At 32.0% G+C, this 121,896-nt stretch overlaps 1 protein-coding gene across 50 annotated transcripts; it reads right to left on the minus strand.

Moving 5' to 3' along the window:
- Window positions 1–26,518: 26,518 nt before the first annotated feature.
- On the minus strand, window positions 26,519–121,269 carry LOC127863025 (CD109 antigen-like). 50 transcript variants are annotated; one of them, XM_052402376.1, is made up of 68 exons: window positions 121,186–121,269; window positions 120,940–121,005; window positions 120,349–120,506; window positions 119,296–119,321; window positions 118,874–119,024; window positions 118,404–118,474; window positions 117,264–117,389; window positions 115,506–115,545; window positions 115,051–115,135; window positions 111,794–111,884; window positions 111,349–111,576; window positions 110,625–110,858; window positions 109,698–109,799; window positions 109,541–109,606; window positions 108,969–109,163; window positions 108,591–108,740; window positions 105,952–106,023; window positions 97,688–97,787; window positions 96,340–96,360; window positions 95,701–95,715; window positions 93,264–93,278; window positions 90,888–91,025; window positions 89,904–89,918; window positions 87,531–87,668; window positions 86,579–86,593; window positions 85,143–85,163; window positions 84,126–84,140; window positions 82,688–82,708; window positions 81,671–81,685; window positions 80,591–80,611; window positions 79,571–79,585; window positions 77,642–77,779; window positions 76,724–76,738; window positions 75,326–75,346; window positions 74,306–74,320; window positions 72,915–72,935; window positions 70,642–70,668; window positions 70,191–70,211; window positions 67,938–67,958; window positions 62,323–62,343; window positions 59,602–59,622; window positions 56,879–56,899; window positions 54,146–54,166; window positions 51,420–51,440; window positions 49,466–49,486; window positions 48,346–48,369; window positions 48,081–48,119; window positions 46,258–46,275; window positions 44,043–44,112; window positions 43,235–43,352; window positions 41,944–42,057; window positions 41,726–41,785; window positions 40,229–40,372; window positions 39,961–40,105; window positions 39,543–39,719; window positions 38,977–39,058; window positions 38,542–38,698; window positions 37,018–37,098; window positions 31,785–31,956; window positions 30,453–30,652; window positions 30,016–30,180; window positions 29,245–29,307; window positions 28,502–28,611; window positions 28,285–28,340; window positions 27,937–28,028; window positions 27,703–27,808; window positions 27,215–27,318; window positions 26,519–26,604 (listed from the first exon to the last, which is right to left on the minus strand). In XM_052402376.1, the coding sequence occupies exons 1-68, from the start codon at window positions 121,221–121,223 to the stop codon at window positions 26,593–26,595; spliced, it is 5,178 nt and encodes a 1,725-aa protein (XP_052258336.1). In that variant the 5' UTR covers window positions 121,224–121,269; the 3' UTR covers window positions 26,519–26,592. The 50 variants fall into 50 exon arrangements, with proteins under 50 accessions (XP_052258336.1, XP_052258339.1, XP_052258340.1 ...); XM_052402379.1 differs by lacking the exon at window positions 62,323–62,343; XM_052402380.1 differs by lacking the exon at window positions 59,602–59,622.
- Window positions 121,270–121,896: the final 627 nt, after the last annotated feature.

Here is a 121,896-nt window from a genome sequence, read left to right on the forward strand (position 1 = left end):
TGTGAAGAAAGATAAGGCTATTGTAGCACTTAAATAGAAACTGTAATTGTTATCTCCCATCTCCAAAACAATTGAAACGAATGTTTAAAGGGGCCTTTTCACAGATTTTGGCATTTTTTTTAACTTATTCATTAAATGCTTTATATTGATAAATGTAAACATTGGATCGTAAAAGCTCCAGTAAAAAAATCAAGAAAAAAATTAAAAAAAGGAAAAGAACATTGCCCGGACCAGGTTTCAAACCAGTGACCCCTGGAGTCCTGCCAGAGTCCTGAAGTAAAAACGCTTTAGCCTACTGAGCTATTCCGCCGAGTACACACTCTTGACGTATTTCATACCTTATATAAGCAATCTTCGTAGTTTCACAAAATTTAACGACAAAAACAGAACTCTCCAAATTATTCAATCGTTTCGCGTTGCAACGCTTTATAATTTTTAGGTTTTAAAATCGTCAAAAGATGCATATAATGGCTATATTAGAGCATGGTTAATGTTCAGTATTACTGTTTCCTCACAAATATCATAACTAAAACGAAAACTTACGAATCTGAAACAACTTTTTTCAATTTTGTCAATTTACCAAAGCGTGAAAAGATCCCTTTAAGTGTACGATCCATTTAACTTTTATCGTTCACCTGTGTAAGACATATAAAAAATCCTTAATACAAAAGTAGGATACGATAACGATCGGTTGCATGCCACTTAGTTATTAATAAACAACATGAATAACATTTAAAAGTCTCACGAGCCTCATTACGAACCAATAGATAGTTAATATTAGACAACATTTCAAACGACTGAATTTTTCTACTGGAAAGTAGATCGCCATGATAAATTAAAATATTTTTTTCATAAAATCCAATCATACAAACATAAACAAAATGAACAATCCACTTATGGATATTTATTCCCTTTTTATTACAATTATGATAAATATATGAACGCTCGCTATTGGCTTTGTATAATCCCAACGTAACTAAGTAATTTGCATGCACCTAGCCGGTTGCATTATTCATATTCATTTATTGCTATAATAAGGACAGGAAAACTAAGATTCATACCATTAAATATTTCTATTTGGCTTCTTTATTTAAAATAATAGAATACTTTGATCACAGTTTATTATTGAAAATAAGTGACCATACTGCTCAGCCAAATTTGTCCAAAAAAACCAACTTTTGAAGGACTTTGACACCTTGGGATGGGAGCACTGTAATATCTATTTATCAGGGTTCCGGATTATATTGATATGCATTTAAATATTAGCAATACGTTTGCTATCATAAATTTAGAGGACTACCGAAGTTCATTTGCATTCCATTCTCCTTCCGCATAAATTATGGCAGTACACAAATAGTGATCGAATATTAAGGTCAAATTGATATAAGCTACGCCGAAAATGTGTGAAATTGCTGTTTTGCGAGACATAATCACTTTGAGCGCACGAAGCACTAGATCAAGTATGTAATTAAAAGTATGTTTTATGTTATTGTGTATTTAAGTATTGCTTGTTATGACTGAACATCAAGATGAATTGATGGTAAAATACCAGGTCTACACCTATCCATTATTATATACGTTTGAAAGAGTTTTCACAACCAATGCCCTTTTTCTCATTAGTTTCCGTACCTCAATTTACTATCCCTGTTTGTCTTTAACGAGAGGATTTTCTGACAATATCCGCCACTGATAATTGTAATAACAGCTCTCGTACATAATCATCATCGTAACGAGTATCCATCTGTCGGACTTTTGTTCTTACATATTGGCTGTCTTGCATTATTGAACAATGCAATCGATTGCGTTTAGTATTATTTTCGTCGCTTTCGTTTTCGCAGTGCTCATACTTCAAATTTCAAATATTCAGTCACTGAACAATGGCACCGATAATGTTTAAGTAGTTTTCGGTTGTACCTGATGGTCAATTCTGCCTTTGTTAATGTGAGTTCTTTTCGTTCCATTATGCAATAATATTCACTTATATTATTTACTTAAATGTCTCAAAAGCTTGAATAATCAAATCGGACGGATGTATGGAGTCAAAGTGTATAATACGTCGCATGCGTTCAAAATAATATAATTTTCATTGTTTGAAGATATTCACCTTCAAAACTACGGTGAGTATAGGTAAACTGGCATTGCATACAATATACAAATAGTGTCTTTGCATATATGACCTCTTCGGTTCCATTTGTATACAATGATATTGTAAGTCAGTGGATTTTAGTATGGTACACATGACTATAAGAATACCATATACTTCTTTAAATGGGCAATGTAGTAAGTGACAATACACCAGGAGATATCAACTATTTAAACTGTATGCATTTAAACTGTATGCACGTAACACATAATTTTTAAATTGTTGTATTGTATATCATTTATTTGAATTCATTATTAGAATACAAAATAAACATGAAGAGAAAGTTATTATTTCTATATTAAACGGTGGTTTTACATAAAAACACACGCCATATTAATGAAGCTTCGAAGATACAATCTTAATGTGTATACCATTATAAAATGGTATCCATAATGTTCGCAATGGGATTACTGATATACTTTTTCCGATAATTTTCACGGAAAAGGATTTTTACAACACTAATAAAATCGTTTGTTTGCTTTTAGGAGGATAGGAAGATGGGAGGTAAATTGGAAATGCGCGTGTAGAGGATCATTAAACAGAATTGGTTACACATTACTCACAACGTCCTTGCAGTTTATATCGATTATCGATGCGTTTACATTTCCCAAACGAATACATTCAAATAATTATTCTTTCGTGTAAAAGTATTTCAATTTTACTTTAAAAGCTTATGTTGTTGTTCTTTTCAATCAGAATTATGTTGTTACGATTTAATCGAGGAAGCAGCTTATAGCACCGCTTTGTGATTTTTTAAACAATGTATAATAATAGAAACACATGTACATACATGAATAAGTATATGACTTAACGAAATGCACAATTGATAAACATCCCACCAACAGAGACTCGTAATGCGACATAAATAATATTTGCATACTGTGCCTCTATGTCCGTGATTCTGGAAGTGCCGTAGGGTCGGTGTACGTCGTAAGAAAAATGCAAGCATAAGCTGTGTTATTTACACATATCGATTGTCATTTACCCCAAATGCGAGTCGCGCTCTATGTTTGTATGCACTTTCAATTGTTAAATGACAGATATCTTAAATATTTGGTGCAACTAATTATAAACTAAAATATAAACTTAATATATAAACAATAAATAAAAACAAATAAAAATATCAAGTTAACACTTACAAATATAAACTAAAAACTAAATATATACGGCTAATTATAAATAACAATACTCTCATTATATAAACTATGCACAGTAAATCAAATATGAATCTTAGAATATTCAATCAATATCTGACAACACTTTCAAGTCATTACTGGTTTTGATAACTTGCCGCCCCTTGTCAATGGTTCCATGGTTTCTTCAGGTACTGTTGTTATTGCTGCAAGCATCTTTTTCTTCTTTATCAGTCTATCATTGCGCTCCAAATACTCATCGTAATACTCGACTTCTTGACTGGACCTTTGCTTTCGAATTTGCGTTGCTAGGAGGATCATTAGTGCCAGAGCATAGAACATAATTACTATGACAACATACAAGAGCTCATTCAATTGGCTGTCCCTGAAAACCTTGGTTCCTGATACGTCAAGATAGGTTCCATTAAAAGACAATAGTCTTTGGATTTCTGCATTTGTAATTGTGCTAGCGTTCACCAAGAGGTGAATAAAAGGTTTGCTGTTATTCATGACTTTAATTACAAGGAAAGTGTTTCACATATACGTGTATTTACATAGAGTAGCTTTTCAGACAGAGAGTAATAACACACTTTAGTAAAATGTATTTCGTTAAACAAGATTAATATAACTCATTATAATTGTTAAATTTGCTTGGAGGGTGTTTCAAAGTTATAAATCGTGTACAAATGATATATGTGATATCAGGATGTACTAGATTCACACACGTGGGACTGTATTCCAGTTAACATGTGCTTCCGTAAGGCCAATAATCAGCCTGATGCGTTTGAAATTCTGTTTTAAAATTCCAATTGAACTTTTCGCTAACGTGTTTGACGTGATCTCGTACTGTGCAGTGTCTGAAAGGCAACATAAATGTACATAAGTTCAAAATAACACTTTACGTACATAATTGACAAAACAAATTCATCTAATCAAATACACATTGCTTGATATAGGCTATAAAGAGTTATCGAGAGTTATGGCAGTTGGGCGACTTGTTTTTATACATGTAGAACATTCAATCTGAATACAGTTGTTGCCTTATTAAAGACGCTCTTGCAGAGTTTTATGGTACACATTAAGTATTGATAACTGTCATTATTCTCTTTTTAATGAGGCTCTTCTATTGTTTTAAAGAATGTATAAACAAAACTACATTTGTTCTTTGAAGTTATGGTTTCATATCTGTATCATTAACAACAAGCTCTAACAGATTCTTAATGTTCATCAATCAGTATACGAAAACAATGACACTCAGGGCTGATCAGGAGCAGATGGATCTTATTAAGTCTGAAATACACCTAATAACAAATTCAATTATTTTTAAACATAGACAAGACTTAAATACACTTTATAACCCAAGTTCGATGAAATTCTCTTGGTAAGGATTACTAGTTTATGCGGCTAGATCCGTATTGATTGAACAAAATAAATCACTTAGTTGAAACAAGGATTGTCTGTTACTTCAGTAAAAAGAAATGACGTTTATTCTCATAGGAAAAGGAAAATTGATGTTCTATGGTGTTTGCACTTGAAACGCTTCCGACAGAAGAACCTTGAATTTTCTTTGATGCAATAAATTAGCATACATAAAATTGAATGAATTAAATATTAGTTTTAACTACAAAGTGCAGTTTATACACACTTTTTTTATAGAGGCATACATACAAATTGTCCTTAAATTCGGTTAGATTGTACTAGAAAATCATCATACATTCCTTTATGATCAATTTTAAAGCAGGTAAGATTAATTATCTTAGTACCAACATTAACTTATTTCATTTTATTCGCACGTGTTTTGTAATGGGTCACATCCATCATAACATTATAATAAGCTTACATAAAATGAAACAAGGCAATAGCCCCAAACATGCGTCAAAACGTCGCTGTTTCATAAGAGATACCTCTGAGAGTTAGATGTTCCAGTAGATAACGTCGAATGTAAAATCAGTTACCGCAGGGAAATTACATTAATGAAATGTCGTATGGATCATCGCTCATTATGAAGAATTCTGTCAAGAATCTTCACGTACTTAATGCGTGATTTCAAATAGCTTTATATTTCATCTGCCATTCTTCGACATTCTTAAATAGATATTATGGGCATTTAACAGTATATAGGTGTCTATCGCAACCGTTATTTATTTTTTGTTGTTTTCACTTCGTATTCACTTATATTTGTTCATGCTGCATCAACATACTAAAACAATATCCCGGAAAGAGAAAAAATAAACCATTTGAATATCAACCGTTCTTTCGTTTTGACTACTGACGACAGAAATGATTCGATGTACGAGGTTACTCTAAATGTAGTTTTCATGCAGATTCTTTAATGCGACGCAAAGACACAATTTTGTTTTACGGATCATTTCGGCTTAGAGGACTGGTAGAGTCATGTAAAATATCGACAATAATATATATTTTTTATAAACAACTGGTAGCAAGATGAGTTGTAGGCAATTGGTCAGCTACCACATTTTAACTAATTATTTTGACCTGTTAATTCTTTTCAGCTCAATTCAACAGTGAAAATTACCCATAATATTACTTTAAAGGCTCTATAAAGGTGAAGATCCGTAATTATTTACCGATTTTTAAATATGTTTTCCATATTTTAATTATAAAGGTTATCAAAAAACAATATATATATGCTATTGGACATCACCATAAAAATATGAGCAATACAACATGTTTTGAGCTCAAAATACAGTGTCCTCCAAGTCAATCGTGTTTACAAACAATCAGTTTATTTACATAGCTGTTTACTCGGGAAAGTGAAAGTGACTCAGGTAACCAAAAATATATCGTTGATTTTCAACTTTTTCCGGTATCACTCACAAAGTAGGACTCTTCTAATGATTAAAACGTTTGTAGTGATTTAATAATTTACTTTCTGCTGGTAAAAAATGTTTAAAATAGAATTAAAATTGAATGTTCTTTCGGCTATTTTAAGTATACGTCACCGCTTTGGGGCTACACATTACGTTAGTTGCAAAGTTGTAAACATTTCTTCCAATTATGAAACGGGTATATCTTCCATAGTTCTTGAAACGTTGCATCTAAGCTGTGTTATTAGCATTTCTTATGCAAGAGTAACTGAAATCCGGTAAAAATTAGATCAGTTTATATGCATAATAATTGGATTTGTCGCCTTTATAGGGCCTTTAAATATACTTTATTGATTGCAATTTGTATGATGTTTATGAAAAGGGCCATATCAGATTGTTTGGAAATATCCAATGATTCATATTTAAAACCGGTCCAACTATTTTATTGTTTATTAGAATATGTTTTGCTTGTTTTTTTAAATTCCTCGAAATAGATCACTACACTATCATATGGTTGCAAAAAAAAATCGATTTACTTTACATTTACAACCTTTTAAGAAGGCTAAAATCTTGTTTCGTATACAGGTAATTAATCCAATCGAGAACTATCATCGGAATATCGATACTCGCGTTTATAAAAGCACTTTCTACTTTTATAATTGTATCGATTATATCTGGACGCAAATATAAGTATGTCTAATGCTAACATGGTTTGAAGTGTTGCCAAAATATGAACTCTGTGGTGAAAGCTATGGTGGCATGGATATGTTATGTGTTTTTATTTATTTATATATGCTGTTACCAAGTCATGTTGTTTATCATATTCATATGATTTACGTGTCTGTGCCAACGAAGCAACTGATATCGTTCCATTAAGTCATGGAAAAGAGTTACGAACTCTTTGGAAAACGTTACAGAGTAGTGGTTCTTACATAATTTAAAAAGAAGCACATGCAACATCTGTGTACTAACAACTGAATGTCATAGTTTTAAAAGTAAACAACTATTATATCACTCACACAGTATTTACTTAATTCGATAATAAATACTATAGAACATATGCAATGTGTTCATACAGAAGAATAATCAATTGACTTTCTTTAAAGCGTTAAACTCCGTTTATAAATAGTTGTTCTCATAGTTGTATTGAAACGTGAAGTGGCATCCATGCTTAGCTGTATACATAGCACACATGATCAAAGATACTACACTCATTTCTAGTTCATTATTTCGAAAAATGTAAAAGTTATTTTTGGTCTCAACAGGAATTTGTATGAAGTGGCAAAATACAAAATGTTTCCTCATGAAAATCCATTTTGAACTATTCTCTATAAATTTATGTTGAGGTTTCATGATGATTGTAATTGGCCTCCTAGAGATTTTTTCGAAGCCAATCGATACATCGTCGTGTAGGATATGCTACAAATTACCGCATGCTATTTTGCTGTCACTCAAGAGAAATTTCGCTTTCATTATGTTATTGAAGAGATACGTTGTAATGTGTGAAGAGCGTAAAGTTCAAATGAAACACATATAATAATATGGAGTGAAAGAAATGTGAATGCTTTCGTTGTAAAATAAGAAGACCAACTCAACATTTCACAATTCCTATGGTAACTTTAATTGTAACTTTAATTGTAATACTGTATTGATAAGAAGACCACATCAATTAAATATAGATTTAAAGCATTTGCATTCAGTCTTACCTTATTTAAGAGAACGTCAAATGTATCACTGTCCACCAATCAAACAAGCACTACTAACTTGCATATCACAGAAACATAACCACTGTGCTTCAATACTGGGACAACAATAGCGCTATTGCCAATCTGCTGAATCTGGAAAGGGTATCGATTTTGTCCAGCAGAATTTCTACAAATAGATTAGCTGATGTCTCTTTTCAACATCGTTTGCTTGAAGGAAAGTTGTCCAACAGGAAAATAGTTAATAATTTCCACAAGCGTAGCAGATAGTATATGTATGCTTTATTGTACAATGTAGGATTGACTAGGTTTGTTTTGAGGAGAATGTTAAAGTGCAGAGTATTTTTTCTTGTCCTTTAATATTTAATAAGTTAAATCTTTCTAGCAGAGGCAGTTCTTGTATTTCTTTTCCAGACATGCATTTTAATATCAAACAAAAATGCAATAATATTACGATATAGTTGCTTAATACGATGTATTATCAAGCAGCTACAATGGTAGGCGAAAACATTTTATTTTGCGCGGTAGTTTGTTTTATACTTTGGTAGTTATTTCACTTTATACTTACCAAAACTACTATGAGAGCCTGATGCCCAACCAAAATAAAACAAAAACAGACACAATACATTACTACTAATACGCAATTTACCATTATCAATTTACATATGGTAATTAACACAACAATGTAAGGCAACGTATGAATGTGGTTTGTGGAAAAACAAGTTGTAGATGATATGTAGGTTTTTAAACTAAATATAAATTGCTATTATGTTCTATTGATTTTAAAGACTGTCTTCTTTGTTCACATTGATTTTTTCATTTATTGCTTTGCATTAGAATTTAAACATGTGGTTTGCAAATAATTTACTGTTTTAAAACAATTCAATAACACATTAACCAATCTCTGATAAATAAAGACAACAACACGTTTCAAACTTCGTGGGAAGTAGCCATCGAGAAACTTCAGAGCCTACTGGTTTCGTCTTCTCATCAGCGTTTCGTTGGATAGACACACGTCTTAAAGTAACATAAACACTCAATATCAATGAATATTTCGCAAAATATTTCGTCAAATTAAGTTAACCAATAAAAACACCGGTGTTCCTTATAGCAATAGCAAAATTTCAACGCTAGATGTGGTATGGTAACATAGATTTCTAAAGATACAAAATGCTCGTTTATTTTTTTTTGTGCGACAATATATTCCATTTCCCGCCACGATATCCGGGAATTTACGATCGAACGCGAGATTTCCTTCGGAAAGCATCCGAAAAACGACGTTTTAATGGTAACTACGTCACGCTTTCGAAGCTGCCCAAAGCCAATCTCGCGTTCGCTCGTTAATATACGGATATCGTAGCCGGAAATTCACATGGAATATATTGTCACACAAAAATAATAAAAACGAGCATTTTGTATCGCGTTAAATCAAGACCACATCTAGCGTTGACATTTTGGCTATTGCTATAAGTAACATTGTTTTATGTGTAATATTTATTTTTCGAAATATTGAACGAAATATTCGTTGATTTTGAGTCTTTATGGAATATAAATGTGTTTAACCTGTGTTTATTTTCCTAGATTTGTCAATTCCAATCATTATTGGTTCAAACATTCAGATTAGGCTAGTGAAAAAGAAATTAAATAATATTAAAAAAGACATTAGATAAAAGACCATTTCCATATGTCTATTAAAACGACAGAAATAAAACAGTAGAATAGCTTGGGGGCTGTTTTCCACTGTGAGTAATATTTTTTTATCAATGTTATAGTTGGATGTATAATCAAACAACGACCCGTATGTTCAAGCTGCCGTAATACGTGGGTACATTATTATTCTTGGATCTACTACATTACAAATAGACAGTTAGTTTATTATCAATCGATTTTTTATACGAAAGACATACTATATCACATGTGGTAACTGTAATACTATTCAATTAATTCAATGTTTAACTCATTTATATATCGACTCTTATTAAAACAATTAGTGTTATTTTATATTAATCATTTAGGCCTTAAAATTGAAGTATATTAAAAGCCACAGGTATTTTAGAACATGACAAATGTATTTTTTTGGCCCGTAATTGTAAACAATTATGATATAATATATCCATTTTTCACCAAATATCAATTCCTCCATTTACAAACACACTATAAGCAAACAATAATATACTTGATTAAATTGCATCACGGTAACTTACATTCACACAAATAAATAAAAAGTTTTTTTCTTGGAAGAATTGTTTATAAAAATATATACAGATCAGTCCAATGTATTCAAATGTTTAACAAAGTGTATTGTTTGGTTGAATGTATTGAGTGGTCTATAGTAATAATAATAGTCACCATTCCAATAATCTATTCTTCATAATCAGTATTGGCCTTTTGCTTGACACCAATGCTCGATTTTGTGTTATGTTCATAGCTAACATATATACAATTACATTGAAAATTATGTAAAAACATGTATCATATTTTGTCTTTATTCATGGAATTTTTGGTAATGACTGCATTTATAAATTGATTCATTTTCAATTCGATTAAATACAAGAACATGGAGCGCTTACTAATCGCTATATCGATTTGGACTGACTATTCGACTTGCTTCTTCAATCGAGCGAAAACAAATATATTTGCAATATATATGAAATAAAGACATTTGAAATATAAATTAGCTGAATATTGCTGTAGGCAACAATCGGTTGAACGTGTAGTGCCTCCTTTCAACTGATCACTTTGTGACAACATTGAATGAATTATCGCAATCACAAGCCATTAAAGTGAATAAACCCTATACCAATCTCACATAAACATTGTCATCAAATTTGAATCGCATTTAAACGTAAAACTTTACAAGACAATCTTATGTTATTTAAAAAGAAGGTAAAAATAAATCAATAATTATTGAAGGTGTTTGACTTGACAAAAGGCGCATGTTTATCTTGAATAGATGCTGCATCTACATTTTCATCAAATTCGGATCATAATACTTTTTGTTGGTTGTTCTTTTTTTATCCTCACTTCCGCCGCATGTAAACTTGGTTTGTCGTTACCATAACATATATGCTGAGTTCCTACGGGTACTCTGGCTCTTCCCCCTCATACCATATAAGACCAAATTTTACTATCTTTCAATGTAAATTAATATATTAATATTGCAGCCATAACTTCAAATCAGAGTTTTGGGGAAAATGCCGGATCCACAAAATTAAGCAGGCTCAAGCGCGGAAGGACCTCACAAACATTTAATACACTCAAACATGTTCGAGATCTTGTGTTGTAAAAAAAAATTATCCAAGGAGATATACCGACTTGACAATATGCGGATTTCCACCTTGATATTTACTTTGATCACATTTGGATCATAATTAACTTGGATAATTTGGAAACAAATACATTTAAATCAATAGAAAACGTCATATTATTGATATAAGGGCAGACCTTGATTGCCATTTACTGCAGCCAAATAGTTAGAGATATTTGACGTTGAACATTATTATTATTATTAATTATACCAAATTATGCGACTATCGACCGCTAACTAATAGATATTGAGCGTATTTATTGAACATTATTATTATTTATACCAAAATTATGCCTCTATCAACCGCTAACTCATAGATATTGTGCGTATTTATTGACCTGGCGTTGCGGAATTAACCTCTGACTTATGCAAATAATGGTTAAAACAAAATACAACCAAACCAGGGAGGTTATTATATATTTTTAATACCGTTATCGTTTGGTAACTGTTTGGTTACCGTTGGGAATTTACTACACAGTAATGCGCTGGACCGTGATATTCCGCCCCGCATGGTCAATAAATACTCACAATATGCTTGATAATTTTATTTTTAAAAAAGGTAACATTGAATCTTCTTCAAATGGGTATATACTGTTTTTCAATGCATTAAAGGGATTGTCAACCGCGATTGACGAAAAAAGAAAAGTTCTAAGTTACCGTATATTTTACAATTATTTGTTTATATTGATTAAAATATCACGACTGGTATATTACATTACTCGACAAAAGTTGTTAAGTTTTTATATTTTCAGTATATTCGGTAATAAATGTTACCGGGTATGTCTACCAAGTAACTACCAGTTAACTATAAATAACGCAAGTAGATTGATCATCATCGTCACGTGGTAAACCTAGGAATGCAAATTGTGCATGCGTAGTGAATTGTATATATTTTTTATATATATAATGATCAATCTACTTGCGTTATTAATAGTGTGTATATCGTTATGTCACCTATTTTCGCGATGTACTTTCGATTACACATCGCGAAATTGTATTACCGAATATACTGAAAATATTAACTTTTTTTTCAAGTAATATAATATACCAGTTGTGATTTTGTAATAAATATAAACTAATAATTGTAAAAAAAATACGGTTTTTTAAAACTTTTCTTTTTTCGTCAATCGCGGTTGACAGTCCCTTTAAATACTCGAAACTTCTTTGTCAAATGTTTTTTTTTTCAATTTTAATATTTTTATTATTTTGTCCTCAATTCAAAAAAAGAGATTTTAAACATGTATTATGAATAAATCTGAAGGAAAAGCGGCTCATGAGACAAGTGTTTTGATCGGCTGTTAAGAAAATTTGTACGTCGAAGTACAAACATGTACGTCGAAGTACAAATTGTACTTCGACGTACAAATTTATACTTCGAAGTGTATTTCATTTTGTACGTCGAAGAACAATTTTTGTACTTCGACGTACATATTGTACGTCAAAGTACATTTCTCTTGTCACCAAGTAGGTCTTGTTGACTTTCGACCCAAATGGTACGCCATACACATTTCGTAAGCGGTAATGCGGTCCTACCTATGCACGTCAAAATGTAAGCGAAATATATAAACAAAGTGGTAGCCTGTCAGGAATATTTGAATTAATGAAGAAAATCGTGTATTGATGTAAGTTTATTGAAGAAATATACAGAAAATATGTTAAATAAGCAAAAGCGATATTTTTCTCAGCCACATAATTGTTGATAGTTTGATATCACAAAATGAAAGTGAACGTAGAACTGTCAAAAATGACAACCTGTCAATGTGTTGTTTTTGCTGGCACGAGAGCGCGACTACACTCAAAGTGTTCACATTTTTTAACATAGGCTTTGCCATTGACCTTTATAGTATGGGTGGCTTTGTTATTATTTATTGCTATCATGTAACTGCATGATTGTGTATATGTTTACAATACACAAAGCATAAATAATCATATAAATATACTGATTGAGCTTATAATAATCTGATAACTATAGCCAGATCAATTAAGTACATAAAAGTCCTGATTTCATGAAGACTTGAGGTATTTATGCACATACAAATGGGTTGATCCACAAATGAAAAGTATTTTTAATCTGTGTTCAGTGCAGGCTCTTTTTCCATGCATGACTGTGAAAGTTAAATTTTCATGTGAAAAGGGTGTCAATTGTTTTCTGAAGTATTTCATTCGACCATTAAATAAAATGTACTGTTCTGCATATAATTTTCCATTTTGATAGGTGTTTGTTAGGTGATCAACAGGAGATAACCAGGGTGCCAGAGAAAAGGGATACACATTTGAGATCGCGTCAGGGCTTCATATAAAAGTGGTTAAATAGTATACATTTTATATCTGGCCAGTGCTCAAGAGAAAATGTGTACATAGCAGAAAATTTTACCATTTAAATATGTTTAAATACCGCTTGACTAAGGCTCTTAATTCATCTAGCATGAACACTTGTACTATATCTTTTTAACACTAAAAAAATAATATTTAATGTACAAATTTAATCTACCAATGTGTACAGATATTACTTATCATATATTTGACTGTATTGATTAAGGAACTAGCTAAAATATCCGTTAGAAAAAATATCAGGGGGTGAAATATTCATTGCCTGAAGCTCTGACGCTGGAGCTATGTTTATATATCTTTAAACACACTGATTAAAAAAGTAAAACAATACAATGATACAACAGAGGGAAAATCATCCCCTCTAAACAACATGATACATAATTATGTATAATATTTTTGGATCTGGATCTGGATTGGTACACAGAAAGACATTTAGGTATGCGCGCTGCGGGAGAGAGATGGGAATGACTTACATTTTGGATTTAATTTAATCACTGACATTCATCACTGAAGTTACAGTATGATCTCATTTGATATAGACGTACATGATTGTATCAAGCAACATAATTAAATAATTATCAGTATAAAATACTGTCATGATTTCAGTATCATTATAATGATTTCAGTCAAGTTTATCATTGATATACATTAATTTTGTAAATATTATCAATATAAGTATACTAGATGCAAACATATTTGAAATAATACAGTTTAATATACTGTATATAATGTAACTACACATCCAAGCAGTCCATCAAACCATTGCAACAGAGCCACCTGGTGTGCCAACGCACCAGCAGACAAGTCAAATGCCTTCTGACGTAGTGCATTTTACTATGAATAACATCTACATTAGTTACAGATACATGTTTACATGTGTCTGTGGTTGAAAAAATGTATAATCTTTAATGACATCATCTGACCATGCATGTCCTAGATTTCAAAATCAAGGCCCTGGTCTGACACATTGGTAACATTACCAGTCTTCTGAAATTAATTGTTATTGAACTATGTAATAAAATCTAAATCGGGCACTAAATTTTCTTGTTTTAAAACAATCATAGATCAGTTGTGGCCCCTCAGTAATGACCCATTTTTGATTACTTATCACAACCTTAAAACTGTCCACACTTCTATAATAGCAAATCTGGATTTAGGTGATCTTCAATGGTACATTTACACTTTAGCTCTGTCAAAAGAGTGCTGGCAAAGTCAAGTCACATATTTCAATCTAGGCAATGTCAAACTCAAAGTGTCAAAGACAGATGAAAGATGCGTTCATTAATTGTTAGCCCATTGTTTATTAATGCTGTGAGTTTTTATATAATATAACTGATGACCATCATGTGAGAGAAAATTCACATTATCTTAGTTTATCAGGTTTAGCAGCCTTTTAGATAACAAAGTTGGCTAGTTTTCAATGTCGCTTCTGGGGACCAAACCCGCAGCACGACCTCCTGCAATCAAAGACGACACTCTACCACTAGGCTTTTAGGAAGATTCTGAAATTTTTCGATCCCTCGTCAGATCAACCAAACCAAAAATTAAGTCAAATATTGCCGACTCGGTATTATTGAGTCAGTTCATGAGAGATAATGGAAGATGCAACATCTCTCACGCCCACTAGCATCGCCTTAAGCAGTAATCAATTCTCAACACGAAAGTGCTGGAGTCATTGATCCCGAGGGACCAGAAAAAACACTTTATTAATGTTCGAAATAAAATCATTTGATTAATGACAATACTATTATTTGAGCCAGGTCACAGGGAAAGGGCAGTCTAATCAGTATCCAATTAAACTATTTGTTATTGTCAGAAAACGGCTTTTAAGCAAACTGCTTTCAAGCGACTGCAGGCTGATCTGGATCCAAATTGGCCACAATCGCCTTAATGTCTCTTTTACTGTGACACAGTTAATTTGACTTTAAAATGATTTCAAATACTAAAATAGAAAGAAGAAATCATACAAACCAGTAATTTGAGTAAAGACTTTGTTATCAATGTTTTCAGGACAGCTTGGTGATCTGAAAATCCCATGTGATATGTTTTTATGTGACTTATATTGATAACTAAAAATACCAGTTTTACCGTGTCAAGCTGTTAAGATCCAGAAAGTCCTGCATTCACATCGAATATATCCTTCGAATTTAATCCATTGTTGACATTAGCGGAGATTTAGTTAATAAATAACTCATATATCCTAAATGATAGTTTCTAAATAGCCAAACAAGCCGATGTATGCTGTAAGAAAGTTTTGACAAGAGTGTGAACATTCTCTGAAACAGCATCGTCAACAAAATACATAAAATAACATAATTTACAAACATGCATGGCACATTTTATAGATTTGTAATAGACATTTTATGTGTGTAATATTATGATTAAAATTTCCTTTTTTCAAGTACATGTTTCATTGACAATCATCATAAAAACCAGACTGGCCCTGTTAACCTTTTGTTAAACACCTGCAATAAAATATTGAAGTTGATAAAACACGTGTGATTGTAAAACAGGTCACTAATACGCAAAGTGAAAAAAATATGTAAAAGGGCGAGTTGCGACTACCAGCTAGGATCAGATCCTACGTGGACTGGTAAACAGTGGCCTTCTGTATTTTAATAAAACAGTTATTTCAGATGGTAAAATAATAGGAGATATTTATTTAATAAACCACTTATTTCATTTAAATCTAAAGAACTACAATTGAGCGTTACAGAGAATTTATCATCTTTAATCCTATATAATAGATACACAAAGACGCTAAATATACTATAAACTTATGACTAGAATATTTTACTATACACAAGTACATTACATATCAAAGATAATAAATACAGTATACTATCGATGCTATTTACATAAAACATGCAACATTACTACTTATTTACATATGTGAAACTGTCTTCTTTGTCAAATTTAAAAGCAGATTATGGAACGGTATTTGGATAAAAATTACATCCTAATTTATGACTGTGTCATGATTCTTGATGGTACTTTATATTTGTATGTAGACACCTTTTCATGCTTGATGACACTTACATCTTGCCTGATGACCAATGTCATCTTGCCTGATGACCAATGTCTATTTACATTCTGCTTTATGGTATCATTCATGTGTACAGATGCAACATTTTTGTTCGTAAATTGCATGCTGGGTATGTGTATGTTGGTTTGTGCAGAGTGACTCCTGCAATAGGCATAGTGCATAATGGAATCAAACATTGATGCGTTGAATAAATTAACGCGATGGCAAGATGGGAGTTTCACCCAAGCACAAAGCAACATACAATCATGCATGATACAATGATACAATGTCAATTGACAGTCGTTCCGAAATGCTACGGACGACTAAGGAAATTTACGGCGTATAACGGAAATTTTATGTTATAGCAGAAGTTGCGCCCCTTTGTGTGATATTTGCTACGGAGCCGAAATTAACCACGTGTTTGTAGACGTAACTTTTTTTTGTTAATGACTAACCATAACTTGTGTACAGTCATTTACCTTCACTAACCAAAGTAACTCTATGGATATATTTCAATATATGCTACAATTACATGTATGCAGAGCTCCAGACAAGACGCTTAAAGTCGTAAACAATGAATTAAATTTAGTAAAAAAGTAGACTTAAATTCTGTGCGGACGGTTACACATTGAAAAAAATAAATAAATAAGAATTCAAAATTTTGATCATGCGTAAAACTCAATATCAATGCATATAATGTAAACATTTCATCAATCAGTTCTCACTCTTCTAGGCCCTCATTAAAATTATGAAATCAACAGCACATTAACGTTATTATGAATTACAGACCATCATTAAAACAGTCGAAAAGCCGAACGTTTTCTATTATCTGGTAATTTTTTCGCAAAAAGTCTGCTGTAACCCGGCAATTGTCATGAGCTCTTCTTAGACTATAAACCTAAATGCTGATGTGCCAAAAATTATACTTACCGGTAAAAACGAATTAATAATACACTTTAAGGCTGGATTTTTTTAATAGAGTGTAAACCAAGATTTTGCTGAAAAAGTTATCTGGAACTCCGCATGTATGTTGAGAGGAAATCCATTACATAATTTCAAATTTAAAATTCAATTTAAAATTAATGAACGCCTTAATATTTTCAAAAACTAACACCGAATTAATGTTCACCGACATTTTTTCATACAGATTTGATATTAATATTACAGAGCTGAACAAAAAAATACATTAAGCCCTGTTTTCCCGGCACACGCGCTGGACATACACCTTTAAAAAACGCTATACCAATTCCACTACTTGTGCACTTAATTGATTGTAAACAATGACGGTTTAAATCCGTGCGTGGGAATTTTTTTGGTAACCAAGAGCGACGTTAACGTTCATGAAGCCTTTCATTCATTAATTTATATGTGTCGGGTGTCAAAACCAGCACCACCAACACATCAGCTCCGTTATGTCCTGAATAAAGTACATGTGTATATTCGTTAGTACCAACTGCAACTTACAGCAAGAGCTGTTTGTAAAACATGCATGCCCCCCATATGGGCTGTCCGTTGTAGTGGCAGCCATTGTGTGAATACGTTTTTTGTCACTGTGACCTTGACCTTTGACCTAGTGACCTGAAAATCAATAGGGGTCATCTGCGAGTCATGATCAATGTACCTATGACGTGTCATGATCCTAGGCAAAAGCGTTCTTGAGTTATCATCCGGAAACTATTTTACTGTTTCGGGTCACCGTGACCTTGACCTTTGACCTAGTGACCTGAAAATCAATAGGGGTCATCTGCGAGTCATTATCAATGTACCTATGAAGTTTCATGATTCTAGGCGTAAGCAAACTTGAGCTATCATCCGGAAACCATTTAACTATTTCGGATCACCGTGACCTTGACCTTTGACCTAGTGACCTCAAAATCAATAGGGGTTATCTGCAAGTCATGATCAATCTACCAATAAAGTTTCATGATCCTAGGCATATGCGTTCTTGAGTTATTATCCGAAAACCATTATACTATTTCGGGTCATCGTGACCTTGACCTTTGACCTAGTGACCTCAAAATCAATAGGGGTCATCTGCGAGTCATGATCAATCTACCCATGAAGTTTCATGATCCTAGGCATATGCGTTCTTGAGTTATCATCCGAAAACCATTTATCTATTTCGGGTCACCGTGACCTTGACCTTTGACCTTGTGACCTCAAAATCAATAGGGGTCATCTGCGAGTCATGATTAATCTACCTATGAAGTTTCATGATCCTAGGTGTATGCGTTCTTGAGTTATTATCCAAAAACCATTTTACTATTTCGGGTCACTGTGACCTTGACCTTTGACCAAGTGACCTCAAAATTGATAGGGGTTATCTGCGAGTCATGATCTATCTAACGATGAAGTTTCATGATCCTAGGCGTATGCGTTCTTGAGTTATCATCCGGAAACCATTTTACTATTTCGGGTCACCGTGACCTTGACCTTTGACCTAGTGACCACAAAATCATTAGGGGTCATCTGCGAGTCATGATCAATCTACCTATCAAGTTTCATGATCCTAGGCCTAAGCGTTCTTGAGTTATCATCCGGAAACCACTTTACTATTTCGGGTCACCTTGACCTTGACCTTTGACCTAGTGACCTCAAAATCAATAGGGGTCATCTGCGAGTCATGATCAATGTACCTGTGAAGTTTCATGATCCTAGGCCCACGTGTTCTTGAGTAGGCCTACTGGTCTTAATGGCAATAATAAACGAATTTAGTTTAATGGAGATTATAAAACAAAGGAAACTAATTCAGCTTATTCAGTATAGAAGTCAAAATGGTTCGGATGTTTTCTCTTTTTTCGAAAAGTAATTTATTCAACATACGAAAAATAAACGTGCGCCACCTGCTGTCATAATTGGTAACTTGCATTCTGCTTAGTTGCTTCTGCTTACTGCCTGTTGCTAACTGCCGTTGTTAATGACGCTTAGTGGCAAAACAGATTATGACTGGTTTCAGGATAATGAACACACAAACATTGGATAGTCACCAAGCATGTTGCAACAATCATCAAGTATAACCGAAAAGACAACAAGCACGTTTGAATTGTCATGAAGCATATTAGAATAAACATCAGGCATAATGTAAATATTCACCAAGAATGATGTAATGTTGCATTAATCATCAAGTATAAACGAATAGACAACAAGCATGTTGGAATTGTAATGAAGCATATAAGAATAAACATCAGTCAAAATGTAAATATTCAACACGAATGATGTTATTTTTACCTAAATACCGTTCCAAATAAGATTCTTGTTAATCCTTCATTGATAAAAAGGGATTTCAGCTTATCGCTATTCGACATGTTCATACAATTTGGAGTAGAATCAACAGCTTTTTCAATAAGATTATATCTGATATTATTATACAAGCCACATTCTTATAATACATGACATTCATTTTCAATTGCATTATTTCTACAAAATGGACAGAAGCGTCTGTCAGCAGGCAGACCTTCATACCTTCTTGTCTCGAGGCAAATCGGAGCAACGCCACACCTAAATTTACACAGGGCCGATCTATGACTCTTAGGGATTATTAACTTGCAATATTTCTCAACAACAAAATTCTGCTTAAATGTACAGTTGCTTCTCAGCTTATTTCAACCTCTACCTGATACACCATTACTAGAGTTAATTCTATGTAGCCATCTACTTTATAATCATTTAACATAAACGGTTCAATTTCCTTAACAATAACACCTTTGGATATAGGTCTAGAAACATCATAATGATGTCTTAGATTGCAATGATATAGATGCTTTCGCACAAAGAAAAAACAATTTTGACATCTTTCTAATTTGGTGCTAGCTCAGAGTGCTATGGGCTTGTTTAATCTAGAGGAATTGGTAGTGGAAAGACGGGCCCAGTAATTTGCCACCAATTTCCATTTGCGGATAGGGACTGGAGTCCAACCCATTTCTCGAGACACCAAGATTTGGGGTATATTTACCCACTCCTAGATAAAACCGCATTGCCCTGTTCTGGACAGCTGTTACACATGGAAAGGATTTATGCCCCCATATAGCCACCCCGTAAGCAATAAGTGGCCGAACAAGTGAGTCATAAAGCTTCGTGAAGACATCGTATGGTACACCACCAATTGTTTTAACTTTGGCAATAAGTAAACCTAAAGCTCTACTAGAATTCTGAGATACCATCTTAGCAGTAACATGAAGATCCAATCAAAACTAAGCCCAGATATTTATACTGATTTTCCTATCCTATCACTTGGTCACCACATGTGAACATAACATTAGATCTCGGCATAGATTTTGTACGAAAGTGAACAATATTGCTTTTTTCCTACATGAATATCCATGCTATTTCTAATACACCATCCATTTAATACATATAATAGTGTTTGAAGGTTATCGACCAGAAGTACAATATCATCAGCATATAATAAAACACATACAGTCTTATCATAAATTTTAACATAAACACCTAACGATTTCAAATGCAATGCTTAATCATTTATAAATATATTAAACAGAATAGGGGATAAAATACACACCTGTCTTAAACCACATTTTACTTTAAATAAATCCGTTCTATGCCAATTAACTCTAACACAGGAATATACAGAATTATATATAGATTTGATTGCCTGTAGCATTATTCCTTACACATCATTACTAAGTAATCTATTCCAAAGTTTTGTTTTATCTATTGAATCATACGCCTTTCTAAAGTAAATACAGGCGTAACTATTGCTAATTTATGCTGCTTACGGGTTTCTATAATACTTGTTAGAGAAGATAAGTGATCAACAGTACTACGTTTTTTCCTGAAGCCATTCTGTTTATCTACTAATATATTATTTCTTTCAATATACGTGCTCAACCTATCATCAAGTATCATACAGTAGACCTTGTAGATTACAGACGTAAGGGCAATTCCTCGATATGACACCGGGTCTATAGGATCTAGCGTAGGAGACTATAGGATAGGATTGATGATACATTTACTCCAAACTGATGGTACAATTCCATTATGAAAACATAAATTGAACAACACATGTACAAAATAAATGGATGTATCTTTAAAAAGTACTACAGAGGGTATCTCATCCATCTCATAAGCTTTCTCATATTTAGCTTTCCATATTGCTTTCTTAACTAATGCAATACTTATATCATAATTAAAAAAGGTATTACTTTCATTACCAAGATTAATATTATCGCTATCAACATCAGACAAGTCCTGTACATTTCTATTATTAAACAGTGAGCTAAAATCATGCTTTCATTTATTCAACACATCTGAAATTGATGAAGAGACTGTTCCATTGTCCAAAACAACTTGCTCTGGGATCAGCTTTTTCTTGGAGATATTTACACCAATTTTTCCGATAGACTTCCAAAAGTTATTTTGATCAATTTTGAGGCATGAATGAAGAAAACTTGGTACAATATACAAAACCTTTGGACATAACGGTTTCAGAGAAGACATTGGTTGAAAGTATCCAATATAAACATGGAAATAAATCAATTACCCCCGAAGAAGTTTAATCACAGGTTTATGTTTTGAACACACTCGATAGAGAACCACCATACGATGTTACAAGCGATATGAAAAACCTATGAGCATTGCGGTTATAGACAAGACATAATATTTAACTTTAACTTGCCGTATGAATATAACTGTGTTCTATTTGTTACTTTAAAAATGAGCCTGTTCAACAGACACGTATAGCGATATTTTCGATGTAAAAACAAATATAACAAACATTGTCGACTGCTACTCAATGTCCGGTCACGGGAAAGCAAAGACTGTCTATGTTGTGAGGGACCAAAATAAGTTTATAGCAAAAATTATGACAAATGCTATTCAAGACAATTGTGATTCGTTGAAGGCATGGTTTACTGCATAACGTTTTAGGGGAACATCATATATAGATGGTAAGAACACAATTTACAGATTCTAATATCATCCAAGCTTCAATTGTGTGCGCTGTCGTGACTTGCTCATGTCTACTACACATGTTATTAGTGAGCAAATAAATTAAGCACTGTTTTTCTGATACTTCAAAAGCTTTATGATATGGAGCGTACAAAAATTACACGCATCTAAATCGAAGATTTTATGAATTTCAGCTGGAATATTAAAACCAATGTCTTTCACGCACCGTTAATTTTGCTTCCGAAACGTTTCAGACAAGTTGCATTCAATTTTGTTTATCCCCCGCCATAGGCAGAGGGATATTGTTTCGACGTTGTCCGTCCTTCCGTCCGTCCGTCTTTCCGCCCGTTCGTCCGGCACTTTTGTGTCCGGAGCCATATCTTGGAAGTGCTTTGGAGGATTTCATTGAAACTTTGTATGAGTATATATATGGATAGGAGGATGATGCACGCCAAATGGCATTGTACACCATCCGTTAATAATGGAGTTATGGCCCTATGTATCTTGAAAAAATGCTGTTTTGTTTCCGGAGCCATATATTGGAAGTGCTTTGGTGGATTTCATTGATACTTGGTATGAGTATATATAAGGATAAGAAGATGATGTACGCCAAATGGCATTGTACACCATTGGATAATAACGGAGTTATGGCCCTTTGTATCTTGAAAAAAAATGCTTTTTTGTGTGTCCGGAGCCATATCTTGGAAGTGCTTTGACGGATTTCATTGAAACTTAGTATGAGTATATATATGGATAAGAGGATGATGCACGTTGGCGTTATCCATCAATCCAGAAAACCTTTGTGTCCAGAAGTATATGGGCGGGGGATATCAATTCAACGAATTTGCTTGTTAAATGTGGATCGGGAACAAAATGGAGACTCGAATATTTTACCCTCGAATGCAACATTGACTTTGGGCATGCGTAAGGGACTCAAACCTTCTGCCTGTGTCAATGAATAAATAATTTAAGCCACATTTAATTGAAATTAATCACGGTATATTGACGGTTTAACGGATATAATATGAGGCGATTGCAAAAAAGGGAATTGCAGAAGGAAGTAAGGACAGACGGACAGACGAAAGCATTAACAAGTTTCGCTTCGCGGCGGGAAATGTGCAACTGAATGATAACAATATGTGTAAACATATAGCTGTTATTTAAATTTTGGTCACGCAAATGATGATACATAAACATGTATTTCTTAAAGGGGCCGTCCAACAGATTGGTAAATTGACAAAATTAAAAATAGTTGTTTCTGGGGGCCGTTTCATAAACGATCGTACGACAATTTTAACTTACGAGAGAATTTTGTAATCTTAATAAGTAGACGAACTAGCTCGCCATGCTCGGCAATTATATACGGCGCTTGAGATGCCAATGTTATAAATTTAGTACTCACAATTTATAAACATATGATATAGACTTGAGCAATTATGCATCTTCGAAAAATGTATCGTATCGTAAATGTGAATAACGATGTTTATTGAAACGGCCCCCAGATTCGCAAATTTTCGTGTTTCTTATGTTATTTTTGAGGAAATAGTAATACTGACCATTACCATGCTCTTAAATATCCATTATATGCATCTTTTGACGATTCGAAAACCTGAAAATTATAAAGCTTCTTGCGACGCGAAACGATTGAATAATTTGGAAAGTTCTGTTGTTGTAGTTATATTTTGGGAAACTACGAGGATTGCTTATATAGGTTAAAAATACATCCGCACTAAGCATGAGCATTAATCGGCGAGTGGTCTAGGTGGGAGACTTTTTACTCCAGGACTCCAGGGGCGGTGGTTCGAGCCCTATTGAGGGTTACTTTTTTCTTTTTTTAAATTGTATTCTTGTGTCTTTTTTACTGGAGATGTTTAGGTCAAATGTTTAAATTTATCAATATAAAGCATTTAATGACATGCTTCAATACATGCCAAAATCTGTTGGACGGCCCCCTTAACAAGAAAACAACATGTAGTCGAATGTAACATGTTAGTCACATACTTGTCAGCAAAAGAACATAGGCGCACAATATGCGTAAGATCTTAATTGGAGAGCTATGTGACCTGTTCTACTTCCATCTAAGTGGACGTTTTAGAAAGATGTTTTGTAGGTGTCCTTTAAAGTTACTTAAGAAAACGTTCAGAAAGCTTACAGGGGAACAATGGTTCTTATTTAAATTACGCATGCATATTTAAAACATTGAATACAATACACATATTTGGAACTAAGAACTCCACTATGCTAACGTCTTCTATTGACATTCACTGTATTTTGTTATCCAGTAGAACTAGATAGTACATTAATCCAATATACGTACGTTCTTGATGTCATTTATAACGCCTGAGTTGATAAAATAAAGTGGAGTTTCTTTATTTAACACTTTTTATGTGTATAAGATGACTTTCTATTACACGTCGTTCATACACATTTTACTGGCTTTGATTGAAATATATCTTTATAATTCATTTGAGAGACCGGCAATCTTAAAATGCTTAATGTCTCTGTAAATGTATTTCAATATAAGCCAACAGAGCATATGCGGTGGACTCAATAGCAGGAGCAGAAGCCATGGTTTGTTTAACAGCTGATCTTTTCACCCGGATATTGCTTGTCCAGTTTGTTGACTGTTTACCGGGTGGTGGCAAGCCTAATAGCTGACTTAACCCATACAAAATAACACATGCGACGTGTAAATTAATATTAACCTCATAGCATTGTTATTCAATGCAAAATAACCAATTGTCAGTAATATACAGGGAATATAGACAACACGGCATTCAATATAAATAATATAAGCTATGTATAAAGCATGAAAATTTAATGCTTACATGGGAAGCAACTTCTGTGGCCAGATTTCTGAACACAATTTAAGTGTAACAGTTCTCTATAGATATTATGTGGTTCACATATTATTATGTAGTTTGCTTATGTCTGAAGTCTAATATTATGTATCGTCCTTTGTATATCGTTTTTGTCGACAATACGACTGAACTATATCATTTAAACGAGTCATTAAAGAAAAACAGTTAATACAGCGATTCGACCAATTCGGCTTATTTAATGTTGCACATAACTTTGATATCCACAAATTTGCTCTTATACTCAAATATATTTTATACAAATGAAAAGTAATCAAATTTTATTTTAAGTATAAAACATCTAATTTAAGGAATGCTCTTCAATCAACAAATGTTCCCAAAATTTGTTAGATTAAAGATGTATTATTGATCCCTTCGTGATCTATTTAGTATTAAGTGCTTTTCTGTCATAAATAGCACAGTAAAGTTTGGACATTAAAAAAAAATCTTCTGTGTTATAGTTCTGTCAAATCTGTCCAAACTTTAGACAAATATTGATTTGCAAAATATCATTGAGGTCTTGTGGTAACCAAATAACTAATCCATATCACTGTTCGAAACAAAACATAGAGCTTCTGTCCCGGGAAATGCCTTGATCCTTCGCATAATAAAAGGTTTGTGTTCACAAAACTGTAAAGAGGATATAATTATTATTACCATGGCAAATGTCGTTATAACCATCGCAAATGCTGTCATGGCTTTAAGTACCTGCATGGTAGCCGCCTATATCACTATTTCTTCCGAACACAATTTGGAGGATAAATGTATGACGGCAATAAAACATACTTTAAAGTCGCCGGTGCGTTGGGAAATGGTGTCCGCCTAGAGACCGGGAGGTGAAGGTATCGATACCCACTCTCAGACGTGTTTTGGATATATTAACAAGTAATGTTTCTTAACTGGAAACGAACTCAAACGCGTCTCAATAAGCTTTCGGTTTATCGAGTTCAAATAAAAGGGTTAAACGCAAGAATAAATACGCGTTTACTTTGAACGCTTTTTCAAAATTAAATTCAGATTATAATATTGATGTAAATGCTTATCATGATGATTATGCCGATGATTATGATGATTATGATGAGCATGCTGCTGCTGCTGATGATACTACTTATGATTATGACGATTATGATCTAGATGATGATGATGATGGACACTGTATCACTCTTATTTTCCTGTACACGCATTTGCAAAAGGATTCCACAATTCAAGCCGTTATGTGTATGTAATGAATAAACAGTGTAATACAATCATGTTATTAAATGATGATTTGAAAAAGAAATTAAGTCTCAATGCTTAAAATTATAATCGGAAGTTGTATTGTACATGTCATCAGAAGAACGCAATCAACCGCATTGACATATCATCCAACGATCTGAAAGAATACATTCAACGACATCAAAACTTTGAAACTGTACACCATCACCGATTTTGGTTTTATGTTAACATTGTTATCTATTAATTGCTTATAAATTATAAATTCTTGTTGACATAATTTAAATACGTGCACTATGACTTTATAAATAAAATATGCTGTTAAAACGAAGAATAAGTTCAGATTTTAACTTATAAGTTTAATTAGTGTTCACGAAGCAATAACCGCTGTACATATTATTCAAATTTCGATTCGCTTCTTCATAAATTCTAATAAACTGTTTGAAATATATGTAGAATAGGCAAATGTTAGATTCAACTAGGCCGACAATATATGTAAAAAAACTACTGGTTGAACGAATAATGAGTATTTTGAACTGAACCGTTCATATTGTGACAATATAATTATTAATATCTTATAAATTTTCATAATCGCACGCCATACATTTGAATGAATTTAACCATTGTAATGGTTCTTAAAAAAACTTTTGGTAAAACAATGTTAATAAAATCATCGACCTGATTATTTATATGAATAAACATGAACATATTTACTGAAATTATAGGATAACATTTAGGTTGGTATTTAACAAAATAGCCGTTGACGTTACCACACTCTGGTGTGCTCCGTGGCACCACGTGCAAAGAGGACAGATATCGCAAACGGTGGACCGCTTCAATATACCCGACTCGTACACCGTGACCGCCTGGTGAGCTGCAGTGGAAAAGTAACGAGCAAACTGACACATGGCAATTATGTAATTGCATGACACATACACAACAAGAGGCATGATAACATGACACTTTGGCCTATACGCATTTTCCCATTTGAGTTGATACCCATGTTTAATTGTTATATCGGCCGCATGATGTCAGTTAAGCACAATTATTGTGATATTGATTTAGCATCAATCGTTATATATGTTTTATGTTTATTGCGGTGATTATATATGCCGTTAAATAAAACTATGATTTTGGACAACTATTTATGCGTTATTTATAGTCGAATGATCATTCATTTTGTTTCATGTTTAATCATCTGTGTTACAAGTTTGAACTTCAAGTAAGAAGTTATTATACTTGTTACAAAATTTATTACTTGGTTCATAGTAGTCATACGCGACGACGTGACATGCCTGGCTTTTCACAACTGGATCTGAACGTTCCATAGTCACCTTCACACAGTGTTGGTTCCCTGTGTCCAGCTTTAAATGAATTACACAAAACATTTTATTACTAAAAACATGTTTTCGTTAGTCAATATTTATTTATCATTGTAATGCTTAAATAAAGTAGCATATGCAACATTCGTCTGTAAAAATAAAATACCGACCGCGTCGAAGTAAAGTGCCAGACTTTTGCCGTTCGCCTCATATCGTTTTATTTTTGGTTGACTTCCAAGAACGTCAACGTTATGCCTAAATCCTGAAATAAATAGTTCATTAAAATTGTATATGTTTCGCATGTAAATTACTATATTGTGACATTATTATTAGTAGCACCTTAGCATCAACCCTTTTAACAACGCCTTTTCTGCGTGGGCGTTAAACTATTTTATTGTAAATTCTTAAAATAATTCCACATGCATTTGTAAATGAAACGTACATTTTTTGTTATAGCTAAATTAAAATATGATTATATCATATCATTTTGTTTTTTAAAAGTTTAAGTTGAACATCACCTGTTATCATTTCTATTTCAACAAGTATCATGCCGCTAGCTGTTGGCCCGATCCATCTATAAAACACACAAGCTCAGCGATCTACGTAAAGAGCCTCTTTTATTCATTCTTACGTGTTACTGTATTGAAAAAGTATGAAACAATAACGCTTGAAAACGAATATAATAATTCAATTTTGAAAATTATTTGTTGAAAATATTTGGCTATTATACGGTACCGAACGCATGGATCGATCGTTACGCTGTTGATGGATTCGCTAGATACCGGAGCAGTCACCTCGATAAAGTTGCTGCTTGTTGATCCTTGCACGTAGTAAGACATAATGACCTTTTCATTTAAAACAAAAACAATCAGGTTAATCATAAATTATTATCGTCTATATGGTCTCATTTTCGCACACGACGCCAGTTTGAATACTATCATAATTTACATGATTTATAGTTATAACATTTTCAAATTGCCACTTTTATGTTAACCAGGAACTTTGAAACCGACATCAGACAGACATACCATACAAAAGAAAATTCAAATAATAAAACGTTATAACTATCTTCAAACAGTGTTTCCGTTCGTCTTAACATGGTGTACTTTAAATGTGTGATTCATTCGCCTGACTACTATATAAACGATATAACTCAAGTATACAAGATAAAAATACTACTTTTAGTTGTTTTCCAATATATAAAGCGGCAACAACAGATGAGCAAAAATTATAAACGTTTACTGATCTGATTGACTTTTTGTTAGTATGTTATTGGACCGAACATTGACTGTGATCTCTGAAAAAATAATTAACGCATATCAATAACTTTGATAATAGGCCTTTTTTGTCAAATATAAATGTAAGCTGAGAGCTTTTCTTATGAATAATCGTTTGTTTGTATTTATGTTAAAAATGAGCCAGAATATCTGATAAATATAACGAAAAAATTGTAAATTAAAAGAGCAAATAATACAAACATCGACGACAGCAACTCCGTGTCCGGTTGCGGAGATGCTAAGACTGTCTAGGCTGTCAGGAATCTAAAATTATTTTAAGCAAAACGAATGCAATAAGGCATATACAAAGAGAGCGACATCCTCATTGTGATCATTTAAAGGTTGGTTTCTTTAAAATTCTTGAAAGGGCAAAGAGAACGAACGAACATGAAGGTACAGTCTTAATCATTCAATAACATTAGGGATTGAGTTGGCGTTACTGGATAATGTCTTCTGAATCTGACAGAAGCAAATTTGAACCAAATTACACGAAAATTCTAACCTAGCATAGCAGATATGGAACGAATAAAATTTGAGACTCCAATGTTCGACCTTCAAACGTGTGATTGACTTCGAACCTGCGTGACTTACATACACCTTATGCAGAACATAAATTCAACTAACTGGAATAATCTTTATTTGACCAATTGCGATTCAAACTCTGGTCACCGCTTTGTGTAAGTACGTGACTACTTCTTGTTCTATGAATTGCTAATCACGACATAAGCATTATCATTTTATACCAGTGAATGTCTTTTATATTATTTACTTTAAAATGTTATTGTGCTTTTATCAATAAATATTAACAAAAATACACATCTTATAATATCAGCTTATTATTTTCCTTAATCAAGCGTTTAATTGAGTTCGAAAACTGTGACAGCTTGTATTCAAATTAAAGAACAATTTGTAATTAAAAATAACATTAATTAACATGAACCGTCAAATAAGTTTTTGTCAAATCGCTCTTACCGGTACAGTATGCGTAACATCGTAATTGCCAAGAGTTACGTCATACTGATGATTAAAACCGTTTCCAATGCCAACAAAATGTACATTGTAGTTTGGTGTCTGATGTGGGCCGATTGTAGATAATTCAGAAAACCTTGCCAATGCTTGAAGAGAAACAACGGTGTCCTGTTAAAGTAAACACATTATATTATCTTAACGGCAAATACATGACAAAAATATGACGTACATATAGCTGGAGCCATATTATAAAATTCATTTCATAATTATATTTTGATAAACATGCTATAATTGCAAAACCGGAATGTTAATAATTTGAGTTCCTTGTAGATCAAGTATGAATCTAAACACATGTGTTGAGTGCGTTTATGAGTTATTGGGTACTTGTTGACGTGTATAAGATGACTCTGCTGATCATTTCCAAGTGAAAAATGTCTTACTTGAGTTGACTGAAATCCTCCAGAAGGATTCCGTTGAGAGACCAGCCATTTAACAATACTGAAAGCCTCTGCCATTTTATTCATTTCGATATAGGTCAATAGAGCATATGCCGTTGACTCGATATCTTGGGCAGGAGCCCTTGTGTGTAGAACTCCTGACCTTTTCACTCGACCACCGCTGGTCCAATAAGTTAACTCTCCTTAAACACCAACAACACTTGAATAAACTATTATAAGTAATTATGGGTTAAGAAAACGGTATCCATGGTTGCAAAAAGATATTGCTTTGCTTTGGCATTCAATAGTTTACGTAGATGGAATCACGTCATCAATTATAACAAGAACCACACAATAGTTTTTTAATTCAAACAGGTTGTGTATTTTTTGCTCCGACAGTTCAATTTTGTTTATATCTTATGAACGACATTATGCACTCTCCAATGGTACATGTGGTATTCATTTGAGATTAGGGGGTTCAGAGACGGATGTTTTTGTTTAAAGATAAAATCCACGAAAATAAGTTAATATCCATGCTAAGTTATATATGTCACAATTGGAAAGCTTTACCTAAAAACGATTCTAATCAAATTGGAAAGCTTTTTTCTAAAAGTGATTCTAATCAAGTTAGATTTTTTTATATGTTATAATTCATGAATCTGATTGCGCACCAGTGTTGATGAGTGCGTGTGTGTTTTTCAAAGTAATTGAGATCCTTTTTCGCCTAAGGGACGACCCAGAGTGACGTATTAACTAACTTTATTCATGATAGATAGGACAAATTTCCACCATTTTCGGAAACATTGAAGAATAGCCATACTATTCTTGAAAAATTGAATTAATTAATATCACACAATGATGTTTGTCTACGACATGTATATAATCACTCAAGTTTCAGTTTTAACATCGGTCTGCTGTTTTGACTAAAATTTCATGCACAAATAATTATCGTTTGTTAACTCTGCCATAAGAATTAGCACGAACTAAAATGTGTTGAGGTGGTCTCTAAATGTAGGATGCATTTGGTAATCTTAATATATCACTAGTAAGCTCTCGATGTATAAGGCTTATAATTAACAAAAATTAAATGCATTAGCTGCTTCAACTGCTCTTTATTTGTTTATTTATTAGCTGAGGTAGCCGTTTTAGGTGAGACTCGTCATATTTTGATGAAGTGATTCCCTCCAATTTCGTTAACAATGATTGGAAATGTAATTGCATATACAATGTAGATAGTAAAAATATACATATGAAGAGTTTGTAAAATTTCTGTTTAGCAATGATATTAAAAAACATCTATTCGCGTCAGAGTATCTATTTTATTTACATTAATACCATCTATACTTGAAGCAGCTTGGAGTTTGGTAAAGCACATAGAACTTTGGGAACTTCTTGTCAATACCAGTCCGTAACACGTTATTGCAAGCGTATATGCATCGTGAATGGTGCTGAGCTGTGTTTCCAAGTAAGCCATACTCTTCAACGCTGACGTATTCATTCTGGATTGCTGTAATAACCACCATCCCACATATAATTAAGATAACATGAATATACTTATTTATGTTGAATGAGTATATATATATATATGACGTTGGTACTGCTTGAGACTTAGCGCATTATGAGTGAATAACATCCGTACAAATTAGAGAAAATTTCATGACGATTCAATGCCGAAAGAAAGTAGCCTCAATAATTGATTTGTTTAGAGTTTTTCAAAGTCATGTAGAATACAATCACAACTGGTGATGTCGTAGTATGTAACAAGTTTTTTTTATCATGTATCAGAAATAGGCAGTTTTCCCTTTTAGAAATAGACAGTTATCCCTTTCAGAAAACTCTTCATCACGTACATATTAATCAGTTTAGTGACCATTTGAGATTCTGCTAACAAAGAAACAGACGCACAAAGACACAACGGAAAACAAGACGAGTAAGATAAAGATGGTCATAGTCGTTATTATCCCCCGCCATAGGCGGAGGGATATTATTTTGGCTTTGTCCGTCCGTCCGTCTGTCTGTCTTTCCGTCCGTCCGTCCGTCTGTCCGGAGCCATATCTTGGAAGTGCTTTGGCGGATTTCATTGAGACTTGGTATCAGTATACATATGAATAAGAGGATGATCCACGCCAAATCGCATTGTACACCATCTGTTAATAACGGAGTTATGGCCCTTTGCATCTTGAAAAAATGCTTTTTTGAGCGTCAAATATAACACTTTTGTGTCCAGAAGTATATTGGCGGGGGATACAAATTCAACGAATTTGCTTGTTCCTGTTGGTACCGACAGTAACAGCTACATATTATGTTTAAAATTAATTAATTGAAATTACAAATAGCGTTTGAATCTTGACCCAATTACTGCGCATCAATAAGGTTATAGTGCGGGCATTTAACTTCGTAAAGGTAACTTATATGAAAGGTAAAATAAAAATTGTAAAAAAAATGTTATTTCGGGGTATTACAGTGAAACAATTTTTAGTTAATTGAGATTTAAGTATATTATATAAGTCCTCGTCAAGTTTCAACATTCTTTTAAGTCAAAACTTAGGAAAACATACACATGTTTCAACAAAATTATCATGAATAGTGATGTCTTTAATAAAAAAACATAAGAAAATAGCATTATTTACATTCAGATCATCGTCTTGTTATTAAGGAAGAAGCCAAGATAAGGTTTTAAAACGCAAAAAAACAAATCTTGGTTGCGTTTGTCTAGCTTTAGCCAAATAAAATAGTACAGGTTAAAAAGTATCAAAGAAATAAAATTATTTAAGCCAGTTATAATAACAATAGTACAACATTCAATATTCATTATCTTTAAAGAATCTAAGCAAGAAATATCTGAGGTAAATGTATTCAGTTACGACTTGAAATCTGATGACGTAATAATTTTAAACATACTGCACTTAAAAGCTACATATTCTATTTACTTAAGACTAGTTTCTATCAGGAAGGTATTCAGAATTATAAGAATTTGCGAAATGTATGCGGACTGTATGTACAGTGCACAGTTTATACCAAACTGGTAATTATGGAATAAATTCGCAGTCAGAAAACACAATCATGTTGTTTTCAATGTCAACGCATTTCATCCTCTTTATAAGAAAAAAAAGTGCAACAATTAATTATGTTTTTATTCACTATTACATTTTCACATTTGCGGACGTATTCAATGGCATGTTGGTTTGATATTCCATTACTTACATTCCATGTCAAGGGCACACTGTATTTGTAAACTAAACTACAATATTTAGTGTAGCATTGGGCTAATTTATTATGAAAATCAATGTGAACAAGAGCTGTGTTTGTGAAACACAATGCCCCTTACTGCGCTTTGAAGCCGCACGGCAGCTATTTTAGAAAAAATGACCTTTGCCCTTGATGGATGACCTTGACCTTTCACCACTCAAAATGTGCAACTCGATGAGATACACATGCATGCCAAACATCAACATGCTATCTTCAATATTGCAAAAGTTATGGCCAAGGTTAAAGTTTTGGGACACACACATACAATGACAGACATACAGACAGACATACAGACAGACAGACATACCGACACACATACATACAGACAGACAGACAGACAGACAGACAGACAGACAGACAGACAGACAGACAGACAGACAGACAGACAGACAGACAGACAGACAGACAGACAGACAGACAGACAGACAAACAGACAGACATACAGACAGACAGACATACATACAGACAGACAGACAGACAGACAGACAGACAGACAGACAGACAGACAGACAGACAGACAGACAGACAGACAGACAGACAGACAGACAGACAGACAGACAGACAGACAGACAGACAGACAGACAGACGGACAGACAGACAGACAGACAAAAAAAAAACAATATACCCCCGATCATTCGATCTGGGGGCATACAAAGCCTCTTTAAACAAATGTTAAGTCAGCACGAGATTACGTTTATTGAAATCTTTTACTCATGAAGTTAAACTAGTACTAGCGTATCGAACTAAATTCAAGACATAAATTCCATAAGGTAGATGCTCAGGAATATTACCATCGAAGAAAACTACAATATCAAAATTAAAATCCAAATTATATAAACTGATTACTTTCAAACACTAAAATAATTTTGTTTCATTTTGTTTCCATTTAAATAAGAATAAGATCTCGTTTATAGCAATACACGGACCGATTGACAACAAAAGGTACAATTAGTATCCATATGCACATTTATAACATATTTAAATAGTTCCCCATTAAATTAAGAGTTAAATGGAGTTAAATTTCATTAATGAAGTAAATGTATTTGTCTTAACAAAATTCTAAACATGTCCAAATAGTATAAATCTTAAATTTAATTAGTATATAAAACTGTGTTAAAATTTAAAAAAGTAATGAGAATTACTCTCAAGCAAATGCTTGTTCCTACCAAGTTGTAAATAAGCCATTATTTAATATTGGGAATGGTGAATGATATAGTGAAAATCAACAAAATTTGTAGCAAATAAATTTAAATGTATGTATGTAAAGTATATTTCTAACTTTGCCTCAATTATATTTTACACTTGCTGAACAACATATTGAATCATGAATTATAGATTGCATATAACTATCTTTTGTCTCCAGCTATTGATGGCATTTTAGGTAATATCGCTCGTTTTTCAATACATTCATTGTAAATATATTACAAGTATTTAGGTGGTTTGTGCTCATCGGTAGAAATTTGTTGTCGGTCTTATCTGATACAAATGAACAATTATTTCTGTTCAGCCTTCAAACAATGGTGCCGAAATCCTGAACCGTTTTGTTTGCTTCGCTTTGAGAACACTCAGATGTGAAAGGAAAGTATGTTCCCGCAATAATGCAGTCTACAAGTACATGATATTTATTAATGTTTTACGTATCTTTAGGACACAAAGTTTGTAACAGAGCTTTTAACATGTCTATTCTCTAGAATGCCCATGGTAATACATTTGATACCCTACCATCGTAAATATAAGTAGTTAAAAATTTGCAGCTTCCTTAATTCCTTTTTGCGATGATTTAGAACTGTCATTTTTATGTAAGAATTAACTGAGTTAATTACTTTATATTGCAGAGTACGTGGCAGCGGTCGTATTGAAATAATAGTACCAGTGCAATGTATTTTATCATATCATGCACAATGTCATTTATTCAAAGTTTTTCCCTGATATGATAAAAGATCGCTCAATAATTATGTCATCGCCATTGCTAAGAAATATTATACTTCTTCATGAAACTGATATTGTACTTAAACGCCTTAATACAATTTATCAGAGTGTCACAGAAAATTGTCAAAAGCACATAGTGTATGGAGTTGTATTTGGTAATATAAATTTTTATGCCCTACTCAAAACTTTGTAACAGGTTTACATTACATACACTTGTAGTGTGTGATATTTATTGTGGTTCGCATTCTTATTAAACTGATAAACAGTATAAAATATAAATTGCAAAAGAGTGTTGCAGTGACATAGCCAAATGAGCAGACACATCAAAATGTTAAACGAACAAGGCTAAGTTTAGTTAAATATCCTTTAATAGATGATATTAAAATCAAACATAAATTATTGCCGTAACCCAATATTGTCCAGGAACCTCCTGAGTTTTTTTTCAGAATGTGTGAATTCAGCAAATCTTCTTTTTTCGCATAGAGTGCAGGGCTCTTTTTGAGTACCTAGCGACTTTGAGGGAGATCTAAAGTGTTTAATCTTAAATAATATTACTCTTCATGACTTACTTTTCTCATTAAAACCAATAAAAATAAAACGGGAGTGTAAAATATGTATAGCCTGGCATGTTTTCGTGTATTTATGTTTTTAGTACCTCTTATTATGAAAAGAGAAATATTTGCATCACAGCGGGTCAATGACAAGTTATGTATCTACGTATACCATTTCCTGTTATAGTTTAAGAAGTTTGCCTGATTTTTTATTTGAATTGTCTTTGATTTTTTGTTGTTTTCAAAGATAATGGGTTAAATTATTAGGCCATCATAACACTGTTTGCTGTTCTGTACAGTTATTTATATCAGTGTGTACGATTCCTTATGTGTTGATGAAATAAAAACACTTTGTTTAAAAACTGCTGATGAAAAAGAAAAGCTTGTTTTTAATTAGTATGTTAATTTGGCTGATTTTAGCGCAGCATATATACTTTTTTTAAAGATGGCCAAGTCTAAATGTTGATTGTGTTATAACCCTTGCAATAAACATTCATTGAAATGCAACACAGACAATTTGTTCTTTCCTACGTGCTTTTAAAATATGCTGCTGAAATACAACACAAACAATGTTCTAACTTACAGATTTGAATTTAACATGTCATGGTGGATATGTATATGGTTAATATCTTGTTAATGTTAATTGATGATTTAAACTGATTCTAGTTACAAAATGAATAATAACTGTTAATGAATAATTTATAAGCATGTTATATCACGCTTAGCATTATTTTACTTGTGTTGAAATAATAACTATTATATTGACCCCATTTTATCATTAAAATAAATGGATCTCTTTGTACAAGTCAATGAAATTACCAACATTATAAAAACATTACCGCTGCTGAATATGAATCGCGGTTCTCAAGCAGGGATATCATAATAAACGCAGTCAGGGCAGCGCCATGTCCAGTACCAGACTACAAATATAAATTAAAGGAATAGATGCGGTGTTTGTTAGTGTCCGGAAGGTTTTGTTATAACATAATACAATAATCAATGATATTTGCAGCCATGAGCTAAACTAAGCCACACAAAAGAAACTACGTTATGCACAACATCACTTGCATTTAGTTATAATGTAAGAATAGAAAATAAAAATTAGCAAATCATTTAATATTTAAAATGTTTATAGACCACTTCGACTTAAAGGGACTGACAACCACGAATGACGAAAAAAAAAGTTGTAAAATACCGTATTTTTTTTACAATTATTAGTTTATATTGATTAAAATATCACGACTGGTATATTACATTACTTAAAAAAAGGTAATATTTTCACTATATTTGGTAATATAATTTCCCGATGTGAAATCGAAAGTACATCGCGAAAATAGGTGACATAACGATATACACACTATAAATAACGCTAGTAGAGTGATCATTTTCTATATTAAATATATGCAATTCACTACGCATGCACAATTTGCATTCCTGGGTTGACCATGTGACGATGATGATCAATCTACGGGCGTTATTTATAGTAAACTGGTAGTTACCTGGTAGACATACCCAGTAAAATTTATTACTAATTCTACTGAAAATATGAAAACTTAACAATTTTTTTTATGTAATGCTATATACCAGTCGTATTATTTTAATCAATATAAACTAATAATTGTAAAAAAATACGGTATTTTACAACTTTTCTTGTCTACGTCGTCGTGGTCGACAGTCCCTTTAAAGGGATCTTTTCACGCTTTGGTAAATTGACAAAATTGAAAAAAGTTGTTTCAGATTCGCAAATTTTCGTTTTAGTTATGATATTTGTGAGGAAACAGTAATACTGAACATTTACCATGGTCTAATATAGCCATAATATGCATCTTTTGACGATTTTAAAACCTCAAAATTATAAAGCGTTGCAACGCGAAACGATTGAATAATTCGGAGAGTTCTGTTTTTGTCGTTAAATTTTGTGAAACTACGAAGATTGCTTATATAAGGTATAAAATACGTTCAGTTTGTGTACTCGGCGGAATAGCTCAGTAGGCTAAAGCGTTTTTACTTCAGGACTCTGGCAGGACTCCAGGGTCACTGGTTCGAAACCTGCTCCGGGCAATGTTCTTTTCCTTTTTTGATTTTATTCTTGATTTTTTACTGAAGCTTTTACGATCCAATGTTTATATTTATCAATATAAAGCATTTAATGAATAAGTTAAAAAATGCCAAAATCTGTGAAAAGGCCCCTTTAAGTGATTGTACACCTTTTTGAAACGTGTCCTTTGTTAAAATAACGGACATCATTAATATATATTTGTATTGATTGTTTTAGCCAAAGTTTATTTTAAAATATTTCAATTCCCATATGTATATTACACCTTATAGATAACTTTATACTGTACCCATTTAAAATAGATTACCTGCATATTCGTATGAATCACACGACCAGGTTCGTCGAAAGATCCGTCTGTTTTCTGTTTGTCCAAAAGCCAATTTATGCCTTCTTTGATAATATTGTCATCAATCATTATCATCGATCTTGCAAGTCCAAAACACTTCATTACAAAAGCTGTGAGCCTGGTTAAACATTATAGAATAATATATAACATCTATAGAACTAATGCGTTTAAAAAAAGTTTACTTTCATCTTCGACGAAAGTTTATTTTTTGTCATGACGAGTATCAATGTCTGCCTTCTACCCAGTTTAAGCCCCATTTACAGTTCCAGGACTGTGATCCCAGTTATAATCATTTTATTGTTTATTTAATTTGTATTCTGTTATATAAGTAGTGAAAACAGTATTAATTTATGTCTAATAAAGTTTCTGGTGTTGCTATATTTAAAATTCAAATACCAGGTACTGCCTGAACGGTCGCTGTTCCCAAATGCACTGAAGGAACCATCCGAATGTTTATTTCGGAGCTCATTCTGATACCCTATTAAATAATGTTGTAAAAGAAAAACACAAGTAAAAATGCTTCTATAGAACACCGTGCACAGCTAAAAATATAAACAATACTTGCTCGGCTTATACTATAGATTTTATACTTCGGATTTCTTATGTTACGAATCTTGTTCAAATTATTACTTCGGATGTGATATGCACATTCAAATGCTATTGGGTTTTAAATAAATAAACACACATATTAAAAACATTTAAACGATTTTATGATTTTGATGCAATTTTATTAAACATCATTTATGAATTTAAAAAAAATACATTTGACATTGAAGAAAATATTATTTTTCTTGTATATGTGGTTTTAAGAGAAGTTAAAATGTAGTTAAAGTATATTTGGTTGTTAGTTTATTACAGGGGCGATGTCGAAGCGTCAATAAAGGGAATATGTTCAGAGGAATCAATAAAAAGCTACTACATTAATCAAAACATATCTAACTACACTTTTCTAATATCTTTACCGAATTCCAAATGTTCAATCACCGTTTTTTTTAAAAGAGGTGTGAACTTGTTTACTGTTTTCAAATACTTCGAAATGAATACATCAGGTGCAAAATTGACCATGTTTTGTTCGCCACAACCAGATGGTCTATTTATTAGATTTTGCAAACCGTCAATGCTTGGAACCATAAAATCCCCTGAAACAATCCTTTTTAAAATAAAACTTCACATCATTGTATACAATGTATTTTGTTGAAGTCATATAAGTAAAGAAATATACATTAGTAATATAAGTTAAGAAATATACATTCAGATGCTTTGATGACATTTTAGGGAAAAAGATAAACAACCCATTAAATAAAATGTTTTATCGTCACATTCGAATATTTTAAAACAATATAAATGGTGTCAAACTCATTGTGTAATGAGCAAGATTACCTGTTATCTTTAAGTGAATTAATCTTTCCGTTCCAGGTACAATATTGTTCGGTTTGGCCAGTGAGACAGACTTGTTATAATTTGAAGATGTTGGGTGCACATGTATCAAATGCTGTTGATTTTCGGTCATGTGCACACCATTTGGCTGAAAAGTGAAACGATTATATATTACACAATTTTAAACCAAATGCAATACAACAGAAAGATTACATATTTAGATGCAAAATGTGTATATCAAAAGAGAAATAAAAACAGTATAAATTTATACCCGCACGCGTAAGGTTTTTTGAAGTGAGTCATAGGCGACCGTCGTGAAAAAGTCCCCAGCCTTTGCCCTTACAGTGATGTTGACATCGCCAGTTATATTAGGAGTCAATCGAACAAAGGTAGAATGACCTTCATTTGGTTGTACCTGCAACGCGATATATTTTTATTTCATTTAAATGTCATCATTCTAGGTGGGCTCTAAACCCGGGAAAACATTGAATGAATTCGAACAACAGCTGTGCTTGTGAAGCGCAATGACCTGTACTACACTTTAAAGCCGCCCAGCAGCTTTTTAGAGAAAATTGTTAAGTCCAAGGCCAATTACTTTGTCACAAATCAATGGATCGGATCGAAATTAAAACTTGATTTGTAAATCATGTAAGTAGACTCACACATCAACATTCAGGTCAATATCTGAAAGCGTTTATTAGGATTCAGGAAGGACGCACTGGCGGACACATTGACTGACAGACTGACAGTGCGACTGATCTATGCGATCCTACCGAGGGCATTAAAACAAAATCGCTCGAATTAATATTAAGGAGCGCAACCGCTCCATTGTCATGTTGCGGGACGGTCAGTGATTTAGACGTGCAAGTTTATGCTTTTTACTTTTCACATTGCTGTTATTTACGCTTTACATTTCTGAGAATTTATCTTTTTATGCTCCCCGAACATTTTTGGTGGAGCATATAGTTGCCAGTTTGTCCTTCCTTACTTCCTTCCTTATTTCCTTCCTTACTTCCTTCCTTTCGTCCCACTTTTGTTAAAGTTTCTCATAGCGCCTTCAATATTTTACCGATCTCTTACATATTTGGCATGTAGGTACTTTGCATGGACCTCTACCTTTTGATAAGGTGTGAGGTCACTGGCGTCAAGGTAAAGGTCATCGATGCTAAAAATAGATTTTCCGTCACACTTTTGTGACAGTTTCTCAAAGCGCCTTCAATATGTTACCGATCTCTTACATATTTTGCATGTAGGTACCTTGCATGGACCTCTACCTTTTGATGAGGTTTGATGTCACTTGGGTCAAGGTCAAGGTCACCGAGGGTAATAATAGATTGTCTCAAGGTCAAACGAGGGGAGCATCCATCGTCTTCAATGATACTTAATTAGAGATATTTTTAATTTGTTAAGTTTTAAATGTTTGTATTGACCAATTCAAATATGTGTGTGTGTTGAATTATTCTGACTAATTTGAACAAAATCCGTTCAAAAAAGGGGAACAGTATTGATTTTTAAACATGTTGCGTTAGAAAAGATTTCAAGTGTACTATCTCAAAGGGAAGACGATTACATGTTAATCCGGAATTTTAGGTAAAATAAATACATTCTTGTCAAGCTTGTTAATGGTATTATGCATTTTGTATAAATGTTGTTTGATTTCACTATAGCATCCTTGAAGAAAAGTAAGATCAAACTATTCAAAATTACAAAACGTATTTTGTCGGTATTTTCTATGTAAAACAATAAATTGAGCATCAGATTAACATACCACTGTTGCAGTTGGGATTGTTTGATGTATATCATCTGAGTGTTGAACTGATATAACCACCTGCAAAACAATGTGTGATACTCATTTATAAAGGAATGTATATTATATTATTTATGTACTATTTTAGACGCTTCAATTTACTTTAAACCATGTGAATTATATATTATTCAGATTTCTAAATAAAACAACACGAAACCGCCATCCATTTTGGAACTCACCTCTTGACGCTCCGGCAAGTAATTGAAAACTGTTATTTGGAGAAGACATTCCTCCCCTTGAACAATCGTGTCGGGCAGATCCATAGTAATGAAAAAAGACTTCTTAACAGTCACCTAACAATTTTGAAAAATATGTTTTGGAATACAACATAACGTTTTTACCAAGAATAAATGGTTTGATACTTCAATTCAAACTTGAAGAAAAATGTTAACATGAACTTAACCAGCACTATAACATAACAGTATGTGGTCATTTAATTTGTATAACAATAGCCGCTTTTGGTGGTAATGTGATAAAGCTAATGATGCCACTGATTCTAAAATTAAGACATACTACTCACAAGAATTATTAACAATGGTTATTAGACTATATGTGTCTTTTTGCATTTTTCATTTTTTTGAGGTTTGCGACACTTTTTTCCACATCAGTTAAACATCTCTTTATGTACGATAACATTTTCTGTACATGTCTTGGACAGTTATCCATTATATGTGGAATGGGACCAACAGACTGACACTTGGAAGAGACATGCATTAGTATGAGTGTGAACAGTTGAGAATTGTCTTCTAAGGATGATAGAATTTTGAATGGAAATATTTTGCCATGAAATATCACTTTGACAATATGTATGAAGTTTAAATTTCACTTTGTTTACATGTGCACATGCCATAAAGTTACATTATTATTGTAGCCGCTGATGCATAATTTGAAAATCGAATTATCACTCAAAATAAACAATGTTCTGGGCAATATAATATTTATTTCTTCAATTTGATTATTTGAACGCTACATTGGACTCGATTCCTGTATTCGACCAAACTCCGATCCATAATGCATACCAATATTATAGTATCCGGATAAGATTAAGATGCAACATTAATCTTTTGCATCGACATTGAAATTCGTTTGCTCTTGGCACAATTTTTCAATTTGTTGATCATGTTTGCCAAGTTATTTAAAAGCACACAACATTTGACTTTGTTATGCTTCCGACAAAATATTTCGTATGGAGTGTATTAAGGAATGTCACTGGATATAGGGCGTTAATTTTTGCGTTTGACATGAATTTTTACAATGCTGCTGCAAATGTGTTTGAAACTCGATGCATGCTAAAACAGTATTGAGTTCATGCTCGAAAATTTCTAATAAATATTTAAAGAAACAATTATTGCATAGATTTTATAAGTGAACCAACAAAAAAACACTGTCGATTACAGTAACCAAACTAAAGAATTAAACTTTTTAAGAGATTAATCAAGCACAAATTTTATCATTTACATACAAACAAACCTTCGAAATATTATCAGCTATTCCGAATCCTGTTGCATAGTTTGTTGCGAAAACGGTGGTATTCCATGAAGTGATCGAATCCGGCAATTGCTTTGTTATATGTAATTCTCCGGATACTCTGTAAAACACTAAAACTGATGTGATTAATATATTTTAAGTGTACTTCGATATAGAATAACCGATGCTTCCTACGTCCGAAAAGGATTACAATAACTTAATATACAGCTTATGCCACTAATACTACATCGCCTGAAGTATTCTTAACACATATGAAGTCCTAACAGGTTATTCATAATAAGGTCCATACTCTGTTATAGGCTGTTATATGCAGCATATGTTTTACGAAGGTGCTTTCAACTCGATTTTATCTTGTACTGATCTCAATGCAGATATGACATGCATGGATTATAGTAACGCATAGTTTATAACTTGTACTGTTAAGCATAGTTAATGTTGCTAAACTTCTATCACGATTGCCCTTTTCGTGAATTTGTTTGCTTTCAACAAATCGAAGAAGCACATTTTAATGAGCATTAAATTAATAATATAAGTATAATAATTTTAACATAATATGTTCACTTTATCAACATCATTTCTGTGATACATATACCGAGAGAAAAACAAACAAACAATATTTTTGTTTGTATAGTGTTATTATTCCCAAGTCTTTTTGGCATATTACAGAAAATTGTTTCTCCAAACATTTATTGTTTAGAGTGTAAAATCATTTCGGTTAATTATACATGTTCATGATTCTTATGATGATTTTACGTTGAAGCTTTATTTATTATTCTAAACAAATTCATACCCAACAATGTGTTTTTCCCATATCCATGTCTCCGGAAACTTGTCCCTTAGAAGTTGACCTATCTGCAAAGCTAACAATACCAAAACAATAACAATAAAGAACATATCTGTGTTAAAGTAATCAAGAAATAAGTACAAAACAGTGTTTTTAGAGGATTTATTTTATTGATTTACAATTTCAAAAAAATGTGAATGCTTATCATTAAAAAACAACAATAGAATAAGCAGTGACCCCCATATTTATTTACATTTAACCTAATTGGGTTGTCTTGCTTTTGATTATGCGCTAAGAATACAGACTTATGTTACAAATTATGGACAGTAAATCAAATACATATTTAACCAAAATTAAGTGCAAATGTGTGTGATTCATCTGAGTATTACTTGAATAGTGTAATAAATTGATATAATATAAACAGCGAAGACACATATAAATGTTACATGTTTAATAATTAAGTAGAAAATACATAATTTATGACATTTTGCAGTGCAATGCATGTTATTTCAACCTCATCCATTAAATTAGAAACGAAAACGTTAATTATATATTAAAAAAATTAAGACACTGAAAGCAAACAAAATTGCTAAATATTAAATTTAAACAATCCAACGAATACGTTTCAGTTTATTTAAGAAAGGTAATTATTTCGAGACATATAATTTTTTACTACTTTGTTGCTTTACCTTCGGGCTTTATTTTTCTTCAACAACTTTTATAATGGTACACTGTAATTTCAATTAAGAAATTCAAGTGCTTGCGATACGATTAAACTTCTTTCTATAAAAGACTCCCGAGTTTCAATGAAATATCAACGTCATAATAGTAATGTCCATTAATCTAGAGACCTACTTAACATCCCATAATGTTACCAATGTTTTCGCATTAAATTAATAAATTCGGCATGTTCAAATATTTCGAGAGGTGAAAGAGAAACAGTTCTATCTGCCTTTTTTTTATTTCCGGAGAAGGAAAACCTGTCACAATTAAAATATTTAAGATATATAAAATTAATCATTTAAGTGAAAAAAAAAAAGAATTGTCTTGTCCTTTAACATTCTTTTTCAAAATTATATATCCTTTCACATGCTAAAAAGATCTTTGAAAAATACCTCGCTTGGACCTTTTTCTGAAATGCAAATATGTTTCAACAAGCTGTTAAAAGCGAAAGCATGACACATGGATTTTTTTGCGCTAAACTTTAGTAGGCACTAGGCAGTTATATGTTTTGAAACTATATGATGTAACAAATGACTTTTTTAATGAAATATGTATTTGTAAAACTGATTTTGTATTTTCTTAAGCATTTTGTCAGAAAAGTGTATAAGAATTGATTGTTTATTAAAACTTAAATTGACAAAGCGTTTTGAATTCGACCACCCGGCGACTGTAATTCCACGAATCGCTTTCTTACAATTATCTTTACTGCCATGCAATAGTTGACTTTAATCATTTACTACAGTCACATAATGATGATCGACAATAACACTCATATTTACCCTTTTTCTTAAGTGATGGCAATTTGCTTTTTCTTATAACGACCCAACCTGCCACGTACTGTGTCGGCTACATTTGCTGTCATTTTATATAGTTCGCGGATCCTACATTTAGTATTTCATAGCGTTATTATCGAATATTAGTTTTTTTCCGCACATACCCCGAAAACGTTCGGAGTGACGGATATGTAAGGCCATAATGAACGAAGGACATTAGAGTGCTAATACTTTAAACATAAAACTTTGGAATACGAGTTTTATTTCAGAAGCCTGCTCCTGGACACAAACTTTTCCGCATTCAAAGAAATAACTTCATTTCAATAGACCTGTATGTCGCAATAAAAACAGTCCATTTCTGTAAAAAAAAAAACATCAGTTACAACCCTTTTGCTTGAACCCTCGGTATCGAAATCAAACTTTTCAGTTCAAATGAATAAAAATATGAGAATAAAATCCATGGGCAGACACATATCTAACACTTTCTTATTTCCTTTCTAATCTTAATTATACACGCGTTCTCAGATCCAAATCAAAATAGTTTAGCAATTGGCCAACGTGTCAATGTATTTAATTGATAAAACACGAGGTAATACTTCTATGTATATTGTAATATCTCTTTATCAGAAAGCGTATTTATACATTTATTTGGATTGTAACAAAAAACAACAACACATGACTGTATATACACTATGCAAGGTCAATTTTTAATATAAATTACATACCATCTAATGCAGGACGCACTGAAAGAGGAACAACAAAATAATCGCAATTATTAATCTAGCGTTAAGTTTAATTTAAATAATGTTGGACTTTTGATAGGAAAGAGATACTAGCAGGCAAGAACACTTTTAAATAAGTGAAATGAAGACTTCACCAAATGCACTGAAAGTCCCTTATGAAACAGTAAAATAATTTCAAAATTACCCACACAAATATAAAGTGGTCAAATTCAATATAAAACATGCACATCTTAATGTTTACTTTTTAATGTGTTCGTGGCAAGAAGCTTTTTTGTCGAGGTTGTGTGGCTGTATACTGTTAATTTCAACGTTGGTCTACAAATATTTTTGTTTACCAGCAATAATTATTTTGACATGACTGCAGATGGTAAAGACATGCTACATAAATTGTAGGACCTTTGGCTACTTTTAGAGCAATCAAATTTCGACTATACTGACTATATAACATTTAAATTGACGATGAGCGTTTTCTTGTACAATTCGATTATACGTTTTACAACGTAAGCTTTTAATTCAATTGCAAATAAAACACAATAATCACATTCCCGTTAATTGAGTGTTAGTTCAAATTGCAATTCCATGAACTTAATGTTTTTTATGCTGATGTGTATGTAACAATATCGGGATAAGTGTGAAGTTCGGCGCACCCGGCATCCGGTTAACCCTTCCCTCCCCAATTCTGTAATCTGATCGTTCCATTGCGGTGACCGCAGCTTTGAATGTGGTATTGTGTGTATCGACATGCATTGTGTAGGCGTTTAGTATTTTACAGTTAATAAAAGATGAAATGATTGGAACAACCATTTCTCTCCAGAAAATGTATCTGTTATGATTCCTGTTAAATTTGCAACAAGGGATAACAAGTAATTAAACTTTTCAATTACGTTAAGTGAATTAACATTTTTTCCCGCGGCAATGCATGGTTGATCGAAAGGTTTTTATTGAATGGTTCTAATGGTTTAAATTACAACAGATCTGTACTATTATATGTGCGCACGTTTGCTATGGTTTTCTGTTTACAAGTTTTAGCAATATGTGATAGATTTAAACTTGAGGTATTGCATAAGTAATACTAAGACTCGTATGCCGACTTCAACAAATAACAGATACAAAATAATAACATAAATATGCTATTAAAAATAAATACATTGACGGCAGCCCATTATCAGTTTTAAATATCATAAAGGCGAATGTTCACTTATTCTCGTACTGAATATGATGCAGTTTCATGCAAATAACAAAATTAAAGAATCAGTTTTCAGAATAACTTAATATCCTTAATATCAAAAAACGTTAACACACATTTTTTAAAAATTAGTTTGCGTGTAAACGTTAACATGTATCAAACAGTGCAAAATAATAATTTTGAAAAAGCCTGCCAGTCGGAAATTTCGAAATGTTTCGAAAATGAAACGGTCATACAATATTGGTCAGGAACTAGGGTTTAACCAATATAAAGAAGTGAAACTCCAGCTGCTGGAGCAGTATTGAATTTTCATTAAAAACAATTAGTTGGTCCTTTATTTAAGTCAAGTGACCGATTGCCCAAACAGTACAAAACAGCAAGGCTTACAAAGAGTAGTTCAAAATAATGTCTACATAAGAACCTTTAACATATTTTTAAGATCTTGCATGTGAGAGCAACAATGTTAATAATTGGAGCGCAACGACCGGATTATAAATAAACACATTAACTTTTATTTCGTTAACAAACATAATCATGATAATTAAAACTTAAACGTAAAGGGTATTACAATTCAAATTCTCCATTTTAATTTACTAACATAAATTAAAATAAAACTCACTCGAGCCACCTGACAATACGGAACCAGCTACAGAACCGGCTAAAGAAAAGAAATAAACGTATAAAAATAAAAATATATATGAAATCAGTGTATTGCTGCTTAACGAATGTAAAACTGTTGAAATTCATATATGTATACATATATTATATTTTAGAGTATGATATAACAATTCGTTCTCTTAAACTTGATTGAGTACAAAATATGATATGATATGATACAAATCTCTGCAAGTTAATTCACTACAGTGAATACAAATTATACTTACTAGCACCCCATGCTAAGGAACCGGCTAAAGGAAGGAAAGACACCGAAAGTATATATGACATTACACAGTTTGATTACCTTTATTGAATAAAATACCGTATAGCGAGAACGATAAAATTACAAAAAATGTATAAACATCAGATAAAAATTGGTCGCTTTAACTCAATAAAATACAAGGTAAATTACTCATCAAATTTGCAATTTTAATTCACATAAATGAGTAAAAAGAACACTCTCTCATGAAACGACAGAACAGCTAAATAATAAAGAACCACGTAAAGTATATAAATGACATCACATCGCAGTACTGTCCCTAAGCGAATGCAAAACTGTAAATCGAGAGTAATCTAATAATATACCTTCATACATAAAAATATATCATAAAACAAGTTTAGGATTAATCAAAATCTGTGTTCACTAAAACTTATTTAACAAATATCCTCTCTAATGGTAAGCAAACCATCAAACGTGAAAATGCACAACGAAATGAATATATGTCGTCACACCGTACTGCTCCTAATCAAATGAAAGATTGGTAAGCTAGTGTATTTTATAATTGATATTTTGTTACAAAAGCGACATTGATTAAATGTCAGTTATTTAATCAGCTATACATTAATGAGATAAAAATATTTTTGGTTAAACCGAATAAAATACCAAATGTGATACACATCCATTTTCAATATTAAATACGATTAAAAAATTATGCTCAATCATAAGGCCCCCACAACTACCTTAAGAAAATAAATAAAACAAAGGTATTTATGACAAAACATCGGTGTACTGCTTTTTAAATGATGTAAGACTGTATATTAAAAGTGATAACATAATGTGGGATTATACATATTAATTTATAGTACCATTCAGTCGATATAAATCTGATAACATGAGATCTGATATAAATGCTTTATAAGGTAAGTATGTGTTTATTTAAATCATTGTTTCTAGATACGACGTTTCATGCGGATTTGATACAGTCTTTACTGTTGGTATATATGAATAATACTTAATATATGATACCAATATGAAGTTCAATGAAGATACACACAACGCAAATATAAACAGATTAAAACGTACTCAATAAAATATCTATATATATATATCTATAAAAGTATACTCACTCGAGGCACCCCCAGTACCAGCTAAGGAAAATAAATAAACTTATATATATATCTGATAAATTTATAGGTATAAATATTTATAGTTGTATCGGTTTCGCTATACAAATTTGGTATTTGATGAGGAGCACATATAATATATTTATATAGTGAAACCGATACTACTATAAATACTTATACCTATAAATTTATCAGATTGAAAAGTTAGTTGCTTTAATCCAATTACATATTAAGTCTGACACTTGTCATTAATTTTGCAATTCTTTAAAAAAGGTATAAACATTTATGACATCAAACATTTGTACTACCCCTTAGCGAATGTGTGATTGCGTTGCGAGATTGATAACATTATGTATGTTTATACATTTTAATTTATCATACCTCTTAGTATATATTGATCTTATACAAAGATGTTTGATATGATTTTTATATCAGCTTAAAGTGTGTATTTATCATAAAACTCATTGATACATGATTGATATAACGCTGCATGTTATACTTTATATATAAAGTCTACATCAAGTTGTTACATCAGTCATATTTATAGGAAGGTGAGTAATTACTCGGAAAATCTAAGTCATCATTTTTGGTAATATAGAATCAGATTCAACAAAACATATAATTTGAAACCGAATATATTAAGACACAAAAAGCAATAATCAGCAAAAACTTAAAACAACAAATACATAAATCTTTAAGAAGCACAAGTGCTCATTACGTTATTCTTAACACGTTAAACGCCAAACATCGTATTCATTCCCGCTAGAAATGCAGCGTCGTAGCGATTATATTTCATTATATCTTTAACAATGTGGACGTAGAGGTATGATAAACAGAAAAAAACAACATGTATGCCATATCGTTGTGTAATATATCACGCTCGACACGAAAAAAACCCACTGCTTTTTAAGCCACGCCGTTCTTTTGAAAGGCTACAAAACAACGTTAGGGCTGTAACCTAATCTGTTATTCTCTGTTTATCAACCATTGTGTGGAGATACGACGTATTACTCGGATTACTCAATTGTGGAAAAATGACAATACAAAATATAAATTATCGACGAAATGACAGAGTCTTATCGATTTTTCGTAAGAATTGTTTTAATGTGTGCGTAGACGTATGATAAACAGAACAATCGGTTAGCGCCCAGTCGTGTCGAAATGCCAGGCTTAGCACGAAGAAAAACAAACAGACCGACAAACCTCGCCGTTATTTTATTCTAAGTCTCACTTGTTATATAACAAATCGGTAAAGCACTTACCTGTTATATTCGTCATACAAGATAATAATATGGTCCTTAAACTCAATCAAATACACCATTGTATAATCGTAGGAAAAGAAACAAAGTAAAAAAACAAAACGATATCACTCATGTGAACTGCTCCTTATCTAATGCAAAAGTGTCTAGCTTGCGTGATAACATAATATATGTTTATATATTACAATATAACAGATATCAAGTTGGTCGCTGGAACTTAATACAATTTACCTCATTACAAGCGTAGGAAAAAAAAATAAACCAAAAGAAAAACTGACATCACACCAGTGTACTGCCTTTTATAGAATGCTTACCTGTATAGCGAAAGGGATAATACTATATATCGTTATACACATACATGTATCAAATAACAAGTTGGTCGTTAATTTAAATCAAAATACAATACGAAATACAACAATGAAGCGATAATCTTATAAAGTTTGAGTTCGCAAAAATGGTTTTAAAGTACACTAAGTCACGGTAACCTCAGTACCAGCTTACGAAAAATAGATACACTAAAAGTGTGTATGAGATCACACAGGTGTACATCTCCTTAGCGAATGAACAGTTTTAAAGCGACTGTGATTTCATAAATATATCGGATCAAAGGTTGATCAAGAAAACTAAATAAACTACCAAGTGTGATACGTATCAATTTTTCAATTTTCATTCGCAAAATTATTTTAATGTATACTCACTCATGGTACCCCCAGAGCCAGCTTAAAAAAAGAAATAATCCAAATTTAGATTTAATATCACTTTGTAATACTACTTATTATCGAATGCAAGACATTAAAACGAAAGTGAAAAAATAATGTAAATTTATAAATTCACATATCACAGATTACACGTTTAGCGATCAAACTTAATACAGAACAATGTTTGACACCCACCACATTTGCATTTTAAGTTTTCAAGAGATATTTAAATGTATATTTACACATGCAACAGCTAGATCCAGCTCAAGAAAGTAAATAAAATTAGAGTTTCAAAAACATCACTCAAGTGTTCTGTTCCTTATCAAATTCCAAATAGTACAGCGACAATGATGACATTATATCAGATAAAACGTTGGTCGCTTGACACCAATTACAAGTGCGATATTAATCAAATTTTATATTTTAATTTACAATAAAGATTAAAACTTAAACTCACTCATGCCACCACGGTACCAGCTTAAGAGAAGAAAATAAGCAAAGATAATTATGAAATTACACCGATGTACTGCTCATTGAATGCGAGACTGTACAGCGAGAGTGATAACATAATGTATTTTTCTACATATTAATTTAGTTTACCCCTACTTTTATATTGACCTTGTACAATGGTACCTGATATAATTTGTTATATCAGGTAAATATGATTTTCTATCATACCATTTAATTAATGAATGCATGGTATAACGCTGTCTGCTGTATTTTTATCACGTAAACAAGACATTTGCATTTTAGGCAATGTTTGGATATATGTCACTTAACTGAGAATCAACTATAAAGTATTCGATTGTGCAAACATAGATTCAGATTCAGCACATCAAATAAGTTGGTACAGATATTGAATGTATTAAGACACAAAAAGCAACAAACAGCAAAAACATAAAACAACAAATACATAAATCTTTAAGAAGCACATGTTCTCATTACCTTATTCTTAACACGTTAAAGGGACCGTCAAACTCGAATGACGAAAAAATCTATGGTCTAAATACCGTATTTGTTAAAATTATTAGTTTATATTGATTAAAATAACACGGCTGGTATTTTTATTACTTGAAAAAAGTTGTTAATTTTTCATATTTTCAATATATTTGGTAATAAATTTTCCTGGGTACAGATACCAGGTATCTACCAGTTAACTATAAATAACGCAAGTAGATTGATCATCATCGTCACGTGGTAAACCCAGGAATGCAAATTGGGCATGCGCAGTGAATTGTACATATTTTATATCTAAAATGATCAATCTACTTGCGTTATTTATAGTGTGTTTATCGTTATGTCACCTTTTTTCGCGATGTACTTTCGATTTCACATCGCGAAATTTTATTACCACATATACTGAAAATATGAACTTTTTTCAAGTAATGTAATATACCAGTCGTGATATTTTAATCAATATAAACTAAGACGTATGATAAACAGAACAATCGGTTAGCGCCCAGTCGTGTTAAAATGTCAGGCTTAGAACGAAGAAAAACAAACAGACCGACAAACCTCGCCGTTATTTTATTCTAAGTCTCACTTGTTATATAACAAATCGATAAAGCACTTACCGGTTATATTTTTAATACAATATAACAATATGGTCCTTAAACTCAATAAAAAACACCCTTGTATAATCGTAGTACAAAAAAAGCAAAAAAAAAACAACAACAACGATATCACTCATGTGTACTTTTCCATATCTAATGCAAAAGTGTCTAGCTTGCGTGATAACAGAATATATGTTAATATATTACAATATAACATATAACAAGTTGGTCGCTTGAACGTAATACAATTTACCCCATTACATGCGTAGGAAATAAACCAAAAGAAAAACTGACATCACACCAGTGTACTGCCTTTTATAGAATGCTTACCTGTATAGCGAAAGTGATAAAACTATATATCGTTATACACATAAATGTATCAGATAACAAGTTGGTCGTTAAACTAAATCAAAATACAATACGAAATAAAACAATGAAGCGATAATGTTATTACAAGTTTAAGTTCGCAAAAATGGTTTAAAAGTATACTAAGTCACAGTAACCGCAGTACCAGATTAGGAAAAATAAATACATTAAAGTGTGTATGAAATCACACCGGTGTACATCTCCCTAGCGAATGAACAATTTCAAAGCGACGGTGATTAAAGTGATATTATGGGCATCTAACAGTTTATGGGTGTCTATCGCAACCGTTGTTTATTGTTGGTATTTTCACTTCATATACACTTATATTTGTTAATGCAGCATCAACATACTAAAACAATATCCCGGAAAGAGAAACATAATGCATTTGAATATCAACCGTACTTTCGTTTGACAACTGATCATGCATGTACGATGTGAACCTAAATTTAGTTTTAGTGCAGATTCGTTCAAACGATATAACGACACAAATTCGTTTTACGGATCGTTTCGGCTCATATGACTGGGTGAGTCACGTAAGAATATCGAATATAAAATATATTTTTTATAAACAACAGGTAGCAAGATGAGTTACATATAATCGGTCAGTAACCACATTTTAACTAACTCTTTTGACCTGTTAATTCGTTTCAGCTCAATTCAACAGTGCAAAATGCCCATAATATCACTTTAAATAGTACATAAATATATCGGATCAAAGGTTGATCAAGAAAACTTAATAAACTACCAAGTGTGATACGTATCAATTTAGCAATTTTCATTCGCAAAATTATTTAAAGGTATACTCACTCATGGTACCCCCAGTGCCAGCTTAAACGAAGAAATAATCCAAAATTAGATTTAAAATCACTTGGTAATAATACTCATTATCGAAATCAAGACATTAAAACGAAAGTGAAAAAATAATGTAAATTTATAAATTCACATATCACAGATAACACGTTTAGCGATTTAACTTAATACAGAACAATGTTTGACACCCACCAGATTTGCATTTTTAGTTTTCAAGAGAGATTTAAATGTATATTCCCACATGCAACAGCTAGATTCAGCTAAAGAAAGTAAATAAAATTAGAGTTTCAAAAACATCACACACGTGTTCTGTTCCTTATCAAATTCCAAATAGTACAGCGACAATGATTAAATTATATCAGATAACACGTTGGTCGCTTGAAGCCAATTACAAGTGCGATATTAATCAAATTTTATATTTTAATATACAATAAAGATTAAAACTTAAACTCACTCATGCCACCCCGGTACCAGCTTAAGAGAAGAAATGAAGCAAAGATAATTATGAAATTACACCGATGTACTGCTCATTGAATGCGAGACTGTACAGCGAGAGTGATAACATAATGTAATTTTCTACATATTAATTTAGTTTACCCCTACTTTTATATTGACCTTGTACAATTGTACCTGATATAATTATTTATATCAGGTTTATATGATTTTCTATCATAACATTTAATTAATGAATGCATGGTATAACGCTGTCTGCTGTATTTTTATCACGTAAACATGACCTTTGCATTTTAGGCAATGTTTGTATATATGTCACTTAACTGAGAATCAACTATAAAGTATTAGATTGTGCACACATAGATTCAGATTCAGCACATCACATTAGTTGGTACAGAGATAGAATGTATTAAGACAAAAAGCAACAAACAGCAAAAACTTAAAACAAAAATAACATAAATCTTTAAGAAGCACGTGTGCTCATTATCTTATTCTTAACACGTTAAAGGGACCGCAAACCTCGAATGACGAAAAAAATCTTAGTTCTAAAATACCGTGTTTTTTTACAATTATTAGTTTATATTGATTCAAATAGCACAACTGGTATATTACATCACTTGAAAAAAGTTGTTAATTTTTCATATTTTCAGTATATTCGGTAATAAATTTTCCTGGGTACAGGTACCAGGTATCTACCAGTTAACTATAAATAACGCAAGTAGATTGATTACCATCGTCCCGTGGTAAACCCAGGAATGTAAATTGGGCATGCGTAGTGAACTGAACATATTTTATATCTTAAATGATCAAGCTACTTGCTTTATTTATAGTGTGTTTATCGTTATGTCACCTTTTTTCGCGATGTACTTTCGATTTCACATCGCGAAATTTTATAACCACATATACTGAAAATATGAACTTTTTTCAATTAATGTAATATACCAGTCGTGATATTTTAATCAATATAAACTAAGACGTATGATAAATAGAACAATCGATTAGCGCCCAGTCGTGTTAAAATGTCAGGCTTTGAAAGAAGAAAATCAAACAGACCGACAAACCTCGCCGTTATTTTATTCTTAGTCTCATCACTTGTTATATAACAAATCGATTAAGCACTTACCTGTTATATTTTTAATACAATATAACAATATGGTCCTTAAACTCAATAAAATACACCCGTGTATACTCGTAGGAAAAAAATAAAGCACAAAAAAACAACGATATCAATCATGTGTACTGATCCATATCTAATGCAAAAGTGTCTAGCTTGCGTGATAACAGAATATATGTTTAAATATTACAATATAACAGATAACAAGTTGGTCGCTTGAACTTAATACAATTTACCCCATAGCATGCGTAGGAAAAGAAATAAACCAAAAGAAAAACTGACATCACACCAGTGTACTGCCTTTTATAGAATGCTTACCTGTATAGCGAAAGTGATAATACTATATATCGTTATATACATAAATGTATCACATAACTAGCTGGTCGTTAAACTAAATCAAAATACAATACGAAATAAAACAATGAAGCGATAATGTTATTACAAGTTTAAGTTCGCAAAAATGTTTTAAAAGTATACTAAGTCACGGTAACCCCAGAACCAGCTTAGGACAAATAAATACATTAAAGGGTGTATGACATCACACCGGTGTACATCTCCCTAGCGAATGAACAATTTCAAAGCGACGGTGATTAAAGTGATATAATGGGCATCTAACAGTTTATGGGTGTCTATCGCAACCGTTGTTTATTGTTGGTAGTTTCAATTCATATACACTTATATTTATTAATGCAGCATCAACATACTAAAACAATATCCCGGAAAGAGAAAAATAATGCATTTGAATATCAACCGTTCTTTCGTTTGACAACTGATCATGCATGTACGATGTGAACCTAAATTTAGTTTTAGTGCAGATTCGTTCAAACGACATAACGACACAAATTCGTTTTACGGATCATTTCGGCTCATATGACTGGATGAGTCACGTAAGAATATCGAATATAAAATATATTTTTTTTATAAACAACAGGTAGCAAGATGAGTTACATATAATCGGTCAGTAACCACATTTTAACTAACTCTTTTGACCTGTTAATTCTTTTCAGCTCAATTAAACAGTGCAAAATGCCCATAATATAACTTTAAATAGTACATAAATATATCGGATCAAAGGTTGATCAAGAAAACTAAAAAAACTACCAAGTGTGATACGTATCAATTTAGCAATTTTCATTCGCAAAATTATTTAAAGGTATACTCACTCATGGTACCCCCAGTGCCAGCTTAAACGAAGAAATAATCCAAAATTAGATTTAAAATCACTTGGTAATAATACTCATTATCGAAATCAAGGCATTAAAACGAAAGTGAAAAAATAATGTAAATTTATAAATTCACATATCACAGATAACACGTTTAGCGATTTAACTTAATACAGAACAATGTTTGACACCCACCACATTTGCATTTTTAGTTTTCAAGAGAGATTTAAATGTATATTCCCACATGCAACAGCTAGATTCAGCTAAAGAAAGTAAATAAAATTAGAGTTTCAAAAACATCACACACGTGTTCTGTTCCTTATCAAATTCCAAATAGTACAGCGACAATGATTAAATTATATCAGATAACACGTTGGTCGCTTGAAGCCAATTACAAGTGCGATATTAATCAAATTTTATATTTTAATATACAATAAAGATTAAAACTTAAACTCACTCATGCCACCCCGGTACCAGCTTAAGAGAAGAAATGAAGCAAAGATAATTATGAAATTACACCGATGTACTGCTCATTGAATGCGAGACTGTACAGCGAGAGTGATAACATAATGTAATTTTCTACATATTAATTTAGTTTACCCCTACTTTTATATTGACCTTGTACAATTGTACCTGATATAATTATTTATATCAGGTTTATATGATTTTCTATCATAACATTTAATTAATGAATGCATGGTATAACGCTGTCTGCTGTATTTTTATCACGTAAACATGACCTTTGCATTTTAGGCAATGTTTGTATATATGTCACTTAACTGAGAATCAACTATAAAGTATTAGATTGTGCACACATAGATTCAGATTCAGCACATCACATTAGTTGGTACAGAGATAGAATGTATTAAGACAAAAAGCAACAAACAGCAAAAACTTAAAACAAAAATAACATAAATCTTTAAGAAGCACGTGTGCTCATTATCTTATTCTTAACACGTTAAAGGGACCGCAAACCTCGAATGACGATAAAAATCTTAGTTCTAAAATACCGTGTTTTTTTTACAATTATTAGTTTATATTGATTCAAATAGCACAACTGGTATATTACATCACTTGAAAAAAGTTGTTAATTTTTCATATTTTCAGTATATTCGGTAATAAATTTTCCTGGGTACAGGTACCAGGTATCTACCAGTTAACTATAAATAACGCAAGTAGATTGATTACCATCGTCCCGTGGTAAACCCAGGAATGTAAATTGGGCATGCGTAGTGAACTGAACATATTTTATATCTAAAATGATCAATCTACTTGCGTTATTTATAGTGTGTTTATCGTTATGTCACCTTTTTTCGCGATGTACTTTCGATTTCACATCGCGAAATTTTATTACCACATATACTGAAAATATGAACTTTTTTCAAGTAATGTGATATACCAGTCGTGCTATTTTAATCAATAAAAACAAATACGTATGATAAACAGAACAATCGGTTAGCGCCCAATCGTGTTAAAATGTCACGCTTAGAACGAAGAAAAACAAAAAGACCGACACACCTCGCCGTTATTTTATTTTAAGTCTCACTTGTTATATAACAAATCGATAAAGCACTTACCTGTTATATTTTTAATACAATATAACAATATGGTCCTTAAACTGAATAAAATACACCCTTGTATAATCGTAGGAAAAAAAGCAAAATAAAAAACGATATCATTCATGTGTACTTTTCCATATCTAATGCAAAAGTGTCTAGCTTGCGTGATAAAAAAATATATGTTAATATATAACAATATAACAGATAACAAGTTGGTCGCTTGAACTTAATACAATTTACCCCATTACATGCGAAGGAAACGAAATAAACCAAAAGAAATCTGACATCACACCAGTGTACTGCCTTATATAGAATGCATACCTGTATAGCGAAAGTGATAAAACTATATGTCGTTATACACATAATTGTATCAGATAACAAGTTGGTCGTTAAACTAAATCAAAATACAATACGAAATCAAACAATGAAGCGATAATGTTATTACAAGTTTAAGTTCGCAAAAATAGTTTAAAAGTTTACTAAGTCACGGTAACCCCAGTACCAGCTTAGGAAAAATAAATACATTAAAGTGTGTATGACATCACACCGGTGTACATCTCCTTAGCGAATGAACAATTTCAAAGCGACGGTGATTAAAGTGATATTATGGGCATCTAACATTTTATGGTTGTCTATCGCAACCGTTGTTCATTGTTGGTATTTTCACTTCATATACACTTATATTTGTTAATGCAGCATCAACATACTAAAACAATATCCCGGACAGCGAAAAATAATGCATTTGAATATCAACCGTAATTTCGTTTGACAACTGATCATGCATATACGATGTGAACCTAAATTTAGTTTTAGTGCAGATTCGTTCAAACGATATAACGACACAAATTTGTTTTACGGATCATTTCGGCTCATATGACTGGGTGAGTCACGTAAGAATATCGAATATAAAATATATTTTTTATAAACAACAGGTAGCAAGATGAGTTACATATAATCGGTCAGTAACCACATTTTAACTAACTCTTTTGACCTGTTAATTCTTTTCAGCTCAATTCAACAGTGCAAATTGCCCATAATATCACTTTAAATAGTACATAAATATATCGGATCAAAGGTTGATCAAGAAAACTAAATAAAATACCAAGTGTGAAACGTATCAATTTAGCAATTTTCATTCGCAAAATTATTTAAAGGTATACTCACTTATGGTACCCCCAGTGCCAGCTTAAACGAAGAAATAATCCAAAATTAGATTTAATATCACTTGGTAATAATACTCATTATCGAATGCAAGACATTAAAACGAAAGTGGAAAAATTATGTAAATTTATAAATTCACATATCACAGATAACACGTTTAGCGATTAAACTTAATACAGAACACTGTTTGACACCCACCATATTTGCATTTTTAGTTTTCAAGAGAGATTTAAATGTATATTCACACATGCAACAGCTAGATCCAGCTAAAGAAAGTAAATAAAATAAGAGTTTCAAAAACATCACACACGTGTTCTGTTCCTTATCAAATTCCAAATAGTACAGCGACAATAAGTAAATTATATCAGATAACACGTTGGTCGCTTGAAGCCAATTACAAGTGCGATATTAATCAAATTTTGTATTTTAATTTACAATAAAGATTAAAACTTAAACTCACTCATTCCACCCCGGTACCAGCTTAAGACAAGAAATGAAGCAAAGATAATTATGAAATTACACCGATGTACTGCTCATTGAATGCGAGACTGTACAGCGAGAGTGATAACATAATGTAATTTTCTACATATTAATTTAGTTTACCCCTACTTTTATATTGACCTTGTACAATTGTACCTGATATAATTATTTATATCAGGTTTATATGATTTTCTATCATAACATTTAATTAATGAATGCATGGTATAACGCTGTCTGCTGTATTTTTATCACGTAAACATGACCTTTGCATTTTATGCAATGTTTGGATATATGTCACTTAACTGAGAATCAACTATAAAGTATTAGATTGTGCACACATAGATTCAGATTCAGCACATCACATTAGTTGGTACAGAGATAGAATGTATTAAGACAAAAAGCAACAAACAGCAAAAACTTAAAACAAAAATAACATAAATCTTTAAGAAGCACGTGTGCTCATTATCTTATTCTTAACACGTTAAAGGGACCGCAAACCTCGAATGACGAAAAAAATCTTAGTTCTAAAATACCGTGTTTTTTTACAATTATTAGTTTATATTGATTCAAATAGCACAACTGGTATATTACATCACTTGAAAAAAGTTGTTAATTTTTCATATTTTCAGTATATTCGGTAATAAATTTTCCTGGGTACAGGTACCAGGTATCTACCAGTTAACTATAAATAACGCAAGTAGATTGATTACCATCGTCCCGTGGTAAACCCAGGAATGTAAATTGGGCATGCGTAGTGAACTGAACATATTTTATATCTAAAATGATCAATCTACTTGCGTTATTTATAGTGTGTTTATCGTTATGTCACCTTTTTTCGCGATGTACTTTCGATTTCACATCGCGAAATTTTATTACCACATATACTGAAAATATGAACTTTTTTCAAGTAATGTGATATACCAGTCGTGCTATTTTAATCAATAAAAACAAAGACGTATGATAAACAGAACAATCGGTTAGCGCCCAATCGTGTTAAAATGTCACGCTTAGAACGAAGAAAAACAAAAAGACCGACACACCTCGCCGTTATTTTATTTTAAGTCTCACTTGTTATATAACAAATCGATAAAGCACTTACCTGTTATATTTTTAATACAATATAACAATATGGTCCTTAAACTGAATAAAATACACCCTTGTATAATCGTAGGAAAAAAAGCAAAATAAAAAACGATATCATTCATGTGTACTTTTCCATATCTAATGCAAAAGTGTCTAGCTTGCGTGATAAAAAATATATGTTAATATATAACAATATAACAGATAACAAGTTGGTCGCTTGAACTTAATACAATTTACCCCATTACATGCGAAGGAAACGAAATAAACCAAAAGAAATCTGACATCACACCAGTGTACTGCCTTATATAGAATGCATACCTGTATAGCGAAAGTGATAAAACTATATGTCGTTATACACATAATTGTATCAGATAACAAGTTGGTCGTTAAACTAAATCAAAATACAATACGAAATCAAACAATGAAGCGATAATGTTATTACAAGTTTAAGTTCGCAAAAATAGTTTAAAAGTTTACTAAGTCACGGTAACCCCAGTACCAGCTTAGGAAAAATAAATACATTAAAGTGTGTATGACATCACACCGGTGTATATCTCCTTAGCGAATGAACAATTTCAAAGCGACGGTGATTAAAGTGATATTATGGGCATCTAACATTTTATGGTTGTCTATCGCAACCGTTGTTCATTGTTGGTATTTTCACTTCATATACACTTATATTTGTTAATGCAGCATCAACATACTAAAACAATATCCCGGACAGCGAAAAATAATGCATTTGAATATCAACCGTAATTTCGTTTGACAACTGATCATGCATATACGATGTGAACCTAAATTTAGTTTTAGTGCAGATTCGTTCAAACGATATAACGACACAAATTTGTTTTACAGATCATTTCGGCTCATATGACTGGGTGAGTCACGTAAGAATATCGAATATAAAATATATTTTTTATAAACAACAGGTAGCAAGATGAGTTACATATAATCGGTCAGTAACCACATTTTAACTAACTCTTTTGACCTGTTAATTCTTTTCAGCTCAATTCAACAGTGCAAATTGCCCATAATATCACTTTAAATAGTACATAAATATATCGGATCAAAGGTTGATCAAGAAAACTAAATAAAATACCAAGTGTGAAACGTATCAATTTAGCAATTTTCATTCGCAAAATTATTTAAAGGTATACTCACTTATGGTACCCCCAGTGCCAGCTTAAACGAAGAAATAATCCAAAATTAGATTTAATATCACTTGGTAATAATACTCATTATCGAATGCAAGACATTAAAACGAAAGTGGAAAAATTATGTAAATTTATAAATTCACATATCACAGATAACACGTTTAGCGATTAAACTTAATACAGAACACTGTTTGACACCCACCATATTTGCATTTTTAGTTTTCAAGAGAGATTTAAATGTATATTCACACTTGCAACAGCTAGATCCAGCTAAAGAAAGTAAATAAAATAAGAGTTTCAAAAACATCACACACGTGTTCTGTTCCTTATCAAATTCCAAATAGTACAGCGACAATAAGTAAATTATATCAGATAACACGTTGGTCGCTTGAAGCCAATTACAAGTGCGATATTAATCAAATTTTGTATTTTAATTTACAATAAAGATTAAAACTTAAACTCACTCATTCCACCCCGGTACCAGCTTAAGAGAAGAAATGAAGCAAAGATAATTATGAAATTACACCGATGTACTGCTCATTGAATGCGAGACTGTACAGCGAGAGTGATAACATAATGTATTTTTCTACATATTAATTTAGTTTACCCCTACTTTTATATTGACCTTGTACAATGGTACCTGATATAATTATTTATATCAGGTTAATATGATTTTCTATCATATCATTTAATTAATGAATGCATGGTATAACGCTTCATGGTTTCCGGACGTTTCACCCCCAAGACGTTTCCTCCCCTAGACGTTTCTCCCCCAAGACGTTTCCTCCCCAGACGTTTCTCCCCCACTTTGGTTTAAGTGCAGACGTTTCCCCCCCAATAAATGTATGATTGTTTGGTTGAAGTTTATTCTTGATTTATTATCAAAATAATTATTTTGTTTATGAAGTTTTCAATTAACTTTATTTATGAAGCAGCTTGTTTGATTATTTGTTTGGTTTAACTTTGAATGGAATGCATGTAAATCATAAGTGTTGAGGAACTGTAGTTGTTTGTTGTTTTTAATCCAATTAATCCAATTAAATAGGGTCAATTGGTGAATTGATTAAATGGTTAAATCACATTTATATTAATTTCAAAACTGTTTTCATTGTAACAGTTAAATATGATAAATAAATAAACTATATAATTGTCAACAATTATATTTTTTCATGCATTTATATGTATGTATATAATAAAATGATTGGATGTCACTGTGAAATACAACAGATGCATCTATGACTACCATAGTTTGGATTCAAAACCAATTATAGCACTGTGGATGCTATTTTCCTACTAAAGGCTTTTATAGATAAACATTTAGTTCTAAAAAGAAACTATACTGTTGCTATATCGACCTAATGAAATGTTATGATTCAATATATTGAAACGGACTATGGTACAAGCTTATTAAGAGCGAAATAAACGGTAGATTGTTAAAAATTATTCGGTCTATGTATGATGAAGTGAAATTATGTGTAAGACATATGGGGACGTTGTCGGATTTCTTTAATTGCGAAGAGTTCACAGAAGATTTTTGAAACGAATACTGGGTGTCAAAATGAGTACCGCTAATTCAGCTGTATACGGGGAACTAGGGCGATACCCATTATATATAAATCGCTATGTACGAATAATAAAATATTTCATAAATTGTATACTGTTAAACAAACTAATTGTATATTATATACAACACCTTTTAATGTACTAGTTTGGTCACTTTCGCATTACTATGCATGTGCTTATTGCTTATTATATTGTCAGTTTTGTATATGTAACGATGAACTGTAAATGTTCAAGTTATATGAATAAACTATCTGTTCTGTTCTGTTCCATATATAAAACTATCAATTAAGTCAAATCAAATCTATTCATTAATAATATTTAATACAGTGATAAACTATTTAAAAACGTTTTTTTTGCACAATAATGTGCTAATCTCATCTTATCCCCCTGTCACCTACTCTCATCAATGCTGATTAAAGGGCCTGTATATTGCACCCATAATCTAGCTGTTATCTGTTGTACTACACTTGCTAATCTAATCAATGCTTGTTTATTGCACCCTAAGTGCCTAATATCTTGTATAATGGTAGGTGTGGTTGTTATTTAATATTAGCCAAATGATGAAAATGCTGTCACATTTTTTTGGCTTCAAATTAAATTAATTTTTAAATTGGAATGTAAATGGTATTAATAAAGATCTATGACACACTGATAGTTATTTATCAAAATTATTTTTGAGAACTACAATTCAATATTGGCTGTAATAAATTATAATTTTAATGTCAAATAACAACTTTATTTACTCAAAATAAAAATATGTTATAGTTATTATTCATTCTTAAAAATCATAACTTATGGCTTATTTTCATTATAACACTGCATGATGTGAATTGGGAATAAAACATCAATTTGGGAATAAATTGTGTTTTATCAAAAGTGCATAATATGCAGTTTTATATGTTGTATTTATCTAATTTTACAAATAATAATTAAAACATGTCGCCTACTGAATGTAATAAGTCATGTAACTAACATTTTTATACATTTTTACTTTTTTCCAATTTTGTGTTTATTAAGGTGACATACATCAACTGATAAAATATTAAGTCAACCTTTTTGGTAAAAATAATGTTTTTATCCAATTTTCGAAATTGACATAACAAACGCATGTCATTTTCTGAATGTAAAAAGTAGCGTAAGTGACATTTTGTTAAATTTTCACGAGAAGCACAAAGATGTTTTATTAAAATAATAAACATTTTTCCGTATTTAAATTTTCTGATTATAATAGCATTATTTAAATTGATTTTACTTCAAAACTGGATTTTTTATTAATTAAAAAAAAATCCTCATAAAGTGAAACTGTGTCCATGCCGTGCAAAAATACACTTTAAATGAAAAAAATTCAATCACTGTTAATGAACAAGTAATGGAAAATATCTTATTAAACTTAAATTATAGATTTGTTTGTAGCAACATGAATTCATTAATTCAATAATAGTAATTCTTTACTTTGTAACATACCATTCCACTTAAAATGATCATCAAAAAAAGGTGTTTGTTTACTCAATTGATTTATACAATAGTTATAATTGTTTAATTTGTAGCATACCATTCCACTTACAATGACCATCAATGACCATCAAAGAACATCAAAGGTGTGCTTTTACTCAATTGATTAATACAATAGTTATAATTATTTTAATTTGTAACATACTTTTCCATTTAAAATGACCATCAAAGAACATCAAAGCTTTGATTTTACTCAATTTTTCAATGAGCTTAATTAATGCAAGAACAATTTAAGGCACTTATAAAATCAAGTATTAAATTTGTTAGAGGCTTCCCTAAACAACCATATAAAATCATTAATTAATATTTCAATTAGTCAGGACTCAACTAACATCATTTTTTTACACATAAAATGCACTCAATTAAAATACTAATACTTTATTTTCACTTTATTACAAATAACTGTTGCTAATATACATTTACATATTATGCAGACGTTTCACCCCCATTTTAGGGGTGAAACGTCTGGGGAGGAAACGTCTGGGGAGGAAACGTCTTGGGGGAGAAACGTCTGCCACCCACGCTTCATGCTGTATTTTTATCACGTAAACAAGACATTTGCATTTTAGGCAATGTTTGGATATATGTCACTTAACTGCGAATCAAGTATAAAGTATTCGATTGTGCACACATAGATTCAGATTCAGCACATCACATAAGTTGGTACAGAGATAGAATGTATTAAGACAAAAAGCAAGAAACAGCAAAAACTTAAAACAAAACATACATAAATCTTTAAGAAGCACGTGTGCTCATTATCTTATTCTTAACACGTTAAAGGGACCGCAAACCTCGAATGACGAAAAAAATCTAAGTTCTAAAATACCGTACTTTTTACAATTATTAGTTTATATTGATTGAAATAGCACGGCTGGTATATTACATTACTTGAAAAAAGTTGTAAATTTTTCATATTTTCAGTATATTCGGTAATAAATTTTCCTGGGTACAGGTACCAGGTATCTACCAGTTAACTATAAATAACGCAAGTAGATTGATCACCATCGTCACGTGGTAAACCCAGGAATGTAAAGTGGGCATGCGTAGTGAATTGTACATATTTTATATCTTAAATGATCAAGCTACTTGCTTTATTTATAGTGTGTTTATCGTTATGTTACCTTTTTTCGCGATGTACTTTCGATTTCACATCGCGAAATTTTATAACCACATATACTGAAAATATGAACTTTTTTCAATTAATGTAATATACCAGTCGTGATATTTTAATCAATATAAACTAAGACGTATGATAAATAGAACAATCGATTAGCGCCCAGTCGTGTTAAAATGTCAGGCTTTGAAAGAAGAAAATCAAACAGACCGACAAACCTCGCCGTTATTTTATTCTTAGTCTCATCACTTGTTATATAACAAATCGATTAAGCACTTACCTGTTATATTTTTAATACAATATAACAATATGGTCCTTAAACTCAATAAAATACACCCGTGTATACTCGTAGGAAAAAAATAAAGCACAAAAAAACAACGATATCAATCATGTGTACTGATCCATATCTAATGCAAAAGTGTCTAGCTTGCGTGATAACAGAATATATGTTTAAATATTACAATATAACAGATAACAAGTTGGTCGCTTGAACTTAATACAATTTACCCCATAGCATGCGTAGGAAAAGAAATAAACCAAAAGAAAAACTGACATCACACCAGTGTACTGCCTTTTATAGAATGCTTACCTGTATAGCGAAAGTGATAATACTATATATCGTTATATACATAAATGTATCACATAACTAGCTGGTCGTTAAACTAAATCAAAATACAATACGAAATAAAACAATGAAGCGATAATGTTATTACAAGTTTAAGTTCGCAAAAATGTTTTAAAAGTATACTAAGTCACGGTAACCCCAGAACCAGCTTAGGACAAATAAATACATTAAAGGGTGTATGACATCACACCGGTGTACATCTCCCTAGCGAATGAACAATTTCAAAGCGACGGTGATTAAAGTGATATAATGGGCATCTAACAGTTTATGGGTGTCTATCGCAACCGTTGTTTATTGTTGGTAGTTTCAATTCATATACACTTATATTTATTAATGCAGCATCAACATACTAAAACAATATCCCGGAAAGAGAAAAATAATGCATTTGAATATCAACCGTTCTTTCGTTTGACAACTGATCATGCATGTACGATGTGAACCTAAATTTAGTTTTAGTGCAGATTCGTTCAAACGACATAACGACACAAATTCGTTTTACGGATCATTTCGGCTCATATGACTGGGTGAGTCACGTAAGAATATCGAATATAAAATATATTTTTTTATAAACAACAGGTAGCAAGATGAGTTACATATAATCGGTCAGTAACCACATTTTAACTAACTCTTTTGACCTGTTAATTCTTTTCAGCTCAATTCAACAGTGCAAAATGCCCATAATATAACTTTAAATAGTACATAAATATATCGGATCAAAGGTTGATCAAGAAAACTAAAAAAACTACCAAGTGTGATACGTATCAATTTAGCAATTTTCATTCGCAAAATTATTTAAAGGTATACTCACTCATGGTACCTCCAGTGCCAGCTTAAACGAAGAAATAATCCAAAATTAGATTTAATATCACTTGGTAATAATACTCATAATCGAATGCAACACATTTAAACGAAATTGAAAAAATAATGTAAATTTATAAATTCACATATCACAGATAACACGTTTAGCGATTAAACTTAATACAGAACAATGTTTGACACCCACCACATTTGCATTTTTAGTTTTCAAGAGATATTTAAATGTATATTCCAACATGCAACAGCTAGATCCAGCTAAAGAAAGTAAATAAAATTAGAGTTTCAAAACTTCACACAAGTGTTCTGTTCCTTATCAAATTCCAAATAGTACAGCGACAATGATAAATTATATCAGATAACACGTTGGTCGCTTGAAGCCAATTACAAGTGCGATATTAATCAAATTTTATATTTTAATTTACAATAAAGATTAAAACTTAAACTCACTCATGCCACCCCGGTACCAGCTTAAGAGAAGAAATTAAGCAAAGATAATTATGAAATTACACCGATGTACTGCTCATTGAATGCGAGACTGTACAGCGAGAGTGATAACATAATAGTTTACCCCTACTTTTATATTGACCTTGTACAATGGTACCTGATATAATTATTTATATCAGGTTAATATGATTTTCTATCATACCATTTAATTAATGAATGCATGGTATAACGCTGTCTGCTGTATTTTTATCACGTAAACAAGACACTTGCATTTTAGGCAATGTTTGGATATATGTCACTTAACTGAGAATCAACTATAAAGTATTCGATTGTGTACACTTAGATTCAGATTCAGCACATCACATAAGTTGGTACAGAGATAGAATGTATTAAGACAAAAAGCAACAAATAGCAAACACTTGAAACAACAAATACATAAATCTTTAAGAAGCACGTGTGCTCATTATCTTATTCTTAACACGTTAAAGGGACCACAAACCTCGAATGACCAAAAAAATCTCAGTTGTAAAATACCGTATTATTTTTACAATTATTAGTTTATATTGATTCAAATAGCACGGCTGATATATTACATTACTTGAAAAAAGTTGTTAAATTTTCATATTTTCAGTATATTCGATAATAAATTTTCCTGGGTACAGGTACAAGGTATCAACCAGTTAACTATTAATAACGCAAGTAGATTGATCATCATCGTCACGTGGTAAACCCAGGAATGCAAATTGGGCATGCGTAGTGAATTGTACATATTTTATATCTAAAATGATCAATCTACTTGCGTTATTTATAGTGTGAATATCGTTATGTCACCTTTTTTCGCGATGTACTTTCGATTTCACATCGCGAAATTTTATTACCAGATATACTGAAAATATGAACTTGTTTCAGGTAATGTGATATACCAGTCGTGCTATTTTAATCAATATAAACTAAGACGTATGATAAACAGAACAATCGGTTAGCGCCCAGTCGTGTTGAAATGTCAGGCTTAGCACGAAGAAAAACAAACAGACCGACAAAACTCGCCGTTATTTTATTCTAAGTCTCACTTGTTATATAACAAATCGATAAAGCACTTACCTGTTATATTTTTAATACAAGATAACAATATGGTCCTTAAACTCAATAAAATACACCCTTGTATAATCGTAGGAAAAAAATAAAGCAAAAAAAAAACGATATCACTCATGTGTACTGCTCCATATCTAATGCAAAAGTGTCTAGCTTGTGTGATAACAGAATATGTGTTTATATATTACAATATAACAGATAACAAGTTGGTCGCTTGAACTAAATAAAATTTACCCCATTACATGCGTAGGAAAATAAATTAACCAAAAGAAAAACTGACATCACACCAGTCTTCTGCCCTTTATAAAATGCTTACCTGTATAGCGAAAGTGATAATACTATATATCGTTATACACATAAATGTATCAGATAACAAGTTGGTCGTTAAACTAAATAAAAATACAATACGAAATAAAACAATGAAGCGATTATGTTATTACAAGTTTGAATTCGCAAAAATTGTTTAAAAGTATACTAAGTCACGGTAACCCCATTTCCAGCTCACGAAAAATAAATACACTAAAAGTGTGTGTGAGACCACACAGGTGTACATCTCCTTAGCGAATGAACAGTTTCAAAGCGACGGTGATTAAATAGTACATAAATATATCGGATCAAAGGTTGATCAAGAAAACTAAATAAACTACCAAGTGTGATACGTATCAATTTGACAATTTTCCTTCGCAAAATAAGTTAAAAATATACTCACTCATGGTACCCCCAGAGCCAACTTAAACAAAGAAAGGATCCAAAATTAGATTTAATATCACTTGGTAAAACTACTCATTATCGAATGCAAGACATTACAACGAAAGTGAAAAAATAATGTAAATTTATAAATTCAAATATCACATATAACACGTTTAGCGATTAAACTTAATACAGAACAATGTTTGACACCCACCACATTTGCATTTTTAGTTTTCAAGAGATATTCAAATGTATATTCACACATGCAACAGCTAGATCCAGCTAAAGAAAGTAAATAAAATTAGAGTTTCAAAAACATCACACAATTGTTCTGTTCCTTATCAAATTCCAAATAGTACAGCGACAATGATTAAATTATATCAGATAAAACGTTGGTCGCTTGAAGCCAATTACAAGCGCGATATTAATCGTATTTTATATTTTAATTTACAAAAAAGATTAAAACTTACACTCACTCATGCCAATCCCGGTACCAGCTTAAAAAAAGAAATAAATTAAAGATAATTATGAAATTACACCGATGTACTGCCCATTGAATGCGAGACTGTACAGCGAGAGTGATAACATAATGTAATTTTCTACATATTAATTTAGTTTACCCCTACTTTTATATTGACCTTGTACAATGGTACCTGATATAATTATTTATATCAGGTTAATATGATTTTCGATCATACCATTTAATTAATGAATGCATGGTATAACGCTGTCTGCTGTATTTTTATCACGTAAACAAGACGTTTGCATTTTAGGCAATGTTTGGATATATGTCACTTAACTGGGAATCAACTATAAAGTATTCGATTGTGCAAACATAGATTCAGATTCAGCACATCACATAAGTTGGTACAGAGATAGAATGTATTAAGACAAAAAGCAACAAACAGCAAAAACTTAAAACAACAAATACATAAATCTTTAAGAAGCACGTGTGCTCATTATCTTATTCTTAACACGTTAAAGGGACCGTCAACCTCGAATGACTAAAGAAATCTAAGTTCTAAAATACCGTATATATTTTAAATTATTAGTTTAAAATAACACGACTGGTACATTACATTACTTGAAAAAAGTTGTTAAGTTTTCAAATTTACAGTATATTTGTTAATAAATTTTTCTGGGTACAGCTAGGTACCAGGTAACTACCAGTTAACTATAAATAACGCAAGTAGATTGACCATCATCGTCACGTGGTAAACGCAGGAATGCAAATTGGGCATGCGTATTGAATTGTATTTATTTTATATCTAAAATGATCAATCTACCTGCGTTAGTTATAGTGTGTATATCGTTATGTCACCTATTTTCGCAATGTTCTTTCGATTTCACATCGCGAAATTTTATTACCAGATATACTGAAAATATGAACATTTTTCAAGTAATGTAATATACCAGTCGTGATATTTAATCAATATAAACAAATAATTGTAAAAATACGGTAATTTAGAACTTTTCTTTTTTTCGTCATTCGTGGTTGACTGTCTGTTTAAACGTAAAACATCGTATTCATTCCCGCTAGAAATGCAGCGTCGTAGCAATTATATTTCATTATATCTTTAACAATGTGGACGTAGAGGTATGATAAACAGAAAAAAACAACAGATATGCCATATCGTTGTGTAATATATCAGGATCGACACGTATAAAACCACTGCTTTTTAAGTCACGCTGTTCTTTTGACCGGCTACAAAACAACGTTAGGGCTGTAACCCAATCTGTTATGCTCTGTATATCAACCATTGTGCGGAGATACGACGTATTACTCGGATTCTTCAATTGTGGAAAAAATAACAATACAAAATATAAATTATCGATGAAATTACAGAGTCTTATCGAATTTTCGTGAGAATTGTTTTAATGTGGGCGTAGACGTATGATAAACAGAACAATCGCTTAGCGCCCAGTCGTGTTAAATGTCAGGCTTAGCACGAAGAAAAATCAAACAGACCGAAATACCTCGCTGTTATTTTATTCTAAGTCTCACTTGTTATTAAACAAATCGATAAAGCACTTACCTGTTATTTTTTTAATACAAGATAATAATATGGTCCTTAAACTCAATAAAATACACCATTGTATAATCGTAGGAAAAGAAATAAAGTAAAAAAACAAAACGATATCACTCATGTGAACTGCTCCTTATCTAATGCAAATGGGTCTAGCTTGCGTGATAACATAATATATATCTATATATTACAATATAACAGATATCAAGTTGGTCGCTGGAACTTCAATAAAATTTACCTCATTTCAAGCGTAGGAAAAGAAATAAACCAAAAGAAAAACTGACATCACACCAGTGTACTGCCCTTTATAGAAATGATTACCTGTGTAGCGAAAGAGATAATAATATATATCGTTACACACATAAATGTATAAGATAACAAGTTGGTCGTTAATCTAAATAAAAATACAATACGAAATAAAACAATGAAGCGATAATGTTATTACAAGTTTGAGTTCGCAAAAATGGTTTTTTTAAGTATACTAAGTCACGGTTACCCAAGTACCAGCTTAGGAAAAATAAATACACTAAAAGTGTGTATGACATCACAACGGTGTACATCTCCTTAGCGAATGAACAGTTTCAAAGCGACGGTGATTGAATAGTACATACATATATCGGATCAAAGGTTGATCAAGAAAACTAAATAAACTACCAAGTGTGATACGTATCAATTTAGCAATTTTCATTCGCAAAATTATTTAAAGGTATACTCACTCATGGTACCCCCAAAGCCAGCTTAAAAAAAGAATCAATCCAAAATTATATTTAATATCACTTGGTAATAATACTCCTTATCGAATGCAAGACATTAAAACGAAAGTGAGAAAATAATGTAAATTAATAAATTCACATATCAAAGATAACACGTTTAGCGATTAAACTTAATATTGAACAATGTTTGACACCCACCACATGTGCATTTTTAGTTTCAAGAGAGATTTAAATGTATATTCCCACATGCAACAGCTAGATCCAGCTAAAGAAAGTAAATAAAATTAGAGTTTCAAAAACATCACACAATTGTTCTGTTCCTTATCAAATTCCAAATAGTACAGCGATAATTATTAAATTATATCAGATAAAACGTAGGTCGCTTGAAGCCAATTACAAGCGCGATATTAATCAAATTTTATATTTTAATTTACAATAAAGATTAAAACTAATAAACTAATAATCACTCATGACACACCGGTACCAGCTTAAGAGAAGAAATAAAGCAAAGATAATTATGAAATTACACCGATGTACTGCTCATTGAATGCGAGACTGTACAGCGCGAGTGATAACATAATGTATTTTTGTACATATTAATTTTGTATACCCCTACTTTTAAATAAGTTGATACAGAGATAGAATATATTAAGACACAAAAAGCAACAAAAACAGCAAACAATCAAAACATAAACAAATAACTTATATTCAAAAGCGCAAGTGCTCAGTACGTCATTCTAAACACGTAAAATATCAAACATCGTATTCGTTCCCGCTAGAAATGTAGCGTCGTAGCGATTATATTTTATTATATCATTTTAAATGGGGGCATGTAGGTATGATTATCAGAAAAAAACAGGTTACTGCCTTCTCGTTGTGTAATCTATCAGGCTCGGCACGAATAAAACCAATTCTTTGTAAGCCTCAAGTTCAAGCCTAGGGAAAAAAAATAAAACAAAAAAATGGACATCACACCGGTGCACTGCCCGTTATCGAATGCTTCACTTTATAGCGAAAGTCATAACATGATTATATATACATACACATTTGTCAGATAACACGTTGGTCGCTAAAACTAAATAAAATTACAAACGAAAAGTGTTCATTTCATTACAAGTTTAGTTCGCAAAAAAATGATGAAAAAATATATTTAGTCACGATATCCCCAGTACCAGCTAAGGGAAAACTAATACACTAAAAGTATGTATGACATCACAACAGTGTACATCGTCTCAGAAGATGAAAAAACTTTATAAAGGCGATGATTCAATATTAAATACGTCTAAATATATAAGATCCAAAGTTGATCTTTTACACTTTTTAAAAGACAAAGTGTGATACTTTTTTTGAATTTTTCAATTTTAATTTGCAAAATGATTTTAAGGTATACTCACTCATGGTGCCTCCAGCTTAATTAAAGAAATAAATCAAAATTACATATCACAAGGTAATACTATTCCTTATCGATTGCAAAACGGTCAAACAAAAGTTTTAAATCATATAATTGATTAATTAAAATACCGCAGATAACAAGTAAATCGGTTAATCTCAATACAATACAATGTATGACACCCATCACATTTGCAGTTTTAGTTCTCATGAGAGATTTAAATGTATTCTTACACATGTAACCCCCAGAAGCAGCTAAAAAGGAAATTAGAGTATAAAAACATCATACGAGTGTTCTGATGCTTATCAAAGTCCAATTAGTACAGAGAAAGTGATTGTATGATAGTAATATAATACATATATATATTACGAAAAAAGTTAATGCATTCTGAGGTAAAGTCGTGTGGTAATTTGGGGCCTGCTTGTCTGCCTTTAATGTTTCCATTGTGTCGTCATTATTGTGAGTTTACTATATCATCTAAAGGTTAGAGTGGGGTTTTTACCAAGCATGATATTGCAGTTAGTCAAATGTCATTTGTCTGGCTGTATGGCATAACAGTCATAAGTCAGATGTCCATTTGTGTTATGTGCCACGTTTGTATTATGTTGTACAATGCATTTGAATAACTTTCTGAATATTGTTTAGTAAATGACATAATGTAAAAACACATTTACATCGCAGTAGAATTTCCGTGCCATATTATTTTTGGCATTTTAGGATAATTTCGGCTCATATGACTGGGTGAGTCACGTAAGAATATCGAATATAAAATATATTTTTTATAAACAACAGGTAGCAAAATGAGTTACATATAATCGGTCAGTAACCACATTTTAACTTACTGTTTTGACCTATTAATTCTTTTCAGCTCAATTCAACAGTGCAAAATGCCCATAATATCACTTTAAATAGTACATAAATATATCGGATCAAAGGTTGATCAAGAAAACTAAATAAACTACCAAGTGTGATGCGTATCAATTTAGCAATTTTCATTCGCAAAATTATTTAAAGGTATACTCACTCATGGTACCCCCAGTGCCAGCTTAAACGAAGAAATAATCCAAAATTAGATTTAATATCACTTGGTTATAATACACATTATCGAATGCAAGACATTAAAACGAAATTGAAAAAATAATGTAAATTTATAAATTCACATATCACAGATAACACGTTTAGCGATTAAACTTAATACCGAACAATGTTTGACACCCACCACATTGGCATTTTGAGTTTCAAGAGAGATTTAAATGTATATTCCCACATGCAACAGCTAGATCCAGCTAAAGAAAGTAAATAAAATTAGAGTTTCAAAAACATCACACAATTGTTCTGTTCCTTATCAAATCCCAAATAGTACAGCAATAATTATTAAATTATATCAGATAAAACGTAGGTCGCTTGAAGCCAATTACAAGCGCGATATTAATCAAATTTTATATTTTAATTTACAATAAAGATTAAAACTAATAAACTAATAATCACTCATGACAGTCCGGCACCAGCTTAAGAGAAGATATAAAGCAAAGATAATTATGAAATTACACCGATGTACTGCTCATTGAATGCGAGACTGTACAGCGCGAGTGATAACATAATGTATTTTTGTACATATTAATTTTGTATACTCCTACTTTTAAATTAGTTGATCCAGAGATAGAATATATTAAGACACAAAAAGCAACAAAAACAGCAAACAATCAAAACATAAACAAATAACTTGTATTGAAAAGCGCAAGTGCTCAGTACGTCATTCTAAACACGTAAAATATCAAACATCGTATTCTTTCCCTCTAGAAATGCAGCGTCGAAGCGATTATATTTCATTATATCATTTTAAATGGGGGCATGTAGGACTGTGGGTATGATTATCAGAAAAAACAGGTTACTGCCTTCTTGTTGTGTAATCTATCAGGCTCGGCACGAATAAAACCAATTCTTTGTAAGCCTCAAGTTCAAGCGTAGGGAAAAAAAACTAAAACAAAAAAATGGACATCACACCGGTGCACTGCCCCTTATCGAATGCTTCACTGTATAGCGAAAGTCATAACATGATTATATAGTTATACATACACATTTGTCAGATAACACGTTGGTCGCTAAAACTAAATACAAAACGCAAAAAGTGTTCATTTCATTACAAGTTAAGTTCGCAAAAAAATGATGAAAACATATATTCAGTCACGATATCCCAAGTACCAGCTAAGGGAAAACTAATACACTAAAAGTATGTATGACATCACAACGGTGTACATCATCTGAGAAGATGAAAAAACTTTATAAAGGCGATGATTCAATATTAAATACGTCCAAATATATAAGATCCAAAGTTGATCTTATACACTTGTTAAAAGACAAAGTGTGATACTTTTTCAATTTTTCAATTTTAATTTGCAAAATGATTTAAAGGTATACTCACTCATGGCGCCTCCAGCTTAATTAAAGAAATAAACCAAAATTACATATCACAAGGTAAAACTACTCCTTATCGATTGCAATAAGGTCAAACAAAAGTTTTAAATCATATTATTTAATTAATTAAAATACCGCAGATAACAAGTAAATCGCTTAATCTCAATACAATACAATGTATGACACCCATCACATTTGCAGTTTTAGTTCTCATGAGAAATTTAAATGTATTCTTACACATGTTACCCCCAGAAGCAGCTAAAAATGAAATTAGAGTATAAAAACATCATACGGGTGTTCTGATGCTTATCAAAGTCCAATTAGTACAGCGAAAGTGATTGTATGATAGTAATATTATAAATATATATATAACGAAATATAGTTAATGCATTCTGAGGTAAAATCGTGTGGTAATATGGGGCCTGCTTGTCAGCCTTTAATGTTTCCATTGTGTCGTCATTATTGTGAGTATACTATATCATCTAAAGGTAAGAGTGGAGTTTTTACCAAGCATGATATTGCAGTAAGTCAAATATCATTTGTCTGGCTGTATGGCATAACAGTCATAAGTCAGATGTCCATTTGTGTTATGTGCCACGTTTGTATTATGTTGTACAATGTATTTGAATAACTTTCTGAATATTGTTTAGTAAATGACATAATGTAAAAACACATTTACATCGCAGTAGAATTTCCGTGCCATATTATTTTTGGTAGGTAGACACGTTTGAAACAATATTTCAAAATCAGTGATCCAAAATACGCGGTTTTAAAAGAAATAAAACGATAATAAAATCTAAATGGAACATAATCTGCAATGTTAGTCAATAAGAAAATACAAGGTTATTACATACATTGTATAGGTAAATTAAAGGTCAATTATTTCTACAATTGTTCATTCTGAGAGACTATTGTGAAAACTCACCGCAGAGGTTACAATGACCTGCGCAGTTCTCCCATACCCACGCTTTGAATTCGGTTATCGTGCACAAGTCGGCAGCGTAGGTGGCGCAGTTGGAGATCGTGTCTAAGCATGTCCCGGTATGACCGTTTAAACTTCCACCTATACCCATGATTCCGTTAAAATATATATATAGTATATACTAACTATTAGTACTTAGCATTGTCTTCTATAACTGTTATATTAAATACAAATGTACAATTTGAATACAATGTGTCATTGAAAAATCCAAAACAGGCAACATTAGCACAGATAGACTTCATTTTTGTGAATGCAGCTAAATATTTACTTCATGGTTCAGCATTTATAGTTTAAACATACAATTTAACACCACACCATGTAATAAATTGCAACAAGGCGATTATGTTATAATAACTGGTATTGAAATTCTTGATTATCTACAATTATCTGTTTTATTTCATTGTAAATCTCATGGTATTTGTTAATCTCGTTATGTATCAGATTATTTATAATTTATAATATGTTTGCATTAACATTACAATCCTCGTAACATTAGGCATGTAAAGCAACAAAAGTGAACATTTGTAAATATGCATCACTTGGTAATACTACTCCTTATCGAATGAAAGACATTAAAACGAAAGTGAAAAAATAATGTAAATTTATAAATTCAAATATCACATATAACACGTTTAGCGATTAAACTTAATACAGAACAATGTTTGACACCCACCACATTTGCATTTTTAGTTTTCAAGAGATATTCCAATGTATATTCACACATGCAACAGCTAGATCTAGCTAAAGAAAGTAAATTAAATCAGAGTTTCAAAAACATCACACAAGTGTTCTGTTCCTTATCAAATTCCAAATAGTACAGCGACAATGATTAAATTATATCAGATAACACGTTGGTCGCTTGAAGCAAATTAGTGCGATATTAATCAAATTTTATATTTTAATTTACAAAAAAGATTAAAACTAATAAACTAATAATACATCCTGACACCCGGTACCAGCTTAAGAGAAGAAATAAAGCAAAGATAATTATGAAATTACACCGATGTACTGCTCATTGAATGCGAGACTGTACAGCGCGAGTGATAACATAATGTATTTTTGTACATATTAACTTTGTATACCCCTACTTTTAAATAAGTTGATGCAGAGATAGAATATATTAAGACACAAAAAGCAACAAAAAAAATCAAACAATCAAAACATAAACAAATAACTTATATTCAAAAGCGCAAGTGCTCAGTACGTCATTCAAAACACGTATAATATCAAACATCGAATTCTTTCCCGCTAGAAATGCAGCATCGTGGCGATTATATTTCATTATATCATTTTAAATGGGGGCATGTAGGTATGATTATCAGAAAAAAACAGGTTACTGCCTTCTCGTTGTGTAATCTATCAGGCTCGGCACGAATAAAACCAATTCTTTGTAAGCCTCAAGTTCAAGCCTAGGGAAAAAAAACTAAAACAAAAAAATGGACATCACACCGGTGCACTGCCCCTTATCGAATGCTTCACTTTATAGCGAAAGTCATAACATGATTATATAGTTATACATACACATTTGTCAGATAACACGTTGGTCGCTAAAACTAAATAAAATTACAAACGAAAAGTGTTCATTTCATAACAAGTTTAGTTCGCAAAAAAATGATGAAAAAATATATTCAGTCACGATATCCCCAGTACCAGCTAAGGGAAAACTAATACACTAAAAGTATGTATGACATCACAACGGTGTACATCGTCTCAGAAGATGAAAAAACTCTATAAAGGCGATGATTCAATATTAAATACGTCCAAATATATAAGATCCAAAGTTGATCTTTTACACTTTTTAAAAGACAAAGTGTGATACTTTTTTTGAATTTTTCAATTTTAATTTGCAAAATGATTTTAAGGTATACTCACTCATGGTGCCTCCAGCTTAATTAAAGAAATAAATCAAAATTACATATCACAAGGTAATACTATTCCTTATCGATTGCAAAACGGTCAAACAAAAGTTTTAAATCATATAATTGATAATTTAAAATACCGCAGATAACAAGTAAATCGCTTAATCTCAATACAATACAATGTATGACACCCATCACATTTGCAGTTTTAGTTGTCATGAGAGATTTAAATGTATTCTTACACATGTAACCCCCAGAAGCAGCTAAAAAGAAAATTAGAGTATAAAAACATCATACGAGTGTTCTGATGCTTATCAAAGTCCAATTAGTACAGAGAAAGTGATTGTATGATAGTAATATAATAAATATATATATTACGAAAAAAGTTAATGCATTCTGAGGTAAAGTCGTGTGGTAATTTGGGGCCTGCTTGTCTGCCTTTAATGTTTCCATTGTGTCGTCATTATTGTGAGTATACTATATCATCTAAAGGTTAGAGTGGGGTTTTTACCAAGCATGATATTGCAGTTAGTCAAATGTCATTTGTCTGGCTGTATGGCATAACAGTCATAAGTCAGATGTCCATTTGTGTTATGTGCCACATTTGTATTATGTTGTACAATGCATTTGAATAACTTTCTGAATATTGTTTAGTAAATGACATAATGTAAAAACACATTTATATCGCAGTAGAATTTCCGTGCCATATTATTTTTGGCATTTTTGGATAATTTCGGCTCATATGACTGGGTGAGTCACGTAAGAATATCGAATATAAAATATATTTTTTATAAACAACAGGTAGCAAGATGAGTTACATATAATCGGTCAGTAACCACATTTTAACTAACTCTTTTGACCTGTTAATTCTTTTCAGCTTAATTCAACAGTGCAAAATGCCCAAAATATCACCTTAAATAGTACATAAATATATCGGATCAAAGGTTGATCAAGAAAACTAAATAAACTACCAAGTGTGATACGTATCAATTTAGCAATTTTCATTCGCAAAATTATTTAAAGGTATACTCACTCATGGTACCCCCAGTGCCAGCTTAAACGAAGAAATTATCCGAAATTAGATTTAATATCACTTGGTAATAATACTCATTATCGAATGCAAGACATTAAAACGAAATTGAAAAAATAATGTAAATTTATAAATTCACATATCACAGATAACACGTTTAGCGATTAAACTTAATACAGAACAATGTTTGACACCCACCACATTTGCATTTTTAGTTTTCAAGAGAGATTTAAATGTATATTCCCACATGCAACAGCTAGATACAGCTAAAGAAAGTAAATAAAATTAGAGTTTCAAAAACATCACACACGTGTTCTGTTCCTTATCAAATTCCAAATAGTACAGCGACAATGATTCAATTATATCAGATAACACGTTTGTCGCTTGAAGCCAATTACAAGTGCGATATTAATCAAATATCTATAAGCCAATTACAAGCGTGATATTAATCAAATTTTATATTTTAATTTACAATAAAGATAAAAACTAATAAACTAATTATCACTCATGACACCCCGGTACCAGCTTAAGAGAAGAAATGAAGCAAAGATAATTATGAAATTACACCGATGTACTGCTCATTGAATGCGAGACTGTACAGCGAGAGTGATAACATAATGTAATTTTCTACATATTAATTTAGTTTACCCCTACTTTTAAATAAGTTGATACAGAGATACAATATATTAAGACACAAAAAGCAACAAAAACAGCAAACAATCAAAACATAAACAAATAACTTATATTCAAAAGCGCAAGTTCTCAGTACGTCATTCTAAACACGTAAAATATCAAACATCGTATTCGTTCCCGCTAGAAATGCTAGAAAAAATATATTCAGTCACGATATCCCCAGTACCAGCTAAGGGAAAACTAATACACTAAAAGTATGTATGACATCACAACGGTGTGCATCGTCTCAGAAGAAGATGTAAAAACTTTATAAAGGCGATGATTCAATATTAAATACGTCCAAATATATAAGATCCAAAGTTGATCTTTTACACTTTAAAAAAGACAAAGTGTGATACTTTTTTGAATTTTTCAATTTTAATTTGCAAAAGGATTTAAAGGTATACTCACTCATGGTGCCTCCAGCTTAATTAAAGAAATAAACCAAAATTACATATCACAAAGTAATACTACTTCTTATCGAATGCAATACGGTCAAACAAAAGTTTTAAATCATATAATTTATTAATGAAAATACCGCAGATAAGTAAATCTCTTAATCTCAATACAATACAATGTATGACACTAATCACATTTGCAGTTTTAGTTCTCATGAGAGATTTAAATGTATTCTTACACATGTTACCCCCAGAAGCAGCTAAAAATGAAATTAGAGTATAAAAACACCATACGGGTTTTCTGATGCTTATCAAAGTCCAATAAGTACAGCGAAAGTGATTGTATGATAGTAATATTATAAATATATATATTACGAAAACAGTTAATGCATTCTGAGGTAAAGTCGTGTGGTAATATGGGGCCTGCTTGTCTGCCTTAAATGTTTCCATTGTGTCGTCATTATTGTGAGTTTACTATATCATCTAAAGGTTAGAGTGGGGTTTTTACCAAGCATGATATTGCAGTTAGTCAAATGTCATTTGTCTGGCTGTATGGCATAACAGCCATAAGTCAGATGTCCATTTGTGTTATGTGCCACGTTTGTATTATGTTGTACAATGTATTTGAATAACTTTCTGAATATTGTTTAGTAAATGACATAATGTAAAAACACATTTACATCGCAGTAGAATTTCCGTGCCATATTATTTTTGGCATTTTTGGATAATTTCGGCTCATATGACTGGGTGAGTCACGTAAGAATATCGAATATAAAATATATTTTTTATAAACAACAGGTAGCAAGATGAGTTACATATAATCGGTCAGTAACCACATTTTAACTAACTGTTTTGACCTGTTAATTCTTTTCAGCTCAATTCAACAGTGCAAAATGCCCATAATATCACTTTAAATAGTACATAAATATATCGGATCAAAGGTTGATCAAGAAAACTAAATAAACTACCAAGTGTGATGCGTATCAATTTAGCAATTTTCATTCGCAAAATTATTTAAAGGTATACTCACTCATGGTACCCCCAGTGCCAGCTTAAACGAAGAAATAATCCAAAATTAGATTTAATATCACTTGGTTATAATACACATTATCGAATGCAAGACATTAAAACGAAATTGAAAAAATAATGTAAATTTATAAATTCACATATCACAGATAACACGTTTAGCGATTAAACTTAATACAGAACAATGTTTGACACCCACCACATTTGCATTTTTAGTTTTCAAGAGAGATTTAAATGTATATTCCCACATGCAACAGCTAGATCCAGCTTAAGAAAGTAAATAAAATTAGAGTTTCAAAAACATCACACACGTGTTCTGTTCCTTATCAAATTCCAAATAGTACAGCGACAATGATTCAATTATATCAGATAACACGTTTGTCGCTTGAAGCCAATTACAAGTGCGGTATTAATCAAATATCTATAAGCCAATTACAAGCGCGATATTAATCAAATTTTATATTTTAATTTACAATAAAGATTAAAACTAATAAACTAATAATCACTCATGACACCCCGGTACCAGCTTAAGAGAAGAAATGAAGCAAAGATAATTATGAAATTACACCGATGTACTGCTCATTGAATGCGAGACTGTACAGCGAGAGTGATAACATAATGTAATTTTCTACATATTAATTTAGTTTACCCCTACTTTTAAATAAGTTGATACAGAGATACAATATATTAAGACACAAAAAGCAACAAAAACAGCAAACAATCAAAACATAAACAAATAACTTATATTCAAAAGCGCAAGTGCTCATTACGTCATTCTAAACACGTAAAATATTAAACATCGTATTCGTCCCCGATAGAAATGCAGCGTGGTAGCGATTATATTTCATTATATAATTTTAATGGGGGCATGTAGGTATGATTATCAGAAAAAAAAACAGGTTACTGCCTTCTCGTTGTGTAATCTATCAGGCTCGGCACGAATAAAACAAAATCTTTGTAAGCCTCAAGTTCAAGCGTAGGGAAAAAAACTAAAACAAAAAATGGACATCACACCGGTGCACTGCCCCCTATCGAAGGATTCACTGTATAGCGAAAGTCATAACATGATTATATAGTTATACATACACATTTGTCAGATAACACGTTGGTCGCTAAAACTAGATAAAAATACAAAACGTAAAAAGTGTTCATTTTATTACAAGTTTAGTTCGCAAAAAAATGATGAAAAAATATATTTAGTCACGATATCCCCAGTACCAGCTAAGGGAAAACAAATACACTAAAAGTATGTATGACATCACAACGGTGTGCATCGTCTCAGAAGAAGATGTAAAAACTTTATAAAGGCGATGATTCAATATTAAATACGTCCAAATATATAAGATCCAAAGTTGATCTTTTACACTTTTCAAAAGACAAAGTGTGATACTTTTTTGAATTTTTCAATTTTAATTTGCAAAATGATTTAAAGGTATACTCACTCATGGTGCCTCCAGCTTAATTAAAGAAATAAACCAAAATTACATATCACAAGGTAATACTACTTCTTATCGATTGCAATACGGTTAAACAAAAGTTTTAAATCATATAATTTATTAATTAAAATGCCGCAGATAAGTAAATCTCTTAATCTCAATACAATACAATGTATGACACTCATCACATTTGCAGTTTTAGTTCTCATGAGAGATTTAAATGTATTCTTACACATGTTACCCACAGAAGCAGCTAAAAAAGAAATTAGAGTATAAAAACATCATACGGGTTTTCTGATGCTTATCAAAGTCCAATTAGTACAGCGAAAGTGATTGTATGATAGTAATATTATAAATATATATATTACGAAAACAGTTAATGCATTCTGAGGTAAAATCGTGTGGTAATATGGGGCCTGCTTGTCTGCCTTAAATATTTCCATTGTGTCGTCATTATTTTGAGTATACTATATCATCTAAAGGTTAGAGTGGGGTTTTTACCAAGCATAATATTGCAGTTAGTCAAATGTCATTTGTCTGGCTGTATGGCATAACAGTCATAAGTCAGATGTCCATTTGTGTTATGTGCCACGTTTGTATATGTTGTACAATGTATTTGAATAACTTTCTGAATATTGTTTAGTAAATGACATAATGTAAAAACACATTTACATCGCAGTAGAATTTCCGTGCCATATTATTTTTGGCATTTTTGGATAATTTCGGCTCATATGACTGGGTGAGTCACGTAAGAATATCGAATATAAAATATATTTTTTTATAAACAACAGGTAGCAAGATGAGTTACATAAAATCGGTCAGTAACCACATTTTAACTAACTCTTTTGACCTGTTAATTCTTTTCAGCTCAATTCAACAGTGCAAAATGCCCATAATATCACTTTAAATAGTACATAAATAGATCGGATCAAAGGTTGATCAAGAAAACTAAATAAACTACCAAGTGTGATACGTATCAATTTAGCAATTTTCATTCACAAAATTATTTAAAGGTATACTCACTCATGGTACCCCCAGTGCCAGCTTAAACGAAGAAATAATCCAAAATTAGATGTTATATCACTTGGTAATAATACTCATTATCGAATGCAAGACATTAAAACGAAATTGAAAAAATAATGTAAATTTATAAATTCACATATCACAGATAACACGTTTAGCGATTAAACTTAATACAGAACAATGTTTGACACCCACCACATTTGCATTTTAAGTTTTCAAGAGAGATTTAAATGTATATTCCCACATGCAACAGCTAGATCCAGCTAAAGAAAGTAAATAAAATTAGAGTTTCAAAAACACCACGCACGTGTTCTGTTCCTTATCAAATTCCAAATAGTACAGCGACAATGATTCAATTATATCAGATAACACGTTGGTCGCTTGAAGCCAATTACAAGTGCGATATTAATCAAATATCTATAAGCCAATTACAAGAGCGATATTAATCAAATTTTATATTTTAATTTACAATAAAGATTAAAACTAATAAACTAATAATCACTCATGACACCCCGGTACCAGCTTAAGAGAAGAAATGAAGCAAAGATAATTATGAAATTACACCGATGTACTGATCTTTAAATGCGAGACTGTACAGCGAGAGTGATAACATAATGTAATTTTCTACATATTAATTTAGTTTACCCCTACTTTTAAATAAGTTGATACAAAGATACAATATATTAAGACACAAAAAGCAACAAAAACAGCAAACAATCAAAACATAAACAAATAACTTATATTCAAAAGCGCAAGTGCTCAGTATGTCATTCTAAACACGTAAAATATCAAACATCGTATTCGTTCCCGCTAGAAATGCAGCGTCGTAGCGATTATATTTCATTATATCATTTTTAATGGGGGCATGTAGGTATGATTATCAGAAAAAAACAGGTTACTGCCTTCTCGTTGTGTAATCTATCAGGCTCGGTACGAATAAAACCAATTCTTTGTAAGCCTCAAGTTCAAGCGTAGGGAAAAAAACTAAAACAAAAAATGGACATCACACCGGTGCACTGCCCCCTGTCGAAGGATTCACTGTATAGCGAAAGTCATAACATGATTATATAGTTATACATACACATTTGTCAGATAACACGTGGGTCGCTAAAACTAAATAAAAATACAAAACGTAAAAAGTGTTCATTTCAATACAAGTTTAGTTCGCAAAAAATGATGAAAAAATATATTCAGTCACGATATCCCCAGAACCAGCTAAGGGAAAACTAATACACTAAAAGTATGTATGACATCACAACGGTGTGCATCGTCTCAGAAGAAGATGTAAAGACTTTATAAAGGCGATGATTCAATATTAAATAGGTCCAAATATAAAAGATCCAAAGTTGATCTTTTACACTATTTAAAAGACAAAGTGTGATACTTTTTTGAATTTTTCAATTTTAATTTGCAAAATGATTTAAAGGTATACTCACTTATGGTGCCTCCAGCTTAATTAAAGAAATAAACCAAAATTACATATCACAAGGTAATACTACTTCTTATCGATTGCAATACGGTCAAACAAAAGTTTTAAATCATATAATTAATTAATTAAAATACCGCAGATAACAAGTAAATCGCTTAATCTCAATACAATACAATGTATGACACCCATCACATTTGCAGTATTAGTTCTCATGAGTGATTTAAATGTATTCTTTCACATGTTAGCCCCAGAAGCAGCTAAAAAGGAAATTAGAGTATAAAAATATCATACGGGTTTTCTGATGCTTATCAAAGTCCAATTAGTACAGCGAAAGTGATTGTATGATACTAATATTATAAATATATATATATATATATATATATATATATATATATATATATTACGAAAAATGTTAGTGCATTCTGAGGTAAAATCGTGTGGTTATATGGGGCCTGCTTGTCTGCCTTTAATGTTTTCATTGTGTCGTCATTATTGTGAGTACACTATATCATCTAAAGGTTAGAGTGGGGTATTTACCAAGCATGATATTGCAGTTAGTCATCTGTCATTTGTCTGGCTGTATGGCATAAAAGTCATAAGTCAGATGTCCATTTGTGTTATGTGCCACGTTTGTATATGTTGTATTTGATTAACTTTCTGAATATTGTTTAGTAAATGACATAGTTAATGACATAATGTAAAAACACATTTACATCGCAGTGGAATTTCCGTGTCATATTATGTTTGGTAGGTAGACACGTTTGAAACAATATTTCAAAATCAGTGATCCAATATACGCGGCGTTAAAAGACATAAAACGATAATAAAATCTAAATGGAACATAATCTCCAATTTTAGTCAATTAGAAAATACAAGGTTATTACATACATTGTATAGGTAAATTAAATGTCAATTATTTCTACAATTGTTCACTCTGAGAGACCCTTGTGAAAACTCACCGCAGAGGTTACAATGATCTGCGCAGTTATCTGTGGCCCACAATCTGTAGGAGGCGGTCGTGCACACTTCGGCAGCGTAGGCGGCGCAGTTGGGGATCTTGTCTAAGCATGTCCCGGTTTGACCGTTTAAACTTCCACCTATACCCATGATGCCGTTAAAATATATATCTTGTATATACTAACTATTCGAACTTAGCCTCGGCTTTTATGATGTTATATTAAATAGAAATGTACAATTTGAATACAATGTGTCATTGAAAAATCCAAAACAGGCAAAATTAGCACAGATAGACTTCATTTTTGTGAATGCAGCTAAATATTTACTTCATGGTTCAGCATTTATAGTTTAAACATACAATTTAACACCACACCATGTAATAAATTGCAACAAGGCGATTATGTTATAATTACTGGTATTGAAAATCTTGATTATCTACAATTATCTGTTTTATTTCATTGTAAAACTTATGGTATTTGTTAATCTTGTTATGTATCAGATTATTTATAATTTATAATCTGTTTGCAGTAACATTACAAATCCTCGTAACATTAGGTATGTAAAGCATCAAAAGTGAACATTTGTCAATATGCACACGATATGCACAGTGCATCTATAAGCAACACTTAAAGGTAAGCGGATTGAGGACGACAGCACATTTTGAAGCTAGGATCAACACTGCATATCATGTTTGGAAACATCCAGTGTTTCTTCACTACATTCAAGGAAAATGTATCCTACAGCTGAATGATTTCATAGAAAGAAATCAAGGTGTCGTGTAAACTTGTATTTTACATGCTTACCGGCCATATCACTGCACCGTAATGTTCTTGGCGGACTACTGTTTGGGGCGTTTACTAAGGTTAAAGGTCAAATGCAGTAAGGACTTGCGGACGATTGAACATGTTAAAGCGTTTCAACAACATCATGCATTTGTTCTAAAATTGTAATGTATACATGCAATAAATGAATTATTGAATAAATACATTTTAAATCAATGTACGTATAAGAATAATAGCCATAAGTTATTAATGCAATACACCGTTACTTTTGGTTGTTAAATTGAATGCAAATCAAATTGCCAAACTTCGTCTTGCCTGATGAAATTGCGTCATTGAATTTCGTTTCTCATTCAGTTCAAGGGCGATTTTGTTTGGGCATTTTGAAACGCAGTTGCATTAAAATATGATGTATGTGTGTGTCTAGGATTGAATGTTATAAAACATCAATGAAAGTATTTGTATATATTGCTAAAATGACAACGGTGAGATTACATTGTAGATTCCTCAAATAATTTCGAATAACATATGTTTTAAATGAAATGTTTTGGGTGAAATTTACGGATTGAGAACAGAGTCAGGGACTTTAAAGAGTATTTAATCACGTAATTGTGGTGCATTATAGTTTAAATTCTTGACGGGTGATTTAAAGGGCGATTTTGTGGAAAATGGTGGAAAAATGACAATACAAAACATATATTTTCAAAAAAATTACATATTCGTATTTATAATTAATTATTAATATGTTAATGTGTGCGTATTGGTATGATAAATCGAACATTCTGTTTGCGCCATGTCGTGTTAAAATATATAATGCTTATCAAGAATAAAAAACGAACAGATCGGCAAGTCTCGTCGTTATTTTATTCTTAGCCTCACGTGCTATATAAAAGGGCAATAGAGAATCTACCTGTTATACTTAAAATACCAGATAACAAGATGGCCCTTCAAGTCAATAAAATACACCCTAGTATAAGCGTAGGAAAAGAAATAAAGTAAAAACAAATCACTTCTGTGTGCTGCTCCTTATGGAATTCAATACTGCATAGTTTGAGTAATAGCATAATATATATTAATCCATAATAATATATCATATAACACGTTGGTCGCTTGAACGCAATAGAATATACCCCAGTTCAAGCGTAAGAAAACAAAAACTAAAATAAAAAAATGGACATCACACCGGTGCACTGCCCCTTATCGAATGCTTCACTGTATAGCGAAATTGATAACATGATATATAGTTTTTTTACACATTTGTCAGATAACACGTTGGTCGCTTAAACTTAATAAAAATGCAAAACGAAAAAAAGTGTTCGTTTCATTACAAGTTAAGCTCGCAAAAATTGATGCAAAAATATATTCAGTCACGATATCCCCAGTACCAACTAAGGACAAATAAATACACTAAAAGTATGTATGACATCACAACGGTGTACATCGTCTTAGCGGATGAAAAACTTTATAAAGACGATGTTTGAAAAATAGATACGTGCAAATATATGAGATCAAAAGTGGATCTTTTTAAAAGACAAAGTGTGATACTTTTTCAATTTTGCAATTTTAATTTGCAAAATGATTTAAAGGTATACTCACTCATGGTGCCTCCAGCTTAATTAAAGAAATAAACCACAATTACATATCACAAGGTTATACTACTCCTTATCGAATGCAATAAGGTCAAACAAAAGTTTTAAATCATATAATTAATTAATTAAAATACCGCAGATAACAAGCTAATCGCTTAATCTCAATACAATACAATGTATGACACCCATCACATTTGCAGTTTTAGTTCTCATGAGAGATTTAAATGTATTCTTACACATGTAACCCCCAGAAGCAGCTAAAAAGGAAATTAGAGTATAAAAACATCATACAGGTGTTCTGATGCTTATCAACGTCCAATTAGTACAGCGAAAGTGATTGTATGATACTAATATTATATATATATATATATATATATATATATATATATATATATATATATATATATATATATATATATATATATATATATATTACGAAAAATGTTAGTGCATTCTGAGGTAAAATCGTGTGGTTATATGGGGCCTGCTTGTCTGCCTTTAATGTTTTCATTGTGTCGTCATTATTGTGAGTACACTATATCATCTAAAGGTTAGAGTGGGGTATTTACCAAGCATGATATTGCAGTTAGTCATCTGTCATTTGTCTGGCTGTATGGCATAAAAGTCATAAGTCAGATGTCCATTTGTGTTATGTGCCACGTTTGTATATGTTGTATTTGATTAACTTTCTGAATATTGTTTAGTAAATGACATAGTTAATGACATAATGTAAAAACACATTTACATCGCAGTGGAATTTCCGTGTCATATTATGTTTGGTAGGTAGACACGTTTGAAACAATATTTCAAAATCAGTGATCCAATATACGCGGCGTTAAAAGACATAAAACGATAATAAAATCTAAATGGAACATAATCTCCAATTTTAGTCAATTAGAAAATACAAGGTTATTACATACATTGTATAGGTAAATTAAATGTCAATTATTTCTACAATTGTTCACTCTGAGAGACCCTTGTGAAAACTCACCGCAGAGGTTACAATGATCTGCGCAGTTATATGTGGCCCACAATCTGTAGGAGGCGGTCGTGCACAAGTCGGCAGCGTAGGCGGCGCAGTTGGGGATCTTGTCTAAGCATGTCCCGGTTTGACCGTTTAAACTTCCACCTATACCCATGATGCCGTTAAAATATATATCTTGTATATACTAACTATTCGAACTTAGTCTCGGCTTTTATGATGTTATATTAAAATAGAAATGTACAATTTGAATACAATGTGTCATTGAAAAATCCAAAACAGGCAACATTAGCACAGATAGACTTCATTTTTGTGAATGCAGCTAAATATTTACTTCATGGTTCAGCATTTATAGTTTAAACATACAATTTAACACCACACCATGTAATAAATTGCAACAAGGCGATTATGTTATAATAACTGGTATTGAAAATCTTGATTATCTACAATTATCTGTTTTATTTCATTGTAAAACTTATGGTATTTGTTAATCTCGTTATGTATCAGATTATTTATAATTTATAATCTGTTTGCAGTAACATTACAAATCCTCGTAACATTAGGTATGTAAAGCATCAAAAGTGAACATTTGTCAATATGCACACGATATGCACAGTGCATCTATAAGCAACACTTAAAGGTAAGCGGATTGAGGACGACAGCACATTTTGAAGCTAGGATCAACACTGCATATCATGTTTGGAAACATCCAGTGTTTCTTCACTACATTCAAGGAAAATGTATCCTACAGCTGAATGATTTCATAGAAAGAAATCAAGGTGTCGTGTAAACTTGTATTTTACATGCTTACCGGCCATATCACTGCACCGTAATGTTCTTGGCGGACTACTGTTTGGGGCGTTTACTAAGGTTAAAGGTCAAATGCAGTAAGGACTTGCGGACGATTGAACATGTTAAAGCGTTTCAACAACATCATGCATTTGTTCTAAAATTGTAATGTATACATGCAATAAATGAATTATTGAATAAATACATTTTAAATCAATGTACGTATAAGAATAATAGCCGTAAGTTATTAATGCAATACACCGTTACTTTTGGTTGTTAAATTGAATGCAAATCAAATTGCCAAACTTCGTCTTGCCTGATGAAATTGCGTCATTGAATTTCGTTTCTCATTCAGTTCAAGGACGATTTTGTTTGGGCATTTTGAAACGCAGTTGCATTAAAATATGATGTATGTGTGTGTCTAGGATTGAATGTTATAAAACATCAATGAAAGTATTTGTATATATTGCTAAAATGACAACGGTGAGATTACATTGTAGATTCCTCAAATAATTTCGAATAACATATGTTTCAAATGAAATGTTTTTGTTGAAATTTACGGATTGAGAACAGAGTCAGGGACTTTAAAGAGTATTTAATCACGTAATTGTGGTGCATTATAGTTTAAATTCTTGACGGGTGATTTAAAGGGCGATTTTGTGGAAAATGGTGGAAAAATGACAATACAAAACATATATTTTCAAAAAAATTACATATTCGTATTTATAATTAATTATTAATATTTTAATGTGTGCGTATTGGTATGATAAATCGAACATTCTGTTTGCGCCATGTCGTGTTTAAATATATAATGCTTATCAAGAATAAAAAACGAACAGATCGGCAAGTCTCGTCGTTATTTTATTCTTAGCCTCACGTGCTATATAAAAGGGCAATAGAGAATCTACCTGTTATACTTAAAATACCAGATAACAAGAAGGCCCTTCAAGTCAATAAAATACACCCTAGTATAAGCGTAGGAATAGAAATAAAGTAAAAACAAATCACTTCTGTGTGCTGCTCCTTATGGAATTCAATACTGCATAGTTTGAGTAATAGCATAATATATATTAATCCATAATAATATGTCATATAACACGTTGGTCGCTTGAACGCAATAGAATATACCCCAGTTCAAGCGTAAGAAAACAAAAACTAAAATAAAAAAATGGACATCACACCGGTGCACTGCCCCTTATCGAATGCTTCACTGTATAGCGAAATTGATAACATAATATATATTTTTTTTTTACACATTTGTCAGATAACACGTTGGTCGCTTAAACTTAATAAAAATGCAAAACGAAAAAAAGTGTTCGTTTCATTACAAGTTAAGCTCGCAAAAATTGATGCAAAAATATATTCAGTCACGATATCCCCAGTACTAACTAAGGACAAATAAATACACTAAAAGTATGTATGACATCACAACGGTGTACATCGTCTTAGCGGATGAAAAACTTTATAAAGACGATGATTGAAAAATAGATACGTGCAAATATATGAGATCAAAAGTGGATCTTTTTAAAAGACAAAGTGTGATATTTTTTCAATTTTGCAATTTTAATTTGCAAAATGATTTAAAGGTATACTCACTCATGGTGCCTCCAGCTTAATTAAAGAAATAAACCACAATTACATATTACAAGGTTATACTACTCCTTATCGAATGCAATAAGGTCAAACAAAAGTTTTAAATCATATAATTAATTAATTAAAATACCGCAGATAACAAGTTAATCGCTTAATCTCAATACAATACAATGTATGACACCCATCACATTTGCAGTTTTAGTTCTCATGAGAGATTTAAATGTATTCTTACACATGTAACCCCCAGAAGCAGCTAAAAAGGAAATTAGAGTATAAAAACATCGTACAGGTGTTCTGATGCTTATCAACGTCCAATTAGTACAGCGAAAGTGATTGTATGATACTAATATTATAAATATAATAATTACGAAAAAAGTTAATGAAACAAATCGATAAAGCACTTACCTGTTATATTTTTAATACAAGATTATAATATGGTCCTTAAACTCAATCAAATACACCATTGTATAATCGAAGGAAAAGAAATAAAGCAAACAAACCGATATCACCCATGTGTACTGCTCCTTATCCAATGCAAAAGTGTCTAGCTTGCGTGATAATATAATATATGTTTATACATTACAATATAACAAGTTGGTCGCTTGAACTTAATAAACATGAACCCCATTACAAGCGTAGGAAAAGAAATAAACCAAAAGAAAAACTGACATTACACCAGTGTACTGCCCTTTATAGAATGCTTACCTGTATAGCGAAAGAGATAATAATATATATCGTTATACACATAAATGTATCAGATAACAAGTTGGTCGTTAATCTAAATCAAAATACAATACGAAATAAAACAATGAAGCGATAATGTTAATACAAGTTTGAGTTCGCAAAAATGGTTTAAAAGTATACTAAGTCACGGTAACCCAAGTACCAGCTTAGGAAAAATAAATACACTAAAAGTGTGTATGACATCCCAACGGTGTACATCTCCTTAGCGAATGAACAGTTTCAAAGCGACGGTGATTAAATAGTACATAAATATATCGGATCAAAGGTTGATCAAGAAAATTAAATAAACTACCAAGTGTGATACGTATCAATTTAGCAATTTTCATTCGCAAAATTATTTAAAGGTATATTTCACTCATGGTACCCCCAGAGCCAGCTTAAAAAAAGAAATAATCCAAAATTAGAGTTTATATCACTTGGTAATAATACTCATCGAATACAAGACACGTTTAGCGATTAAACTTAATACAGAACAATGTTTGACACCCACCACATTTGCATTTTTAGTTTTCAAGAGATATTCACATGTATATTCACACATGCAACAGCTAGATCCAGCTAAAGAAAGTAAATAAAATTAGAGTTTCAAAAACATCACACAATTGTTCTGTTCCTTATCAAATTCCAAATAGTACAGCGATAATTATTAAATTATATCAGATAAAACGTAGGTCGCTTGAAGCCAATTACAAGCGCGATATTAATCAAATTTTATATTTTAATTTACAATAAAGATTAAAACTAATAAACTAATAATCACTCATGACACCCCGGTACCAGCTTAAGAGAAGATATAAAGCAAAGATAATTATGAAATTACACCGATGTACTGCTCATTGAATGCGAGACTGTACAGCGCGAGTGATAACATAATGTATTTTTGTACATATTAATTTTGTATACCCCTACTTTTAAATAAGTTGATGCAAAGATAGAATATATTAAGACACAAAAAGCAACAAAAACAGCAAACAATCAAAACATAAACAAATAACTTGTATTGAAAAGCGCAAGTGCTTAGTACGTCATTCTAAACATGTAAAATATCAAACATCGTATTCGTTCCCGCTAGAAATGCAGCGTCGTAGCGATTATATTTCATTATATCATTTTAAATGGGGGCATGTAGGTATGATTATCAGAAAAAAAACAGGTTACTGCCTTCTTGTTGTGTAATCTATCAGGCTCGGCACGAATAAAACCAATTCTTTGTAAGCCTAAAGTTCAAGCGTAGGGAAAAAAACTAAAACAAAAAAATGGACATCACACCGGTGCACTGCCCCTTATCGAATGCTTCACTGTATAGCGAAAGTCATAACATGATTATATAGTTATACATACACATTTGTCAGATAACACGTTGGTCGCTTAAACTAAATAAAAATACAAAACAAAAAAAGTGTTCATTTCATTACAAATTTAGTTTGCAAAAAAATGATGAAAAAATATATTCAGTCACGATATCCCCAGTACCAGCTAAGGGAAAACTAATACACTAAAAGTATGTATGACATCACAACGGTGTACATCGTCTCAGAAGATGAAAAAAACTTTATAAAGGCGATGATTCAATATTAAATACGTCCAAATATATAAGATCCAAAGTTTATCTTGTACACTTGTTAAAAGACAAAGTGTGATACTTTTTTTGAATTTTTCAATTTTAATTTGCAAAATGATTTAAAGGTATACTCACTTATGGTGCCTCCAGCTTAATTAAAGAAATAAACCAAAATTACATATCACAAGGTAATACTACTCCTTATCGATTGCAATACGGTCAAACAAAAGTTTTAAATCATATAATTAATTAATTAAAATACCACAGATAACAAGTAAATCGCTTAATTAATTAAATAAAATTTACCACATTAGAAGCGTAGGAAAAGAAATAAACCAAAAGAAAAACTGACATCACACCAGTGTACTGCCCTTTTATAGAATGCTTTCCTGTATAGCGAAAGTGATAATACTATATATAGTTATACACATAAATGTATCAGATAACAAGTTGGTCGTTAAACTAAATAAAAAAACATAACGAAATCAAACAATGAAGATAATGTGATTACAAGTTTGAGTTCGCAAAAATGGTTTAAAAGTATACTTAGTAACCCAAGTACCAGCTTAGGAAAAATTAATACACTACAAGTGTGTATAACATCACACCGGTGTACATCTTCTTAGCGAATGAACAGTTTTAAAGCGACGGTGATTAAATAGTACATAAATATATCGGATCAAAGGTTGATCAAGAAAACTAAATAAACTACCAAGTGTGATACGTATCAATTTTGCAATTTTCATTCGCAAAATTATTTAAAGGCATACTTACTCATGGTACCCCCATAGCCAGCTTAAAAAAAGAAAGAATCCAAAGTTAGATTTAACATCACTTGGTAATACTACTCCTTATCGAATGCAAGACATTAAAATGAAAGTAAAAACATCAGATAAATTGATAAATTAATATATCACAGATAACACGTTTAGCGATTAAATTTATTAATGTTCAGAGAAAGGGTAGGGAGGGAGAGGAAGAGATCAATGGAGGGAGGGAGAGGCGGGAGGGAGGGGGAGGAAGGAAGGGAGAGAGAGATAGACAAGGGAGGGAGAGGGGGAGAAGGGGTTGGTGTCTTTTCGTTCTTTTCTCTGCTTCCTCGCTCCCCGCTCTCTCTCCGAGCTCTCGCTCGCTCCTCTCGCTCCCGCCTCGCTCTCCGCTCTCGCCCTCTCTTCGCGTCTTCTTCGCCGCTCCTTTCGCCCTCGCTCTGCTCTCTCTGCTCGCCTCGCTCTTCTCTCTTCTCTTCCGCGCTCTTTCTCTCTCTCTACTCTCCTCTCGCTCTCTCTCGCTCTCTCGCGCTCGCTCGCTCGCTCTCTCTCGCTCGCTCTCTTTCTCTCTCTCTCCTCTCGCTCTCTCGTCGATCTCGCTCTCGCGCTCTCTCGCTCTCTCTCTCTCTCTCTCTAGCCTCGCTCGCGCTCTCTCTCCCTCTCGCTCGCCTCCTCTCGCGCTCTCTCTCGCGCTGCGCTCTCGCTCGCTCGCGCGCTCTCTCGCTCTCGCTCGCCGCGCTCGCTCTCGCTCTGCTCGAGCTCGCTCGCTCTCGCGCTCTCTCTCTCGCGCTCTCGAGGGCTCGCGCTCGCGCTCTCCTCTCGCGCTCTCTCTCCCTAGCGCTCTATCTGCTCTCTCGCGGGCTCGCTCCTCTCTCTCTCCCGCTCGCTCGCTCGAGAGCTCTCTCTCTCTCTCGGCTAGAGAGAGGGCTAGAAGGTCTTATAGAGCTCGAGAGAGCTCGATAGTTCTCTCGAGCAGGGGTCTCTAGAGCTCTCTAAGCTCTCTCTCTCGCGCTCTCTAAGATCAATCCCGCGTCTCTATAGCGGATAGAATAGCGAGAGAGTCTAAGAGATACAGCAGAGCTATAGAGGAAGATAGATCCTCAGTCAGATGAGAGTAAGAAGAGAGAGAAAGAGATCGTATATAGAAGAGCAGAGAAGAGAGATGAGAGTGAGATAGCGAGTAGATAGGAGATAGTATAGATATAGACATACAAAGACAAACAGCCAGACAGACATACAACGAACAAGAGAGAGAGAGTAACATAGTAGAGAGAGATTGAGAGAGAGGAGAGAGAGAGGGAGGGAGAAAGGGAGAGGGAACAGATGAACGAAATGACAAAGCAATTATACCATACCCTGTTGACAGCTGGTTGGAAGACTTCCCAAAATAAACAACTGGTCTGCATGATTCGTATTGAATACTGACCCGTCTGTTAAAGTTATCAGTCCAGTGGTCTAGAATAGCAAGTATACTTAACGTTTTAGTAAACAACGTCTAAAATCAAATTTCAACACAAATAATCACACATACAAACTTATGAATCTGTAAAAGAAATGTCCACTTAATGAACACTATACACTAAGTTCAGTTTGCAGAACAGCTAAATGGAATGCTGTTGAGTGTCGACTGTTTCTTTTCAGCTAAATCACCAATTGGGGTAAAAATGATCTAAATAACAAATAATAATTAATTTTAACCAATATTTAAGATAGATTTCACTGCAAGTCGTAAGCTTACTAAAGCACTCAAGCCTGTTTCCTGGGTAGAACCAATACTAGTTCAGAGTATAGCAGGCTCAAGCGGCCTCGGGCTTATTTGGCCTCGGCCTTAAACTTGGGTCGATTCATTCGCTTATTAGCCCCCAAATCAAAAGGCTTACTTGGCCCTATCTTTACTTATACATATTCTTTAAAGATGATTTGAGACCTCACTCAGTGCAAATGGGCATCAAACAGGGATCTTTTTTATAGTTAGATGGACACCATATCCAATATTTCAGCAAAACTTTTTTTCAATTGATATTATTAATGATGATTCTGTCCCATTAACTTTGTTACTGATTAACTAAAACAATGTGAAACTAATTTTATGCTACAGTCCTCTGCATAACACATGATATATCTGCATGCGCACCCAATTATAACTATACAATTATGGGTCACATTATTTTTTAGAAATCCCAATGCATCACCATATCATCTCAGGTTCAAGGCACATAATCTAATGAGTTTTACTGCCATTTTTTTCTATGACATATATTTTCATTTTATGTAATGACGCACTGATCCTGTTTCTGAAGTCATGAAACAATCATGTTAAACTTTTGAAGAGGTATTGTCTGAAAGATGATGATAATTTAATAACTAGACATTGAAAAAGTTCAGTTGAATACTGTTACCAACTAAGCTTTGCCAAAGAGCAATTCAGATCGGGAATTATTTTTTATACCAGTTAGGGGAAAGTCTGGTATCACAGTTCACATTTATTTGTCAAATATGTTAACGTGCCTTTGGCCATAACGATTTGGTAATAATTACCGCCAAGTCACATTAAAAGGAGCAGGGAGCAGCACGCTGCTATTCATCTCTTGATATTTCAATTGAAAAGTACGGGTATTTTTCATACAACAAACCAGAAGTGGCAAATACACTGTTGTCTAAGCAAAACACATTATTCATACTCATAATATAGTGTAATGAAAAATTATATTTGCACAAATTCTATCGCATATTGGTGGTGCAAATGTCAACCAAGTGTCACGTTTCAAAAGAAAATTTATATAAAATTGTATTACTAATTGTTAAAAAAAACGTCATTACAAGATGATTTTTGTATCACTTAAGTATTTTATTACAAGAAAAAGTGCATTTGATGCACATTACATGAAGCACTATTGGCATTGTATTTTTCTGCATTTAATGCGCATTTTATACACTTGAAAATGCAGTCAAGATACACTTTCAATAGAAAAAATGTTGTTTTTTTTCTGCATTTTTCCAGCATTTATTGTGTATTTTTCATTTTCACAAATACACTTTACCAAAAATATGTATGTTGAAGTGCATTTTTAGTATGTTTTAAATATATTTTCAAATCCATTAATATACTTTTATGCAAAAATCGTTGAAAAAGTCAGAAAACATACTCAAGTGTAGTAATAATAAAATATTATGTCATTGCATACCAGTGCCTATTTTAAGGGCAGTAGGCCTAATATGGTCTACTTGTGGTAGAAATAAAGCATTTTGTATTTTCGTTACTTCAAAAATATAGCTTCCCATACAGTTCAATACAATGTTCAATTAACTACACTATACGAAGTTGGAATAAGACATCGATCTTGGAATAATCCGTTCAATAATGTATAATATTATGTTTTTATTTATAAGTGAAATCGACACTTAACATATAAAAACTGACCAAAACTAGATGTTAAATTAATTTTTTTAGATACTCAAAAAATGAAACCGTGTCAATGCTTCCACGAACACAGTTTATAAATGCAGTAAGAATGATAAAATATCCAAACAATATTAATTTAATATAAAAAAAATTCCCAGTTTAATATACATTTGATCAATTAAGACATTGACGAACAAAGATAATAATACAAAGGTTGATTTTCCAAAAATTGACTTATACAATGTCATACCTTTACAAGTTCTCAGTCTTCGGTGTATTAAAATAAAAATCCTTAAAGCCACACACCTTATTTGGCATAGTAAATGTAAGTATAAGAAACATATTTTATCTATGCCAATTAGAATATATCTGGTGGTTACAAGGTAAAATTACGTCTTTTTGCGCTTTAAAACTTAAAAAAAATCGCGTTTGTCGAAATGGACGTATACGTCTAGAAATTCTTCTTTCGGTTTTAAAAGCGGTACCGTTTGAAAAAATAATAAATTACTTGCTAACTAGGCTATAGATTTATCGCTTTTGTCAAAATGAATGGACGTATACGTCTAGAAATCCTACTTTCGGTTTTAAAAGCGGTACCGTTTTAAAATAATAAATTACTTGCTAACAAAGCTTTAGATTTAATGACAATTTTGCAAATTGCATCTTTATGTATTGATTAACATGTATTTCATTTCAAAGTCTGAGGCAAGGTGTGTGGCTTTATTGATGTAATAGAAACATTTATATTTTATATATTATATTTTGTTTTTATTAATGATCAAATAATGTCTATTTAACTTATGGATCTATGCTTTGATTTGAGTTTTATTATTGGAGCCAAACATTACTATCAGATTAGCTTAATTACTTTCACATTAGTATTCCTTATTTGTGTGTAAGTACTTTTGAAATCAGGGATTATTATTTTATAAGTCAGCATTATTCCTTATGTTATTGGTGTAAAACAATGATTTTACATGTTTATCATTAAATTGCAGATGCATTAAGATTATAAGGATTAATGTATAAATTAGAAAAGAATCAATAACAATTACTGTGGAATTATTTCAATATCGTATGAAAGGATTCCAAGCCATTTTCTGTCACTTATAATTTAAATAAAAACGGCATATTATACATTATTAAAAAGCTTTTTTGAAGATTGATGTCTTATTTCAACTTCACATCCTGTACTGTACTTAATTAAACAATAAATTGAACTGTTTTGGTAGCTATACGTAACAGAAATACAAAACGCATTATTTCTACCTCAAATAAGCCATATGAGGCATTAATGCATTTGTAAATATACGTAAAACACAGTTAAATGCACTTAAGCATACATTTATTCTGGTAAAGTGAATTTTTCAGGAGGAGAAATACACTAAAACACACTTAGGTGTATAAATGCTGGAAAAATACATAACAACACTTTTTTCTGATAAAAGTGTTTCTTGTCAGCATGTTCAAGTTTATTAAATGTGCATTAAACACAGAAAGAAACGAGTCCAATACTGTTATGTTTAATGTGCATTAAATACACTTTCTTGTAATTATATTTTGTAACTGATGCACAAATCACTTTGTCAAAACCTTTTTAATAATTAATAATACACTTTTATATACAATTTTATTTACAATTTTACTCTTAAATGACATTTGCACCACATAGAAGAGGTATACTTTGTGTTTATATGCTTTTTTGTCATTACACTATGTAATGTGTACGAATAATGTGTTCTGCTCAGAGAAAAAGTGCAATTTCTGTTTTGCGGTCTAAAAATAACAAGTACAATTCAATTGAAAAATCAAAAGATAAATTGCAGCGTGCTGCATCCTGCTCCTTTTCAATTCCACCTTGCTATCCCTCTGGACTGGTCAACATAGAAATGTGTGTTACATGTGACGTAATGGTAATTATTTATAAATTATACATGGCCACACGCAAATTTGTAGATTTGACAAATCTGAACTGTGATCCCAGAGTTTCCTCTTACTAGTATTTAATTTAATTCCAAAATTGACTTGCTCTTTGGCATATGTTAGCTCGATACAGTATTTAACTGAATTTATTAAATTGTGGTTAATATTTTGAAATTATTTATCTCTGTTTCAAAGTTTAACAAGAATGTTTCATCAATTCAAAAACAAGATCATTGCGTCATAACATAAAATGAAAAAATGGCAGGAAGCCAATCGCTTGATTATTTGACTTGAGTATACGGTTATATGGAGATGTATTGGAATTCCTCATAAATAATGTGACCCGTAATTGTATAATTATATAGTCAAATGCATGAGTGGTATCACATTCCAATTTAAAGCCTATAATTAACCAAAATGATTTTAATTTGATATTATTTTTTGAAGACCTTAAAGTGTTGATAAGTTTTAACTCAACAAAGTTACTGTAATTTACTTAATTAGGCTAGGGTTACTGATTTAGTTTGATGCCCATGCAGATATACCAGGCTTTATGCAGAGGACAATAACAAATGGTGACTAACACATTGTTGTAACATATAAGGAACGAAATAAATTGGACATAATCATCAATTTTTATATTTATTGATTATAAAAAAGATTGTGCTGGCATATTGGATATGGTGTCAAACTAGCTTTAAAAAGGGTCCGGTTTGAACCCCACTGAAACTGATTGAGAGTTCTTAAAATCATCTTTAAATTATATGGATCCTTCCAGATATTGCCAATGAAGCATTTAAGATATTGCCAAAGAAGCCGTGTTGATTTAGACTGAATAAGCCTGAAACCAATCGACCCATGTTTCAACATGATGCAAAATAGGCATGGAGCCGAATAGGTCTACTATACAAAGACACGAAGTATTGGTTCTGCGATGGAAACAGCATTGATTGTTTAAGTAAGCCTCAGCCTTTTAGTGCAATCTATATTAATAAATGGGTTTAGATTAATGATCATTTGTTAAAATACAAAATTGTGCACAATTATTTTATCTGTACATAATTACCATTCCAATCTTGGATGTTAGTGAACTATGTCAGAAGAACAATAACTATGAAGCACTAGTATTTTGCATATTGCAATGTTGACAGGAACGATAATGATAATAATTAATACGATGATGAATCATTAAATATTGATTAATTCCATTTTCACTCAAAAATCCACTACCGCCGAACCAGTTTAATTGTTTCAAACACAGTTAAAAAAAAAGTATAATATTCCACCGTAGAACCGATCCACATGTACACAAAGTACTCAACTTTGCACAATTAAATTGCCTTCCGCTCTTTTCGAGCTGTCTAAAGATTTAAACATTTTCTCTGACATTTGCAAATAAGAATTTCGAAACTTATGGGCGCGGCCAAATTGAACGTAGTTCAAATATGGCGATCATTAAACCAGAGGTTGATTTATACAACAAATTGTCTGCTGATACAGAGTGTTTTATTTGCAGAGTGTGTGATGTTTGTGAAATAACTGTCGTTTTCCTGTAGTTTATTTTTAATCTGTTAGACATATATGTGTATGGGATGAGACAACATTAGAGAAATATGATCTGATATATTATTGGAATTGGAATTGAAGGGTGATGAAATTAATATTGTACATAATGCTGTTGTTTTAAAGGTGAATTAGAATGGTATTAATATAGGCATGAATTGTTTGGATGTTTGGGTTTGTTATTGGCGTGATCAGTATGCAAATAAACAGCACACAGAATCAATACTTACAAATTAATCATAAATAGATTTTTCAAATTTATATGAACATAAAAAAGTTTTGATTTTGAAACCGTAAGATTATATATTTTACTATCGTTTTTTGCAAAACATACAGCAACTAATTTTGAAATTTGGATCATCATTAAGTTTTTTAGGCACTTCATAATCCTGCCAGGATTTGACAGATCCCGAGACGATATTACTCAATAAATATTACAGTTCTGACCTCTGTAGTTTCAAATAATTTAAAGATGCCTTTTTATTTCTTTTCCATTTTTGACGATGCTGTGTCAGCGAAGCAGCTCGTCTAAGATATCATACCATGAAAAAAATGGCGACCTATGTAAAAGACCGAGCCAGTCCGATTGGGATTGCTAATTTTTCTCAATCGGCATACCTCGCTGATTATCATTGATAAAGGTAAAGGCAGCTCAGCTATGAATAGGACAGCATATTCTGGGGAAAAGATTTAATAATAGTTTGAAAACGTTAATTTTAAATCAGTTATATTCAATCCATTATATGTTTATAGATCAATGAAACAACTCTGCATTTTCTGTATTGTATTTGACAATTTGTCGTGATTCTGTAAATAAATTGCGAATGAAAACGTGCATAATTAACGTTTAACGCGATCATGAGTGTAAAGAAAACGAATTACAGCATAAAAGCCGATTGATTATATGAAACTCGCTCTTATGCGTTCTTTCTCACTTAGCATTTTTAATAAACTTTTCAAATAGAAATTACAGAGCCACATCAGTGCACATACTATGTTTGATAATTCATTCGTTTGTTGGATATTGTTTGCTGTTTTTAACACATATCAGGTCATATCGCGGAGATTTAGTTAACCTTACCATGTGTTCATGGGCGAACTCACATATTCAAGTGCTCTTACGACTAGAGTCCGGCTATGTGCTCATACCTACTTTCGGGAATATTGCCGTACTTAACGAAAAAAAAGCTTATTAAATTAGAGAAAAAACAATAATAAAAAGGGAAAAATTATATGTTCACGCACATGGGCATGTGAAATCACGTCCGTACACATAACATCATTAACTTAGGAAAGAAAAGAACGAAATATAAAGTTTGGTATGATATACATGTGAAATTAAAGAGGATGGTGTAATTAAAGAGCATGTCAAGTTTTGAATATATCTGCTGAAACGTAATGTTATAACCCACAAACATTTTACTGTACCATAACGGTTTTTTAAGATAAGTGGTACAGAAAATACACGTCGAATATCTTATTAAAGATATTTCTTGTTATATTTGATCGAGAATGTAACCCGCCTCCCAGTTTCGCCGAATGGGTCAAGTTCCCAACGGGTACTTCTTCCCCGTACTCCCAATTTTTTTCGTACCCAAATTTGTTCGTACCCAATTTTTTTCGTACCCAATTTTTGTCGTACCCAACTTTATTTCTTTCCCAAATTTTTGTTCGTAACCAATTTTTTTTCGTACCCAATTTTTTTAGGCATAATTTTTTGTACCCAAAATTTTCGTACCCAAATTATTTCGTACCCAAAATATTCGTATCCACATACACAATTGTGGTGATGTAAATTAACTTAAATTGATGTTTTGATATCCATCCTCTTCAAATGCACCGTCACACCAGTTATGTCAGTACTTTGATAAAGCTTGTTAAATGTGACGTGTTCTGAGACTTTTGGTGCTAATTCGGCAAGCCTCATAATGAGAAAACTCCGAAATGACGTCGCTAAACTAGCGCTTAATTTTGTTTTAATTGCTTAATGTTTTCTGTGATTTTACCGTTTATCGTATTTAAGTAATATAAAATGGACATATACTGATTCTTGAAAGTATTTTCTATCAAACAAATGAATTTAATACATATGCAATGAAAATTAAAGATTTGAACTTAAAACAGGATCATCCGGGAATAATTCATGTGAAGTTTTATTTTCTTGTTTGGTCAAGTTTTGAAATACTTTATTTACATTACTATTCTTTCTCATAAAATTATAATGCACACATTTTCTTTTATGTGAAGAATTCCTGAACTAAATGTTACTGAATTTAAGTTAGTTATTATTTAAATATTGCCCTGACAAAATGGCTGAGGGCGAACGAACAAAGACAGCCGCTTCTATTTCTTTACTCATATAGCACTTGTTTCCATAACATTATCACAAAAATAAAGAACGTGCTACAACGTCAAAATAATGCATCGTTGTCAAGATTGTACAGATGAGTGTGTATTATTCCGTCATTATTATGGATAACTCTATCAACATAAGATTTTTGTTGTTGCTGTACAGAAAATGTTATCTTATGTAATCATTGTCAAAATAAAAAAGAGATTAAATATTAATACTTTTAGTATCGGTTGTCTTCTGTCGGTATTTAAATATGTTTTAAAGAGACCAGTTGCACCTGCCGATACTGATTATGATGTAATATGCTGGTGAGGAACAAACACTATAATACTATTTGCTTATGACCATACGCGTATCTTACGTTTGCATGCACTTACTGATTCATCTTGACCGTTTAGATATCCATTGTCTGCATGGTTGTTGGAAAACGATGTCACTCCGTCCATAACCTATAAAATAATCAAAGCGCTGAAGGCACTGAAGTTGTTCGCTATTGCATAATTAAAGACGCAATTCATTTTTCAAAAAATATAAGTTTTAAATTAACACACGCCATTCAAAATTATAAAGAGTGTGTCATAACGCACGGGTCGAGCTTTGTGTGCACTTTTTATCATCCTATATATTTCAAAGAGATAACTTAGAAAAAATAACAACAACATGGCCCTTTTTGGACATTCTGAAAGCATAGAAAGTATGATGAAAATGGAAATGAGAACTGAATATAAAGACAATTTGCTATCACCATCATATTAAATGAATATTGTTGGAATATCGAATACATATCTCACTTAGAATATAATTTCATGATAAAAATTCCCTGTACAAAACTTTTGATTTTTGAAACCATATACGAATTCAAAATATACAATAAGATCATTGATGAAAATAAATAAAAAATAAATCTGCGAGCAATACTTTTTACGCACAAATTAGGTAGTCCTCAAGACAGCACCAATGCGCTTTTCGGCATAGCTGTTTTACCCAGCTTTTCATCTTATTGACTTTAACATAACGCCAGCAGACACGCATGAATATTTTCGTATATTTCATAGGCTGATTCGAGATAAAACCTCTGAACTTTGGCTAAATCACTGTATCAGTGCTCAGCGCAAAGGATGTAGCACTGTTCAGTGTAAGGAATCCCGGACTACTCTCTGTATGTTCAAACGACACAAATTGCGGCCCAGTTATAATTACGCGTTTAATTCCATCTCGCAGAATTTCAGTTTTGCTTTCAAGATGAGAAAACAATCATTACCAAAATAGTATAGTGTCACGATAAGAGGAAAATCGTTCAATTATCCAACCACAATAGTTGCCTGACTCGGTCAGCACGTCTGGACATCGTTCCTGAACGCCTGGATAGGCTGCCCATATTTAAAAGTTTGCTATTTTGAATTCAATTTTGTATCGAAAAGCATTGTGCTATAATGTGCCATTTACAATTCGCGATGAGATTTTTAATGACCCTCTTTATTCGAAAATGGGTCTTCTTCCATATGCGCCCATCATATATATAGCCCACTCAGCAAGCGCATCTCTCAGTCTGGTCAGGAGATACATAATGAGACCATAGCATATTCAGTGATTTTATAGAGAACAGCATCGCCTCTGACCTGACTGCGCAAATGCACATGTTGGGTTTAAGAAACGCTGGCCGAAACGCATAAGACCCATTTTCTCATGACGCGGCTTTGAAAGTGTGATTTAAATGTGTCGAAAGAAAACTGCGTTTAAATCAAATATTAACATACGATATATTTTGATAGTGAAGAAATATATTCATAATTAGGCATGTGAGGACACATATGATATGCAATACCGTAGTATTTTTTTTATCTTCTTTCACAAATGTGTGGTTTTACAATGATAACACACAGTTCATGCGGTGAATATGCAACTTTATACAAGTGAAAAAAAGACAATAGTTAAACTTAAGTTTTCATTTTATTTATTTATTTAGAAAAGTAAATTGAAAACTTTATTTCAAAGTCAGCGTTTACGCCGACTACATTTTTAAAAGATATTTCTTTTTATATTTAGTTGTTTTCGGTTTTATCGATTAATATAAAGCATTTTTGAGGTTGTCTATAGTATAACTGTAGTCATTGGTGAACTCATGTAAAACATTTAATAAATTGAGAACTGTGAATATAAACAATTTTAACCTTCTACTATTGCGTTGAAAGCACCCGTAAATACAAAATATCGCCTCTCTCTTTTGAGAACAAACGAATGTTTCCCAGAAATCCCCGCTGTAGAAGCATGAACGAGGTTACGAAACAGATCATTTGTGTTATATTTAATTGTTTGTTATATTCGGGTTTAGCGATTATGAAGCATTTTTGTTGTTGTCTATCGTATCCCTTAAGTTATTGTTAAACTCATGTTCAACGTTTTATAAATTGAGAATATAAACACGCGTAACCTTATACTATTGCGTTGTTATAACCCGTGCAATTGGACTCTCCCTTGTTTATCGGCAGCCGCATCTATTCATAGCCTCCGATTATGAATGAGCTGAGCAAAAATACTACGTCACGAAGACGAAGCAGAAAGTGGACTATTTTAATCATTCATAAACAATCTCTTCTGCGACAGGTATAATGCAATCATTGTTTATTGATTCTTTTCTATATAAGCTCTTTTCGAAACTAGTACATTTAACACGATATTCATGTAATGTTTCCATTTGTGAATGAATGTGGTTGGAGAACTAAAACCTCTTGCATAAATTATACAACTCTTTCTCGCGCGGATACGGCATGTGTGGCGGGTAGTAGGCTCTCCGTAGATAAGCCGAACCGACTTGAAATTTTCAGTAACAACATTAGTGTTCGCTACGCGAACAACTAAAAAGTGTAAAACAGCAAAAGTGATTGTCACACAGTCGGAGGGTTAGGACAGGACCGATGGAAATCGCCCATCAAGGGTGGCAACACAAATTTTATAGTTTAAGTCTTTTTTTTCCAAACGTCTATGCTTATGAAATCGATCAAGAAATCTTATTTACCTCATCAGAGAATATATCCTTTTCATTTCCGAGCAGCCTGTTACGTTCATCTCCAACCATCACGTACACCATCGATAATGGATCAGCAGTTATCTTCATATCAACGAATTGTCCTGGTTCGGTTAAACTAGTGTTATACGTCACTTGTACCTAATTATTCAGACACAACAATAACAAAGAGGATTATTTATATGTGATGCCACTTTAGGTTAGATTGTATAAACATTTTTGATATAGCGAAACCTGTTATTAGCATTGAGCAATTCAAACTAAACCAAAATCTTCAAAGAAAGTATTCTATCACTATTTAACAATTGGCATGTATCTAATTATTAGTAAAGAAATACTAAAAACAACTCTCTAAAAATAAATATATACCTTATTTTTCATAGGTGTCCCATCAACTTGTACGAAAGCGCTATCAGATAAACTCCACCGACCGCTAGTTATATGTGAAGCTACTATGTAGGAGAAAGGGACCATATCATTTGTAAGTAAAACCTTCCAACGAAACGTAGTTTCACCATTAGCTATTGTAGATTCAAACTGCACAAGACGATTTCGACAGTAAACCTTCAGAATAAAAACATTTCTATAGAACCATTTCCATGTTTTATGCGTAGTAAACGAAGAACAAAAGGCAAGTTTTTATACTGGTGTTTACGAAATAATGCATATATACATCGTAACATAGTATTATGTTCATTTACATCCAAATGTTTCTCCTAACAGATATTGATATACATAAAATATAAGTATCCCTTTTTAAAACGTTTGAGTTTGAGTGTATAACATCACATTGAAAAATTGTAACTAATTATTTGCAAATTAAATGTGTTTTTTGTCAACACTTGATTAATATTAATCATTTATGAATATTCAAAATGTTTTCACAATATTTTTATTGTACTACAAAATATGGTATTTGGTCATTTTGTCGTGATACGTACTTCACTTGTAACGGGGCCATACAGTGGTTTTGATGATTCTGCTGTAACTGTCACAACGTTTCCCACCTGTCCGAACAAACGTAAAAAATGACATGAATAAATATGTAATCCGACAGGCAATACGCGTGAAGAATCCTTAAAGGAAACATAATCTTGCCTGCATTTCAGCACTACTCAAAGTCACTTTCAACACGTCTGTCGGGGTTTTCGACATCGAGTACAGCGTTTTTGAAAAGTCCGCAGCAGTGGTGTACCGTACCTTTAATTAAATGAAAAATAATAAATAAAAATAAAGTATATACACATTAGGGGTATAAGCGATAGCTTAATTAATATTTCATTATCTTAATAAGTAATAGTTTCAATTGAAGGGCCATGTCGTCCCATCCCCAAACACTGTCGTGTTAATGCTACTTAAGCGTTGTTATGAACATTTTCAGAGGAACTATTTGGAGTATGATGTGAACACTTATCAAAAGTTATTCCGAGTCTCTTGGAAAAGGTGGCTATTTCCGTTAAATGAACTCGTTTACATGTTTTGTTTTCTTTTAATTCGTATAGATTGTCGCTCATGTTTTCAAATACATGCATAATTTACTAATAGACCATAAACACTCAAAAATAGTAAAAAAAATTAACGCTAGATTTGGTCTAGAAAAATAGATTTAACAGGTACAAAATGCTCTTTTCTCTTTTTGTGGGACAAAATATTCAACACAAGTTTATGTACCATGGTAGTGTTCGTCTGTCGTATGAATAGATATCGTTGCGGGAAATTTAAACGGTATATATTGTGCCACCAAAAAAACGAGCATTTTGTATCTCGTTAAATCTATGTTACCATACCACATCTAGCGTTGAAATGTTGGCTATTGCTATAAGGTACACTGGTTTGTTTTATAGGTTTACTTTATTTTACGAAATATTTTGCGAAATTTTCGTTGATTTTGAGTATTTATGTTACCCTTAGCATAGAGAAGATAGGGTTTGTGCACAAAGTATTGAAGATGTGATTATTTTGACATTTAAATACTAAAGATCTACCTTTACTCGAAATTGTACACAATTTTTTTAGTAACCATACCTGCAAATCTACTTTCTCAATATTAATGCCGTTAACAGGAAATGTTACTACTGCAATGCCATTTTGACCAAAGGTTGTTTGTCCATTGAAATTCGATGTTGAGATTTGTAAATACTGGTGGTCAAGTGTACCGTATTGTTGATGACATGTACTTAAAACTACACTGTAGTACGTGACAGAAACGTCAAGCGCTCCGATCATGTTTGGACCTTTCCCGTTTTTTGTCAATTTCAGCTGAAAAAATGAACACGAATTTGTCACTAAATGAAATACTATATTGAACGATTAAATTGAAATAAATGATAGCACATGGTGGTGTTATATACACCATTATTCTTTAATTATTAATGTCTTATTCTTTCAGCAATATGTTTTATCATTTCACGAATAATAATGTTAAAGCATCAAATAGAACTGAATTTGGTGTACATGTATAAATAAATATGCATGCAAAGAGTATCCTACATGTCCGATCAGAATGTCGGTATAAGGTTACCAATAACAAAGAAAATAAGAGTATGGGATAGTGAAAATTCACTATTTATAAAATAATGATAAAATAGTAATGGAAATCTCGTACAAGCCTTTGGCGCTTTTCGAATTGCTTATAAGCTTACATACCGAAATCTATTGTCGACTCAACGAATAAATCCATGCTTAAAATTCGCCAATACTTATTAAATGTAGACGAAACATACAAGTTTATCTTTTTTATGTAACTTACGTATGTAGTATAGTTCAATCCATTTACAAATCCATTTCTTATCATTATCTCTTGTAGTTTATACTGGTCGTCATGATTCCCTTGTATAATTATATCCTTTTCTGTGGTAAACGACAGCAAAGTGGAGTTATCCGTTACAGTGGCTCGTAGTTTCATGTTATGCGATGTATCTACTCCTTGACTTCTGAGGTCGGACATGGAAATCGTAAAATTCGCCAACCCATTTATCTGTAAATATGTGTTTGTAATTAAGAAAATAAAAATATATTTTTGGAGAATAAAAATACCGTCAAAGTATTTGTATTTGTTAATAATATCAATAGCTAATACTTATTTAGTCAGCTATACATGTATGTATAACGTTTATTCTTGAACAAGACGTAATTAATAAGTGTCGAAAAATTATGTTTTTACAATTAATTCCATGGATAAAACAAAAGCCTACCGGTGTTGAAATGCTATAGTAATGGTATCGGTCGTTCTCTTGGTAGACGACCAAAGTACAGCTTCCCTGAACACCAGTGTTGAACGTGAAACTGTAATTTTGTTGTAAGGCTGTGAATGTTTTATCGGTTATAAAGTAAAAAAAGTGTGCATTAAATGGGTCCCATATCGATTTTTATGTTTTATTTCTTGCCAGCTTATGCTTCATAAACTTTCATAAACTTATTCGCATGAACAGTTTGTTTTAAATATCTATAGAATAAGTAAGCTTTTCTAACAAATGCCACACTGTAAGTCCGATATGAGAAATTATGATTAAATCCAAATTTCTTCCTTTCATTATATTTATTATTAAAATATAATGATGTCTCGACATTTTTTTCTGTTTTCAGCACAACCTTTGTTTGAACTATTAATAAACAGGTATAACACTTATATTTTTATGAGAATATAAGACTGAAACCAATCTTTTCTACATAACATAAACAATAAATACAAAATATGATCATTGAACATAGCTCTGATATTTGTGTGTGCAAGTTTCATTTGAAATAATTTCAATGGTCGCTAATGTAAGATCAGATCAATGAGGCCGAAAACATTCCTTTAAATATCTTCTGGCGTGTTATTTCTCAAACGTTTCACGTTTTTACACCAAAATACGTAACTGGTCATCTCGGTTGGTAAGCACAGGACTACAAATTCGCGAATCGCGGGTTCGATTACGGGCGTACCCAATGACGTGTGTCGTGATTAGTTACGAAACATTATTTCTTAGACCTTTCTACCCTTAGCTTTGATTTTACTAGGACACTTGTCAGCAATTGGCATACATATATTCACTTTAAGATTATAAACCAGCCCCACTAAGAAAACCGTGTGTAGGTTAACTGTTTACAACTGTTAATATCCAAACATAGGCAGACACTTCTTCAATAACTATATTTTCCGCGGATTTCCCGATGATAATAAACATACACTGACTGAATGTTAAATAACGTCGTCTAAAACGTTTACAGTGTTTAGAAAAACAGTAAAAAATAACAGTAAGATAAACTCTTGTTAATTGTAAATGTGTTAATAAAGCATGCACATGTGAATTTGAAATTAACAAAACCTTTCATTGATCTTGTCATAACCTTTCAAAAATTAAATACATTTAAATTCATGTCGACATGAACACCAATCAACTAATTGTACGCGCTTTCTGTTATCTACATTTCACCGTAGGTTTAAATGTATGAAATGTGCATTAATGCTTGAAATTTCAGCCTTTGTATCGATCTACAGACGACTTCCTGTATCACTTGTTTCTGCCATACAGTATCAATGGCAGGTTTATATCACTTATCCGCCCTATGTATAACTTCAAGTCAAACTCATGGGCTCACCTTCGGACCTTATTTAGTAGCAATGTTGGCTTATTGCAAGGAGAAATGACATCGCCGATCATGTTTTCATTATTTATAAATGATATAGAATTTAATTTACAAAAAGGAATAAACGCCGGAACATTAGAGCAATCATCTGTTTATCTCCTTTGTTGCGAATGATGTTGTCATTTACTCAGAAACTAAAGAAGGCTTACAGGATGTTTGAATACCCAAGAAGTATACAGTGATAAATAAAATTTAACTGTAAATATTGCCAAAATACAAACAAAAAGAAAAAAGAGGTTACTTCCCTTTTTGTATAACGAAAGATATGGAAGTCCCGTTAAATAATGTTTAAGTTGTTTGATTCATATGTCTAATCAATTCTTAATTATAATTGCGACGTATGGGGATTTATTGTGGCAACTAGTATTGAACGTTTTAACAGAAAGTTTTGTAAAAGACTGTTAAATGTGAAACTGTCAACAAATTTACTGTCACTATATGCTGAAGTTGGTCGATTTTTATAGGTACATATGAACTGTTAAATATTTTTTTAAACTTCATCAAACTAAAAAAGGAAACTGTATCCTTAATACTATCATTCATAAGCGAATATAAGAAATTAATACAAACAAAAAATAAAACAGTAAATTGGTCCTCCAAAGTTCGCCAAATTGTGAATCAATCCGTATTTACAGATGTGTGGTTACTGTTATTATTGATACCTTTATTTTTCTGTTAAAAAGATCAATAAATATCTGAGTGGAAAGTTAATGTTGATTTTGTACTAGTGTACATAGAACTCAAACCTGTATTCGAAAGGTCTCTTTATTTGGATGTTATTGGCATTAAAACATATAAATATCATTGTTAAAATACGTCTATCGTCACATAAGTTGTAAATTGAAACTGACAGATATTATAACATTATCAGGAACGAAATACTTTGTACTTGTTTGTAATCTACACGATGTAGAAGACGAATATCACTTTATAATTAAGTGTCTGTTGTTTTTAGAAAAAAAAGATCCAAAAACATATGAAAACGTTTCTCAACAAGATCAGGTATGCATAAATTCTTGAAGCTTTTAAACAAAAGTAATAAAGAGAACTTTAGGAAGTTAGCAATTACTGCATTACATGCTTTAAAAAAGGGATATTTGTATTTTTCTTTAAATCAACGTTTACAATTGTCATTTATGTACCATTTATTATGAAAGAAATGTACAATGTTTTGTTTTGTTAACGCTGTTGTTTTTTTTTACATGTACAGTATGTACTTTTTATTTTGCCTGTGTTTAACTCATTTTTGCTAACATGTGGTTTACATACTCAATTGTTTACATGAACATACAACACTCTAACGCATACTGTTATATTAATAACTCATTTTGTCACGCATGTATGAATGTCTTAAAATATGAATCACGATAAGCTGTACTATGCTTAAGTGAATAGAATACTTGTTCTGTTCTGTTCTTATCAGTTTAAGTATCTAAAATAAAAGTACATTGATTGCATTATTGTAATTAGTACATTCCAAATGTTGTCGTTTTAGGAACATGTTGATCGCATACGTTTTTATGCTAACTTATATTGATATTATTCAGAAATTGTTAAAATAAAGTTATCCCATTTTATAAAATAAGATTCTTCTTTACTGCGGAGTAAATATTAATACAGCTCTCCATATCGTGAATCACTTACTATAGTGTTTATAGATGTGATTATTTTAATAAAAAGTAAAGCTCTTAGAGAGCGAATGGTCTGTATGTAGTCGTTAACTCAACTGTCTTGTTTTCGTTCACATATTTAAATGATTTTAAAACTAAATTAAGTATACACATGATATATTCATTTCAAAATAGAAATGTACTCTGACCTTGACTTAACAGCAATCCTTATTGTCTGGTCTGTCGTTAATATGTCACTTGGGATAATCAGTTCCACGTTGAATCTTGGTAAAACTGTGATTAAAAACAATAATATACCATACTATTTTTTGTAATAATTGAATACAATTTCTTATAACGATCGTATTCAATGGTTTTTTTAAATTTATAAATATTTAGTTCAAAGAAACACGTTTAGTTTCTTTAAAATGTATTACTTTAAAAAAAAAATATGTCGTGCATCTTATTCTATGGATTTAGTTTTCATTAATCATGTTTTTTGGATGATTGTAATAGCGACACATATTTTGCGTCATTAAAATTTAAAATCACCAACTTTCTGAACTGTGAGTATAGCTCTAATCAAACATTTCATCAGTTACCCGTACTAAAAATCATAGGTTTATTATATTATTGATTAAACATATGCAATGAACATACTTACCGTAATCAAAGACTTTGAACGATTTGTTTTTAACGGAGTCCTGAAAACACAACAAATGGTAGCCGGTATATATTGCCACTTTACTTATTACATTGCAATATATTTAATTTTAACCGAGACCCTAGCTACTTTTGTATAACTCTATTAAGTTTCCATCAATTGATATGTTACAACATAAAATTTATAGCAATGAACTTGTAATACACATGGATTTTTGTCTAGTCTGTTACCGTCATCTTTTAAGAGTTTCATACTTGAAGTACATAATTTGGACGGATTAACGGACAGCCTTACAAGCAGACTTTTACAACGGTTAGGGACTAAAATGGTTCTACTGTGAAATATTGTCTGTGGAGACCAGATTGTTTTATATCGTTACAAACCGTAAAAAAATCGTGTCCTAATAACGTTATGGTTTGGGTACTGATACTAAATAATTTACCGCCGATATCACAATCCTCTCAACGATTTAAATCGTGAATTTATGGTGATTTTATTAGATCATATCCCGTATCATATGGTGAAGCATGAACGTTGTGTCAATCGTGGAACATTTGAAATATGAAGCCGCAAAGCAGCTAAAAATAATGCCAATATCTAAAAACAGTGTTCGTTTAAGAAAATTCATGAGATCAAGGCCAGAAACTTCAAACAGAACAAAGCGTTTCAAATCGTATCTCATCGTACGTCTGCAACCTACTTAACGCGGCCGACAATTTGATACAATCCTATTATCACGATAATCTCCAATATGGTAATTGTAGTCTTAATCGTTTAAAAATCGTGAGATCATATCACACCGTATCAGGAATTATTAGATATGTAAGTCCATCGTGCCAATCGAGGTACATTTGTAACGGTTCAAAAATGTTAAGATGAGCGCGATCAACCTTGGTCACTCATCAATGGTGACTAATTGATCAATTCGTATTTTATCTTTAAACAAGCGCAAAAATTTATCTGTTCGTACTTGCATATCACGTTATCGAACTCGAGTGCATGCAATCTTTACTCACGTAAGTTTACTATCTGTTGAGTAGATCGCAACCAGGCGCAAAACAGCTTATCATAACGTACTGAACAGATCACAACTTATTGAAGCCTAAAACTTAGAGAAAGAACACTCAGTCTGTTGATTTCGTTTGGCTAATCGTCGCATTTGTGGCGGATCGTATGGTAGTGGAAACCACACATTAGGCAATAAAACCACAGCGTTTTGTTACGAAGTACTGCGATCTTAAAAGTGTATCGTCGTTATTACAGTCAAGTACCACTCTATGAGATAATTGCATGTGCTCTGTTGATTTGGTCATGTAGATCTGTGAATTTACCCTATAGTATATGTATGTGTAGTGATTTAAATGCATACCCTCTATGAATGACACTTCGATTTCACGAATTAAGATCTCACTTTTCAAGAATCGAACTGTGACTTATCAAAACTAAAACCTTAACATGAGTGAACAAATCGTAACAAAAATGTGAAACATTAGAAAACACAAGGTTAACTATTAACATGTCTATATCAGACTGCAACTGTAAGCAATTAATAAAAACCGCTGATTTAGAAACTACTATTTGGTGTGTTAGTTAAGAAAGGGTAATATATCACGTTGTATTGAAAATCGGGCTAAATGTATCAAAAGTAATGCTCTCTTGTGTGACAAAGCACTTGACATTATCCAAAATTATTTATAAAGTACAACAGATTTTCCCTTTACTCTATAGGTTCCGAAAAAAAAACGATTGGCTACTCACCAAAACGTTCGCCTGTATTTTCCAATCTCCATAAATTGGTTCTCTGCTAAGATTCAGTTGTCCTTCAATGACACCATTGAGAACTCTATGTGGTCCTTCTAGTTGTATGCGGTTGTTTTTGCCGTCCTAACAACATAGGAATTTCGACAACAACATACGAATATAGTGTGATATGAAAAAGGAACATGAATACGGTAACATTCTTGACAGTTATTTTACCATGTAATTCGTATGCAAAAAGAAATAGTCTCAAACACTATAATTGATTCAGTAAATTGAGCCTCGATCATGTTAAGAAGGAATACTTGTCACGTGTCAGACAATATAAGGACACCGAGAAATAAACGTGATATTCGTTTTAATCCTAATTATATCAAATATGTATACTCCTTATTATAAATAAGTGCAACAAAACAAATGAGGTAGCGTTAAGTATTTGTAAAATATCATGATTTCAGCTATGTTGTAAGCTGAAATGAGAACAAATAAACATATTATCGCAAAATAGCAGAAACTATGTCATGCCAATTAAGATAGTTAATGTTCATCATTGTAAGCTTCGAGGTGCCCAAAACTGTAACTGCCAGTAAAGGGCGTTAATTATTGGATTGGGTTATTTAAGTTAATCAACTGTTTAGTGTGTCTATTTAAACGAAAATCAATGCTACAAAAATCGCCAAATGTTAAATAATCGTGTTTCGTGTAAAAATAAATTTTCAAGTTAACTGGTTGTAGGCTTTAAACTTGCCGTAACATCTGAACAGCTCGGCCTTGTTAGTTTTGTTTTTCAGCCGATGGACATGCGCTGCTGTTTTACATATGTTCTATCGAAGTTCAAAACTAATTAACATCAGTGCGATACGACTTGAAGTTATGTGTTTTAAATGATCTATGCCTACATATTTATATATTGGTCGTCTTCATATATGAATATGTCTGTGTTTATGGTAATCAGTGAGTTGTTGCGACCTATTCTTTGTAGTAGTGGCAGTTCGATTGGAAAATCGAAGGAGCGGTGATATAGGAGTTTGTTTTATATCGATAAGCATTTTAAGCATTTTTATTGATTCAATATGTATCGTAACATGCATGTTCATCATGTTTATTAATCAAATACGCTGATAATCAGATAATACATACATAAATCGAAATGCTTGCGTTTCCTTCAAAGTTGGTCAGGTCAGGCTGAAGAAATATTGCGCGATAGCGTACTGGAATTGAAATGAAGCGTTAGCTAAGAAACAAAATACTGCTTTGTACAATCATTCAAATATTGTGTTTTACTCGCATACCAATAAAATTAAAAAAAAATATTTTGAAACACGTGTGTGTTCAGATATCAAATCAGATCAACGCAGTGCATATTGATTTGAATATTTTTGGTTTCAGTGTCAATTTCTATTTGTTAGTTGTAATGATTATAATTTTTCTTTCAAGTATCGATAAATAGCAATAAAGATAGAATTGCCATCAGCGTTACTGGTCACGACACCAACAAGTGTTATGACCAAAAAAACAACAAGATGCGATTGTACTCAAATATAAATATGTGCCATGGTTTATAAAACTTGTTTGCGTCTAAATGCCTCGGTCAATTTGCTTTAAGGCACCTGTTTGTCCGGCGGAGTAGCGTGTCTTATCTGTCTGTATCATAACTATGACGTCATTTATATACGTGAGGTTCGCCTCGTTGTAGAACGAAAGACCACCTGTACCGTTCACCGCGATAACGTATCTAGATGTAGGCAGGTCATCGGGAACCTAGTGCAATTGATGTTTGCAATGACAGTGTTCAACGGCAATATCTGAATGCAATTTTCATGATAATTCGGCAAAATATTTGGTAGAACAAATACTCCACGAAATCATGACGCTCACATCAAGTAAGAACATTTGAAATGTAAAATTGTCTTTATTATATTAAGATCCTGAGTCAGAAATTGATAGTACATGTATACATTTCAAATAGGTTTCTAAACTATTATATTTCAAAGGTATTGCATTCACGCGTGAAAGTTAACAAAATACTTACATCAATCTGTATCCGCTCTGGCTTCCCTTTAATGAAACAAATAATAAAAAGTAAGAACACGATATACATATGTAATATAATTTCGTGATACTAAGGCGACACAAAATGAAGTAAGTAACAATACATGCATGCCTATACGAATTTAATTTTGTTCATATATGCTTTAGGCAAAACAAAAATTATGAGAAAGCCCCTAACAAATATGAAGAGGTTTGCCATAGAATAATCTTTTGAGAACATTCAACGGAGCAAGATAAAGAAAACATCGTTTTTGACCGCTCGACTTCTGTTTGGACCTTTAACCTTCAAATATGAAATTATTGAACTTAAATATACAGACGTGTTGTGTCTGAAAATAATCAGCATTATAGAACCACGCAATTACAATCATTAACAATTCACGTTCGAAACATTTCATTAATGTTCGGTGACTTTTAAACTAATGCCTGGTTTTAAAGCGAAGTTATGTTCATAGTAAAATAGTTTTTGCCAAATGCCATGCTTTCCATAAATATGTTAAACTTTACAGCAAATTTTACGATGTCCTTTGACAGACATGTAAGCGTGTTTCCGACGCGCAACACATTTTCTAATCATGGGAAATACTTTATTTAAAAGTTATCTTTAAATAGTTGACAATTGACGTCGTACTTTATTGGGCAGACAAAACTAGGCCACATTGTCGTATCATGGGTCTAGAACTTAAAAGTTGCAGTTCCATACATGCATTTGAAAAAACTACTTGTATCTGGACAAACGTATGAACATTAGAACAAGAACATTTTAAAATTAAATTGGGATCAAATTATTAACACATTTTTCAGATCTATGTGATAAGTTGTATTTAAGATTATTAAAATTATTATCTTCTTCATAAACAATCTTAACTTGTGTGTACATACAAAGGTGTAAAGCGTATTCCAATGCATGTAATATAATGCCTACACAACCCGCTGCAATACGGGATTCAATAAGGGTGTGTGTACATGTGTACTTTTAAGGTCTAGATACCAATCTGGACATCCTATATTCCTGATTTTGTTGTCATCATACCTGAAAGTATGGCCTTTATCGCACTTGAAACAACCATTCTGTTGCCGTCTACAATAGCCGCGACGACATTAACAGGAGAAGTTGCCTCCGTTACTTGAATGTACAGATCCACAGGACTTCCAGAGACAAAGGATCTTGGAAATGATACGTAATACGTCCTGCAACGAAATATACGAGAATCATTTCTGTATTGCTTATAATAAACACTTTATGTCATGCATGTCATAAATCAATTGTGGAAATATTTGGCACGATAAAGTAATATATTTTACTGTGTATAAGCATGAATGTATGTATACAATATAGGATCCAGGTGAATGCACTTATAATTTCAAAAAGGTTTATTAAAACAAAGGAACTGTTCAAAAACCTACGTTTAAACATCAGCTCTCTTTTCAATAACATTTGTCACTAATATGTCCCACGTTTATCGTGTTTTAATGCAATGCCAATGAAAGAGTTATGATACATATGAAGGATGTCCATATTATATTCTAATAACACGTATATAGTTGCAAACGATAACGACCCTTAAAGTCAAAGAAATATGTATGCGTAATTATATACAAAATTAGTAGTAACACTGCTTACCCGAGTGTGGGAGAAGGCAGGTTCAATGTAAGCAGTGTGATGAAGATTGCCGAAAGGCCCAGTAACCTGATAAATTGAATTACTTCAGAATATGACGCCTTGATAAACTCTGTAGTCCAACATATGGTACACATATAATGCGATTATTGTTACAAAAGCTACTTATTAAGTAAAAGAAATGTGTAGTGTGTATTATAAATTAGTATTAAAAAAAACGAGGTCCATGGTTAAAAGCAAAAAACGTACCTGGACCCGGGCCTGCAACACGTTGTTTGCTGATCCATTGTAACGGCACAAACACCGAATGCTATGTGCGCCGCATTTAAATACTAATTCAGCAGATAACGCGCTCAAGATTGTCCAATTATTGAAAACAAGAGTTTCGCAATGTTCTCATAAACATTTGCACTACATGACATTATTTGAGTCACGTATAAGGTAACTAAAACTCGTTTGAAAGAAATCAATATTTAAATTTCAAAATTAAAATTTTAACACACAATAGATGTAAATATTATATTAAAATAAATGATTTTTGTGAGTATCAAAAGTGCATGTTTATTTTTCTTAGGGTGTCAGGTTATATTTATAGTTTTTGACCACAGAGCTCCAGATAAGGCGCGCATTTTCGTTTATATGCATCAAAACTTAATAAATTACGAATTTAAAATATGTGTTGCATTAAAATGCATATACTTGCAAACGATGTATTCGAACATTATGGATGATATTTTAAAGGGGCCGTCAACCAGATTTCACGAATATAAAATATCACGACTGGTATATTACATTACTTAAAAAAGTTGTTAAGTTTTCATATTTTCAGTATATTCGGTATTACAATTTTACTGGGTATGTGTGCCAGGTAACTACCAGTTAACTATTAATAACGCAAGTAGATTGATCATCATCGTCACGTGGTAAACCCAGGAATGCAAATTGTGCATGCGTAGTGAA

Source organism: Dreissena polymorpha, chromosome 16 (assembly GCF_020536995.1).
Source record: "Dreissena polymorpha isolate Duluth1 chromosome 16, UMN_Dpol_1.0, whole genome shotgun sequence".
In the NCBI taxonomy this organism is placed as follows: Eukaryota; Metazoa; Mollusca; class Bivalvia; order Myida; family Dreissenidae; genus Dreissena; species Dreissena polymorpha.

Bases quoted from the DNA above. Each gene is read 5' to 3' on its own strand.
- LOC127863025 (XM_052402376.1), bottom strand. From the start codon at position 121,223: ATGGATCAGCAAACAACGTGTTGCAGGCCCGGGTCCAG. The intron at 119,025-119,295 runs GTAAGTATTTTG...CAATTGCACTAG, and splicing joins CAGAGCGGATACAGATTGAT to GTTCCCGATGACCTGCCTAC. The intron at 27,319-27,702 runs GTAATAAATTTT...TTTCCACTGCAG, and splicing joins GTATGACTACTATGAACCAA to CTCACCAGGCGGTCACGGTG.